The sequence below is a fragment of the Camelus dromedarius genome, chromosome 22 (assembly GCF_036321535.1).
Source record: "Camelus dromedarius isolate mCamDro1 chromosome 22, mCamDro1.pat, whole genome shotgun sequence".
Taxonomy (NCBI): Eukaryota; Metazoa; Chordata; class Mammalia; order Artiodactyla; family Camelidae; genus Camelus; species Camelus dromedarius.
This window is the reverse complement of record NC_087457.1, coordinates 17,614,237-17,732,908: the sequence shown is the minus strand read 5'-3', so window position 1 is coordinate 17,732,908 and position 118,672 is coordinate 17,614,237. Positions and strand designations below refer to the sequence as shown.

Sequence of the window (118,672 nt, the reverse complement as noted above, 5' to 3'; positions counted from 1 at the left end):
ACCAATCAATCACTGTTAAAGAAACCACTGTGATAACCTCAACTCACAAACGTTGACTCACGTTTTTGTGGGTGGTAAGGGAGTAGCCCTTTTTGAACACATGGATAAGCAGAGTGAAATTCAGAACAAAACTGAGGCTTTGCCAACAGAAAGAAGGCAGGTAATTACTAAGTAGACAACCATCATGGTCTGCCCCCATGTATGTAGAACATATCATCAAATATATGTATTCTAAATCTAATTTGGATCTCTTTGTATCCATTTTTATTTGCCTGACTGCTAGTGAAGTTGAATATTTTCTCATAAACATACTGGCCATTCAGTTTTCATTTATGTGAATGGTCTGATCATTTACTTTGCCTACTTTAAATGAACTGTTTCTCATTAATTTATAGGAGATATATATATATACACACATACAGAGATCTCTATATAGACATAGCTCTTTATATATAATATAATTTATATTTTACACTGGATACCAATATATTGGCGCTAACTCTTGGTAGATAGACAGATAGGTAGATAAATGGATAGACAGACCTGTCAAAATTGTCAACTTTATAATGGGAGAAGTTTAACATTTTGGGATAATTTGACTCACTTGTCCCTGGTGTACTTTGATTCCACAAACAAACAATTATCATCTACTATGTTTGAGTATAAGGAGGAATAAACAAATACTAAAGTGAATAAGACATGCTTTCTGCCTTCAAAGAGTTTAACAAAGATCTTGAGGGCAGGTCAGACTGAAAAGAGCTCTAGGAGGTATAATACAAATGCTTTGGAAGGAGGACAGAGGACTTGCTTTGGCTGGGGGAGAGGAGTCAGCGGTAAGGAAAGGAAGTCAGGATAACGCAGGCAGAGACCCGGAAGAGGCGATGAGAGAAGGTGCTGGAAATGGCAAAGACGCTGTCTTTAACTGGACAGAAGGTGTTGGCTGGGGTGGAAGAGTTGTCCTTCCAGTCTGGCTGGAATGTGGAGTCTGAAACGGGAGATAAGGCTAGAACGGCAGACTGGGCTAGTTTTCAAGTTTGGCATAGTATATCTGAGGACCATGGATGTAGCTCAGAGGTTGGCATGGCGGTAATGAGGATAACCACATCCATTATCCCTAATCTTGAAGCCGACAGATCTTTTTACCCACACAAAATGAAAGACAAAGAAGGCATTTTTAAAAGCATTAAAAAATGTTTGGTGTTTGTTGTGAAAGAATCTGTTTCTTCAGTTACCACCTCCTGGGCCAGCAGCCTCAGTTCCCCTCCCCACTTACCCCATCTCCTCAGGAAAAATATGTACAGAATTTTTTAATCTTCAAATAGCTTTGCCCTGCCCTCCCTAACAATCTTCTAGCCCTCAGAGCTGGCCTTTAATAGGCAGATAATGAATTCTTTTGAATGGGTGAATGAATAGTTTGAAGTTGCTGCTTTTTCAACCATAGAAGCTCCTTTCATTTTTTCTTTTTCTCCCTACAAATCTACTAAAACTGGAATCTAAAAACTCACCAATAACCTCCTGGGGAAGAAAAGAACAGCCCGTGATACCTGGAAATGAATCTGGTGTTCACAGCTAAATCACATCATTCTCCTTTTGGACAGTGAAAGCCCACTTCCTGTAATAGGTTCTTTGTTAGAAAGAACTCTTACTGAGATACCCCATTACCCTCTGTTAGCCCTCCCCATCAATAACCCAACCTGTTCAAAGATCGGGGTTCCTGTGGTCCTTGGCTGAAGAACACTGACACTCCTCTTAACTTTCCTATGTCTTTAGGCTCAGTGGTCCAAGACACTTCTCCTTAGAGCTCCTTCCCCGTGACTTTACTCCTGTCTCTTTTCTCTAAGGTCACACACACACACTCACACTCACTCACGGCTTTCACTATGACCTCCAGGTGTGTAATTCACAAATCTGTCTCCCTAGTCCTGACTTTTCTCCTAAACTCCAGCTTTTGTATTTCCAGATCCCTACTGAGACCACAAACTCGGCATGTCTGAAACTTAGCATTTGTCCTCTTTAAACCAGTTTCTCTGCCTGTCTTGGTATTTTACTAATGGTCTATCAATGGTATGTTCTCCCAGTCCCTCATGCTGGAAACATCAGGGCCAGTTTTGACTCTTCCCTTTCCCTCAAGCCCTAAATTCAATCATTTCACAAATTCTGCTGTTTCATTACTCATTTTCTTGTATGCGTTCCTTTCCATTTGCACTGCCACCACCCTGGTCCGGGCCCTTTATCAGCTCACACAAAGGAGTCTCAGACTCATGGCTGATCTCCCATCCTGCTCTCTATTTCCATTTTCATCTTCCAGTCCCACTTTGGTGGCATTTCCTCCTCTTACAACCTTCAATGATTCCTCATTAATCTTCTCATCCGTTTATCAAGGACCTCTCCAAACAGTACAATCTAATTTTCTAGTGTCCTCTTCCACTAATCCCAGTCATTCAACCCAACAGTAGTGGACACCGTAGTAAACAGGAGGAACACACAGTACAAATATGTGTAGGGTGTGCTCTGTCTTTGGAAGGAGCAAAGAACAGACACATGGAAAAACAATGACAAAGCAGTAAGTGCTACAATAGATGGATAAACTTTCCTGTAAGTCAAGATTATTTTAGAAAAATTAAACTGTATTGGTCACAGCTCTTAGAGGATCATTGGAAACTGACATGGGCTAATTTAACTAGAATATATTCTATGTAAGGTAGCTCACAGAATCTTGGGATGGATAGTGATCCAGGTTCAGAGATTAGGCAGCCAGAGCCATAGTGGCCAAAACTATGACTCTGAAATGGGCCAACAAAGTCACCATTGTTGTCATGGTATTCTAGAAACCATAGCTAGTAATCAACATGGCAGGCACTGGGACCACTGTCAGGTTGCCCTGTGATGTTGTTGCCACAGCTGCTGTCACCTGCCACTAGAATGGATTCTCCTATTCCTGTTTCTTGCATCACTGGCTTCTGAGTGGTTAGGAATGGATGCATCTGACTGGCCAAGCCTATGACATGTCTTCTCCCTAGCTGCAAGGGAGCCAGGGAAATCATGCACCTAGCATTCTGGTTCTATGTGTGGCATTGGGCTTTGTCTCCAAGGCTCGTAAGATTGGGATTCCCTAAACTTACGGAGTCTAGAGGTTGAACACACAAAAAGGACAAATGTCTGCTACTACAACTTACAGAGAAGTAACTTAAAAGGGGAAATGTTTTCATACAAATTTTATGTAAAATCTATATTTAACCCCAGCCCTACCATTCAACACTTTTTATCTTTTGACACTACTCCCAACATTTTAAATATCACTTGAAATATACTACACAAAACCCAGAAATGACTGTATATAATCATTCTTACCTTTAAAATGTTGACTCTGATCTTTATTGAAGAATCAACATGCTAAATTATTGTAAAAGTGATAATGGCAATAAAAGAGTATTTCTCAGAGTAGGGCACAGTGGAAATCATCTTCTAAATCCACCTCTCACAGCTCTTCATTTATATACAGGTCAGACTCATGAAAAGGGAAAAGTTTGCTGAAGACCTGAAAATCCTACCTACTAATTTTTCAGAAAAGTTAGGAATCCAAATGTTGGCTTTTTTTAACTATAGATGTTAGTATCAAAAATCACACAGTATCATACTTTTGTCTCTTGTAGCCAAAGTTGCTGCATGATACACTAGGAATATTATGAAACTCAAATAGAGAATATAGAAATGATTGACCCTAAGTGTAAAATGACATACACAAGGTGAACACACAGTGTAGACCTCTCATGTGACAGGTGTTACGGGAACACATAACACATGCATAAGACTATGAAAGAAACGAAGTCTTCACAAAGGTGCTTCTATAAAATGAGTAGATTGCCAGGTATGTGTGATTAAAGATGGCCACAAATTCTTTACCACTCTTCCCATGGAGAGCTGAAGTCCAATTCAATTCCTCTTAAATCCTTTGTGACTTGCTTAACTGATAACATGTAACATTAGTGATATTCTAGAACACCCAAGGTGAGGTCATAAAGCTTGCAGCAGCTGCCTAGGAATCTCTCAACAATCTCTGGGAGCTTCCATGTAAGCCCATTAACTGTGAGACACCATGCTGGAGACACCACACATGGGCACTCTGGTTGTCAGCTTCCAGTTGGTCATCCTGTCACTACTGAAAACCATGCAGAAATTGAACCAGCTTATATAGCTGGTAAAGGCTGATGGAAATAAAATGCTAAAAACCTAGGATTTCTAGACTGTTCTTTCAACTCAACCATTAAATTTGCTAAATGTTCTTTATACTTCTGGTCTTTATTTATAAAAGTGAAATCTCTTTTCTTCCCCATAAGGTCTTAAGCCTACTAAGAGTAGCTCTCCCTATGGGTATCTGATTCTTCAATGTGAAATATTCTTAGAAAATAAACTTACCCATAAACATATAATAAATTTTATAAGAAGTAAAGCCTGTGATTTTATTCAGGTTTTTCAAAATAGTTTCCAAAAAAAACAAAATGACAACACGTACAAAAATGGAAATCATTCATTGAAATATGAACTCTTAGCCAAGGAAGAGATGTTGCAAGTAGTCTCTCTCCTCTGAAAGCAGGAATCACTTCTAAAATGTCCCTCGCTTATGTAACCGGCTCTTGAAATCTCTCCCAAATTTGATGTACTTCATCTCATAAAAGTAACACAAATCATTTTTAATCATTCAAAACAGAAGAAAGAATACAAAACAGGAGGCAGGCCTCTCAAGTTATATGCTTTTTAGAGAAAGGTCACATCCTTGAAGCAGCTTTGCAAACACAGAGCATAGTACTGGCTTCAAAAATAAGATAGGATGACTCTGTGCACTTGCATTACTTAAACGTCAGAGCTGCTGTCACCTTCCTCTGTACAAATTAGCAAGCAATATTCATTCAAGTGCATTCATTTAAGTGTACTTCATATAGTTTTATACTTGGTATGAAGCTAAAACAAAAAACAAAAAAAGTTATCACGGAGCTATTAATTTAAAAACCCAGAAATTTTTGAGAGATGTGATCAAATGAAAATCAGTAATGGATAACAAAACACATTTCTAAAAACATAAATAAGTTCTATATATTTACCGAAAATTTCTACTATTGGAAGATGTTGATTAAATAAAGAAATACATCAAATGGGAACAGAAAGTGAACTTGATTATTTGATTCCTTTCTGAAGGTCTACTGGTCCAGCTGCCAGCCGTGTGGGTCTCTGGGTTCTCAACGAAGGGTGACCAGTTCTTCTGAAGAGGTAGGGTGAATGGCCACGGTGTTATCAAAGTCAGATTTTGTTGCTCCCATTTTAACTGCAACTGCAAAACCCTGCAGCATTTCATCACATCCAATTCCTTGCATATGGATACCAACCACCTGGGAAAGAAAAGAAAAAACCTTCAAGTAAAAAGTTTTACCTCTGTAACTGCATGTGCCAATTCCTTATAATAAATCTCCTTCTATGTACACATACACATAATTTTTTATTAGGTACAGGAAAGTATTTTTTATTAGTCATGAGAGATATCTGATTATTTGTAAATCTCTAAAAAAAAGTACATCTCAAATTCTGATACAGCACAACACAGCCCACAAGGCCCTGTGTAGTCTGGTCCCTCCCCAGCCCATCCTCCACAGCTCTCCTCCCGGTCCCCCTCACTCTGGCCTCACCAGCTTTCCTCCTGTCCTGAGTACTTGCCATGTTCTCTCTTTTGCGCAAGTTTTTCCCTCTGCCTGGACACACCTTCCTCCCCTCTTTTAAGCGTTAAAACCTATTCATTCTTCAGATAGTTACACCCAGCTTCCCGACCAAGTTCAATTATCCACCACCTGATCTCTCAGTCCCAATGTTTCTCCATCATGGTCCTATCACAACTGCAATGTTGTATTTATTTGGGGACTGGACAATTACAGTCCATCTTTCCCAGGAGTCGTTACTCTCTAGATGGAGGGGACACTGCCTGCTTTTGCTCCTCTGTCTGTATAGACAAGCACAAAGATAGCCTTTAGGAGGCCCTCAGTCCATATGTGCTGGCTGACTGCATGAATGACCATAAAGAGGCATTTGTTTCAAATCACATTTTCCAATGAAGCTTCTTAATATATTTAAAAACTACTATTAATGTTCACCTCCAGCAAATACTTTTAGGGTAAACAGCCTGTTGAAAAGCAAAGTTGGAGAATATAAAATTTAGCCACAAAAATATTTTGTTTAAAAACAAACCAAGAATATACTTAACACTATAGAAAAGTACATTTAAAAATGGTTAAGATGCAAATTTTATGTTATATATATATTTTTACCATTGGGAAAAAAGTATATCTCAATTTAAAACAACAACAAAAAACCCTCAAGTCAAGTATTGTATATACAATAAACACAGCCAGATTTTTAGATAGTGCAATCTAAACTGAATTTACGAAGAGCCTCTTGTGATGGCAGGAGCCTTATATTATTTCTCTCCATATCCTGGTCCTTAGTTTTTAGTAGATTGTCAGATAATGCTTATACCAAATGAATGAATGATAAATGATATGAGAGGAAATAACTGATGTGAAGAGGTAAGTAAGGACCCTGCTGATTTAATACCTGGAAATCTCAGGCTACTGAACACTCAGGACCAAGAAACAGCAATCTTTATTTTGCTGCCAAACCATTTACTCTCTTCTCTTTGTGCTGACTGTCTGCTTCTGTCAATTGCCAGAGATGCTGATTTCTATAAGCCAGGGATTACCTCTTGTGGCTTTTGGTGTAAGGGCCACTGAATCAGATACGGACTATGTTCTTTTTAATAAGAAAAACTGGAAACTACATCTGAATCTTCAGCTAAGACATTGTCCCTCACAGAGCTATGTTCACAAGGTATATTGCTAAGTTCCAGTTTAATATTTAATTCAATTTGTAGAAAAGACCAATAGGCTGACCTAATATCAAAACAAATCTTATTTCAAAAATTATTAAAAAAAAAAAACTTGTTCAAATTCAAACCAAAATCACAATGAGATACCACTTTGCATCCACTAGGATGGCTACAACAAAATAGACAGTAACGAGTGCTGGTGAAGATGTGGAGGAACTGAAACCCTCGTGCGTTGCTGAAGGGAACATAAAATGGTGCAGCCACATTGGAAAACAGTTTGGTATTTATTCAAAAAGTTAAATCAAAAACAGATAACTGATTACCTCAGAACATTTTACTAAATAAACATTCTCTTCCTCACTGACTGGTTATGTTAAATCTAAATTTATCTTACATTAAATTCTTACACTTACCATTATTTGTGAGTTGCCTATCTATTCTGGCCTATTGGTCAATGACAGTGAGCTTTTTGTGGTTTTCACCCTCTCCCTTTTATGTTTTAAAAGCAGTGGACCCTTCTTTCTATGTGAAATATGAAGAATCCCAAAACAGAGAGAGAGAGATTAAAGTGGGACTGTACCACTGAATCAGAGAAAGCTTAACTATTTGGTCTCTTCCCTTCCTGCCCTCAACAAAATACCTTTCCATCCCTGCCAACCTTGAAGACACTCTTGAGCTTACTGGATTTTGCCCATACCTTTTCCTCTTTGTTGGCACAAACCATTTTCATCACACATTTTGTTTTCCTTTTGGTAACCGCATGATACATTGGGGTAAAGGTGGTGGAATAAGTCTTCACATTTTCTTTTCCGTATTTATAAATGGCCTCATCTATATGTACAGGGGAAAAATAGCACCGATTAGAAACTTAAATATTTCCACTGAGCTATCGGAGAGATGGTCAGAAATACATAATCTGAATGATATCATGAGGAAATATCAAACAAAACCACCATGAAGGACATTCTACAACATAAACGTTGACGACACAAAAGACAAAAGAGAAGCTGAGGAATTTTGTCTTTCAACTAAAGGAGACCAAGGAGGTATGAAAACTATATATAAGGCATTATCCTGGAATGAATCCTGGACTTACTGGGGAAAATGTTAAAAATGAAATTATTCGAGATAAATGGCAAAATTTGAGTAAGGTGTAAAGTTTAGTTAATATGGTATCAACTTTAATATTCTCATTTGAAAATTGTACTGTGTTTCCGTAAGGATACCTACCACCTTGTTCTTTGGAAACAGATACTGAAGTATGTATGTATATAAAGAGAGAAAATGATAAAGTAAAAATGTTATTGCTGGAGTCCTCTGTACTATTTCTGCAGCTCTTCTTTAAATGTGAAATTAGCTCAAATTTAAAAAGCTAAAAAAAGTCAAAGAGATGGGGTGTGTAAGAAAAAGGAATTATATTCTCAAAGTATTTGTAGTTGGGGAGGAAACTGGAGTTGTGTTAAGAGTCTAACTAAAAAGAAATCTAACTCAGAAGGCTGAAGTAGATTTAGTCAACTGACAGACACCTAGTTTAAAGCTGGCAGAGGAGGGGAAGAAATCACAAATGACTTTCATTTTTAAATACCTACCTTCTGTGAGTCCCACTGTCCCAATAGGGGGGTGGCTGAAGACCACCGTAGGGATGTTGTCATAGTCTAATTTGGAATCTTCTTTGCACTCAAAAAGTCTATGGGCAAGTTTTCGGCCAGCAGCAATCGCGACTACCAAGAGATTTTAAAATAAATGTTTAGCTCACTGTTCTCTTTAACACAGCAGAATTGTTCTACTAACCATTTATCCATCTGGCTTAACATACTATTTCTGACCAAGTTTTCCATCAATGCTCATTATAGTATCTAGTTCAATATAACGAAGACCTATCAATGCCTTAGTTAACAATTCAAAACTATCAGCTTATGTGAATTCTGTACATTCTATTATGATTTTTAAAAAAAGAGAGACATATTTACAAGTTCCTAATCATCTGGCAGTTACTTCTTGATGAGGATATTAGTTTTTTGATACAATATTTATGCAGCAAACTATATTAGTTTTGAACATCTTCAGTTCTACTTTATAGTCATTTCACAGGAAGATTTTTTAAAGTTTATTTTTAAAATTATTTTATTTCTTATTAACTAAAAAAAATTATCCTCCTTAGCCTGTTTTTATTCTTACGTCTTTTAGAAAGTTTGCCTGAGTTTAGTTAAAGCATCAGTTATTAATTTTTTTTTAGTTATTAATTTGTTTGATTTCAAACTGACAAAGTCTTTTTCCCAAAATAAGGTATCAGTAGGACACACAACAAAACTTTCAGCTGTTAGATTATGTTACAAAGTTTTTGAGACTTTGCTTGTTACTTTGCTTTTGTTTAGAGAACTTCCTAAAGGAGCTAAAAAGCTTTGGGTGTGTGACTGGGGAAGTGTCCATTCTGAGTAAGACCCAGGGCCGTTTTGGAAAGGCTGGTGAGGACCCAGAGGGGTACAGAGTGAAAGCAGAGGAGGGGTGTCACCAACAGAAGTGGGACAAAGAGCTTGAAATGATGCCAGTTAACTCAGGAAGTAGCCGACGTATGGGATTCAGAGGATGGGGGTCCATCCTGGTTGTGTCAAGACTAAACTGTCATCTAAGAAAGCAACTCTAAATCACTTCTTCGCAAAACCACTTTCTTCCACAGTCACCAACACACAACTCAGGTTCTAATTTACAGCATTCTTCAGAGGGAGATTATCATCTATATAAAAATTTCAGTCTTCGCTAAGCACTTTTAAAATCTTTTAAAGAAAAATGAATACTATCCAAAGGATTTTTAAAGCAAAAATGAGTATTATTCTGAAAATGTCAGGTACCTAACCAGCATCTGTTTCGAAACACTTTTATCATTTTGATGGCATAAAGATACTCATTCTTTTAACTTAAAGCTTAAGCTGATTTGACTGTGAAGAGATGAGCAGTTTTATATAACACACAGAGCCTCCCTTATCTGAAAAAAGAAGAAATATTACCTGGAGTAAGAAGAGCTTTTCCACACACATCCCCAACGGCATAGACGCCTTTTACGTTAGTATTCTGGAATTCGTCTACTATGATATGACCTTTGTCATCAGTCTGAATCCCCTAAAATTGTGAAGGGACATTATGTAAGTATTTGGCCTATCCATAAAAAATCACAGATCAAATCTCTGCACCTACCTCACTTCAGGCTTCTCTTCAGCCTGAACCTCCAGCAAACCACAAGACTCAACCACAAGGTGAAAATCGTCTTAGCAAGTTGGCAAGTCTCATATCTTTTGCTTAAAAGGTAGATGTTTTATCCAATTTTGAGGAGTTTTGACAAGATTGGACCTTATATTGGACAACTCCACTGGCCAGGCAAGCAGGGAAAGGAGTCACTTCACTATCAGACACGGTACTGGCTATAGCTGTGAAGTCCATCTAAGACAGTGATTTTCAACTTGTTCCATGGGAGCACTCCTCCTGGAGCCTGCTCGCTTATACTTCAGAGGAGCACGGCCTGAAGCAGTCATCAACAGCAGGTTTCTCTGAAGCTTCCTTACCATGTTATCTTTGAAGACCCAAACAAAATTTGTAGTCTACTCTAAAATATACCAATGTTTCCTTTAACTAAAACTTCTCCCTCTATAGTGAGTTGAATTTTTGCTCCGAGAAGACATGTCACACTTATCTAGTGACTTTGTAGATTCCGGGTGTATATATTCCCAGGAGAGAGGTAGAGAGCCAGTGGGGACAGGAAGTGGGTAGTGTGGTGGTTAAGAGTGCAAGCTCTGGAGCTGGTAGACCTGGGTTCAAATCCCAGCTCCGCCACTAACCAGTTATGAGACCTTGTATAATCACCTATTTATCAACAAAAACTTAACTTTTTAGTGTAAATAAGGCATTAACCTAGTCACTGTGAATACAGTGGTAAATAATACAGACATCTCCACACCCTGTGGAGTTTACAGTCTGGTGAATTATCACCTCTGTGCTCCTGGTTTCCTCATCCTCACCCCTCAAAGAGTTGTTGACAAGATTAAATCAGGCTAGTAGCATGTTGATAAGACTTATATATAGTAATCATTCAATTTGCAGTATAAAAATATTATCTTAACGTTAAACAAGACTGAAAATTTTGCCTCGTTTTTAAAAAATTCAGCAAATATAGTTGAAAACTGGAGCTACCAATGCCTGTATCTACACAATGGCAAAATAGCGCTTGAAAGGTGAAAGCTAGGTGACTAGGTTTGTTAATATAAAACTAGATAACTAAATTTTACTAAACGTCACTGAATAATAAAATTAAAATCAAGCAAAATATCTCCCTGGATATTTTACTTTGTAAAATTCTGAAAAAAAAAAAAACCTTATATAGAAATGAAAAAGGAATCCACATTATAACAGATACTATTATTAGAACATAAACCAAGCTGCTCTGCTCTGCTCAAGAGGCCCCACCAAATATGTAAACCTCAAACATATAAAATATTCCATTATTACTTGTAGAGTAGGTGAGCATATCAGAAAAATCCTCCTCCTCATTATCAACAGCGGCTAGTTAACATTTACTGAGTTCATACTGTAAGCCAACACCTAAGCAAATTAACTGGCATGCACTTTCTCATTTATTTTTCTCAATAACCCAATGTGACCGGTACTATTTTTATTCTCATATTTATATAAAGGGTAATAAAGCTGCTCATAAGGCTATGAAACTGACAAGAAGTAGAATTAAGGTTCAAAACTGGGTCAAGCACTGGGACCCAAGCCCCAGGTTACTCTACTAGAATGCCCTTCAAAATTTAAAAGAACAAATAAGAATGCTAGTTATAGCACTGGTAGATCAGCTTCACATCTGTACCCGTCCCCGAATGCCACAACGCCCAAGATGGTCACACACCCATCAATCTGGACTAGAGCCATAGACAATAAGGAAAAACTACAGGGCTTTAAAGAGACAGGTATCATAGTTAAAAAGGAAATCTGTAAGGAGGAGGCTAGTCAGGAAATGGCTAGATAATGACCTGATCTAGGGTGATGACATTAGAAAGGGAAAAACAAAACAAAACAAAACTTTTTTTTCATTTCAAAGGAAGAAGCAATGGGATGTGATAACAAACAGGACACATGGAATAAAGAAAAAAGAATCCAACAGAACCCACCCAAGTTCTGGGGTCAAGGGTGGGGGTCAGGGGGTAACCACAGGATGACTAACCGAAACAGGAACGTTTGAGGCAAGGAAGGTGGTCAAAAGGTACCAACTTCCAGTTACAAGATAAGTAAGTATCAGGGATGTAATGTATAGCATGATGACGACAGATAACACTACTGTTAAAGAGAATAAATCCTGAGAGTTCTCAACAGAGAAAACTTCTTCCCCCTGTTTTTCTTTTCTACTTTCTTTTTATTGTATGAGAAGATGGATGTTAGCTGAACCTACTGTGGTCATCATTTCACAATATATGTCAATCAAACCATCATGCTATTTGGTTTACACCAACTGTATGATGATGTACATATGTCACCCTTGAATGTATCCAGTGATATATGTCAATTATTTCTCAACAAAACTGTGGCGGTAAAAGAATGTCTTAGGCAGACTAGGTCAGCTTACCAGGTTGTCCAAATTTAGGCCCCTGGAGTTTGGGTCCCTCCCAATGGCCCAGAGCAGGCAGTCAACATCTGGAATGGTGGTCACAGTGGGTTCCCTACCAGGAACTGAAGTAACCATGCAGAGTTCCAGGCCTGAAGAAGTTTTTTTAACTTCCTTGACCTATTGGCAAATAAAATTTGTTAATTGAGGGTGTGGTGGATGGGAAGGGAAGTAAATAAAGAGGAAACTAGAATTCTTAACATTTAAAAAAAAATCACCACTGAATCCTACATATGAGCACCACATGCTGACACATTTACTTTTGCTCAAAGGCCATCCACACTAGAATCCCCTGGAGCCAAGACGGTATCCTAGGTGGCCTCAAGTCATCCAGCCAGTGGCCAGAAATGTCAATTCCCATCAAGACCCTGACGCTTCAGCTTAAAAATAAAGTATTTTAAAGTGTATTTAATATAGTGTCTTTAAAGTTGTGATGAAATTTTCAATCATAAATCTAAGCACAGTGATTTGCAACTGGCTGTAACAGCATCATTAATAGAGTTTAAAAAAAAACTGCACAATCACTGTTTCTCCCTGAATGTTCTTAATCAGGATGGAGGAGGGGGTCAGATCAGGTCCAGAGAGTGCAGAGCACACATAGTTTAGTGACAGTCCCCAGGTGACTCTGATGTTGACCTTGACCACCAGTCCAGCACTTTGGCATCCACAAAAAAAGTTCACATTTATTACATTACTTATGACATGGCCTATGCTCAAAGGGCAAAGCTTTGGGGGGAAGAAAGTCATTTTTACAAGAAAATTTTTACAAGATTTTCCTAGAAAAATCTGACATGTAATGGTTCCCTGAGAATAAAAAAAAATACCAAGTAAATTAACTTCATCATTCTTTCCATCTACAAAACCCACAAGGATGTGCATTCAAAATAGATTTTGTAATATTTCCGGAAAAAGAAGGATGTTCAATGAGCGCTTTGAGCACAAAAATTCCAGTTTTAGTTCTAAACTAAATTCAACGACCAGATTTCTAATCTTTTACACTTTGATTTCATTGGAACATTAATGAAATACAAATTTTAGGATAAAGAAAAGCCCTGGCAGTACTCTAGAAAGGAATAAACTGAATGTGATAGACGCAGAGCTTGTGTTGATAAAACCACGGGGGTTATAGTAACAGATAGGCGACCATGGGCAGTAAGCTCGCCCTGGGCTTGGTCATACCTGCGAGTACTTCAGGACCTCTATGCCAGCATTCTCCAGCTCTTCTGTACAGTTGGAGCTGATGATTGAATCAAAAGTTCTAAGCACCTGTGTGCAAACAGAGGCAGCCAAGGGAGGGGTGGTGGGAAAGAATTAAACTCAATTAAAGATAGGCAACAAACCTGGGAGGGGAATTTCAGTATCAGCCCCTCTCTTCCTTCTTCGTTCTTGGCCACACTGTGAATGGAGTTTTAATAAGTCTATTGTCCTGTGTTGCCACCAATGTCTGTATCACACCTGACTTCACCAGCTCCTCTGTAGAGTTAAATCCATAGGCAACCTTCAGGCCTCTACTACCTGTACCACATTCCTCTCCTTCCAAGCTCTTCTCTTTTCCCTAAGTCTAGGGACCAGACACTCTCTTTCCCCTTTTAGGATTCTAGGGCCAGCTTTCCCTCTTATACGATTTAAGGAAAGATCCTCTAATAAAATCTCCTTGTCTAGGCAGAAAAGTCAACAGCATGGCCTTGAAGATTTCTCTTTTTTTTTAATACTAGTCTTAGTATTTGTTTAAGATATAATAAACCTGTAGAACTTCGTGTCATAGGATAGATTAATGGATAATATTAATTTAAATAGAACTGAAGGATTTAAAAAGCATTTGGCACTGACAAGAATAAGCAATGTTATTAGTATCTAATATCCCCAGAGAAAGGTGTCATCATCATCTGTTAATTTTGCTTAAGATGCTGAAATAGCTATTCTAATCCTTGCCCTTATGAAGTTCCATGAATATGAGAATCGTATACAGACGAGTTAATTAGGAGTCAAATGAATTCTATAGTATAACATCGCTGAAATAAGAAATAGAATCAGCATAACAGTATGTTTTTGCTTCCAGGTTTCATTCTTTTCTCAAAATTCCCATTAATATTATTTCCAGTTGGATTTCAATGTTCCTGTGATGTCTTCCATTACTGCCCTGGGGAGACTAGTCTTAAACAGTAGTTGTCACTGTCTGGCAACTTTTCTTTACTTAGAAATCTTTCTTTCTCTAGAGAGTTCTTTGGGATAACACATAGGCAGAGTAAAGGTGGGAGGTCCCACCTCTGGGAGAACTTTCCAGAACAAAGTGACACCAGGACAGAGAGAAGAATGAGCTGGGTGCATTGGGGGTGGGGGAGGGCAGGAAGCCCAGAGAGGTGTGGCTGTCCACAACCAAGCTAGTTTTCCAAATGCAGGAATTATCCCCTCTACTGATAGACTGATGTGGTCTATTTACTTACTATTTTTTAAATTTTAAATTATTTTAAAATATGTACTACATTTATATATTTTAGATTCAAAAAGGTAAAATGATATACAATAAAAACTCTTCTTCTCACCCTGTGCTCCAGCCACTCTGTTCCTCCTCTAATAGACAACTAATATGAGTGGCTTCCTGAGCATAGATGGAAGCATAGATATTCGATACATATTCAAGCACAAACACATCTTTTTCTTTTTTCTCCCCTTTTAGCCACATAGCAGCATCTTTTTTCATATTGCTCTCTCTATACTTTGCTTTTTATTGAATACATCTTGGAGAATATTCCATATTAATACAGTAAGAGCTTCCTCATTCTTTTTTAAAAAATTTTTTGTACTGAAGTACAGTTGATATTTACTTATTTATATATTAAATTCAGGCTACTTATCATTCTGCCCTTGTCCTTCCTTCCCATTTGCTGGACATATATTCCAGCCATGCAAAATAATCTTTCCCTGTGAAAAATGTCCTTCAGGACATACATCTCCTGGGGGTTAAATACAGGACGAGTTTCAAAGTCAAAGAGAAAGCTCTTTGGAGTACACGCTGACCAGGATTACTGGTTTCCCCCATCTCCCTCCATTTGCTCAAATAATCAGGAATTCGACTCATGGCATTTGAGTGGTCAGGATCTGATAAATACTGTCCCAGAGGCATTAAAAGACTTTGCCCAAGTCACGTACTTGTTGGGGACAGCCAGATTCTTGGGCCAACACTCTTGTTACTGCCCCAGTGTCTCTCTGAAAGCTCCAATAGTGCCACAAGCTATGCTGAGTCACGATTCATCAACAAAACATAAAGCAGCACTTCATCAAGTAAAAGGGAACCTGGAGGCTGCATTTTAGCAGAAAGAATATTGGCCTGGACTTTCTCAGACCTTAGCTGACTCTCAGTTTTGACATTAATTGACAGTCACAAAAACCTCGCTTGGGCCTTAATATCTTCATGTACAATATGAGGTCCCAGTAGATAATGTATAAACTTCCTCTTCTATTACTATTTTGTCGTGATGAAAAACATGCAACATGAAGTTCACCAAAGTAACCATGTCTACATGTATAGTTCCATACTGTTCAGTGTATTCACCTTGTGCAACCAGAACTACTTCTTCCTGCAAAACTGAGACTCTGCACCCTTTCAACGAAAACTCCCCCCATTTCCTTTACCACCCAGCTCCTGGCAACCCCATTCTCCCTTCCGTTTCTGTGAGCGTGACTACTCTAGATACCTCATGTAAGTGAAATCACACAGCATTTGTCTTTTTGTAACTGGCTTATGTTATTTAGCAAAACTTCCTCAAGGTCCAGGCTGTAGCGTGTGTCAGAATGCGCCTCCTTTTTAATGCTCGATAACATTCCATTATGTGGATATACACCACATTCTGTTTATCCATTCACCCATCAGCGGCCACTTGGGTGGCTTCCACCTCTTGGCTCTTGTGACTAATGCTGCGATGAAAATAGTTGTGTAAATATCTTTGCCACATTTCCTTTTTAATTTAGTAACAACTTTTTGACTGTTAATAATCCAACACTACTTGATCATTAGGAACGAAACTGATTTTCAGAATAAGAAATTAACCTGATAGCTCAATTTAACTAGTATTTATATTTAAGCCTGTATGCCTTAAGGCATCTGACGTGATCTCCCACTTCATGATGGAAATACCAGCCACTTTGATCAAATCAAAACGATTATCATCAGCGAGAGCTGGTGGCTGAGAAGGACGTTAAGTCCTAATTCAGGTACCTTCAATGCAACTCCACGTGGAACAGATCAACCAGCTCCACATGCTTTGCACCCTGGCATTTAATGACAATGCAAGAGAAAATGCTCACTGTAGATTTTTTCTTAAAATGATTAACATCAAGGAACGGAGAGGGAGAAGGAGAGAATTTACCTTATTGTGCCGTATCATTAGTGATGTCTTAGAACCCAGGGCGGAAAGGATCCCGGCTATCTCCACAGCAATGTAACCTGCACCAACGATGACACTGCGGCTACGGCGAGAGCACAGGGTTACCGCTGTTACAGACGCTAATTTTAAGATACTTTTAGATTCACAGAAAGGTTAAAAAGATAGTACAGATATACCCCTCCACCCAGTTTTTCCTAAAGTTAACATCTTACAAACCACCATACAAGTGTCAACACCAGGAAACTGACATTGGCACCGTACTGTTGACTAAACCCCAGACTTTATTCAGATTTCACCAGCCTTTCCATTCATCTTTTTCTGTCCCAAGATCCAATCTAGGCTAACACAGCAATTTTAAGTAGAAAATATCCTTTTATAGAAGGGAAATCTATTTCTAGGTGTTTTAAAAATCCTTTAGCTTCATTTCTTCAGAGAGGAAATATAAAGCCTTTGAAACTAGAGAGGGTTCCACGTGCAGTGACCTTCCCACCTAGAATTAAAACTGGCATCACATTCTCACCACCGTCACTCTTTTGTGCTGTTTCTCCTTGGTCAGTGTTAAATTCCATCAATCACTGCAGTATGATGAAAGGCCAGTTTAAGCAAGCCTTTTTAACTTGTAGGATAGATCTGCAGTGAAACTAGATGCCCTGAACAAATTCTGGTCTAAGAAAGCATCTTAAACTCTAGATGCGTGTTTGGACAAAGGTCTGAGGCCACCACAGTCTACCACTGTTACAGTGCCTGGGAAAGAAGTAAACAATCAGGGAAGAGGAAAGGAAATCTTTCTTTAGCACCTTCCACATGTAAAGTACCCACAGTATGAGCTTCTGCCTTCAGAGTGCTACTGTCTGGATGGAGGATGAGGTATGAACCCAAATGGCTATAACTTAGAGGTAGGGAAGCTCTTATCTTACAATCCAGAGTGTGAAAAGAATGTCTCATTTGGAAACTATAAAGGGTTCTTCTTCCATCTCCACCTTCCTCTTTTCTATTATACGTTGACCCCTTTTCCTTTCTTTGGGTCTTCGCTCCTTCTTTTCTTCCCTCTCCATCTTCTCCCTCTTCCCAAACATTTCTTATTTAAGTCCTGCTTTTATGAAGCACTGCACTAGATGCCATGGGTAGTGGTCCCCCCACACCTGAGGGGAAACATGCCCGGGGACCCACTAAAGCACAGAGGCCAAGAGTCAGCTCCCACAGGGTAGGAGGGCTCATGGATGGATATCTAGAAGGAAGCTACTCTGAGGGCGAGTCTGGACTGAATCCTATCATTTAAACACGATGAATCACGACCACATCTCTGCATCCATTCTCACACGTCTCGTATTGCCCACCCCGAAAACCAGATAGATGTGAGGGAAGAAAGGCTGTTCTCTAGCACACCGTATGCCCTCCAGGCAGCAAATCTAAAAAGACTGTTGGCTTTCCTCACAGTCGGAAGATCACCTGGTCGGCATATCGTAATGGGACATTTTCACTGCAGCTAGGGGACCGCAAAGACACCTGCTTGTCCCTGAGGAACCATCTGTGGCTCCAGGTGAATTACGCAAAGGTATGAACGGGGCTTATTAGTCATCCTCCAGGAAAGCCTTCACATAAAAGCTGGGGATTAAGACCTCATGCTGAATGGGCAGCACCTACTGCAGGTGGGGCAGGCTTGAGCAACGATGACTTCAGAGTGAGCACTACTCACGAGGAGATAAAAGCCAGTCTCCCAGTTAGCAGGGCCCGCCTCCTGCTCCAGGTGCCATCTGTCGTCGAGTGAAGGGAGGCTCCCTCTAATCTGGGCAGCCTGCAACTGGCAGCTTCTTCAAACTAGAAAAGCAATCTTCCTCATTACCTTGTTTCTCTCTGAGTCTCTAAACCCGTGACAAATGTTTACTAACGTTATTAGGACAAACACATATAAAGGACAATTTCAGAAAACCTATTTTTGTGAGGCTGACAGAGGCTTCGTTTATCCAGATGCCTCTGCACTAGCTGCTCTGAAAACCAGAATTGGTCACTTCAGACCGCTTACCAAGGGATGTCCTATCAACCTGAAGAGAGAAAACAGTTTTCAGTGCTTTACACTGGAATTTGACACAACATTGTAAAAAGGCTATAACTCAATAAAAAAAAAAAGTTAAAAAAAAAAAAGAAAAGAAAAGAAAATAGTTTTTGGACTTCATTGTTCATTCTTCAAAGTCACCCTGCATTTGATTCCGGTTCTAAAAATTTTACAATAGCCTCTGACCAAAAGCATGAAAGATTTGAGTCATTTGGTATGACTGGATGAGATAGCCCAGGTCATAAAAAGAGAAGAGGCAGAACAGAATTCAGGAAACACCTACATTTAATGGGTGGTGACAGGGGGTAGAAGAAAGGTTAGAATGAGAGGCCGGGGAAGATGGAATGCAGGGGTTAGGAAGGAAAGCAGCTTACCGAGGCAATTCTTCCAGCTGAAAAAACCCATCACTGGTGATTCCCAGGCTGGCACCTGTGTAGGAAAATGCAACAGAGGTCACACAGGTGAAGCTTTCTCTTATAAAATAATCACAATGTTTCATGCATGAACCAAATACATTCCCTGCCATCAGGCTCCCTGTTTTGACAAATTTTGTTAAAGTCTCCACTTGGGAAGCTGCCAATGAAATCTTCCTTGAGTCACCACTTTTATTTCCTCTGGAAATAAGAGCAGTGATGATGAAATAACTATTAAATTTCTCTGAGGAACTAAGAGCATCTCAGGGCTCACGAACAGACTCCCTGCTGCCTCTACTTCACACTCCTACCCCTCAAATGCAGGCAGAACCCCCTGGCCCAGTCTGGGTTCTCTTCTCTCCGCTTTTTTTCCTTCAAAGGCTTCAACCAACTCTCCCTTCACTGGGGAAGACTTCTCAATATGTTGTTCCAGTTCTGACCTTCTCCCCAGGGTCCCATTCCATATTTATAACTGTCTTATAACTGTTCCACTATACAATTCTACTTTGCTTCAAACTCAGTGTTTTTAGAATTGAACCTTAAGTTTATCTCTCAAACTATATCTCTTACTCAAGTTCACCACTTGAGTTAAAAGAACTACCTTCCACCAATAATCCAAAGTCTTGAGCCGTCAATCTGTGATTCCTTCTCTCAACAACCCCCATCTCCTCGCTTATTAAAAATATTGCATTTCACCACATTCCACACACCATGATTAAGGACACATCCTGATTTCAGAGGTGAGTATTTTTTTTAAATGTGTCTTGGAATCAGTGAAATACAGTAGCTGATTCTTCATTCTGTGTCTCTTCTGTCTGTCCTCTACCCCTAGTGCCTGGCAAACAGCAGTGACTAAGGAACAGTCTGCAATTCTGAACTGAGTTTTTCCATCACATTTCAGATGCTAACACTGTAGCTCTGAACCTATCACCACATCCTGTACATTCTACTGCCACAACTTTCTAACTGGCCTTCCACCTCTGTAAGTCACTGTCAGATTCATTGTCTAAAATTGCCACTCAGATCTTGTCACTACCCTATTTATAAGCTAATAACAATTCCTTTTCACAAATGACTGAGATTCCTTAATTTGGCTTTCTATGTCTCCACAATTTGGCTCTAACCCCCTTCCAGTTTCAGCTCAATGTATTTGCTTCCAGATTTCACTGCTAGAAAAACTGGCTGAGCTGGGAGAATGTCTTTTAAAGCCCCACTTGTTAGCCACTGACTGTGTCTTCTGGTCTTTCTCTTCTCGAGCACATAACACTCGATGTGTAAGTCCTTTCCCTGGTCAGTCTTCTGGTTCACATACAGCTCACAGTAACCCGTCCCACCTTCAAGTGCCCCGACCCTCCCTGCCTGGTAATCACCTTGGAACATTTACCTTTCATTTTACTTCTTTGCATATGTTTTTATTATGTGTTTTAAATTAATAAACGTATATCTTAAAAAATGCAAAAAAGCACAACAGAGCACCTAGGGAAAGGCAGGTCTCTTCCCCACCCCAGACCTCTGCTCCCTCCTTGGAGTCAGCACTGCACTGAGTGCCACCTCTCCTCCCAGACAGAGTCTAGTCCATCTGTAGAGTCTCTCTGCCTTTTAAAAAAGACATAAATTACAGCATATTATATACATTGTTCCACACCTTGCTTTTTTTCCACTTTAATCTTGAAGATTGTTCCCTATCAGGATGTTTATATCTAACCTTACCAACTGAACTTTAAGTTACTTGAGAATGGTATCTTTGTATCTTTTTAGAGTATTGTTCTTTACCTTTTGGGGAGTCAGGAACCCCTTTTAAAAGCTGGTGGAATTTTATGGATCCTCTCTCCGAGGACAAAAGATATACATGCATACACGCTCAAAATTTTCTATATAAATTCAGGTTGGTTATGGGTCTTAAGAAGCCAATCCATGGAGAATATAAAAGCTGTATAAACTGTGATCACCATCCACAAAGACCTTATCATCTAGCTAGGGAAGAGAGACATGGGCGATGTTTCCTATGTGAGAATAAGGCAGTGTGTTCCGATTCATCTTTGTGTATACAATGCAAAGGCAGACGTGACCATCTCGGAGACTCCTCACTGCTTTAATTTTCTAAATCTTTATATGAGAGAAAAATATGCATATAAAGAAGGCTGAATCAGCTGATGGAGCCACATCTCTGCAAGATTCGTCTCCTTTAAACAGAATGGTAAGTGTCTCGCATGTCTTGTAAATCACGACCCACCTGACAAACTGAGGCTGGAAACAATCTCTACTTGCTGAGAAGCAAAGGATGAGGCTTTCGCTGATTCTTCTCCCTGTGTGGCCTGCAGGATGCCTGAGCCTGGAGCTGAATGAAATACCCTCCTTTGCCCTGTCACTAGGTGCCACTTAAGCCAATTACATTTAGGTTCTGCAGAGATCTTCTCTCACATGTCCAAGACAAAGAACTGGTACAATGCAGATCCCCTGGAGTGGCGGGTAAGGTTGCAAACAACGGTAAACTCTTTCTGACTCTTATGAACAAGCGTGTGCCTCTGGAAGACTCACCTGGGATCTGGCTCTCCTGAGGAAGTGAGGGCACACCGCCCGTGGCGATCAGGATGTGAGGAGCAGTGTATTTTTTCCCACTGACCTCTACTGTGGGCTGGGGATCGCATGTGAATGCTGCATGGCCACGGATGATTTCTATATGGGACTGGAGAAGGAAGCATGGGAACATTAGCCTGTTCTCCAGATTAAGAAACAAAACAAAACTTGCTGCAACTTCTCAGATCTTTTCATTCTACTGAGGATTTCAATTTATTTTTCGTTTGCTGAAGCTAAGACAACTCTAATGTTCGAGTTTCTGCAGAACTGCTGACCGTTAATTGCTACTTAGGTAAGCAGGTTGCCATTTGATGCTGGAAGTATACAGGAAGGAGAAATAAAGGGGCTGTCTTGGGCTACAACCCAGAGACCAAAAAATATAAGCAAGTCACTCCCACAAGGAAGAAGATTATGTCTTTGCCCCCAAGAGTTGAAGGAGAAAGTCTTCCTCACTTGGAAGGAAAACACACTGAAGAATGATGTGTCTGGAGGAAGGAAAGAAGTCCAAGAGAAATAAGAGGAAAGGTGCAGGGAACAGAAGCAAAAAGGAAATACTCTGGAGGAAAATGCAATGCTTCTGTTTTCTTAAACAAAATGGGAAGAAGAGCACAAAGTCACACGACTGTGAGGGTCTACGCTAGAGGTGCTGAGAACTCAGACTGTGCCTTGGTCTTACTGGCAGCCTCTGTGCACGGGCCTCAGTTTGGGGACAGCCAGCAAGCGTCTGCCAGCCAGGGTACACATACTGGCAAGGATGTGGGCAGCTCACAAGAGTCCTGTAAGCATGATCACAGAATGGAATGTTTTAACATTCTGGAATGCGCTTGGTTCTGAATTGAGCTATTTCCTCCTTTCTCACCACCCCTCCAGGCCTGTTCTGCAGGTGCCCTGCTTAATCAAGTTGAATCAGAATCGGTGCCAAAGTGACGAGGCTCTCCAAAAACCTTCCTTTGGGAGGTAATGATTTCCTACAGGGTGCAAGGCAAAAAGGGGAACGGGTCAAGTGGCAATAATACACGTACGTAATCATTCGGGGAAGGAACACATGAAATTCTTACTTTCATTCCCTAGGACATTTAACAGAAAGTTCCCTATTTCACATTTCTTTCCCATAAGTTCACAGTAAATTCTACTACACACCAAGATTTGTGAGTACTAAAAAAATACTGTTTCCTGAGTTATTTTCCTATGTATCTCTTTTGCAAAACAGTTTTAAGTGAGTTTTAACTGTTTTTCCATTAAAAAAACTGCTTTTAACTTAGGTGTTGTAGTATGGCAAATGGTATCTCACATTTGTGTCTAGCAGCCTTGAAATCTCTTGAACTCAGTGCACTGGGGTCCAGAGGCCCCCCAGACATCTTCTCCTCAAACTGGGAGTTAAGGTCAGAAAATATCACCGCCCCAAGAAATGAACCCAATGAATGGTAAGAATCAATATAAAAATATATGAGGTTAGCCACAGAAGTAAATCACCCTAAAACACGGTTTATAAACATGCTGCTAATGAGATTACAGTGGCCCAAATATCACCAAAAATCTGATCTCATAGAGCCTGAGCTACGTTGAAGTCTTAGAAACTGCAGAGTGAGACCACAAAGACAAACGAAGGGTGGTGGAAGTCACGCTGTCAAGCAAAAGGGGAGCTGGATGGAGCCCCATTTGTCAATGTCTCCCCACAGAGTCCAGTGGAAGAGGAATGACATCTAAGCACAAAGGTGGGAAAAGCCTCAGGATAGAAAAGGACAACATATGTTTGCTGAAGGCAAATACAGCTTGGCCCAATTTTCTTGCTCAGTTTTCATTCACAAAAACATCCTTCTGCACCATAACATGGTGTCCTGAGCAGATTTAGCCACCAAGTGTGAGGGTGCTCTGAAATGATGAGCAGTGGCAGGTTTTCTGCCAGATAATGGTCCTAATTTTAATCCATCGACTGGTACATTGTTGCCTAAATGAGGCTCTTATGTTTTGGTTTCTGGAACTAAGGAGGGTCAGACAGGTGCAGACAAGCACCAGCTGAGACCTGATTTACGACTTTGGCACATACCAGCTGCTCTCTGTGGAAATTGAAATGAGATTGGCCCAGTAGGTGAGACTTATGCTCTGACAGGTTCATGTTGAAATCATTAATCGCCAAAGACATAAGAGAAACACAAGAGATAAAGGTAAAGGCTTTGTTTCAGTCTGGCCAGGCTTGGTTCTCCAGCAGAGAACAGCTCCTTCTCCAAGTTCAAAACCCAGCATGCTCACCTTGGTTAGATTATTTTGATAGACGGTGTTCAGGCGGCTGACGTAGGCATCCCGCTTTTCCTTTATAACTCTGCAACGAAACCAGAGTCAGTACCGAGGAACAAGGGAATCTCCTCTTTCAGTTCTAACTAGGGCCTCTGTCCCTGCACACCACTGAGCAGAGAACCGCAGGCCGCCAATGAAAGCCCCAGGAGTGAACGTCTCTGAAGGCAGGCACCCCTTCCGGTGTATCTGTCTGCTTTCCCGTACGTATGGAGAGCACCCTAATTCTACTCCATGGGGAATGTTCAGTTGGCATCCATGGTACATAGATTTCTTCCTGAATAGAAGATGAGCAGAGCTGCTCTGGCACAGTGCCTGGTATGTGGTGGCCACTCATTATTTGCTAAATAAATAAATCAATTTGCTAAAACTTAAAAAAAATTTGATGGCTTCAAAAAGTTTACAGCAGCTCCTTAAGGGGGGCAAGGTATAACTCAGTGGTAGAGCATGTGTTTAGTATGCACGAGGTCCTGGGTTCACGTCGCAGTACCGCCACTAAAACAAACTAATTAATTAAACCTAATTACCTACTTCCCCAAAAAACGCACACAAAAAAGTTTTTTAAAAAAGTTAAATATAGGGAATTCAGAGCTACAAGCTCCTATGTGTAAGTAAATAAGCTACAAGGATACTCTGTATAGCACAGGGAATAGTGGCAACATTTTATAATAAATATACATGGTGTATAACCTTTCAAAACTGTGAATCATTGGGCTGTACATGTGAAACTTATATAACATTGTAAATCAATTACACCTCAATAAAAAATAAATAAAATGTATAAAAGCTTCAAAAAAAGTTAAACATAAATTACTGTATCACTCAGCAATTCCACCTCTAGGTACAGACCAAAAGAATTGAAAACTGGCATTTTAGACCATATTCATATCATTATTCACAAGACAAAAGATGGGAAAAAACTCAGGAGTCCATTTGAAGGATAAATGAATAAACAAAATGTGGTACATAAATATTAGGGAATATCATTCAGCCTTAAAAAGGAATGAAATTCTGACACATGCCACAGCATGGGTAAACTCTGAAAATGTTATGCTAAGTGAAGTAAGCCAGGCATCAAAGGACAGATACTGTACAAGGTCCCTAGAATAGGCAAATTCACAGAGACAGGAAGTAGAACAGAGATACCAGGGGCTGGGGGAGGGAAGACAAGGAGTTATTATTTAATGGGTACACTGTTTCTGTTTGGGGTGGTGGGAAAGTTCTGGAAATGGACAGCGCTGATGACTGCAGGACACTATGAATATACTTAATGCCACTGAATCAACAACTTAAAAGTGGCTAAAATGGATTTTTCATGCTGTGTGTGTGTATGTACATGTATATATATATTTTTAATTGCAGTATAGTTGATTTACAATGTTGTTAGTGTCTGTATACAGCATAGTGATTCAGTCTTACATATATATATTCTGTTCCATATTCTTTTTCATTATAGGTTACTACAAGATATTGAATAAAACAACTTTACTGAAGTATGATTGACGTACCAACAGCTGTACCTATTTAATAACACAACTTGGTAAGTTTAGAGATAAGTATCTACCCAAGAAATCATCACAGCAATCAATTCCATAAACATATCCATCACCTCCAAAAGTATATGTTATATATGTTTTACCATAACAGTACACCCCCAAAAAGTTTATGGGTCACTTAATAGTTAAAGAAAATGATTTACATTTATAAACAGTGTTCTCTCAGCAATAACACTTACCGCCAATCGAATTTACTCTCACAACTTTGAAAGCCATAATCAACATGGTCATGCATGAATTCAGAGTGGACAGCAGTGTTCCACATTACCTGTAAAAAAAAAAAAAAAAAAAAAGGGTACCCAAAAGAGTAGTGCATGAGTTCTAAGGAAAATGAGAAATTTTTTTTCTATAGAAAGGTAACTAGGAAGACGGAGAAGATGGCGGAGTAGAAGGACGCTCGCAGGTCACCCTCTCCCACAAATACACCAAGACCCACATCTACAGACCCACTCAGCCAACCAGAGCACCTGTGGAACTCCGACAGAACATCGCCCTCTTCAAAAGATAAAGACGCCAAAAATCTGGTAGGAGAAAAGGAAAAAAGAAAGAACAAAAGGCAAAGCAGCGCGGGACAGGTCCCGCCGGGAGGGAGCGGCAAAGGAGGACCGGTGCTCGCTCGCTGGGTCTCCCCTCTCCAACTGAGAGGCCAGCAGGACGGAGGGGGAGCCTCCGAGGCTCGGATCTGTACAGAGCAGCCCTTGACTAATAGAACTAAGTTAAACGGGCACAGAGCGTCCCCCCGACACCCAGCCTGAGACGCCGGCTGGCAGCCGCGGGCAGGGCCAGGCTGCACAAGCCGGGCGGAGGACGGAAGTGGCTGCACGGAAGCAGCCCCGGGGGAACGCAAGGGGCTGCGCGCCGTGGCTGTGGGTGCACAGGGCAGAACAACCTGGGCCCTCCATAAAACAGCAAAGTTGATGTGCTCTGGGAGAAGGGTGCACACCCCCATCTCTGAAAACCCGCGGAAAGTTTTCGGGAGAAGAGAGGCGGGGCTCAGGCACAGCCGCCATGTCCTCCGCGCTGAGCACCCAGGCGGGGGCGGGGGCGAAACCTGCATCCACACTGAAGGGCTTAACAGCCTCAAAGGCCAGACTGAGACTGGCCTGCATCCCGGGGCAGATAGGATCCTTCCATCCTGGTCCCTCAGAGAACTTGCTCCACAAAGACAAACAAGGAACTGGGTTTTGGCTCGGAGCAGGGACATAGCTGTCCCTCGGTCTTCCCCGAGCCCACCCGCGGGGCGCCGACCAGGGCGGGGCGCCGACCAGGGCGGGGCGCCGACCAGGGCGGGGCGCCGACCAGGGCGGGGCGCCGACCAGGGCGGGGCGCCGGAGCGCGCAGCCGCACAGAGCAGCGGAGCTAGCACCGCCCCCGCCCCCCCGCCCCCCCCCCCCCGCCTTTCGGGCAGGAACACAGCCCCTGACCGAGGTGCTGGGAGGGGGCACGACCCGCCCTCCTACCCGGCCAGTCTGCAACATCTGACTGCGGCATCCGGAGGGGCAGCGACCCGCCCGCCCACAGCAGAGAGCTGCACCTGACCCAGTGTTAGGAGGAGGCGCGATCGGCTTGCCGACAGGTGCTGGGAGCAGCACAGAAGAGGGCGCCAACGGAGGGCCTCTGAAAACAGCAAGCTGAGCTTCCAAAACAGGACTAAGACAGAAAGACTTCACATTAAAAGCACACAGACAACAGGAGAACACTGACAACCACCCCCCCTTTTTTTTTTTAAATCTGTTTTTACCTGTTCTATTTTCTATTACTCTCTTAATCTTTACTTCGTAATTCATTTCTATTTCTCTTGGGTTTTGATGTCCTGCTATCGATCAGACACAGGTTTCAAATACATCTATTCATCTCCCCCCCCCCTTTTTTTTGTAAAGGTTTCAAAAGGACTTCTCAACCCGATTAATACTCTGCTTCAACTCACTCTTCTATTATTCATTATACACTGTTTTCAAACCCTCTTTCTCCCTTCTTTTAAAATTCTTTCTCTCTCTTATTTTTTTTTTCTTTTTTTCCTAAGTTCTATTCCTAAATAGGCATCAGATAGATAAAATCCTTAAGGACCAAAATAAACAACTGATACTCCATAAACCACAGTGCCAAAGAGGTATGAGCAAGATGAAGAAGCAGAAAAACCTTTCCCAATTAAAAGAACAAGAGAAATCCCCTGAAAGAAAGATCAACAAAATAGACATCGATAGCCTACTAGATCAAGATTTCAAAAAAGGAGTGATCGAATTGCTGAAGGAATTAAAAGAGACAGTGTTTAGAGATATAAAATATGTCAAAAATGAAATTGAAGCTATAAAGAAGAGCCAAGTAGAATGGGTAAACTCATTGACAGAGATGAGGAATGATCTAATAGCTGTGCAAAGCCGACTAGATAATGCAGAGGAACGAATTAGTGATCTAGAAGACAGGGCAATAGAAAGCACCCATTCAGAAGAACTACAAGAGAAGCAAATAAAAAATGATGAAAATAGCATAAGGGACCTATGGGATAATATAAAGCGTCCCAATCTTCACATAATAGGGGTCCCAGAAGGAGAAGAAAGATCAAAGGGGATTGAAAAGGTTTTTGAAGAAATCATGACTGAAAACTTCCCAAACTTAAAGAAGGAATCAGATATCCAAGTACAGGAAGCTCAGAGGGTCCCAAACAGGAAGAACCCAAATAGACCCACACCAAGACATATCATAATCAAGATGGCCAGAGTCAAGGATAAAGAAATGATTCTAAAGGCAGCAAGAGAAAAGCAAAGAGTAAGTTACAAGGGAACCCCCATAAGGCTCTCAGCTGATTTCTCTACACAAACACTACAGGCCAGAAGGGAGTGGCAAGATATATTCAAAGCCCTGAATGAAAAAAAGATGCAGCCTAGGATCCTTTATCCAGCAAGGCTATCCTTTAGGATAGAAGGAGAAATAAAGAGTTTCACAGACAAAAAAAAGCTGCAGGAGTTTAGCAACACTAAACCCATGCTAAAAGAAATATTGAAAGGGCTATTCTAAATAGAAAAGCAGCAGGATGCTACAGAAATGAGAAACACACAACTGGAAAGGTGATAACTCATGAATTACAAATAAAGTAAACATGAAATTATAAAAGAAGACATACAAATCACTGAGAGTGGGAGAGGGAGGCAGGGAAATATAGAATATTTTTTTCTTTCTTTTTTAAATTTTTTTAACAGTAGGATGGGTTTGAGATCATGTTACTATCAGTTTAATAAAAACAGTTATAGTAATGGGTTGATAGATTTACAAAAAAGGGTAACCACAAGCCAAAAATTTACAAAGGAGTCACAAAAATTAAATAAAATCCATGATAATACAAAGGAAAATTACCAAACCACAAAAGGAAGAAGAAAGGAATAACTTTTGGTCAACTCATCTTCGACAAAGGAGGCAAGAATATACATTGGAATAAAGACAGTCTCTTCAGCAAATAGTGTTGGGAAAACCGGACAGCAGCATGTAAAACAATGAAGCTAGAACACTCCCTTACACCATATACAAAAATCAACTCAAAATGGATTAAAGACTTAAACATAAGACAAGATACAATAAACCTCCTAGAGGAAAACATAGGCAAAACATTATCTGACATACATTTAAAAAATTTTCTCCTAGAAGAAATAAAAGCAAGAATAAACAAATGGGACATAATGAAACTTACAAGCTTCTGCACAGCAAAGGAAACCAGAAATAAAACAAGAAGAAAACCTACGGAATGGGAGAAAATTTTTGCAAGTGAAACCGACAAAGGCTTGATCTCCAGAATATATAAGCAGCTCATACGACTCAATAAGAAAAAAATAAACAACCCAATCCAAAAATGGGCAGAAGACCTAAACAAGCAATTCTCCAAGGAAGACATACAAATGATCAAAAAGCACATGAAAAAATGCTCAATATCACTAATTATCAGAGAAATGCAAATCAAAACTACAATGAGGTATCACCTCACACCAGTCAGAATGGCCGTCATTCAAAAATCCACAAATGACAAATGCTGGAGAGGCTGTGGAGAAAGGGGAACCCTCCTACACTGCTGGTGGGAATGCAGTTTGGTGCAGCCACTATGGAAAACAGTGTGGAGATTCCTCAAAAGACTAGGCATAGACTTACCATATGACCCAGGAATCCCACTCCTGGGCTTGTATCCAGAAGGAAATCTACTTCAGGATGACACCTGCACCCCAATGTTCATAGCAGCACTATTTACAATAGCCAAAACATGGAAACAGCCTAAATGTCCATCAACAGGTGACTGGATAAAGAAGAGGTGGTATATTTATACAATGGAATACTACTCAGCCATAAAAACCGACAACATAATGCCATTTGCAGCAACATGGATGCTCCTGGAGAATGTCATTCTAAGTGAAGTAAGCCAGAAAGAGAAAGAAAAATACCACATGAGATTGCTCATATGTGGAATCTAAAAAACAAAAACAAAAACAAACAAACAAACAAAAACAAAGTGTAAATAAAGGACAGAAATAGACTCACAGAGAATACAGACTTGTGGTTACCAGGGGGGTGGAGGGTGGGAAGGGATAGACTGGGATTTCAAAATTGTAGAATAGACTACACTGTATAGCACAAGAAAATATACACAAAATGTTATGATAACTCACAGAGAAAAAAATGTGACAATGAGTGTGTATATGTCCATGAATAACTGAAAATTTGTGCTGAACACTGGAATTTGACACAACATTGTAAAATGATTATAAATCAATAAAAAATGTTAAAAAAAAAGAAAGGTAACTATATAATAGTAGATAAAAATATTAACCTAAACTTTAAATTAAAAACAAAACATTTTAAAAGAGAACGTTCCAAAATACAACCAGGTAGATTTTATAGTGAGGCTTCTGGAACACTAGGGGAAATTATTTCTACTCTTGAATTCCGTAGTTTATAAACTCTATAAAAGTAGGATATTATGTGCCCAACAGTTCTCTTAAAATTTATTATTATTACTTTTTTAATTTTTACTTTATTCAAATTTGATCATTTTCCTTTGCTGTTCCTTCATTTTTCTGTGTGGGTGGAGGTACTGGGGATTGAACCCAGGACCTCATACATGGTGAGCAGGCACTCTACCATTGAGCTATACCTGCCCCTCTTAAAATTTATTATTACTTACATTCATTTCAAGTTTCAAATTTCTTTAAGCCCTGCCTTTTGGGCTTAGTTCTAGGAAATGGAATTGTACATGTAACTTTACAGTAAGTAAAGTGATTTAGAAGAAGCTATTAGAAGAAGCTAAGGACTAGAAACTTTGAGACTGGATTCCCATTATGTATTCAGTAACAACAAACATGTCCTGGTAAGGACGTATGTAATTAGACACCTGGACAAAGGTTGGCTGCATCTCCTGTGAAATGCAGCCTACAATCTGTCAGGGCCTTTTATGCCAACTAGTCATCATGATAACTGAATTGAAATTGGCATCCAGAACTCCAGATGACAGACAAACCACCACTTCTCTTCGTCAGACGTGCCTGAGACTCCATTTTTGATAAGCCTCTGGTTCCTTCTCTGTACCTTTCCCTCTTTATGCCTAAACCTGAATAAATCGATGACTCTGCTGGATTTGTTCATTTTAATTGAGGTGATACTCTTATAACATAGAATTAACCACTTTATCTGCGAGATTCTTTATCTTTAATAATGTACATGAAAGAAGTATCAGTACCACAAATAAATTGTTATTTTAAGAAATGTCACTATACCTCATATACCACATATCATGAGGTACTGTATTTATTTACTTCAGCTCACACTGTGTGTGATATTATAGCATCAAACATTCTCTGGAGAGGGTGTCTCTGTATGCGGTGGTAGCAGGCCCATGCACCTGGTTCCTTCCTCCCCACCTCTGCTCTGCTCTACCTCGTGGAGGGGCAGTTACTCTAGGTTTCAGGTCTGCTCTACAAAACAAAAGGCAATTACCGACTGATCATCAAGAATGCAAAAGTAATAAAAAAGAAAAAAAAACACTGGCAAATATAATTATAATATCAATAAATAGGACACATAGAATGACAAAAACAAAGAGTGCAAAAGTACTTTGAAATCAGTAGAACCCTAAAAAAATGTAAAATAAATGTCTAGCACATGTGATCAAAAAAGAAGAAATAAGTGAAAAATGATAATAGGAACAAAATATTACAAATTCAGGGTACTAAGCAGTATTCGCCCCAGATGGTAGTTTAAAAGAATTAGGTCACACCAATCAATACCATATTTACTCCCATGATTGGTTTAAACTACATGAAACTACCTTATAACTAATTCATATATTTCTTGTATTTCTTGTATCCAAGTAGAACAGATTCCAAAATCCAGAACTAAAAGGAAAGAAAAAAACTGAAGAAAAATGTTCCACAGGAAAAAAGAAATTTTCCTAAGACAAAAACAAAAAACAAAAACAATCAGAAAACAAAAACCTTTTTGGAATTAAACTCAGGTGTATGTCACTGATGATATGATATTAGGATATCTGCTTATGTGAGACCAAAAAGCTGCCAATTTAAAATGTAACCTCAGTATCAAGAGGTTGTAAACTTGGGATTATAACGTGTTTTGAAAGTACATTCAAATGAGGAAAGAAATTTGCAGCTGAAAGAAGCAGCTTCGGAAATAAGAGATACCATTTTTTTCATCTTTGTCCAAAGTAAAAGATGAGTTCATTCAATGTGACCTGCACCACAGATATTAGCACCAAAAATCACAGATAAAGAGAATCCATGAAGCTACAGAGTTGAACAGAAATACTTAAGAAGATTCCATTCAATAATCTGGATTGCCAGCTATTAAGAAAAAACTATCCTTGTGCAGATGACCAGTCCTAATTATTAAGACCCAGATAAAACCTCACTCATTCTAATAAATTAGTGTATTGCTTTATAACACAATTCTTTGTGATGTCAGGTAATCAATTCACTAGTCTTTCTGATCAATCCTGAGTGAACCAATATAAAGTTGAATTCCTGGAACAGCAAAGATGGGGACATGGCAACTCTATCAACAAACTGCTACTACAAAGGTATCCACATACTGTCTGTCCTCAGAATGTCATTCAAGCAACTTGAGAAATTCAATCTTAAGAGCGGACATGAGAGACCCAAAGTCACATGATACACGAGTTTAACATGGATAATTTATAGGGAAATAGATGTCTGTTTCAAAACAACTACCACCATCAAAATAAAACAAAAAAACCGACGACAATCTTGATACATTTTTCCAGGAGAAAAGCTGTTCTAGTCTCCCCGGGAAAAACTGATTCTGAGACACACTGGAGCAGGTAAAAGACCAGATGGCTTGAGCAAACTTCCCACCCTGTGCAAAGGCCCCTGGGATGCCAGGTAGTTAACCAGACCCAAGGAGGAGCATCCAACCGTCCGCCACCATCACCCGCTTAGTCTTGGTCACATCAGCACTTGGGCTGCGAGTTGGGTCTAAACTTTTTTATTTCCTCGACTTCCCTGTTGAGAAAAAGCTACACTGTGCAGATGGATAGTGCTTTTCTTCTATGCCATGACTAAAGATATTTTGTTGGTCTTTGTTCCAGACCATCAGATGTTTGAGACCAGACACTGTATTCCACTCCTGGTTATTCCCCACTGTGCCTCCAAAGGAACTTAGCCACTATGAGAATTTAACCATAAGGCAAATGGCCAGGATGAATTTCTTTTGTACACATGGTGCAATTAATATCCAGTAGCTAATATTTCTGTGGTTCTCTCTCCTGCAGTCCCTCCCTCCCCTTATTCCTAGCTGAAAATACCCCTCACTTGTCCCGTTTCCCCTGCAGGGGTAGCTGATTTCTGGCCAGGAGAACCTAAAGCAATCTGCAAGGACAGTGCTCAGTGAGGACACCCTGCCTGGAGCTCCAGGAGCCATCCTGTGGCCATGAGGGGGCGGGGGTTACTGTTGATCACACATCTAGGACATAGAAAGGAAAGATGGAGAGAAGCCAGATTCTTTCAGATGTCCTGAAGTGTTAAGCCAATCTCAGAAGCCGCCTATCTCCAGGCATCTTTTTTTTTCCCCTCCAGGCTTCTTAATAAATGATATTTAAAAACACAAATAAAAATTATCCCATTGTTTAAGCCATTTTTAGTAGGTTTCTCAGTAATTTTTTGCAGAAACAATTTTAACTGGTACATTTGAAAACATCTTTATTCTGATCATGATTTACCAAATACATCCAAGGACTGTAGAAGGAAGGAGAAATTAAAATTTTACCTTTTTAGGTACACATCCGACATTCACCTAGGAAAAAAAATAAAAAGGACATATTTAAATAATATAAACTCAAAGCATTAAACAAAACTGCTAGAAGTCAATCCCAAGCATCAACCTAGGAGACTTCCTTGAGTTCTAAGTCACAATCTACAGCGATTTCCTTTTTTCCATTATAGAGTTGTTAAAGATATAAACATTTTTCTCATGTGATGAGGCAGAGAATTTTACTCATCATCATTTTCTCAAGAAAAGCATCTGGGTTGGGGTAAGGAGAAAGAGAGAAAACAATTCCATTTCTGGGGGAAGGGGAAATGGACTGCAGGGGTGGGATAGGTCAGGAGGTAGCTAAAATCTGAGCTTGCACAGGGCCCAGAAGGACAAAGCAGAAGAGAAATAGGAGCACACGGGTGAGAAGATCCACCACCTGAACCAGCTGAACAAAGGCAGCTGAACCATCTGAGCAGATGTCCTGGAGGATTTCTGGGAAACCGAATGTGGTGTATGCTGGGTAAAACACCCAGAATGTCCCATTTGAGAAAATCTCTAGTGGAAAACTACATTATTGTTCAAGGTCAGAGTATGATGATCAAGCAGTAAGGTTCATCCATGCTATATATACATTTATATACATAGTATGTCCATGTATATACTTATAAGTATATATACTCATATGTGTGTGTGAATATATATATATATCCATGCTTATATACTTGTTAATAGACCACAAATTTGACTCAGACTTCGAGCAGCCCATACACAAAGGAAAACACAAACAGTTGTAAGATTTCATGTAGAAACTAACCAATTGTTCATCCCCTTAGACTAGAGATTCCTCCCAACAGCCCTTGTGAACAAACTGTGATGTACATGTTCACACATACATTTTTTGCTTACATCTGCTTATTTCCTTCTGATCACACAATCTAAAATTTCTAACTTGAAAACTTGAAGGGCCAAGACAGTAATATTGCACTATAGTTATGTAACATGTTAAACACCACTACATAAGCAATCATACGACAATCATAAATGTAACATGGTGTACACCTTAAACGTGCACAATGTTACATGTCAAACTTATTCAATTTAAAAACATTTTTTTGAAGAGGAAGACATTAAAACTGCCTTCAGGGTGAAGAAATTTGAACTTGACTTAAAGGGTATCGTCTCAGTGTACCCTAGCAGAGGAACTGGTTGCAGAATGAAAACTAGATTGATCTCATTCTTTTGAAAGGCAAATTATAGACTCCTTAGCTCTAGAGACCTGCCATGTAATTAATGTCTACCTCAGACACCCTTTAACCTTATAAATACTGACTGGGAGGTATTAATGACGTGCCTTGGCCACTATAATGAAGTTACGATACTTAAATAAACAAATTCTCGACTATATAGCCCTAAAAAAAAAAATCAGTGCATTCACTCATGCTTATGGGCACAGAGTAAAGACTGAGTATTTAGATACTGGTGAATACTTACAAAAAGCACAAAAGTATAAGACAGATGGTAAGAAACTTATGATGTTGATCAACCATTAGTAAAGAAACTTGAGAAAACCTACATACATTTAGATCTCATAGAAATGACTATGACTTAAGATTACTCCTAGGCATTTAGTCTAAAGTAGTAAGCAAAGATACAGAAAGCTAAATGCACAAAGATATTGTTAAATCCAAATACACCTTTCCCTACTGTTGGCTATCATATAGAAAAATAATTATGCAATAAAACTGAAAAAAAGCAAGATTCAATAGAAATAACATTTTAAAAAATTAAAAGAAATCTAAATAATGAAATATTTTAAATCTATTGGTAAACATATAAAAGATTGACAATCTTTTAAAATATAAATAATAAAATATAAAAGATTGACCAATGTTAGCACATAACATTTGGAATACACCATTAGAATTTAGCAATTCTAAGTTTAGTAACTATTTCTGTGTAATAAAAAGTCACATATTATGCTCAAGAGCACAAAGATACCTGTATAAGGATGTTCCCTGCAGCACTGTCACAGTAAATCACTAGAAACAAGTTAACTATCCATCAGTAGAAAGTATTACTATATGGAAATTATTGTACATTGAGCCTGTGGAATAGTCTGCAGCCATTTAAAAGGATACAGTAGATACTAGATACTGTTACAGAAAGAGTTCTAAGATGGAATATTAAGTGACAAAAAGGAAGCTGAGGAACAATTTGTTCTGCACATCCCAATCTGTATTTATATATTTGCAAATGTACATATGCATTTAAACAGTTTGAGCAAATATTCCATTTTATTAACAGCAGTCATCTCTGGGGAGGGAGAAAACTTTCATAGTTTACTCTATATACTTCTTATAATGTCTTTCATTACTTGTGTAATTCATTTAGACAAAGAAATAAACCCAAATGATATTATCTGGGTAGTAGAATTTAGATGGGTGATTCTTTGATCTTGCTTGTCTATTTTCAATATTTTCTAGAATATAACTATTTTTCTTTTATATGGAAAAAAATGCCTTCTAGGCATAATTTATATCAGATGCTTATAAGCTCTGCTGATCATGACCATAAGGAACTAGGCTGGTTCTCTGGGTGCCCAAAGAACACAGGTCTGGTGCCAAGTACATAACCCACTTTGGCTTATTTTTTAGAAGTGTCTGCCTTTTTGGCTTCTAAAACTTCTAAACTTGTAACCATCATGCACTCAGAAGTCCTGATTAAGCACTCACTCACTTGTACCAGGCATCATGCAAAGCAAAGCACTAAGTGGACACAGTCCCTGCTCTCATGGGGCCTACAGTCTGAACCAGAGACAGGCTCTCAGCCTATCCAAGGTGCTGACTCAAGAGACAGCAGCAAAATCACTACATTCCCTAAAACTGTGGAGTCTTGGGCCAGAAATCAGAAGACGGTGGCAGAAAATGGAGAGTTCTGGGGGCCAGAAAATATGTATTGCAGCACAGGACACTCTCGGCCCTGGGTCTACAGTTGAATGGAAGCCCATAACTTTGAAATCCAACTCCTCCTATTTTGGCAGCTCCTAGGGACAGGCCTGCAGGGGTTTCTGCTGGTTTTAGAAACCTCTAACACTTTGGCACAAAACAACTGATTGTCATGTGCCTCTCTGACTTGGAAGGGAAGAAAAGAACAATTCGGTCCCTACTAAGCTGGGGAAGCCGGGGTGCAGAGCTCCATACAGCTGTGCCCAGCCCTCGTTCCCGCTCTCTAGCTCAGGTTGTGTGAGGTTGTCTGAGAGATGGCACAGGCGTAGTCAGACAGACAGGAGTTTGAATCCCAATCTTCCCACTTCCTGGCTGTTGATGGGTAAGTTTCTAAACCCCTTTGAGCTCAGTTTCCCATTCCATAGAATGGGAATGATAACACTTACATTACAGAGGTTTTGAGAAGATGAGAGATAATGTACGTAAAACACCTATTTTCTAATTCATGGTAAATCTGAGGACGTCACTGACCCCTCAGAATTATTTCTGCAGTCTGCTGGCTCTCCATGTGCACAAAAAGCATATGGAAAAGAGAGGGGATAAAATCCCCCAGTGGCTGGCTCCCTTTCAGAAATGGATCGACTGATGGCAAAGAAAGCTTGCCTCCCAGGCTGGGGCACCATGGTCATGGGTAGTCAGGGCCCTGACCTCCCAGGGGTGCATGCAGCTGATAAGCCTTGCAGCATACCACACTTTCCATCTGGCAAATTCCCTTGCAGAGCCTGCATTCTCTAGGGAGCATTCACCAACTATACGCCGTAACAACACAGACACCCGATGCCAGAGAGATTCCTGTAGTTCTGCCTCCCTTTGCAAACTGCCAGTTCATCTCTGAGAACTCCCTCGTTCAATCTGGTGTTCAGAATCCTTCTGTCTGGTCGGCCTGCCAGCACTGACTCACAGGGAGGACAGGGGCCCCTCCAAACAGGGACAGAACATGTGAGGAGTCTGGTGACACTTGGGGTGAAATTCAGGGGCTTCACCATTTACCGAGGGCTGGCCCTCTTACCTTCGATTGTGCCCAGACAAGTAAAATCTTCACATTGCCAGTGCTGGTGGTAAAAGAGGAGCTGGTTAATTTACAACCTCACCTGTCAAGAATGTTACCTGTGCTTAAGTAATGAACTTCCTTCCCCCTTTCTGCCCCCATCACAGAGTTGCCTATGGTTTCCTCCATCCATCTTCCTTCTTTGCAGCCTAAAATCTAGTTCAGGACTGGTATGAGGAAGGAGCACTTAGAAAATGACCAATCATCATTCACTAAGCAAAACACTATTGGCTCATCAATTCATTCTTACAGCAACTATGGAGGCACAAGACACTGCTCTAGGGACTTGGGACAGACTGGTAACCAGAACAAAGAGCTGCCTCCGTTCATCAGCTTTACACCAACAGTTACTAAGTAAGATGCTGTCTGGACACCACTTGCCCAGGTCCCTTCACAATTCTGACACCAATTCCTTTTTTTTTTCTTTTTTTCTTTTATGAGTTCTCAATTATGTTAATATTATTTTTGAAGTATAGCTGATTCACAATGTTTTGTTAGCTTCTGGTGCACAGCACAGCGATTCAGTCACACACACATAAACACATATTCTTTTTCATGATACGTTATTACAAGATATTGAATAGTTTCCTATGCTATACAGTAGGACCTTGTTATCTCTTTTATATATAGCAGTGTGTAACTGCTAATACCAAACTCCTAATTTATCCCCTGCCCTTCCTCTTAGGTAACTGTAAGTTTTTATAGTCTGTTTTGTAAATAAGTTCATTTGTCTCTTTTTTTTTTAGATTCCACATATAAGTGATGTCATGTGTTAATTTGTCTTCTCTGTCTGACACCAGTTCTGATGTGTGTTTTATTTTTCCACACAATCAAGCAGTTAACTCAGTTCTGACACTATCTACCTGGAGACAGCATCAGATCCCACAGATGGAGGCCTCCATCCTACAAGACTGTCCTATTCCCTACTTCAGTCACCAGTGCAAGTCCAGGTGGTCAGCTGTGTTTCCAACGGACCAGTTACAGATCCAAGGTTCCAACAACCGCCTTCCCTTTTCTCAGGTTTGATTAGTTTGATTAATTTGCTAGAGTGGCTCACAGAACTCAGAGAAACATGTGATGAAACATTTCCTTTACTAGATTCCCAGTTTATTATAAAAAGACATAACGTAACTCAGGAACAGCCAGATGGAAGAGGTGCACAGGGCAAGGTACGTGGGAAGGGGTGCGGAGCTTCTATGCCCTCTCTGGCCGCACCGCTCTCCCCAAACCTCCCCGTGTTCACCAACCCAGAAGCTCTCTGAACCCTGTCCTTTTGGTTTCTATGACAGCTTCGTTACATAAGCATGACTGATTAACTCACTAGCCACTGGTGATATTCAACCTCCAGCCCCTTGTCCTCCCCTTCCCAAGGTTGGGGGTGGGGGTTAGGAATGAAGTTTCAACCCTCTAATCAAAATGTTGGTTCCTTGGCCAATCAGCCCCCATTCTTAAGTGCTTCCCCAAAAGCACCTCATTAACAATAAACTCAGGTGTAGTTGAAAGTTATTTATGAATATCAAGACACTTTTATCACTCATCACTTAGGAAATTCCAAGGGTTTCAGGAGTTCTGTGCGAAGAATGAGGACAAAGACCAGATATATATTTCATATGATAAATCCCACGATCACACCCTGGCACATATAAACAGATAATATTCATGTCTTTACCTCAAATTTCAGATAAAGGCTAATTCTAGGAGGCCTCTAGCTTTATAAAGAAAGAAAAAAAAGTATTTCTGCATAAAACAGAATCTTAGGGAAGAAAATAAACTGATACAAAAGGTATTAACAATGGTTGGAACTAAAATTGTTTTGGCTCAATACACAGCTCAGCAGAACCTTAAATTAGAGTGAAATCTCTCAGTCCCAGGGATGAAACTTAAAAGATTTGTTACTCTGGAGAATTCAGGGGGACCCAGACACAGCCATGTGAGACAAATTCTTCTAGCGTGTCAGTTCTCTCCACCACATGACACCCACTGAGTGATATCTGGCCCCATATCTCTTGCTCCCCCCGCCAAAAGAAAAAGGATCTGGGCTCCTACGTCCTACTTAATATCTCATGTGGCAACACCCAGTGAATAAATGGCTATTAATTATGACTGTTTGAAATCCACTTACAAATGTGGGAGGTCATTAGTATTTTCATAAAATTCTTCAATTCCACTCTATCAGAAAAGTTCTCTGTTGCTACTTGTTCAAGGTACCTCTCACAAAGAGACAGCAACTCTGAGGGATTAAGAGGCAGCCTTTCTTATTTTTGGCCCTGCGGATTTAATGGGCTCTGAGGCAGATGACAGAGCAATATTGTTACTACGACTAATGCAAAAGATTAAACAACAGTAAAGGAAATCAAAAGGCAAATCTCAACAGTAGGATTTGCCTACTTCAGCTAACTCCACCCTTTCCAAGCACTCCTTTCTTTGGCACTTATGAACCTAGGTGTGCCACATTTTATGAAACTCTCAACCCACAAAACAAATTAGGATAATTTTCTGATTTTGAGGGATCCTTGTCAATACTGAAGGAACTAAAGTTGGGTTCCTTAAACTGCTATCTCCTTTTAGTAAATGTCCATGTAAAACTGCATGTTCAATCTTGGAACATCATACTAAAATAAGTGAAATAAGCCAATCACAGAAAGACAAATATTGCACGATTCTACTTAGACGAGGTATCTAAAACAGTCAAATGCATAGAATCAAAGAGCGGAATGAACGGTGGTTGCCAGGGATGGGGGTGGGGAGAATGGATGGGGAGTTACTAATCAACTGGCCCCAAATTTCAGGTAAGAAGGATGAGTAAGCTCTAGAGATCTGCTGTACAACATTGTACCACAGTCAACAACACTGTACTGTACACTGAAAAATTTGTTAAGATGATAGATTTCATGTTAAGTATTCTTACCCAAAAATAAAACCAAAACCAAAACCCCAAAGCATGTTCAGCCTAACAGGGATACAGATATCACAATATCAAAGTACACGCTACCACCTCCAAGTTAGATTGACTTACAAACAGCAATCTACCAAGTGGCCTGTTTCTCAGGTCTCTTTTAAAATCCCCGTTTCTCCTGCTGGCATTTCCAACTGGTGCGTACAGCACAGTTCACAGTGACATTAATGATCAAGAAGGCTTCTGCTAGGTACAAACTAACAGTTATAAAATAAACAAGTCATGGGGATCTAACTTACTGCATTGTTAATAACACGTTATATACCTGAAAGCTGCTAAGAGGGTAGGTCTTGAAAGTTCTCATCACAAGGAAAAAACAGTAACTACATATGGTGACAGATGTCAACTGCATTTATGGTGGTGATCATTTCACAATATATACGAATATCGAATCATTATGTTGTACACCTGAAGGTAATACAATGTTATATGTCAATTATACCTCAGTTGCCAAAAAAAAAAAAGGCTTCTGTCTGGTGATCAACCCTTACTACCCAACTCTCATTGGCAAGAACTGCAAGACCGGGTTACTCTTTATCACAGAATCAGTACACTCAGCAAGAACACTGAACACGTGCTCCCACAGGCTCCAGGGCAAAGGAAAACAGTTAAGTCAGAAAGAACTTTTTCCTCAAGAGGACTCTTCCCACGTCCGCGTGGGCAGAGATCTGAACCACAGAGACAAAGCTCCCAGAAGGCTCTTATTCACCTTGGCTTAGGCCAGTCTGTGCTTCCCTCTCCAGTCTACACTCAAATCATGAGAGAAGCATTACATAGGCAGACCTCAGAGATGCTGCAGGTTTGGTTCCAGACCACTGAAATAAAGCAAATACTGCAATAGAGTCACATAATTGTTTTTGGTTTCCCTGTGCATAAAAAAAGTTACGTTTACACTATACTGTAGTCTACTAAGTGTGTAATAGCATCGTGTCTAAAAAAAAACAATGCACATACCTCAACTAAAATACACTTTATTGCTAAAAAATGCCAACCCATCATTTAAGCCTTCAGCAAGTCACAGAAGTAAAAGATCACTGATCACAGACAACCATAACAAGTGTAATAATGAAAAAGTCTGAAATATTGCAAGAACTATCAAAACGTGACACAGATGCATGAAGTAAGCAAATGCTGCTGGAAAAGGGAGCTTATAGACTTGCTTGATGCAGGGTTGCCGCAAACCTTTGATTCATAAAAAAACACAGCAGCTGCAAAGAGCTATAAATGTGTTATGCCTGTTTTTAGCTTTTTGGAGACTCCAAAAACTGAATTCAAAAATTTTCTCATGAAAAAAAAAATTTCTTCTCATGTATTTTTCTTAACACAGTAGACAAGAAAAGACTACTTATTTTTAATTGAATTCCAGAGGAAAAATTTCTTTCAGTTTCCCATTTTTAATGCCTAACCTAATGCCCTACTACTTACAATTTTTCCGCCAGACCTAGAAAAATAAAGACTAGGAGTGGAATCACGTTATTAGAGCTATACACGCCTCTGGATTAGGTTCAATCGTTAGAAGTTTAGTAGCAGTACTGGCCCACACTACTCCTTTCACTTTGAACTTGAGGGGATCAGAATACGCCACCCCAAAATGGGCTACTTTGGCATAAGGATTATTTTGAGCTGAAGACAATAAAGCAGCAGCAGACACAGGAGGATCTCTTCTCTCCCCCTCTCTGCCTAAACGCTAACCTTAAACTTCCCTTTGTGAAGATGTCTCCCACCCTTTTCCTGCACCAGGAGAACAACCCTTATCATTGAGATGGAAAGGCAGAACAGAGACGAATCTGCACAAAAAGAATCTTATTAAAATAACTCTAAACTTCCATTAGTTTCCTCCCATATACCCACCTTCCCACAATTTACTGCTCCTAGAAACCCAAACTCCCTTTCCTTTGTCTAGCCTCTTTTCCACAATGTAAAACCCTTTGTTAAATTGGTATTAAGCTCCCAGGCCTGACTGCTTCTTGTTTTTGTTTTGTTTTCACTTCTTTTCTGTGACACTCCTGTGTGCACATGAAATAAACCTTTTCCCTGTTAATCTGTCCATTGTTAATTTAATTCGCAGGCTTCAGTCACTAAACATAAAAGGGTACAGGAAAAGTTTTTCCTTCTCTACAGCATATAGGGCAAAGTTCTCTCATACATGAGCTTAACAGTTTAAAGTGATACACTCTATCAGAGAAAAGTGAACTCTCAAGTACACCAACACATGTCACTCATCTTGAAAATACCTGTCTCCTCGGAAGTGGTCTACTCCACTGTGTCACAGAAGTTAAAAAAAAAAAAAAAAGGATCCAGAAAAAGGAAAACTGAGGCAGAGTCAGATAATCAAGGCAAGCAACCACACCATACAGACACCCTTGGAAGGCATTTACTTCAGAAACATGAAATTATGAAATCAGGAAATGAATAACTCTAGGACCAAACTCATCATTATCTGAGTCCCACAACTGTGCAGGGTTCACCAGAGTCATTCTAATGCCTCCGCAGGGTTAACCTTCACACAATTCCTGCTCCTCACAAAGCCCACAGCATTGTGTCCAGTTCATGTACATCAGAATGAGAATGGGGCTCTTTGAAAATATACCTGCTGAGGGGGGAAGGTATAGCTCAGTGGTATAGCACATACTTAGCATGCTCGAAGTTCTGGGTTCAATCCCCAGTACCTCCATTAACAAATATATAAATAGCACAGGGAACTATATTCAATTTCTTGTAATTAAGCTGTAATGAAAAAGAATCTGAAAAAAAAATATATATGTACATATGTGTATAACTGAATCGTTTTACTGTACACTGAAACATTGTAAATCAACTAAATTTCAATAAAAAAATAAGAATTAAAAAAAATTTTAAATAAATAAATATATAAATAAATAAATAAACCTAATTATCTTCCCCCCTCTCACATATATGTACCTGCTGGGGCTTTCTTCCAAATCTACTAAATCAAGAGCTCTGGGTGGAGACACATATGGTAGACCCTAAACCAAGTGTTTCTAGAGTAAATGATGTCTGGTTTCTAAGAGGCAGGAATGAGAAGGTTCCTCCCTTGTAGTTGAGAACAATGCTTAACAAGGCTCAGCAAGTCATAAATAAGTCCACACAATTACAACAAAGGCATGGTTTCAGATGGCTGGGCTAACTCCATAGATTCTTCTATGTTTTGTTTACTTTCAATCACATTTTAGCTGAGACTCAATTTGCTCCTTGGTAAATGATGGTCCTGAGCTAGAACAAGGCTTTCTACATTCCTACCTGCGTAAGTCTCATCCTACTGAACAAAATGAAGGCAACGGGCCCATGCAGTGCTTCAAGGAGCTGAAATCAGTCCATTTAAAGAACTGTCCTTTACTTGAAATTATAAGCTTCCTACTTTTTATCAAAAAATCGTTCTTGATAAAAAAATGACAGTGGTATTAGAATTTTTTTAATGGTCATTACTCTAAAAGAATTAAGTCAGCAAGCTTATGTTAGTGCTTCCCATTAAAAAAAAAAAAAAAAAACAAAAAACTGTAGTTAGACTGGATTAGTAGATCTCCAAAATCACTTCCAACTCTATCACTGTGTCAGTCTATACTTCCCATGGAGGAAGGCTAAAAACAAGATCGTGTCTTTTTTCTTTTTTTATTTGTTAAAAAAACGCTGCACAGAAAATTTAGAAACTAACAGGTAACAACTACAATGTAAGCTCCCTGAGGATAGAGATTTTTATCTGTTTTGTCTGCTCCTGTGACCCCAGCATCTAAAAAAAGTACCTATATACCTGGCATATTAATTAATAAAAAAGCAAGTAATATAAAACAATTAAAACATAATCCCACTCCCTGGAAATATCACTGCCACCAGAAGGCTCTAATTTGAAACTTCTGTGTGAATTCATCTATGGCAACTCAAAAAATTTACTACGCTTTAGAATCAACATATTTAAGAAAAAAAACTGGTTGAAGAGTCAATAGTAAAGACATTTCTACTTGACTTTCCCAAAGGACATCTCTCAATAGTACCTTGACCACAAAACCACTTTTATTGTATCACTCTCCTGCTCAAAACCCTTCCACAGTTCCCTGTGCTTCCAGAAAATACTCTACATTTTTACTACCACCTGTCCATCAGCTTCCATCTCTCATGGGAGACACCCTCTGCTCCGGTCAAATCTGATTACACAACATACCTGCCTCTGTGCCTTTGCCCCTGACACCCCCCCCCCCCCGGTCAAAAAGCAATATCCAGTTCAAGTTCACAAAGATACTATCTCCTTCACGAAACCATCCATTGTGCCCAGGCAGAAGTGATAATTACAACTCTTCTCTCCTCTACTACTGTTATTACCTACGGCAATAAATATAGACCACCTAACTCTGGAGTTGACTGTCTATATTTGTTTCCCCTACCAGATTGTAAATTCCTTGAGGGAAGGGACCTTTGTCTTACAAATGTTGGTATCCACCCTTTTCTCTCAGGCAGCCTCAGTCCATATATTTATTAGCGCTGAGAGAAACGAGGACGAGAACAAATGAAAAGATACACTACAGAACACCTCAATTTTCCCCATTCCGGCTTGGAAATCACTGCAGATGAGAAGTGTGTTACCGCACCTGCGGATAACCCAGATAGCTAGACCCCTGGAACAAACCTAAACTCATTTCTTATCAATTGGTTCTATCTTCTCTGATATTCACTGCACACTACACTCTTCCTTGCAATCCCAAACTGAAAGCCAGTTTGAGGAGAACCCAAAAGGAATGTCATAAACACATGAAATGGGGGCTTTCCTCCAAGAGATCCACGCTTACTAAAAAATAAAAGTTGCTGCAGCAGAATGAGATGAGTAAGGCCAGACACCCTCTAAGGAAGCAGCACATGCAGACTCTGATGAGCTGTCCTTTGAGCGCTCTAGGAAGTAGTTGATCTCTAAATGTTAACGTATTCAGATTTCTAGCAGGAACCTAAGAATGCAGTTGGTCAGCTCCTTACTGATTCATATCAGTGGAACCAGGCAATGATGCCACAAGCTGATTATGACATACATAGGGAAGGAGGGAAACAGAAAAGTAGGAGTGGGGAACACGAGGGGTTATCAAGTGATCTCACCAGTAGTCCTGGGGGCTTCTCAGTGACACCCTTCCCCCTGCTTTCTACAGAGACAAACTTTTCCTAAGAGTCTGTCTGGACTAAGGTGTCAAGGTGCAAGTTGATAATTAACAGGGATTTTTTTTCCCTTTCCTTCCTCCCACTTCCGTTTTGAATTTAAAAAATGATCACTGGACACTGGAGTCAGCCCTTTCACAGCTATTCATTTTTAATTTCATTCACATACAGTTTTTGAGCAAAGGCTTTAAGGTAATAAGAGATTGCAAACAGGTGAACTCATTCCTGCCCTTAAGGAGTTTCTAACTTAGTGTAATTTAAACATCAGTCTCCGAAAGAACTTCAAGAATCCAGCCCCAAGCCCAGGTTACTCTTGGATACAGTATTTTAATATTAACAGCACCTTACCCAAGTCTTGTGAAAGAAAACGCCACACCAATAACTTACGAACAAAACCTATTCTTTTTAAATGAAGTTTCTCAATAGCAGGATTTACAGCCCTCTTTTGGGGGGAGTGGGAGGGCTAGTTTTAAAATCCTTCCCAAACGAGACAAAACAAAGTCTGAGAACTCACTTAACAGTAAATCCTAATCAACGTAGACTTTACTCGGTGCTTCTCAACTTTGGCTGCGATTCAGAATCACCCAGAGCCGAGGCTGCGCCCAGGCAGAATTTTTTCAACTCCTCAGGTGATTCCTAAGTGCAGCCAAGGGTGAGAATCACTGCTGTAAGTCATTCTGCCCTTGAAACTGAAGGGAAAGGACCAGGATCCGAGGTCAAGGAAATAGGTTCAATCCTCCCTTCCCTTCTCCCCAGACACTCAGGTCAGCTGCACTTACTCCAGATGCAGTTTTGCTTCATGGACCTGGTGATGAGAACAAGCTTGGAATACAACACCCTTCCACCTTGAGGAGTGAGGATGCAGGAAAGTTACGTTAGATTGAACCACCTCCGGCCAGCGTTACTGCACCTGCGCTGGAACGCAGGCTTAGCTTTGAGGGTCGCAAAAAAGACCCTTTACACTTCTTTCATCTAAACCCGCTGAGTTCCTGACTCCGCTGCGGGTGGGAAAGCGGCAAGCACAGCGCATAGCTGGAGGCCCATCCTCCTAGGGAGGCGGGGGGTGGTGTGAACGGATCGCACTAGGAAAGGTCACAAGCTGTTCCTGCAGAGGGAGGCGGGGAGAAAGCCACGCTGCGGGACGCGGCGCTGCAGGGACCGAGGCGCTGGGAGAAGCGCCGGGAGGGAGCGGGTACTCACGCAAGTGCCTCCCAGCTTGTGGCTCTCCACCACCGCGGCCCTGGCGCCCAGCTCGGCCGCCCGGCGCGCGCTGGCCAGCCCGCCAGAGCCGCCCCCGATCACCAGGTAGTCGTAGCAGGCCGCGGCGCCGGCGGCGGGCGGCGGGCACGGCGGCTGCGGCTCTTGCCTGCACGCCATGGCGCGGGAGAGGACGCGGGCGGGCCGGGCCGGAGGCAGTGCGAAGCAGCAGAAGGCGCGCGCCGCCCGCAGCCAGCCGGGCCCCACACTAGTGCTCAGGGTCCGAGCCAGCAGGGCCATGCACGCGGAAGTGCGCGCCGAGGGGGTGCGGCCCGGGGGCGGGCCCCGGGGAAGGGGGGGGCTCGCGCGGGCGCTGGGCCAGCGCAGCCTCACGGTGACTAAGCACCCGGCGGGGGCGGGGGCGGGGTGGCGGTGGGACTGCCCGCCCGCTGCTCGGCGGGATGGAGGTGGGTGGGCGCGGAGGAGCGGGGTCACCTCACCCCCTCCCACTGCGCACGAGCCAGCCCGCCTTGCCCCAAGTCCCAGCGGGGATATCTCTGCCTCCGTCTTCACCCCTGCACCTGCGTCCCTGCACCCGCGTGGCATCAGCCGGATGTAAGTTTCTGAAGGCCAGTAGGGCGAGGAAGGATGAACGCCCTCTTTTGTTCCCCTAGCCTTTTGTGAGCTGTCGCCTTGGGAGTTGCCAGTGGTGCCGACTTGTTGAGAAAGGGAGATTTGTCCACCATCATTTTGATGGTTATGTTTCTCAAGCTTTGATCCTCAGACCACCTGATCCCTAACCCAGATCTACTAAATCCGAACCTCTGGGGCAGGACCCAGCAATCCATATCTTGAACACCACCCCCCGCAGCTTTCAGGTGATTCGTAAGCACATTTCGTTTGAGAGATTTTGGAAGAAATGTTTGTGATCCACAGACGAAGCATGAAGACGGCCTAGAGGTGGTAACACAAACATTTTACTCCCAAGCTGTAGAGACTGGGGTGTTTTAGAATATCTGGGCAACAAAGTAGTTAAGTGAATTTGCATGGCCGCGCCCCTCACCCACAAAGTTGAGAGCATTGTGGGCAGAGGAATAAAAGTTTGGGTCACAGAGAAAGTAGGCCCAGTATGCTGAACGGGAGTGGGAACCAACCACACTCCAATTAGAATGGTATCCAGTTTTTTTAAGTTTTTTTTTTTCCTGATGAAAAATAGCAAGAAAGAAGGGAAAGTTCCTCCCTTCACTAGGCTGCCACGTAATGTAGACTAAACAACAGAGTTAGACAAATCACCGTTTACAATTATCCTAGTGATCCCTGCATCCTTAAACATCAGTAAATGTTAAAACCACTGGCTGAAAGTTTGAAATGGAAAAGGTTATTTACACAGTCAGAATATGTCCCCACAGATTGCTTATTGATCAAAACGGGAAAAATGGTGAACTTAACAGTGGGCCACATACCATCTTATATCCAAGTGACCAAAGCTGAATAGTGCCAGTAATGACACAGCTGTCACTGTGCGCCTGGTGATGTGATGCAGTTAAGAAGTACACGGCTTCTTCTATTACTAATGTCATATTCCTACTAAAAATTCACAACCGGAATCTAATCATAAGGTAACACTCAGAAAAGGCCACATTGAGAGAAATGTTACAAATAACTAGCCTGTACTCTTTAAAGGCTATCTATGTCTTGAAAACAAAGCAAGGCTCAGGAACTATTCCAGGCTAAAGAAAATTGAAGGATTATGAGGACAAAGGGCAAGGCTTGATGCTGAATGGGATTCTGGATTGGGGAAATTTTCCTATAAAGGATGACTGGGGAAATTTGAATAGGTCCTGTACAAAATATAATGGTACTATATGGAAGTTAAAGTTACTGAGTTCGGGAATTGTACTGTGGTAAATTAAGTCGGAGAATATCCTTGTTTTTAAGAAATACAAGTATTTAGGAATAGAGTCTGAGTCAGAGAAACTTGGTTTCATATCCCACCACAGGCACTGCCATAATCACTTAATCCCTCTGAGAGTCAGTTTCTTTATGCATCAAGTAGGAAGGCCGACAAAAAGGAAAGAGACAATGCAAAAAAAGAGAATAACTTTGAGTGGAGGGAACGAGATAGCAGTAACTGGAGGTAGTAAGCAGAGCAGTGCTGATTGGCTGGACTGTAGGCAGCATGAAGAGGGTCATGGGAGATGGGTGGGAGTCCTGAAAAGCCTTGCTAGTAACCAGGCTAAGATGTTTAGATATTACTCCACAGGCATAAGGAGTCGCTGGAGATATCTCAGAGATGACTTTCCCTGGAAATGGTGAAACTGGCAGTGCAGGAGACAAAGGTAATAGATGGCAGCATTGAGAACATACAGGAAGGAACAGATTGGACAGACATAAGGAAGTGAAATTGACAGATTGGGGGAGGGTACGAGAGTCAAAGGTGACAAATCTTGAACCAGGAAATATGGGAAAAAATGATGCCATCAAACATAAAGAAGATGGAAAGAGGTAAAGGTCTATCTCTCTGCTAGTTTTAACGGAGTAAAAAACCTTTCATACGTTGATTGAAAGAACTTGCAATATGTTGAAACCAAACATTCACAAGGTATTATTTAAGACTAAAATATTTTATGTTCATGGAAGTATTGTTTGTTTTTTTTCTGACATAGGTGGGAAGGGGAGTGGGTAACTATATCCCCAGCACTTGAAGACTTAGACTGTATCTAAGCTTTCTCTTCAAAGAAATGTCAGTTGAAGTAAAAATTTAGTCATAGTTAATATGAGGTAGCTTCAGGATGATATTAAATGCTGTGAATGAAAATAAACTTAAGTTATCATTCAGCTGTGGACATTATAAACTAGCATAATTTATTAGGATCAGTAGAGTCCCAAGCAATTATTTTACATTTTAATAACTTCATCATTCAATTTTTCTTTTGAACACTAGACAAACTTAGGTGATTTCCACAAAAACACTGAAATATTTGTCAAAATAAGCCAGTTGCTAATATGTATTGAACTAAGCACTGTGCTTAAGAGCTTTATCAGGCACAATGCTAAGAACTTTCCATTATCCCCTCCTCAACCCAAGAAATAAATACTGTTATCTCCATTTTATAAATGAAGAGACTGAGGCTCAAAAAGAATAAATAACTTATGTAAGATTACACAGCTGATGAATGGCAGAGCTGGGATTCAAATCCTCAAGGCCTGACTCTTAACCATTACTGCAAAGAAACCATCATAGATATATTGTCCTATGGTGAAAATACAAAATCCAGGATTTTTTTTAATGATTTTTTTTGTAGGAGAAAATGTTGAATACCACTTTTTATTTCATTAAAAAAAAAAAACAACTGTAGCTTCTCTCTCCTTCTGCATTTGTTCTAAAGTATAATTTGTAGGAAATGTATTCGTGACTCAGAAGTGACTCATTTATATCACAACTCTGTTCATTTGAGGTTACAGGTCAAGAGCCATTATGTTTTAAGGACAGTGGAAATGGTACATCTATAAACCATCTGAGAAGTCCGTACAGGAAATAGTGATACACAAAAAAGCTTGCACATCCTGGTGGCTCAATGAAATGTACTCCTCATGATGCAGATATGAAAATAATTGCAGTCATTTATAAGAAGGATAAAAATAATATGAGGAAAGGCATAAATTACTCAATTACACAATTCTGTTGTTTAATATTGAGGCAATAAATAAACACTGAAGAGACAGAGAGCAATAATAGTGGAATGTGAGATTAATAAAAAGCAAATTTTACAGTAAGAGGAAGGAATCTTTCCAAAGGAAATACTTGGTCAGCTTTGTTGGAAAATGGGACACTACCTCAGAAGACACCTCTAGAGGGAAATCACACACACTGATAAGCTTTTTCACCCCTTTGATCTCTAATTGTCTTACTGATGTATTTTGAAACAAGATGGGTAGGGTGCGGTGGGGGGGAGATCATAAAAAGCTTTAGGAGTAACACCAATATACATATTCTGATTCTAAGTATGTGTTATTATTTCTGTAACTACTTTTTTTTTATGCTGCACATTTCATCCCATGACTCATTTATTTTGTAACTGGAAGTTTATACCTATAAATCTCCCTTACCTATTTTGAGGAAGCTCCATATTCTTTTCCTAGCAGCTTTTTTCTTTTCTTTTTTTAAAATTAGCTTTATTTTTTATTGTATTTAATTATTTTATTTTGGCAGGGGGGAGGTAATTAGGTTTATTTTTAGAGGCAGTACTGGGGATTGAACCCAGGACCTCATGCATGCTAGGCCTGTGCTCTACAACTTGAGCTAAACCTCTCCCATACCTAGCAGCTTTTTTCATAATAGCCAATACTGGAAACAATGCAGATGTCCTTCACATCAAGGAATAGTATCCAGCAATAAAAAGGAATAAGTAGTGATACACATAACAACTTATATGAATCCCAAGGGAATTATACTAAGTAAAAAATGCCAATCTCAAAAGCCAGCATTAAAGGGGAGAGGGTATAGCTCAAGTGGTAGAGCACATGCCTTCCATGCCTGAGGCCCTGGGTTCAATCCCCAGTACCGCCAATGAAAAAGTCAGATAAATAAATAAATCTAATTGCCTCCTCCCTGCAAAAAAAATTTTTTAAAAAACCAGTATTAAAAATTTTAATATGTCTCTGTCTTTTGACAACGCTTATATTGGAACTCAAGGAATGTTACAGCTAAGATGTGTGCATTTCATTGTAATAACTGCTATGTGATTCTACTTACATAATATTCTGGAAATGACAAATTTAAAGAGATGGACAACAGATAAGTGGCTGCCTGGGATTTGGTGGTGGTGAAGGATAGAAAGTGAGGTGACTGTAGCTATAAAAGGGTAGCCACAGAGATTCTTGTGATGGGACTATTCTTTCTGTATCTTGACTCATAGGCACATGAATTAATACAGGTGATAATACTGCATACAAATAAATACACAAATGCATGTATGTAAACCTGGTAAAATCCGAATAAGGTTGGTAGATTGTGTCAATATAAAGTTCCTGTATATGATACTGTACCATGGTTATTCATGAATTTGCCTTGGGGTAAATTGGGTAAATGATGCATGTGATCTCTCTGTATTATTTCTTATAACTATGTTAACGTATAATTATCTCAAAATAAAAAGTTTAAAAAATTATGATGCGTGTACAAAGCCTAATCCAAACAGTATATTTTGTATAATTCCATTTACAGAAGTTCCAGAAGGGGCAAAGCTTATCTGTGGCAGAAAAAAACCAAAACAAACAAACAAAATACAACAATGGTTACTTTCTGGGCAAAATTTTTTATCTTATTAGAGTTGCACTGGTATATACTGCTAAGAAACAAGGCAAAATGCCCAAAGTGGGGTTGCTTATGCTAAGCCCCACATCACCAAATGGAGAATTAACTTAATTAGTTTTGGCTCTTCCAGAAATGGAATCGCCTGATCAGCAAGTTACGTAACCTGCTTGTTGGACCCCTGCCATCCCCTAAAGGAAAATAACCTTGCAATAACCAACCTGTTTTGTTTGCCTGGAATAACTTCCTTGTCCCACTCCCTTCTGGCTAGAAGAGTCTTTCATTTTGTACAGCTCCTCAGAGCTCCTTTCTATCTGCTAAATTGGATGCTGATTGGAATCGATTTTTGCTCAAATAAAATCTTAAAAATTTTTAACACGCCTCAGTTTATCTTTAACAATGCTTATATTGGAACTTAAGGATTGGTAAAGATGTATACATTTCATTGTAACTAATGACATGTATGCCAAAGTATATATAATCTATGAAGTATCTATATGCATATGATATAGTTGATACGCACACTGAAATACTGAAGTGTACTAAAGTCTCCCACTGTGAAATGCATCAAAATAAGATAGATTGATGAATGGATAGACTGACAGATATGTGATAACATGTATAATAAAATGTGGTGGGTATATGGATAGTCACTGTAAAAATTTTTTTAAACTTTTTTGTCTGAAAATTTTCATAAGATATTGAAAAAAATTAACTAGTTGATTTTTTTAAATGCAAAACTTCCAAATGTTAGGTCCCCAAAGCAGTTTGGATACACTTAATATGTACAATTCAGGCTACATTTTAGTGGACATTTGTCCATCTCAACCAAATATGATTATATGCAATTTTAAAATGTGTTGACAATACTACTTTTTAAAATACATAAATAGAACAAGTAGGACCACTTGTTCTAAGTGAAATAAAAAAAATGTGAAACTTGTGTATTAAGAATGTTAATAAAGAATAGGAATACTACTCAGTGATAAGAAAAAGAATAAAATAATGCCATTTGCAGCAACATGGATGGACCTGGAGATCATCTTTGTAAGTGAAGTAAGCCAGAAAGAGAAAGAAAATACCATAAGATATCACTCATATGTGGAATCTAAAAAAGAAAAGAAAAGAAAAAAGGACATTAATGAATTCATCTGCAAAACAGAAAGAGACTCACAGACTCACTCATCTACAAAACAGAAACAATTTTATAGTTACCAGGGGAAAGGGGGTGGGAAGTGATAAAGTTGGGAGTTTGAGAATTGCAAAGGTTAACTACTATATATAAAAATAGAGAAAAAACAAACTTCTTCTGTATAGCACAGGGAACTATATTCAATGTCTTGTAATAACACTTAATGAATAAGAATATGAAAATGAATATATGTATATATATGCATGACTGGGACATTATGCTGTACACCAGAAATTGACATGTTACTGAACTATACTTCAAAAAAAAAAAAGAATGTTAATAGACAATGACTTAACATAAACTATCAAGATTTAAAAATCCCTTCCTCAAATTGGACAGCTGCATGTAAATCAATGAAGTTAGAATACTCCCTCACACCATACACAAAAATAAACTCAAAATGGCTTAAAGACATACATATCATACAAGACACTATAAACCTCTTAGAAGAAAACATAGGCAAAACATTATGTGACATGAATCTCAGCAATGTTCTAGGGCAGTCTACCCAAGCAATAGAAATAAAAGCAAAAATAAATAAATGGGACCCAATTAAATTTATAAGCTTTTGCACAGCAAAGGAAACCATAAGCAAAATAAAAAGACAGAATGGGAGAAAATATTTGCAGAAGATGAGGCTGACAAGGGCATAATCTCCAGACTATATAAAAAGCTCATACAACTTAAGAAGAAAAAAAACAAACCCAATCCAAAAACGGGCAGAAGACCTAAACAAGCAATTCTCCAATGAAGAGAGAGAAATGGCCAATAGTCACATGAAAAAATGCTCAATGTCACTAATTATCAGAGAAATTCAAATCAAAAGTATATCAAGGTTATCATCTCACACCGGTCAGAATGGCTATCATTAAAATTCCACCAACGATAAATGCTGGAGAGGGTGTGGAGAAAAGGGAACCCTCCTACACTGCTTGCTGGTGGGAATGTAGTCTGGTGCAGCTGTTACGGAAATCAGTAGGGGATTCCTCAAAAAACTTAAAATAGACTTATCATATGATCCATTAATCCCACTCCTGGGCATATATCCAGAGGGAACCTTAATTCAAAAAGACACATGCACCCCAATGTTCATAACAGTACTATTTACAACATGGATGAACCTGGAGAATCATTCTAAGTGAAGTAAGCCAGAAAGAGAAAGAAAAATACCATATGATATCACTTATATGTGGAACCTAAAAAAAAAAAAAAAAAAAAAAAGACGAACTTATTTACAAAACAGAAACAGACTCATAGACACAGAAAACAAACTTATGGTTACCAGTAGGGGAAGAGGGTGGGAAGAGATAAATTGGGAGTTTGAGATTTGCAGATACTAACTAATATATATAGAACAGATAAACAACAAGTTTATACTGTAGAGCACAGAGAACCATATTCAATATCTTGCAGTAACTTATGGTGAAAAAGAATATGAAAATGAATATATGTATGTTCCTATATAACTGAAGTATTATGCTGTACACTAGAAATTGACACATTGTTAACTGATTACACTTCAATAAATATATATATATATCCTTCAATAAATATAAAACAATAAATATAAAATCTCTTCTTCTTATACCATACTCAAGGGTGTTCATAAGATTTTATTGTCAGAACCGAGACACCTATAACCCATAGCTTAATTATGATCACTAAGAACTGTGACCTTACATCAATCAACATGACTTTACTATTTGTTCCCGAAAATTCTTGCCCACAAAAACAGGCTGTAAATCAGTACATAACTTCATTGCTAGGTTTGGAAACTTCCTGAAAATCCATTTATCTGAATAGGTTGCTCATCTGGGTAAAAATCTTCCCTCTCAGGCACTGGGAAGTTGAACTGATCACTCAACTGGGCAAACCCCCTTTTTTAATCAAAAAAGAATAACATCTATTAAAACATAAACAATAAGGTCCTACTGTAGAGCCCAGGGAACTATATTCAATGTTTTTTAATAATCTATAATGAAAAAGAATATGAGAAGGAACATATATATGTATAACTGAATCACTATGCTGTAAATTGGAAACTAACACATTGTAAATCAACTACACTTCAATTAAAAAACAAAGAGCCACATCTGCCTTCAAGTCCCTCATCTTGCTGTGTCCACCAGCTCTAAACTATTATACCATGCACTATGTCCAGTCCCAGTAAGATCCTCACACTGAGAAGGCCACCTTAAACTACTCCAACCTAGAGTCTAAAAACCTTAGAAAAATCACTCTTGGCTTTCCCTCTGAGACACTGCAAAGATTATGTCACAAGAGTGTTCTCCCTTAATGCAGTGAAAAACTTGGTTTTACTCCAATAGTTTATTCTAGTGGTCTTCTGCGGAGGTGGGGTGGAGTTAGAAATAAATCATTGCAGGGGAGAGACTTCACATTCAATAAAATTTGGGGAACATGTTAAGACCTCAAGCAGATCTGGAGTACCTGGGAGCCTCCACTTTATTGTCCCAACAGAAATTCATTGGTGCCATCAAGAGACTATATTAGGAATAAAGAAAGAGGAAGAAAAATACCTAAAGGAGGAAATTATACCAAAATGAAGATGGTAACAGCTATAGAACTTCCTTTCTTTCCTGTCTTCATACAATCAAGTAAGAACCTCTGAATGAATCAACAGTTAATTACGATATTTCATGTTATAATTTATATTGCTTCACCTCGATTGATTTTGAGATTGTGTCCTCATATTTTGCACCTTCACGTCCTAGTTAAAGTTCTTAGCCTATATACAAAGCCAAGCCCTCCGTGGTCCGAGCTCCAACCTACCTCTAGGCACCTCCATTCAAACTTGAAACTGCAAAATTTTAACTGCTGGTAATTCCTCTACAGTTTCCTAAACTTGAAATCTTCCTCTTGTCCCCTTCCCCAATTCCTAATCTTTACAACACAATTTAGGCATGATTTCTTCCAGGAAAGCCTTCAAACCTTCGCTGGGGATAGGGTTCCAGAGTCCCCTGTGCGTATCCCTATCGCTGCACTGGGGCACTATATTTATCCATTTACAAGGCTCTCATTCCCATTAAACTGAGTTTCCAGAGGAAAAATTCAGTAACTTACACATATTTGAGTCTCCACGAGTTCTATAGTACCAGGCAAACTGTGGAGCTTAATAAATGTGAGCTGAACTGAAGGGTGAGGTGGGACGATTGGTGGATGAGTCAGAAAACGAAATTTCAGAGCCTGAAATCTTGTGAGTTGCTTGAATCTCTGTAGTTTAACTACGTTGCAGGTTGGCAGAAGCGCCATAGAGGTGAGTCACGGGATGGCAATGAGGTCACAGAACTGTGAGGCCTAGTAAAGTCATTAACAACACCTGCCAATAAAACTAGAGCGGAGTAAGGAGTAGCCAGTCTCCAGGATCAGGTGCCAGGCCCCACTTCTGAGTCATCTTCCTGCAGTAACCACAGACCGCGGAAGGGGTCGGGGGCCGTTAGGAAATAAGGAAGGTGCTTCGGGAGAGTGGTGCTCAATAGTTCCGACCCGAAAGTTCAGTCACCCTCTACGAACACAAGCAAGGCCAAGGGGTCACGCTGCCTTCTCACGGCGCCAACTGCCCGTACCCTTTCTCTTCTCGTGCATTTTACTCTTGAGAGCTCTTTCTCACAGTCTCCAGAGTCCGACGGCCGAAGAGGCAGGGGCTGCCTGCCTTGCTGGAGGCCACGCTGTCCTTTCACAGGACTTGGCTGGGCGGGCGCAGGTAGGCCGCCTTCCCTGGACAGCACGTGACGTGGGGAGGTGACCTGCATTTGTTCCGATATAAGGCTACAGATTATGAGTTCAAAAACCGGGGCTTATTTCAGTCTGACCAACGACCAGCCTTTAGGGTCTAGCTTTCGCCCCAAATTCCTCCCTTAGGAAGGGCTCCACGCCACCTTCCAAGAGAAGGCGCGACCGGAAGGGGTGGGCCTTCCGACCGGAAGCGGGGCTCCCGCCACCATGGCGTCTCGTGGGGTTGTTGGCATTTTCCTCCTCTCTGCTCTCCCCCTCTTGTGTCTGGAGCTACGGCGTGGGATCCCAGATCTAGGTAAGTGTTTGATTTTCACTTTCGGCGCTCGCACTCGGGTAACGTTCCCGTGAACGTTGGGTAGAATTTCCCGCTTCCCGGCCGCTTCGCCTCTGGGCGGCTTTGACTACGACTCCCAGGCTGCACCGCGCCTGCCTCCCTCTTCCGGCGCGAGGTCCCAGGGGGAGGGGGACTTCTGCCGCCTGGAGGAGGCAGGCTCTCCCTCGCGGAAAAAGTGTCCTTCCAGACCTGGTGAAGTTTTGCGTGTAAGGCGGCAGAGGCAGGACGCAGAGGAACAAGCATATATATGACTTTCAAGTCGTGTTGAGTGCTCCAAAGGAAATGAACAAGTTGATGTGATGTAGGCCTTCTGAGGAATTTAAGCAGAGATTTAAATAACAATAATAATAAGGAGCACCCCTTGGAAAAGCCGGGGGAAGACATTCCAGACAAAAGGAATTGTGACATATTGGAGGGAAAGGATGAAGACCATTGTGGTTGGATCTGGAAGACCAGGAGGGAGAGTGGCTCAAGATAGTAACATTCTTTGAGCACTTACTGTAAATTAGAATCTTTAAGTACTGTTTATTCATTATCTCATCTAATCTGCATTATAACCATAGAGGATGGGTTATACCGTTCTAATCCCTATTTTACAGTTGCGGAAACTCAGATATAGAGAGGTTAAGGGACTTCCCTAAGATTTTTAAAAGGTCAGTGGATTCTCTGTTGAGAAATGTTTCTCAAGGAAGCTATAGCAGAAGCAGTGAGACAAGGTAGGCTTCTGAGGTAGGCAAGTAGTGATGACTGTTGGTCTGGACTGGGATGATAACAGAGCAAATGAAATGTGAACAGATTTGGGATTTTTAACCAAGTAGAATTAACAGGATTATTGATGGAGTAATGTTTGGAGTGAGAGAAAGGAAGGATTCAAGGATGACTCCTACCTGTGGGGTTGAACAGCCCTAAGTAGTTGGTGCCGGTGATAAAGGGAAACTGAAAGAAAACTGGTAGAGCGGTGGAGAATCAGTTCATTTTTGGACATATTATTGATCAGTTTACAGTGTCTTTCTCCCTCCTTAAACTCAGTTCTGAAGTTGGAGGCCATGATGAAACTTAGCTTTGTATATTTCCTTTCTCTCTCCATCCTCCATCCCCACCCCTTAGAAGTCAGGTACCCAGATTTGTTGCTTGAAATAAGAAATTGAAATAAAATGCTTTTTAAAAATTTGCACAGAGATCCTCCAGAAGTCTCAAGCTGTATTGGAATCTAACAAGACCTTTATCCAAAGGATATGTAGAAATGTGAAATATACACTTATTCCAGAATTTACCTGCTCCCTTGCCTTAAAGCATTCACCCTTACTTTGCTCATGTAGAATCTTCTATTTTGCACTAATATTTGAGTCATTAGTCAATGAGATGATGGTTTACTCAGTGTTGGAGAAGGAGATCTGTTCACATGATCATCTCTGACCACAGGAGAATATGCTTCTTGAGGGCAGGGAACCACATCTTCTCCTTCTCCTCCTTCTCCTTCTCCTTCTTCTTCTTCTTCTTTCTTCCTCTTCCTCTTCCTCTTCCTCCTCCTCCTCCCCTTCTCCTTCCCCTTCTTCTTCTTCTTCCCCTTCTTCTTCTTCCCCTTCTTCTCCTTCTCCTTCTTTTTTTTTTGTATTCCCATCACTTATCACAACTAAACTAACTAAAAACTCCTGGAGGGTAGAAACCATTTTTAATCCAACTTTATATTTGTGCTCCCTCACCATTTAGCAAATTGTATTATACAAAATAGGTACTGGTTACATTTTTGCTGATTAATTTTCATCTTGATTCTTAAAAGAATATAAAACCAAGTACTGAATTTTTACTTTTTTACTAGGCAAATGTATATATAGTAATTTTATTTACAGATGATGGAATAAATATTGAGAAATAGAGACGTACACAGTTGCATAATTTACTGTGAAAAATAATTTTGGTGTTTCAGTAGGAGTGACTTTTCAAATAGAATTAGAATTTAATAAGATGATACCATCATGATTTAATTCCTAATTATGTGGGTAATTTTATTTCCTTCTCTGAGGAGAAGGGAAACCAGAATTTATGTCGTATATTTATAATATAGCCAATCACTCAAATTATATCTATATTCCTGAGACATAAGATGTTCTAGAATTGTTTTCTGAAAACTTGTTCTGGTAATGACAATCATGATGAGGTTTGGCACCCAAAGGAGACTATATGAAAAATCATAAGACAGTTGCATACCTTAACTTTTACTATACTTTACTAGTACAAATAATCTCCTAATACGTTAACACTTATTATTAGTATCAAGAAAAATGTTTTGAATTTTAATTGTAATTTTCTTTTTAACCTTTATCAGGAATCAAAGATCTAATTTTGTTGTGTGGCCGGATTTTCCTACTGCTTGCTCTTCTTACAGTAATTATTTCTGTGACTACTTCATGGGTTAACTCGTTTAAATCTTCCCAAGTCTATCTGAAAGGTAAGTTTACTGTTAAGCCTACCTTTTTATACTTTTCTACCGAAATTCTTTCTTTATGCTAGAACTTTGCACAGTAAGAGCTACTTTACTATTAATTTGTGCTATGTAATGTCAAAGTAGAGTAATCATTACAACTTTAGTTATGATTTTGAATGGGCTATAAATCCCAATATTTTTATGAGAAACTGGTTTTTTTTTTTCTTGTATATACATTTGAAACTATATCATTTCTAACTTGGTACACTGAAAATTTTTTAGTTTTACATTGTCTGTGTGTTTGTACAGCTTAACTGCTGTTTGATACATACAGCTTATAAACTGTTCAATGAATGGTAAATATATCCAGCATTAAGACTAAGAGTTAAGGATATTTTATTTTTCATTCCATTCTGGCAGTTTTTATTTAAGCACTTACATTTTTTGTGTTAAGTACTCTTAATTTTAGGAAACCATGCTTGTTCTTATTTTTGTTTTGTTTTTGCGATAAGTAAAAGTTTGTGTTAGAAGCCTTTTAAAATTTAAAACAATGTTGTAGTTCGCCTCAGAACAGATGAATTAATGCATACATTCTTATATCCTGTTAGAAAGAGGCCTGCCAGTTATGAATTTGGTGCGTTATGTTGTTTTACTGTTTATTTAAATGTAAATAAATGGAAGGAAAATTAGCAGTGTTTAATTTATAGCCCTTGCAAATTATCTATGAATAAAAACATAATCCTGAAAGGTTACAGTATACAACCCAAACATACAAGACAATGTGGAGGTTTCAAGTTCTCCCAACCATAGATTTTGGAAATTTTTTTCTTTCTTCCTTTGGTATATTATTTGATGGCTTATACTTCAAATTACTCAGTTGGAAAATTAAAATGAGTCATTATAACTTCTCTTAAAAACTTTCTATTTAAATACATTTTGATTTCAGGAGGTTATTTGCTGCATACGTTAAACAATCAGGCGAGTATTATGTGTTTTATAACTAAGGAAAATGTGCACTTGACGTAGTTTCCATGCTTTTAGTTGTACTTTTATATTGTTGGAGTGCAAGTCATTTAAATGTATTCATGGGTTGATAATTTTGAGACTTAATCATTACTGAAGGCTAAAACTGTCAAATAATTAAGACTGTGTACAGTGCCTAATTATTATCAGATTTCTTCAAATGAGTAACAAATCAGCTTGCTCACACATTTTCTGTCTCCCCTACTGTCATCAGATATTGGGGTATAAGACTTCAGATTTATCCAAAGTGTTAATCCTCTTTGTTTTGTAAAGGTTTACAAGATGAGGTCTATCAAAAGTTCAGAAGTAGTCAGTTCTCAGTGGCTTTGAGGATTAAAGCCCCTTAATCCCTACTATTGATTTATTTAAAAATATATTATTTCAGTCATAGATACAGAGAACAAACAGGTGGTTGCCAGAGGGGAGAGGGCTGGGGGAGGGGAGAAATAGGGAGATTAAGAGGTACAAACTTGCAGTTACAAAATAAATGAGCCAGGGGTATGAAATATACAGTGTGGGGTATAATTAGTCAATGATTATGTAATATCTCTGTATGGTGGCAGATGGTAACTAGACATGCTGTGGTGCTCATTTTGTAATGTATAGAAATACTGAATCAATAAATTGTGTACTTGATTTGTACTTCAAAAGCCAGGAAACAATTGTACTTCAAAAACAAAGAAACAAACTCCTGGAAGGATCAGATTCGTGGTTACCAGAGGCCCGTGGTGAGAGGAGGGGGAATTGGATGAAAGTAGTGAAAAGGTGCAAACTTAGTTATCAGATAAATAAGTGCTAGAGGATGTAATGTACAACATGATAAATGTAACTGCTGAACATTATATATGAAGGTTGTTAAGAGAGGAAATCCTAAGAGGTCTCATGATAAGGAAAACAATTTTTTTCCTGCTTCTTTCATGTTGTATCTAATGAAATGATGGGTGTTCACAAAACTTATTGTGGTCATCATTTTATGATGTGCATAAGTCAGATCTTTATGTTACACACCTTAAACGTATACAGTGCTGAATGTCAATTATATTTCAATAAACCTGGAAGAAAAAAAAATACATCTTTGGCTCAGATCACTCAGTCTGACTGATCACATAGCAAGTTGGTAGCCTGACTGGGCTTTCTAATTTTCTATGTGCTTTACTGCCTAATCTTTCCCTAATAAACTTGAGGAAATATTTCCTGCCAAGAGATAAGGTAAAGCTGTTGACAGAAAGGAATGCTCTGTTTAAGGAGCCAGACAACTTAAAGGATGTATTTTCCTAAAAGATGGATAATTCTGCAAGAGAATACAGGTACGTGAAATTAACTTAAATGAAATTTATTATACCCAGAATAAAAAAGGTCCATACAACAGGAGAAACCCCTTCTCTTGACATTGAGTAGATTAGAACCTAACATTGGTTCAGTCACTCTAGGAGTTGACAAGCGCACTCCACCTTTGGGATTTTGGTGTATTGCTTTTAGTGTCATGTCCAAGGTGACCAAATGGCTGCAGGCCAGCGTTCCACACCTCATGTGCGGGAATGGGTTTCCACGCTATTTATGCCTTGAAGCTACTGAAACCCTATCAAAGATCCACAGAAAAACACATACTGTCATTATTCTTGCAGCCTCCTCACTGAAACTAACACACAATATTAATACTTGTCGAGGAATTTTTGTTTCAGAATAGACTTTTTCTTACGGATCTTACTTGCAGATTTCTTTGTTTCAGCTGTCTGCATGTACCTCATTTTCATTATTTGAAAAATATAGTCGTATTATTTGAAGGCTTGTCTTTCCCAAAATGTTAAGATCTGCAGACTATTTTCAGGAAAATAGCATTTGACTTACTGACACTTGGGAATTAAAAAGCACTTTTATGTTTTGATGTCTTAGAAGAAGAAGAGGAGAATGAGAAAAGGCAAAAACTTGTGAGGAAAAAACAACAAGAGACACAGGGTGAAAAGGTAAAGCATACTTTTTGGAGAGAAGATAAAGAGAATGCAAAAATATCTGGGGCATTTCACATTTAGGTTTGTTGCTTTCTGTGTTTGTGCTCAGATTTTTTTAAGTTATTGAAGTCAAATTCCGATGACATAAAGTTAGCTATGTTAAAGTGCGTGATTCAGTGGAATTTAGAATATTCAGTGTTGTGTGACCTCTACCTCTGTCTAGTTAGTTCCAAAACGTTTTCTGCATCCCAGAAGAAAACCCCATACCTGTTAAACAATTTCTTCCCCATCACATCATCTGCCAGCCTCCAATGGTTTCTGTTTATATGGATCTGTCTATTCTGGATATTTCATGTAAATGGAATCCTATAACATGTGACCTTTTGTTTCTGGCTTCTTTCACTTAGCATAATGTCTTCTGGGTTCATCCATACAGCATGTATCCGTGCTTCATTCCTATTTATGGCTGAATAATAGTCCACTGTATGGATGGGTCACAATTTGTTTATCCGTTCACTGATGGACATTTAGGCTGTTTCCATCTTTTGACTATTATGAATAGTGCTGCTATGAATATCTGTGCAGAAGTATTTGAGTATCTGTTTTTAGTCCTTTTGGGTATATACACAGAAATGGAATTGCTGGGTCATATTGCAGTTCTGTGTTTTAACTGAGGAACTGCCAAACTATTTTCCACACTGGCTATACCATTTTATATTCCCATCAGCAATTTCTGAGAGTCCCAATTTCTCTACATCCTACATTTGTTTTTTCCATGCCTCCCCACCCCCCAGGTACTCAATGTAATGCATATGAAGTGGTATCACATTGTGATTTTGGCTTGCATTTCCCTCATGACTAGTTGAACATCTCTTCATGTGCTTGTTGCACATTTGTACATCTTCTCTGGAGAAGTGTCTATTTAAGTTCTTTGCCCATTTTAAAATTGTATTGTCTTTTTTGTTGTTGAGTTAGAAGAGTTCTTTATATATTCTGGATACCAGACTCTTACCAGATATATGATTTGTGACTATTTTCTCTCCCATTCCGTGGGTTGTCTTTTCACTCTCTTGACAGTGCCTTTTGATAAAGGCCAGCTATCTGTTATTTCTTTTGCTGCTCATGCTTTTGGTGTCATATCTAAGAATCCATTGCCAGATCCAAGGTCAAGAATATTTACCCCTATATTTTCTTCCACAAGTTGTGTAGCTTTAGCTTTTATATTTAGCTTATTAATTCACTTTGAGTTAGTTTTTGTGTATGGTGTGAGGTGGGGGGGTCCAACTTCATTCTTTTCATGTGGATACCCAGTTGTCCCAGCAACATTTATTAAAGAGGTTATTCTTTCCCCATCGAATGGTCTTGGCACCCTTGTTGAAAATCAGTTGGCCATAGATATGTGGGTTTATTTCTGGACTCTTACTTCTATTCCATTGGTTTATGTATCTATCCTGGTGCCAGTACCATACTATTTTGATTATTGTAGCATTTTAGTAAGTTTTAAAATCAGGAAGTGGGAGTCCTCCAACTTTGTTCTTTTTTTATATTGTTTTGGTTATTTGGGGCCCCTTCCCATTCCATATGAATTTGAGGATTAGCTTTTCCTATTTCTGCAAAAAAGGGCTTTGGGATTTTTGAGAAGGATTGCATTAAAATCTATAAATTCCTTTGAGTACTGTTGACTCTAATGATATTATGTCTTCTAGTCCATAGACGTGGAGTGTCTTTGCATTTGTTTTTGTCTTTAATTTCTCCCAGCATTGTTTGGTAGTTTTCAGTGTACATAGCTTTCACAATGAAACGGTCCTTGCAAGATCTTTCATAAGAAGCTCTCTTGTAAATATTTGAACTTCTAATGTTTAATGTTATCTCCCATGAAAGTAAGTTAATTTTAAAGCCTTTCATGCTAATTAGTAAACTATAATTCCCTCTACATGCCAGTTGTTTACTAATTGGCATCTATAATTCCTAAAGGTACATAAAGTTGGGATTCTTTTGTTTGGCAAAAGTCTAAAAACTTTAACCCCATGTCTTCTTTTCTTTGAACAAAGGAAAATTAATAAATCAATATCTCGCAGTATGTCTATTGTATGGTGAATTGTCCAGCTTGGGCAGACACATTCCTGGTGATGCGTAACATTTTTGATTCTTTGGATTCTAAAAAGGTGATTTTTTTCTCCTCAGACCCATCATTGATAGCTTGATGTGGTATAGAATCATAGGTTGAAGATCATTAGAATTTTGAAGTACACCATTATCCTCCAAATTCCAGTGTCGTTTTTCAAGTTCCTTTTTTCTGTTTGTTAATCTTAGTCTCCAGTTTTCACATTGGAAGCTTCCCTTAATCATCTGGGAATCCTTGGCTCTGTCCTTTCAGTTTAAGAATGTTACACTAAAAGCTATCTGGTTTTCTATTTCTTGTTCCTGTGGTTGTTTGAGGGTGATTTTTTTAAGGGGAGAGGGAGGCAGCAATAATATCATGCTGTCATCTTCAAGCCAGAATCTCCATTTTGAATCCAAAAATATTTTCTGCTTTACCACATTCAAGCTATGCAATTAATGCTCTTCCAAACAAGCTCATGCCTTAGGCATCATGTATTGAATGAACTGCTCTGACTTTAAGTGCCTAGAAGTCAAGGACCACATCCTCTGCATCTTTGTATCCCCAGCCTCTTATAAGTTTTTGTGGCACTGAAAACACATTAAAGGATACATAGGCAGACTGCCATATGAGCGGAAGTATAGAACGTTTGTTTTTATTTACATTAAGCACAAATGCAAATTTTTAGACAATGATGGAGAAGTGGAGGATGCCGCTTTTTGGGGGGCAAAATTGAATTAGTGTGAAAACACCGTTTCTTACCTGGTTTTTATTTACAACCATATAGACAATATAAAGTCTTAGGAACGTTAATGTGTAGTGACAATGCCTAATTTATTTTTTTGAACAGGCCAGCAGATACATAGAGAATGTTCTAAAACCTCACCAGGAAATGAAATTGAAAAAGCTGGAAGAACGCTTTTATCAGATGACGGGTGAAACCTGGAAGTTAAGCAATGGTCATAAACTTGGGGTTAGAAAATACTCTCATTTTGTATTTTGAATTCTGCTATTACTTATGTTCCCTTTAACGTATGTTGATTTTTTAAAACTGCAAATGACTAGTACAGTCTGTTTTTTAGGAATGTTTATTCAGGTTTTTTTCCTTTCTTCTATCCTACTGGAAAACTTAGGGGTGGGGTCAGTTAAAACGGAGTGGATCCTCTCAGCCTTGTTCCATCAGAGAGAGCCACAGAGCTGGATAAGGGTAGTTTCTACAAGACATTAGTTAAGCGCTAAGGTTTTTGTCTAAGGAGATAGTATTTTAAATTGCTGGGTCTAATAATGACTTAATTATATTTTTTTTACTGAAATACCATCAGGGCCAAAGAAATAACCATTGTAAATGGAATGAAGTTGATAGAGAGCATCTCTTTAGAAATTATCTGTTGTTTTTGACCAGGGTGATGAAGATTTGGTGCTCGAAAGTGAGAGTCAGACATCTTTTGAAACATCAAACAGAGAAGCAGCAAGAAGACGGAACTTGCCTAATTGTTTAACCAAAGTTTCACCACCCGCTGAACAGCCCAGGCAGAAGGAGGTTCGTTACTTAATAACTACTCACTGAATTGTATCCGTGTGCAGTAGGGATGTTGTTCTGTGAGTGAGGAGGTGGAGTGAGTGAAGATTAGGACTGGCTTTCATTCCAGATGGTGTCTTCCCGCTTCTTTACAAAATGATCAACTTTATTAAGGATCACTTTTCCTGTTTAATATTAATATTAATGTTCTGAGCCAAACTTAGGAGGAATCTAGGAAGGCAAATGAGAATAAATTTAGAAAATGCTCAGTTCTTTTTGAGGAAGAAATTAAGTTATGTAGAAACAAAAAATACAGTGTTTACCCAGGGAAACATTCCTATGGGCAGCTAAGACATGATGAAGCCATATTATTGAGTGGCTAATATTACTCACATGAGTGCATCATTTTTCTCAGTGGCCCTTGCAGGGAATGGGTTAGCAACCATTCACTTTGGAATGATGCCCAGGTGTATTATTCCTTCTTTTCTTTCAAATCTTTCTTCGCTGCGTTGACTACGATTTCGAGCTGGTTAAGGTTGAAATAAGTCTGTTCTTTTTTTCTGACTCTTAGGGAAACCTGGTAGGCTGTCTATTCCCTGAAAGTGGTCTGATGTATTACTTCTCAGTCTGGGGTTTCTTGGCCCCTTCATGGAGCCTGAGGTTGGGAAGCAGGTCATTGAACTATTTGTAACATTTCACAAAGATCTAATGAACTATACGGACTAAAACTTCAATTAAAAAATTTTGTTTCAATTTGAGATTCTTTGCTTTTTGTTAATAGCATGAATTATGTCATCCTGATGTTAAATTTTGGATGACCATCACACGTGCTTTTGATACCAAAGAAAAACAAATGGTTTATTTAATAGATACAATTAATGTTCATTAGATAAAACATGAAGTCTGTGGTATTAAAAACTAAAAAAAAATCTCTGGAGATGAAATTGTTGGCAACAAGTGTTTTAATGAGAGAAAATTGTCTGAATATCTGGTTTTTTAATAGATTAACAGAAATAGGGAAACTTGAATAGATCACAAATGCGACCCAAGTGAATGGTTGCTGTCCAGTCCCGTAGAAGTGCCGGTGAGGAAAAATGTGCATTCATGTTAGAATATGTGTATGTATGAACCTAAATAATTTTAGGGTCTTATTGAACTTTATTCTCTGTTTCTTTAAAGCATACATTTTTAATATAACATCTTGGAACACCATAAACACAAAATTCTTTAAATGTGTGTAGATTAGTAGCTGTCATCTCAAATCCTGTCTCCATGATCTCTTGTTAGCATGAACTTGCTTACCCAGAAATGTTTAGTGAGTTCCCATTCTCATTGTAAACTTTTTATAAATGTATCTTAAAACAAAAGATTTCATTATGCTTAGATGTGTCCAAACTCTGTATCGAAAGGAACTCTTCTCATTGAGATTTTTTTTTTCTTCAAACTGTTTACATTCCTGCTACTAAATACTTACTTTTCTTTAGGTTCTTAATTTACCTGAAGAACCTCCTGAAACAGCTGAAGAAGTAAGCTTATTTTTTTTTCCCTTTGGAAATTAACTATATTTTCTATTTTCTTTAACATCAAGGAAGTCTGTCTCACCTAAATTTGGGTTTAGAAAGAAAAGAGAGCATCGTGCTTATGTGATTGCAGCAGGATTAGATCCTGTTTGGAATATGGTGCAGTATCAGACTCCTGAGCTCAAGTCCTGTTTTGGAAGCCTGCTGTCTGCTGACCTTGGGTTTTAAAGCCCTCCCACTTCACCAGGCAGAGATATGGGGTTTTCCAGACACGGGCTTTCCCAAAACTTTGGTTCTGCACATGAGTTACTTATTAAAACCAAATCAAAATAGGCAGAGAACTTCAGATTGTAGTTTTCCCTTTAAAAGAGAAAATGAAAAATGCAGCTACTTTGGAGGTGTTTGAATTGAAGGATGGCTTGCTGTTTGTGAGGGCAGGGTTGGACTGACCCCCTGCTCTGCACTGAGCTGCCTTCTGCCCTATTGCTTTGTCATAATCTAAGCTGTCTCCCTGCGGTTGCCCAGCCCAGTCTCTAAGGTACAGGAACACGTGTTTTCAAAGCCATTAAGTCACTAAGGCAGAGGAGAGCTGGATGGTTTTCCATTTGCTGAGGCTCGGTGACTGTTATGCTCCCTGAAAACCATTTTTGGGACAGCCAGGAAAGCCGTTGGAGGGTCACATTTTTGTCGACACATTTGCAGTTTTTAAGTTTAGTAATTTGTATGCCTGAAGAGCTAACTCATGGTTGCCTAGAATTCACAATAGAATAATCACCGTATGTTACTGTTGTACCTTTATCTTTACTTTTTTGGGGAGGGGGTAATTAGGTTTATTTACTTGTTTATTTTTGGAGGAGGTACTGGGGATTGAACCCAGGACCTTGTGCATGCTAAACATGCGCTCTGTCACTGAGCTGTACCCTCCCCCCATGTCTACTTTTAAATTGAAAAAACTGTAGAATTTAAGATAATTTGAAACCAATTCTGTAAATCATCATAAAGTGTTGCTGCATTACCATAGCAGCTATTTTCATTATTGTGTGCTATCTCATTCATGCTAAGGGGAACCAAATTTTAATGATTGCAGCTACTTTTCATTTAGATTTCATTAAACAACCTGTGTTTGGGACAGTGATTTACTTTCCAATTCACATTGTGTCCCAGGCCTCCTACCCACTAGTATGTCAGTCCTAGTATGTCAGTCCACTAGATTGTCAGAAATATTAGGAGAAACTGCACAACCACCATTCACAGTAGTTGTAATAACAGAACAATAGCTAGTTTCAAACAATAATAGTTCATTTCTCTCAAGTATTTAATCATAATGGAAAACACTAACTCACTGTATTTTAACCCTAGTTTCTCTTAAAGCATTTGGCTTTAATTCTCCTATCAAGTCATTAAGGTTTGAACAAAACCTCCCTGTAAAAGTTAAGTTTTATTGTTTCTAAAAATAAGCAGAATTGGCTTTTAATCTGTGATTGTTACTTTGTGATTTCTTTGTTTTTTTAATAAAACCTTAGTAGAAAGTTTTAACAGAGCTCAACCTTGCACTGATTTAGATGTGAGTCAAACACCTTAGCTGCCTGAATGGAAATATTTTTTAACGTGGCTTTCCTGAAGTGGGTAGGTGCAGCTGTAAAACCATCATTTCTGTAAACTGTGATGCCGACATACCTCCCAGAATAGTCACGATAAAGTTGTCCATAAGAAAGCGTTTCCTGACGGGTAAACAGTGAACATCGGAATGAATTACTAATTTGTCATCTTTTCTTTTTTAGAATGTCCTTTAATATACTAGCATGTGGCAAGCTCTCCTTGGCTGTTTTAACTATTTTACCAGAGGAAAGATTATGGGGAGACTCAGTACATAAAGCAGACAAAGCAGGAGCTGCTCTCAGGAGAGGGGGTCCCTTAGAGCCCCAGCAACCAGCACCATCCAGGCTCGTCTCCTGTTTGCTGGGATGCTGGAGGCGTGGTTCAGATCCTACACTGACAGAGGGGACTGGGTAACTTTTTGTCCTTCCAGTCTAGTGTCTGTCTTGTCTGCAGATGCTGAGGTGGCCTTGGGTCTTCTTGGTTTAGTAGATGTCTTTCGAAGCCCAACTGCATTCTGCATATTAGCTGGGCAGTCAGAAGCCTTCCGTCTCTGGTGTCCTCTCTGGAAGGCTCTGCCACCACTGGTCTCCTCAATCAGTGGGAAAATGTTTTTCAGTTTCAGAAGAATTATTTTTATGGTTAGAGTGAATTTTATCTGGACCTTAACGTTGGCCTACAGCTCTCAGAACTAAATTCCTATGAAACCCCACTGGAGCTCTTATAACTATGTACAGCTTTGGAATTGCAGAGAGCAGTGGGTTGGAAGTCTCATCTGAACATTTTTATTCCTCAGGTAGTGACTGTTGCTCTCCGATGTCCTGGTGGGCGTGTCCTGAAGAGAAGGTTTTTTAAGTCTTGCAGTTCACAGGTGAGGAAGTTCATATTTGGAGAAATATTTTTGCTGAGTTTGGCAGTAGTTTTATTCCCATGCAAGGAGAAGATGTTATCTGCTGCCTGGTACTCCCATCAGCTCAGGGTGAATGGGCTTTATATGTACTTGGGGTTGCAGAAATTTGGAGAATCAGGGCTGCTTAGCTTTTTTAAACTGTGGTTTCTGCATTCAATTTTTTTTCAGTTCTTCCTTTTCCTATTTCTTTTTTGTTCTAATTACATTTTCACAGCTTGGTAGGTAAGATGCTTTCAAATCCTTGGGAAACAGCTGGTATAAACTTTGTTCTTATCCCTGATGGATTGTTAACCTAAGCCCCCTTGCTTATGTGTAATTTTCAGATCATTCTTTAGAGCTTGTTTTCTTTTGTTCTAATAGACTTCTTTTCTTTTAAAAACAATGCTGTGTTCATTGGCAATAATTTGCAAAATATAGAGAAGAAAAAAGAAAAATAAATTTGATCTGCAGTCTGATACCAAAGCCAGTTAGTAATTTTTTGGTGTATCTACTTTTAAATGCATTTGTACATTCAATTATGTGTGCATTAAAAAATATATCTAAGTAATTTTCTATCTGATTGTTGCATTTAACCTTCTGTGTCAAGAGTGCTATAAACCATAATAGAAAATACTGATGGATTTGACTATGTAAAAATGCTAAATTCTATAAAGAAAAAGTTCATCAAGTTAAGGAAAAATTTGAAAAAAAATTTTTTTTACCTCTATGTATGGGAGCCATTTTTTAATATAAGGAGCTTATACAAGTCAAGGAAAAGAAGTACCTCAGTGGAATGGCAGATATAAAACATGGAAGATTTCCTAAAGAAGAAACGCCGAGTGGCAGATAAACATGATAAAAATGTTTGGCCCCACTTAGAATCAAAGAAGTGCAGGTTAAAATAGATACTATTTTCTACCTATTAGATTGTCCAAGATTAAAAAGAATAGTACCCAATTCTGGGCAGTGTCAGGGGAAACAGGAATTCTTATTCATTTTTCATGTGAATGTTATTTGAACCAGTGTTCCTATGGGGTAATTTACCAGCGTATAGTTAAAAATATATTTTATGGCTGAGTAATTTCATTTATGAGAATTTATTCTTTGGAAATAAGACAAATGATCAAAGGCATAAGTGTTTGTGTAGGGATTGGTTAAGTTAAGGCATAGTCATACATTGGAAAATTAAGGAGCTCTGTGCCATAAGATACATTTATTACAAGGACTATCAGTAGGTTCATGGATGGTGGTAGAAGTCAGGGATTACCTGTCATTGATACCCCAGCTTCCCCTGAGAACATTCTGTCGTTCAGCTTTCCTCTTAAAGCAACAAACCATCCTTTAGCAGGCATTGTTTTTAGGCAATAAAAATAAATTTGGACAATTACTATGGGAATCTTTGTGACAGGAAATACTGTGCATTTGTAGGATGGCCCACTGCATATTGGGTTATCAAAAGGCAGTCTCTGGGACCTGGACTTGTCTGTTGTGGGTGATGCTGATGTGGACTGCTGGCTTAGATTTTAATCTAAGTAACTTTTCCCCCAAATGTTGATTGTTTGTTCTCAACCTTTTTATTGACTACTCTTCCAATTCCCTGTGGTTGGGGCTTTCCTACTTGTTTAATGCTCCTGCTGTCTGTAGGTGCCAGTAGTCCCTAAGCCTTCTCTGAAACAAAAGGTATTAAAGGTCAGTTCACATCACACAACTCCTTGCAAGCGATTTTCCTTTAAACTGTAGAAAATTCCTTCGAAAGGATTCCAAGTTCTGTTTCATGACTCCTGGGGCATGATTTAACAATGAAAGAATTGTAAAATATCATGGCGATTTAGAGGGACACCACTGAGTACAGGATTTGATAACTAAGCTTTTTATCTTACAGGTCTTGTTTGGCTGGATGATGAAAATTGGGTACCACCCATCCCTATACAGCCTCTCCAGTTCCTTTCCCAGAAGGCCTCTGGAAGTGGAGGGAGGCTGGTCACTGCAGGACATAGGAATAACCATGGGTACTGTCCTCAATGTGGAAAAGAAAGAGCAGAGCAGCTAGTTAAGAAATGAGACCTGCCTGTTCTACACGAGTCAATTGTGCCATGACCTTACATGACAATAAAGGATTCCCATTAAAATCGTGTCTGTTACCTTGACTGAGCTCAAGGCAGTAAACACTCTCCATGGGAACATATGGACATAAAGGAGTAGAAAAGGATTGCTTTCTGCATATAGTAATTTTTGGAGTGTGCCATCTGACAGTGTCCCAGATGAGAACTAGATAGAAATGAGCACAGTAAGGTACTCACTCATTTATATTTTCCCTAGCTGATGTCATTTAGCAGTTTGTTGAAAAACAAAGTCGTGTGACTTCGTTCTCTGTCTTCCCACACTGAGCATTTCACAGTTCAGCCAGCCTCTTTTAAAGTCTTATACGTAGGAATGTTTATTCCACTGTATTTCTAGAAATTAAACTTTGAAGACGTTTCAAAGCTCTTTTAAGGCCTTAAAGTTCTTTTTGTTAGTAAATGTTGTACTAATGTTTACTTAATTAATGCTTGAGATTATTTCCTTTCACCTTGCATTAAATTGTAACATTTACAGCATTCCAGGCAGATCAGTATTTTTAAAAATAAAACAATGAAAACATGGAAGTATAGGTGAGTTTTTTAAATACATGTGGTCATTTCATTTTCCTGCTTGTTCTCCTGTAATGCTGTATTCATGCTCTGTAACACCGAGTTCAAACTCCAAGTATGGTATACAAGGCTCTTTGTTTTAGCCACTCCCTTTCTCTTTCCCATACGATCTTAAGGAGTCAGTTTAACTTGATTCCTCTGTATTGCCCTTTATTTAATGTTCCTTCATTCCTCTCCTGTAGAATTTATTACACTGTGTTATAGCTATGTGTTTGTTTTCCCAAATACATAATTCCTTAAAAGCAAGGATTGTATTATCCTTTTTTCCCCTCCAGAAGTACCTAGTGTCTTCATACATACTTGAAAATAAATAATTGTATCAACCTTTAACTTCTTTTTTAATCTCTGGAATATTCCACACTGGAAAAAAATGGAAAAAAGTTCTGATTCTAAAAATTAACTATAAAAGGTTTTAAACAAATTGATAAAAACAATTTTTTTTTTGACTAGGGTCTGAACCCAGGACCTCGTGCATGCTTAGTATGCACTCTACCACTGAGCTATATCCTCCACCCCCCCAAAAAAACAAAATTAAAATCACCCACAATCTCAGTACGCAGAAATAAACATAACTAACATCATGGTTCTCTATGTTCTGCCAGACTTTCCTATGTTTATGTTCCATAAATTATAAAATGAAATCATCCCACATTTTTAGGTCCTTTGGCAAAATTGATTATGTGAAAGCTAGCAAATAATTGCGCTACTAGGAAATGTGGTAGCGGTTCCAAGGTTATCCCCAGTGACCCCTACCCACCCTGCCAGTCACAGCTGTGTGGTCTTCTGCATGGTACCAGAATTGGTCTGTTGTAGCCAATAAAACTCAGCAGAAGAGGTCTGTGGCACTCTGAGATTAGATTATAAAAAACTATGGCTTCTGTCTTGGTGTCTCTCAGTCACTCACAGGGAGGAAGACGTCATGTTGTGGGCAGCTGTTCAGAGAGGCCCATGTGGCGAGGAACAGAAGTTTGCCAACAGCACCAGGAGGAAGCTTGGAGCCGGACCTCCAGCCCTACTCAGGTCTTAGAGCCTGCAGCTCTGGCCAACAGCTTGATTGCAACTTCACGAGAGCCCTGAGCCAGAACCGCCTCCCAGACTTTGATCCTCACGATTTGTGAGATAACAAATACTTTAAGCATCTAAGTTTTGAGATAATGTGTTATGGAGCAATATAGAACACATAGGTTTTGGAACCCAGAAGTGAGGTGCTGTCACAATGGAAACCTAAAATGTGGGAGTGGCTTTGGAACCAGGCAGTGGGCTTTGAGGAGAGTGTTGGTGAAAGCCGCAAGTGCCTTGAAATTGGTAAAAGCCCCGTAGTCATTGAGAAAGCTGCAGGCGAGAACTTGGACGAAAGGGAGGCCGACGGTGCTGAAAACTGGAGGAAGGGAAATCCTTGTTACATTGTGGCAGAAAGTTTAGCAACGCGATCACCTGCAGTTATACGGGAAGTGGAAAACGGAGCTAATGAACTAAGGGATCCAGCTAAATATATTTCCAGCCAGAGTACTGAAAATACCAGCTGGTTTCTTCTTGCTGTTTGTAATAAAATGTTGAGAGGAAAGAGAGAAGCTAAAGAAAGGACTTAAAAAGGAACCAGAGCTCACTGGTTTGGAAGATTCCAAATAATGCAAAATTAAATGGCTTCCGAGCAAAGATTAAATCAAAGGCACTCTCAGAAAAAGGTGGTGTGAAGATTAAGCCAAGAGTGTAAATGTAAAATCCTGTGTTAAGATCTGAGAAAGATCAAAGGTGATGCGTTAGAATAAGACAGAAGAGTCAAGATTTTAAAAATAATTAGATCAGCAGTAACCCGGTCAGCTTGGACTGAAAGAGAAGTGAAAATTAAAAGAGGCCTCTGGACTCCCCCAAATTCTGCTGGTGAGAAGCAAGCTGATAGGGGGCCTTGCTGTAAACCAGTGCTACCTTTCATGTAAAAGCATGACTCAGAAGGTGAGGCCAAGTCAAGGGCCACTGGAAAGTAATTTCCTGGTAGGAGGCAGACTGAGTTATAGGGAATTTCTAACAGTTGCCCAGTTGAATTTCAGAACTGCTCAAGCCCAGGAAATTTCTGTGTTGTTCATTTTCAGTCTTTCTGGCCAGGAATCATCCTGTCTGATCATCAGTGTATACTCGTTTTGGGGGAAACAACATTTCTGGTCACAGGCCTACAGCTACGAGGAACTGTGCTTGAGAGCCGTTCTTAACGACACACATCCTCGTAGTCTCATCTGTACCTCGACCTGATTTCGATAAGATTCTGGACTTTGAGCTGATGCTGTAAGACTTTCATGTTCCTTGGGAGGGGGTGAATCATTGCGGGTTAGAGGGCGGGCTGCGGGAGCCAGCCTCCCACGTGGCCCCCAGTGACCCCTTTGTCCTGGTCTTCACATAGTGTACCAGGGTTGATCAGTAGGACCAATGGAATTAACCAGATATAATGTTATGTCCCTTCTTAGATTAGGTTATAAAGGACTGCTGCGCCTATCTTGGTTCTCTCTCCCTCCCCGTCTCTGTCCCATCAGTTACTCTGATGGGAACCATGCTGTTCAGAGCTGGGTGGAGAAGACCACGTCAAGGAACTTGAGCCTCCTGCCAGCAGCTATGTAAGTGAGATTGGAGTGAAGCCTCCAGCCCCAGTCGTGTCCTGAGACTGCAGTCCTGGCCAATAACCTTGACTGCAGCCTAATGAGAGACCTTGAGCCAGAACCACCCAGCTAAACCGCTCTTGAATTCCTGACCCATGGAAACGGTGGGAGATAGTAAGTGCTGTTTTAGACTGTAACGTTTTGGGGAAATGTGTTATGTGGCATTAAATAACTAGTACCAGAAATATTCAGGGCATTTTCCCCAACAATATGAATTCATCCTTAGGAATAACTTACTTTAATGGATAGATTCTTTGGTTTCTCTAGCTGTTGATGGTTTTTAATCAGGGTTCCTTTCGAAGACTCAGTAAGCTTCCGTTACTCTTTGAAATAGATGTAAATGCAAATGAAAAAATCCAAACATTTCCGTATTTACCAGTTTTGATCACAGATTTTCCCAGGCTCTATTTTCAGTTGCCCATCCACATCATTTCCAAGGATAATGACTACAGAAAATAATTGTTACCATTTTAAAAAGATCTTTGTTATCTTTAAAAAGCCATAATTTCAGTCGTTAAGAAATAGGTCCTAATATCTGTGAAATAAAGGTTCCTTTGGCCCCTCCACCCCCCAGTTTCTAACACAAAAACATTAGGGCCATTTCTTTGCCTGGCAATACATTTTTCTTTAACACAAAAAAAGATAGTATCAGTTGCTTGTACAACTAAAGGGCTAAAAATAGATGTTTAATTGTTTCCTTGGGTACAAAAGGTAATTCTTCCTCTGAATTTAGGGGAACTACAGATGGCTTAAATCTTTAGATTCTTTGGTTATTAAAACTATTATACTGTAGTCCTCTTGCAATGAGTTGGAAAAATCAGAAACATGATTAAGGAATTATTTTTTTCTAGGTGTGATGATGGTATGGTTACGTGAGAGAAAGAATCCGCATCTCTAAGGATACATACTACAATATGATCGGAATTGCGGTCAAAATTTGCTTCAAAATAGTTGGGGAGGGGGACAGTCAATGGGGATAATAGATGAATAAATACTAAGGCTAAGTAAGAGGTACATTGTGGCAGCTTGTTCTCTTCTTCCTACTTTTGTGTAATTTTCCATGATAAATGTTAAAGATATCAACTGGCTTGTGATTTAAAAAAAAGGAGGGGGATAGACTTGTAAATTTGTCAAGTGATAGAGGAGAATGGTGTGACTTAAAATAGCTTTCGATTAACAAAATAGCCCCAGGGAAGACGAACTTGAATCTTATTCCAATTAGCCTGTTTATTGTTATTTTCTTATAACATACTTCAGTGAAGGAGTAAAATTGAAAAATGTTAAAGACTAACATCTTAAATATACTAAAGGATATTCTGAGTATTTAAAAATAGTATGCAGTCAACATGATCAGGAGTGCAAGATATAACCTATTTATCTCTAGCACAGAGGCCACATATCCTTATTTAATTTCCCTAATTTTATTACTTTTCATGTCTGTTCATGCCTCGCTTTGTAAACTTCTGCCTCCCTATGGACTGGTGTGGGAGATCTCATTTGGATTTAATAATAGCTACCTGTTACCAAAACTACCTATAAATGTCGTTTTAGGTTGTTCTACTATTATGACAGTGACTCTAAAGGGTATTTTGTTGTGGGAAGAAAAAATAAAGAACGTAAAGCCATCTTTTTCTGAAGGAAATTTTATAAGAAATGTGACATTCCCCTTTAAGGGGGCGGTCGGGGAGAGACTAGCCTGAATCGGTTAGTTCTGCTAGCTGAGACTGAAATCCTAAACATACCAAGTTCTAAACTGTACAGCGGTTTTGGACTTTCACTTAGGATGTAGAAAGCCGCAAAAAATGTTTCTCCCACCCTAACGAGAAACAGCTGGATGATACACAAAATCATAACAATTTTGAGCCCCCACATGGAGGCTGCAAGGCGGTCACGGAAACTGGATTCCCAAGGGCACTAATCCACTGAGAGGACAGGGCACACAGACTGTCTTCCCTTTCCCATCAGTGGGGAAAAGGTGGCCCCTCGGTAAGCAGGTAAGAAAAATTCAGCTAAGATTTTAACATTTGTAAAGGCCAAGCGTGGGTTACTGCACCACTTTGGAACGCGACCGGCTACTTAATTTGGGGTCTTCGTGCAAAATGAAAATGAGGAAACCTTTGCTCAAAAATGAAAAATTCAAGATGGTGACAACAGAGGATGACACCAGGCACAAGGACCTTCTAAGTGTGCGCTGTACGTGACTGCACAGGCCATGTGCCTTGAAGCCGAGTCCTCGGACACCGGGCGCTGCGGCTCACCTGAAAGCTCTTCTCCATCCGCCTGCGCCAGGTGTGCGCGGGAAGGAGAGCGGCGCCGACCTCCGTGCAGACGAGGAGGTGATTGGTGGAGGCACGAGCTCAAAGGCCCACTCGCTTCCTGAGCTCCTTCGACCCAAAGCCTGAGTCTTAATCCCTGTGGGCGGTACACCGGGCACTGTGGCTACAGGACGCCAGCAAAGATTTGCTGTTTCTGGAGAAGCTGTAGCAGCAAAATCCATCTGCCCCTCCCAGGACACGGGCAAAGATTTACTGCTGCTTGGGGAAAGGGAGACGCAAAAAGTCTCTCCTGGGAGAGGGGCAGATACAGGTACCAGATGCTTGCTGCCGCTGGGGGCGGTGCAGACCATCCCAGATCTGCTCCAGTTATAAGGCAGAGTTTGGGGGCCACAGGTTGGAGGAACAGGAATGCCAAGGAAACCTCACCTCTGAAGCCGAAGCAAACTTGCCTGAGATTGAGGCTGAAATGGGACAACAGGCATCTCACCTTCTCCTACCACGAGTTGAGCACCGAGTCACAAGCAGCAGCTGCGGAAGACGTAAGAGCATGGAGAAAGAGGCCCTGTCTCGGATACAGGTATGAAGGGACCGTGGAAAGCTAAGGCGGGAGCGGGAACACAGGGAAACCTCACACCCAACCCCTATTCCAAGCACAAGGTCACAGCAGGCTAGTTCACCATTAGTGGAATCTAAGGCCTGTGGGCCCTGAGATTATGAGTAATGATAGCATTCTCTACGTAGTGAAAATATCCTTCAAAAAATGAATGATAAAATACTTTTTAAGATATACAAAAGTTGAAGGAAATTCATCAACACCAGACTTGCACTACACAAAATATTCAAGTAAGTCTTTAAGGCAGAAGGAAAACTATACAAGAGAGAAATACGAATCTACACAAAGGCATGCGAGCACTGGAAATAGTATTTATTTACATGAGTACATACATAAAATTTTTAAAAGTTATTTTAATTTATAAAGAAAAATTATTTAAATAATAACAATTATTATCATCTACTGTTTAAACAAAAGTAGTAATGTTTTATGAGACTTAATATGTAAGACAATAGCATAGTTGGGTGAAGATAAACGGAAGTATATTATAAGCTACTTATACTATATGTGGTGTAATATTACTTGAAGATAGACTGGGTTAAGTTAAAGGCATACCACAAATCCTAAAGCGCCACTTAGAGTAACAAAACAATAAGCTAGTAAGACACCAAAAAGATAAATGGAATAAAAAATATTCAGTTAATCAAGAATTAAGAAAAAAAAGAATGGGACAAAAGAAAACAAATAGCAAGATGATAGACTTAAACCTAATTAATACTGATAATCACATTAAATGTACATAGTCTAAATACTCCCTGTTAAAGACAGTGTTAAATTGGATTTTTAAAATAGTGCCCTAAAGATACAAATGAACGTATTTACAAAACAGAAACAGAATCACAGACATAGAGAATAAACTTATGGTTACCAGGGGGGAAAGAGTGTGGGAAGGGATAAATTGGCAGTTTGAGATTTGCAGATACTAATACTATATATAAAACAGATAAACAACAAATTAATACTGTATAGCACAGGAAACTATATTCAATATCTTGTAGTAACCTATAAAATGAAAAGGAATCCATGTATGTATGTGTATGACTGAAACATGCTGTACACCGGGAATTGACATGACACTGCAAATTGACTACACTTCAGTAAACTGAATGCATGATCAAAAATAAATAAAATAAAAAATAGTGCCCAATTGTATGCTGCCTAAAAGAAACAGTGGTAAGGGATAAACACCTCCAAGCAAACTATGTCTAAAAATGAAATACTAGTTGTCGTAGCTAATGCAACATAAAACATGTAAGAAAAGTCATAAAGATTAGGAAGGAAGAAAAAAGCTTTGTATTCACAGACAGCGTGATTTTGTAATAAAACAAATCCAAAATAATTTCTGGTAAATGTAAGAATTAAGTGTCTTTAGTATGACTACTGGATTCAACACAATCATCAGTAAACAATTAGAAATTAAAATAGAAAGATATGTTTTACAACAGCATTTTAAAATCAAATATGGTTAGATGGCAAGATTTATTCACCAAATATTAAAATACAACATTGAGAGAAATTAAGATTTAAAGGAGGTATATGCCATCTTTTTGGACTGAAAGACTCAATTGAAAAACGTCTCCCTAACTTTAGAGAGACTATAGAGACTATAGAGACTCACTAATCCTGGTCAAAGTCTCAGCAGGTTTTTTTTTCCCCTGTATTACTATAACAAGCTGATTCTAAAATTTTTTTTATTGTGGTAAATATACATAACACAATTTACCATTTTAACCATTTTAAAGTATACCATTCAGTAGTATTAAGTAAATTCACAGTGGTGTACAACCATCACTACAATCTATTTCCAGAAGTTTTTCATCACCCCAAACAACACTCCCCATCAAACAGTAACTCCCCATTCCCTCCTTCCCGAGTCCTGGTAATCTACTTTCTGCATCTATAAATTTGCTCATCTAGGTACCTCATAAAAGTGGAATTAAACAATATTTATTTTTTGTGTCTCATTTGTTGCACTTGGCATGTTTTTAAGGGTCATCCATGTTGTAGCATGTTTCAGAATTTGTCCTTTTTATGGTTGAATAATATTCTATTGTATGTATATACCATATTTTGTTTATCCATTTGTTGGTTGATGGACATTTGGGTTGTTTCCACCTCTTGACTATTGTGAATGATGCTAGTATGAACATTCGTACCTAGTGTATTCTTTATAAGATTTAAATGAATAATTCAACTTCTTTAATAGTAACTAGTATTTAGACTCCATATTCTTGAATCAGTTTGATAAGGTCAAAATAGTAATTTGCTCATTACTTCTGTTTTCAAATTTACTAGCAAATATTATTCATAGTCTCCCCTGAACTTTCTGATTACTTCTCTTTTATTTTGCAAATTCATGCTTTTGTTTGTGCCTCCTGAATGTTTTCCTTCATTTTATTAACCTTTTCAAGTACTGACTTTAGTTCTGTTGATCTTTTCTTTTGAATCTTTTATTTCTTTTGGTATTTGATATTATAACTTTTATGGAATAGTAAACACTTAGCTCATTAATTTTCAGCTTTTCCTCTGTTACAATACAAGCATTTAGTTATAAATTTCCTTATAAAGCCTGGGTTGGTTGCATTGCAGAAGTTTTGTTCTGTAAACAGCTTCACTGAGGTATATTTTACATAAGAAATTTTCCCATTTCAAGGGTACAATTCAAAGATCTTTGGTGAATTTACCAAAAGGATCAATTAGGACCATAAACCAGTTTTAGAACATTTTTATCATTCTAACAAGAATGCTCACACCCCTTTACAGTTAATTCCCATTCCCACTGGCCAGTCCCAGGCAACCACTATTCTACTTCTGACTCAGTAAGTTTGCCTTTTCTGGACATTTCATATAAATGGAATCATATGTGTAGTTCCTCATGTCTGGCTTCTTTCACTAGCATGTTTTGAAGTCCATCCATGTTTTTATATGTTTCAGTTAACTTTTTCTTAGTGATGGTTTACCACGGTTAACATTTTTGTCTATCCACTCAATAGTTGATGGGCATTTAGGATGTTTCCAGCTTTTGGCTATTTTAATTAATGTTGCTATGAACATTTGCATGCATGTCTTTGTGTGAACATTTATCGTCATTTCCCTTGGGTAGATATGCAAGACTGGAATTGCTGGGTCATGTTATTGTACATTTCAGAAGTTGCCAGTAGTTTCCCATGGCAACTGCACCATTTTACATTTATCAGTAGCAGTATTTGAGGGCTCCACATTCTCACCAACATTCATTATTTGTTCTTAATAAGAAGGGCTTATTATACCCTTTCTAATGGGTGTGAAGTCTCAATTGTGCTTTTAGGTTACATTTCCTTAGCAACTAATGATGTCGGTATTTTCATGTACTTATTAGCTATTTACACGTCTTCTTTGGTGAAATGTCTATTCACATCTGCCCGTGTTGATGATGCTGTCTTACTGAGTGGTAAGAGCTCTTTTAAAATGTGGATACAAGTCCTTTATCAGATATGTGATGGAAATATTTTCTTTGACTGTCTTTTAACTCTATCCTATTTGTACTGATGCTATGTTCTTAAATTTTTTAACACGTTTACTATGGTACAATTCCTGTACAGTAAACCACACATACTTCAGATGTGCAATTTGATGAATTCTGATAGACTTATATACCGATGAAACCACCACCACCACAACCAAGACGGCTAATATTTCCATCACTCACCAAGAGGTGCAAATTTCGAACTCTCGATTTATCCCTTCCCAGCCCTTTCACCCCCTGGTAACCGTTAAGTGTGTTCTCTGTTTGTTTTGTAGATAAATTCATTTGTGTCCTTAAAGATTCCACATGTGAGCGATATCATATGGTATTTTTCTTCCTCTTTCTGGCTTACTTCTGTCACTTAGAATGGCACTTTCCAGGTCCATCCATGTTGCTGCAAATGGCATTATTTTATTCTTATTTATGGCTGAGGAGTATTCCATTGTTTATTTACATCACATCTTCTTTATCTAGTCATCTGTCGATGGACATTTAGGCTGTTTCCGTGTCTTGGCTATTGTAAATAGTGCTGCTGTGAACGTTGGGGTGCAGGTGTCCCTATGTTCTTAAATTTTATCTCAAAGTCTATTTTAATACTTATATGGCTACTCCAGATCTCCTTTATTTCCATGGTCTATTGATACTATCTTTTTATTTTCAACCTATCCAAGGCACTTTGCTTATGTGTTTCTTGTAATCAGTTATATAGCTGGATTTCTAAAAAAAATCAAATTTGACCCTTTGTCTTTTAACTAGAGAATCCAGTTCATTTACACTGATTATAATTTTGAGATGTTTATACCTATTTTTACCATATCACTTTCTTATACAAAGGCTTAAGAAAGTTTAGTATTTTTTCTGTCTTCCACTCCCACCCTGCTCAATGACTACATATTTTCCTTTCTATTTTGAATTTATATTATGTATTTGAATAGTACTATTACTATTACTACTCAGCTTTCTTAAGACTAATTTATTCTCATTTCTAGATCAAAAGATAAAGATAAAATAATATATGTTGTTTTTAAAAGACTCTACCCAGCTATAGGATATTTTATAGTTTTAGCATGTAATCCATAGTTTATAATATGAATATGTTAATACAAATAACCTAATGAAATGATGTTTAGAAACAAAAATGTCTTTTATGGCCTAAAATTTATCAGGTACTATTAAAATTTTTCTTCTGAAAGTTAAGTCCTATACAGAGAACACCACATATAAAGTACCCAAATGCAACTGTTCATTATAGGCCAAGAGATTTAGTTTCAAAAGAGTAAAACTTTCATTTAAAAGTTTACCACAGTAAATCAGTATGTTTTTGTTTAAAATGGAAAGTTTATTTGCTCAGTACACCAAATAGAATGCAAGCACTGTCATGACAAATATACAGAGATATGCAGATCAACATAAAACAGTAATTTAGTTTAAATGAAGGGAAATCTCTTTAAATGTTATGACAATGTACTCCCAAGAAGAATTTTTTTCAGTTAATTATACATTTCAATAAAATAAAGGGTAATGAATTAAGTGGAAGTTAGCTTGTGAATTTTTCTTAAAAATAAAAATCCAACTCTATTAATCCATGCCAGTTAAACACTCTAACTAAATTTCCAATAAGTGCACAAGGAGATGAGTTAGTTACCTTTTTTGCTTGAACAGTCCCGAGGAAAATGGTTACTACAAATACAGCAGGCAAACTGTTAAGACCGACCGATCTAGAACATAGTGTTGTACTACATTTCAGTCTCAAATTGTGCTAAATGCTCATCATTAGATTAGTATGGCACATTTTGGTCCATGATACGGTTTAATGCCAAGACAGATCCCAATTGGTTACAGTGACACACAGATTACTGCTGCTTTGTTTTAAAATGTATATATTGTAAAAAGCCAGGTATACTTCCACATCCAAAGGCAGCTTTTCCCAGGAGGAGTTTACAGGAAGTAGTCTGGGGTGCGCCGGGTAACATGAGGCTCTCCACGACGAGGTGCTGGGTCAAACTGAAGGCTATCAATGGCAAAAATGAAAGCAAACAGTTAAAAGTTTTGACTTTGCAGCCAAACAAATCAATAGAGAACAAGACACTGAGGCACAAAGCACAGTCCTCAGTTCCCACCTCTTTCTGAGTTAAGACTGGAAGGGCCCTGGGTAAGTCAATGCAGGTGTTCTCATCCATAAAACTCTCTCACAGAGCTATGGTGAAGGTTTAAGCAGACAAGATGTCTGGTTCAGAGTCTGGCATAAAAGGTTTGCAGTATTATCATCAGTTGAATGGAAATAATGAGAGCAAATGTGTTTGTTCTAGATTTTAGGGGAAAAGCATTCAATCTTTCACTGTTAAGAATGATATGTGATTAGCTGTGGGGTTTTTGTAGATGACCTTTATCAGGATGAGAAAATTCCCTTCTTTGACTAGTTGAGTACAGCTGACCCTTGAACAACGTCGGGGTTTGAGGCCCTGACCCTGTGCAGTCAAAAGTCCAGTGTGACTTAGAGCGAGCCCTCTGCATACACGGATCCTCCCTACTTACCTGTGGTTCCAAGGATCCTGTAATACTGTAGTGTTTACAGTACTAAAAAAAAAAAACCCACATATAAGTGGCCCTGCACAGTTCAGTCTGTGTTGTTTCAAAGGTCAACTGTACTTTCATTATGAAAAATACTTTTTCTGGCTTTACTGAGATGATCATGTGGTTTTTGTCCTTTATTCATATAGTTTATTACAATAACTGATTTTTATATATTTTGAACCAACTTCACATTCCTAGGATAGATCCCACTTGGTCACAGTGTATAATCTTTTTTATATGTTGCTGGATTTGGTTTGTTAATATTTTGTTTCTGATTTCTGCATCTATATTCATAGAGTGTTGGTCTATGATTTTCTTAAAATGTCTTTGATTTTGGTATTAGGGTAATAAAGTCTTCAAAGAATGGGCTAGGAAGTAATCCCCTTCCTTCCGGTTTTTGTAGGGGTTTGTGGAGGACTGCTGTTAATTCCTTTTTAAATGGTCAATTTACCATGAAACCAATTGGACCTAGGCTTTTCTTTGGAGGAAGTTTTAAAATTATTAATTCAATCTCTGTATTTGTATACAGGTTTATTCAGATTTTCTATTTCTAACTGAGTCAGTTATGGTAGGTTTTGTCTTTCCAGGAATTTGTTCATTTTATCCAGGTTACCTAATTTGTTACCATGCAGTTATTCATTGTGTTCCCTTAAAATTCTTTTTATTTCAGTAAGCCCTGGAGGGATTTTGGTAATATGAGTCTTTACTCTTTTTTTTTTTTTCTTGGCCAATCTAGTTAAGGCTTTTGAATTTTATTGAAAAGAAACAACTTTTGATTTTGCTAGTTTTGTCTAGTTTTTCTACTATTTTGTTTTATTTCCGCTGTTAACTTTATTTCCTTCCATAAGTTTGCACTGGGTTTAGTTTGCTCTTCTTTTTCTTCGTCCTTTATGGTGTAAAGTTAGGTTATGGATTTGAGATATTTGTTGATTTTCTTTCTTTTTTTCTTTTCTTTTCTTTTTTCTTTTCTTTCTTTCCTTCCTTCCTTCCTCTCTCTTCCTTTCTTTCTTTCTCTCTCTCTCCTCCCTTTCTCTTTCTCTCTCTTTCTTTCTTTCTTACAGAAATTTATTTCTCACAGTTCTGGTGGCTGGAAGTGCCAGCACAGTTGAGTTCTGGTGACAGCCCTCTTCTCGATTCAGAGTGTCAACTTCTAATTCTATCTCGATTTTTAATACAGGTATTTACAGCTGTAAACTTCTCTTCAAACACTGCTTTTCCTGTATCCCATAAGCTTGGTACATTGTTTTGTTTTGTTACACTGTATTTTCATTTTCATCCATCCCAAAGTATTTTCTCATTTCTCCTGTGATTTCTTCCTTGATCCACAAGTTATTTAGGAATGTGTTAACTTCTACATATTTATATATTTTCCAGTTTCTAATTTCATCCCATTGTGTTTAGAGAACATACTTTGTATGATTCCAATCTTGTTAACCTTACTGTGGCTTGGTTTATAGCCTAGCACGTGGTCAGTGCTGGAGAATGTTCCATGTGAGTTTCAGAAGATCCCGTGCTCTGCTGTTGCCGGGTGCGGGATGGGGTGTTCCGTGGATGTCAGGCAGTTATAGTGTCTCTCGAGTCTTCTGTTTCCTTGCTGATCTTCTGCTTAGATCTGCTGCAAGTGGCACAGTGAAGTCTCCAACTATTATTTTGAATTGTTTCTTTCTCCTTTCAGTTCTGCATGTTTTTGTTCCATATATTCTCCACTGTTCGGTGCATACTGTCTATGATATACTTACCTAATAGTCTGACTCTTTATCATTGTGAAATGACCTTCTTTATGTCCAGTAACAATTTTTGTTTGAAATCTATTTGGTCTGCTATGTATACCAGTCCAGCCCTTTTGTGGTTACTGTTTGCATGGCGTGTCTTTTTTTCACCATTTTACTTTTAACCTATTTCTGATTTTGAATCAAAATTATGTTCCCTGTAGACATTACAAAGCTAGATTACAAAAACAAAAATAACAACCTGATTATCTCTGCCTTGTGACTGCACTGCTTAGATGACTCATGTGCAGTGTTACATATTGATATGACTGGATTGACACCTGCCCCCTCCTTTTTAATATGCCTTTCTTTGTTTCTTGGTTCCTGCTTTAACTGCTTTCTTTTTTAAGTAAAATGTTATTTTTAAAACTATTTAAATTCCTTTAATAATTTAACAGTTATTTTTCTTGTTTTATTAGTGGCTGCTCTAGAACTTATAATACACAACTTATGAAATTCTGCTTCAGATTTATAAATGCTAGTGAATTAAGACATATTTACTCCTAGATAGTATATAGGTCCTTTTCATTTCCCTTTTTTTGGCTATAGATGTTATACATAGTATACATGTTACAAACCCCAAGATACATTATTATAATTACTATTTTTATATATTCTTATGACCTTAAAGAAGCTGAGAGGAGTGTCTATTTATAGATTCTGCTGCATTAACTTTCTCACTTTTATTTGCTTCATAAGTTTACTTGGATTCCAATTACCATCTGGTGTCACCTCCTCACTCTAGTACAGCTTTATTCCCACCACCTCCTCTGTGCTGTTACTGTCAAATCTTTCCATATATTACATTGCTTATAAGTTCAAGTACACTACAAATATATCCACATTGAGTCATGAGACTTTTTAAAAAAATATTTTATTCTTTTATTCTCACACCTAAAAGAAATGAGACCCAAAGCTTTTTTCCTCCAGGATGTGGTACTTGAATGCAACTGACTTTTAAATCTGTTAAGCAGGTGCAACTCTTCCACCTTTTACAATTACTATCTGGTGTGTGCAGCTGATTTACTTTCTGGTGTCATTTACTTTCAGCCTGAAGCACTCCCTCTAGTACTTCCTGAATGTCAGGTTGGCCAGCACTGAGTTCTCTCCATTTTTGTTTACCTGGGTCTGTCTGTCTTTCTTTCCATTCATTCTGAAGTTGTCCTGGATGGAACTTGGTTGAGTTTTTATTTTCAGCACTTTGAGTATGTTTTAGTGCCTTTCTGAGGAGATGTCAGCTGATTTTCCTATTGAGGTTCCCTACTGTAAGTCATTTTTCTCTTTTGCCTTCAAGAATTTTCCTTTTAGACTCCCCAGTATTTGGACCATGATGTGTCTGGGTATGAATTTCTTTCAAGTTATCCAAGTTAGAGTTTGTTGAGTTTCCTGAAGGTGCAGATTAATGTTTATCATCAAATAAGAAGAGTTTTCAGTCTTTATTTCTTCAAATATTCTTTCTGCCCCTTTGCTTCTGGAGCTCCTGTTGCACTTATACCACTGTACTTACAGGGGTCCCGCACTTCTTTGAGGCACTGTTCACTTTTCTTTGCTTAGTCTTAGTCTTTTCATTATCTTCAAATTCGCTGATTTCTTCTACTACCTCAAATCTTGTGCTAAGCCCATCCTAATGAACGTTTCAGTTCAGTTGTACCTTTCAACTCTAGAATTTCCAATTGGTTCTCTTAATAGTTTCTATCTCTTTTTTTGATATCCTCTAATGATTTCAGCACACCTCACTTCAGCTCTTTTTACACATGGTTTCCTTTGGTTCTTTGAACATATTCGTAATGATTATTTTGAAATCTTTGTCTGCTAAGTTTAACATCCAGGCCCCTTGAGAAGCAGTTTCTATTGCCGGCTCTTTTCTTGTGTATGGGTCACACTTTCCTGTTCCTTTATGTGTCTTCTCATTTGTTACTGAAAAACTGGGTATTATATGTAACACACTGTAGGAACCACGGATACTGATCTCCCTGTGGACTGATGCTGTTTGTCTGTTGGTCACTATTTGTTTAGTGACTTGGCTAAACTGTGAGGTCTATTTCCCTCATACTGTGCAGCCTCTGGGGCCCTGCTGAGATTTTAATCTTTTAGCCTGGTTACTCAGAGGCTGCCTCTGGATTGGCCCAAGCCACTTATTGATCAAAGGTCATGCTGAAAACCCTCCTTGGTCAGTTAGATCTTAGGGCCAACCCTAATCTAGAATGACCATTGGAAGTGTACATGTCTTGGAGGTTGTTATTCAAAGTTTAAGGAATTTAAGTTTTGGCTCACAATTTAGCCAGGGACTAGTCTCCCATCTCCAGTTAGTTCTGAGATGTGGCAACCTTGGGCATGCACATAGTCTAGACTGTCAGAGATGTATGTGTTAATACAACTTTGAGGAGTTGCTCCAGATCAGAGAAACTTGTTTTTCAGCTGGTGTTTGGTTAGAAATTGTGTTTAAGCCCCTGGTACCAGTGAAGGTTCCACCCTTTGTTGATTAACCTATGTATGAGTTTCCTAGGGCTGCCATAACAAACTGACTTAAAACTAGCACAAATCAGCCAAACTTATTCTTTCACATGTCTGGAGGCTAGAAGTCTAAAATCAGGTGCTACAGGGCGATGCTCCCTCTAAATGCTCTAGAGAAGAATCCTTTTTGCCTTTCCCTGGCTTCTGGTAGCTCCTGCAATCCTTGGCTTGTAGATGCATCACTCCAGTTTGTCTCTGTCCTCACATAGCACTCTCCCTCTGAGTTAAGACCTCATTTTAACTAATAACATCTGCAAAGACCCTATTTCCAAATAATCTCACATTATGAGGTTCTGAGTGGACATGGGTAAACTATCCAGTCCAGTACAATCTATGTGTGGCTTGGAAATGTTTTCAAGAATGCCCCACATGCTATTCTGATTGCTCCTGTGTGGGTACAGCGTAGCATACGCGCACAGCCTTGCCTGCCTTTTTGCTGACTGTGATGCCCACAGGAAACCTCTTCTTGGCACTCTCCTCCCCGGGTTTTACCTGTGAAACTTCTCCTTGCCCTGCCTCTTTTGCGTGTTGCTACTAGTATCAAGGGAGCCATGAGAGCCTTCTTCATTAGCCTCCACCATAACACCTATTATTTTCAACAAAACACTTACTAGGCTGGTAATTCTCGATGCTCTGTTCTAAGTAAGGACAGTCTCTGCAGGCAGCTGAGGAGCTTTTTGTTCTGTGTCTCCTTCTGAACAGAACTTCTATGTCCCTGTTCGGAGGTGCAGGCAGGTATGGTGGCCTACTTCTTAGTGACGTCCTCTATTCTACAGCAGGTGCTGGGGCAAGAACCAGGGCCGCAGCATCCTCTGCCTGCCATGCATGCCTGGTACAGACCCTCCAACCCGGGGGCAGGGGAAGGAGAAAGGAGTCTCAGGCCTACTAATCGCACCCACCAGGAACAGAGCTTCTGTAACCCAGGACCGGGGTAGTTGAGATATGCTGGTACCTGCCTCCCTGGGGAGAAACCACAGCCCTAGACTGGGAACTGGGGAAGGGGAGAAGTCCCATCCCCTTGACCACACCCACCCAGGGCAGAGTGACTGCAGGCTAGTTTCTGTACAAGGGGTCTGGAAACAGGGAGGGAACACACTGGGGCTAAATTCCACAGACTCTGGTGTTATACTGAGAGTTAGCAGATATTCTACAGTAAGTGTTCCTATATTTGCTGTATGCATTTAGGACAAATTCCAAACACTTGAAATAACTGTTTAAAGAAACATTCTCCAGTCCAATGGTTGTTTCTGTTGAGTAGACGGTTTGACGTGTTCCTCCTTCCTCTCCTCCAGAAGCAGAAATCCTTACCTCTAATTTTAATAATCTACATTAAAATTTTCCTCCTAAAAGTGATTACATACAATTGAAATTTAAAGTTACTTACAAGGAATATTTCAAAGTGTCATCCAATTCCATGATAGCAGCCTGGTTCCCACAACGATAACAGTAATTGGGTGCACTGAAAATGGTGACCACGTTCCGATCATGACACCAGTTGTATCCCTGCAGCATTTAAAAAAAAAAAATCAGTATTTCAACATAAAATTATGTTGACACAGGTAAGTTTAGAAAACTAAACTCAAAAATTACAAGTATTCTCTGTGGAAATGCAGTCTGCTGTATTCTTACAGGTGTCCATCTTTAACACTGTGCATCTGCACCATATACGCAACTCTGGACACAGGGTTCTGTTACAGGGAACTCAGTAATTGTATTTTTCTGCTTACTCTATGTTTGACATCTTGGCTAGGATGCATTCTCAAATTTTCCTCATAAATTGTGTCAATTTTTGCTTTCTCTATTTTGACTCTTTTACCAGGTAAATATAAATTTAGCTTGATTTCTTCCTAGAGAACTGGGCCTGTTTTCATCATCTCGATACACTTTTGTCTTAGAGCCGTTTCTGATTCATATTATTAGCTGTATTTTGGATAATTATCTAATTAATATACTGATCTACCACTTTCCATGCCCCTGTGGTATCATCATGTTTTAGATAAATCCCAAATAACAGGTGAATTTTAATTATTTATCTAATTTGATAGTCTACTTCAGGAAAGTAAAATTTTTCATTCACATTTCTTATGACTACTGATACAATCAGATTTATCTTTACTGTATGAATTTGTGTTCTTTATTTACCATGCTGTTACACTCCTGCCTCTACTGGTTTAGTGAAGTTTTCTCTAACATCTTGAAGTCACCCCCTACTGTTTTAGAAGGATTATATTCTATTTATATTCCTTTAGTGTTTAAAAAATAGTAACTCCCTAGTAGAGAAATCTGCCAAGCACCACCTCAACTAAGTGATCCAAGTTACCACCACCAGTAGAGGGACAGATCTCAGGACCTGATCTGAGGCACTGAGAAGGATGCAATATCACACCGTGACGCGCCTGCCAAAACATGTACATCTGGAACCGGAAGGAACATCAGCCAGACCACAGATGAAAGGTACTGCTACAAAATACAACTGCTTATAGTGTTCAAAAGTGTCAAGTTTATGCAAAACGAAGAAAATTTAAGGAATTATTTCCACATCACAGGGGACTGAATACACATGATCATGAGTTAGATTATACAAGCACACACACAAATTTTGCTATAAAGGACATTAGTGAGGTGATAAAAATTTAAATAAAGTGTTTAGATTAGATAATAGTACTACGTCAATGAAGACTTCCTGACTGTGAGAACTATTCTGTGATTATATAGTAGAAAACGTTTTTATTTTTACAAAATGTACATGGAAATTTGGAGCACTGTACTTGTGCTGTGTTGGGGTGGGGAGGGGAACAGGAATGGAGAGACAGAATAATAAAGCAAATATTTATGTTTGAGAAATGCGTGTAGGATACAAGTTTTTTGTGTGTGTGTGCAACCTTTCTCTAAGTCCAAATTAATTTCAAAACTGAGTTATAAATCTGTTCTAGCCAACTAGTACTTTCCCTACTTGCTAAAACCAGCCAAGTTTTTTCTCCTTTCATTTAGTCAAGGGGGAAGAATGTTTCTGACATTCTGAGTTATGAAGCCTTATTACAGATACACTTAACTGAAACAGAGATTATCCTACAGGAAAAGGACATACCTCCATTACAAGTTGGTGAGCGCGAGAGACCAGCGTGAGACCGTTGGCATGGTTAAATGTTTCAGAAATATCCTGTCCAAAGGTGTAGCCAGCACCGCGTGGTGAAATACCCCACCCGCCACGATCATCTGGGTCTGACCACAACAGGTCACACATTGGGCCCTGGCCACGAAAATGAAAGACGAGTTATAAACTATTAGCAGGCATAGTCAGCTGATCTCGCTGTTCCACAATGTGGTTATATTCCTTTCTTTTTCACTAAAACTAAGTTTACCTCATGTGGAACTTCTTGTAAACGGTCCAGGGCTCTTATATGATCCAGTGTATCTATGGATGGAGACAGGCCACCGTGGAGGCAGAATATCTGTTTATGAATTAAAAAAAAGGAAATAGATTTGTTTTATTAAAGCTAAAAAAGTTAATAGAGACTAAATAATGGTTACAAATGTCAATTCTAGTAGCTTTTCTTTTCAAAATGTTTAATAGTCACTATGGAAAATTTATAAAATACAACAGAAAAGACAGAAAATACATTTATTTTCTGTGAACATTTAAGTATCTTTATTCTGTTTTTTTCCTTTATAATCCCAGATGTTTTATATAGTATACTTCCCCTTTCTCTGGAATACCATTTCTGTTGGTTACTGCTGACATATAAAAATTTAACATTTCTCTTAGAGCAAAGACCCTACTGATTCCTGTTACTGGTTCTAGTAGTTTTTCAGTTTTCTAAGAGTTTTCTGAGTACATAAAAATATTTTTGCAAACAACATGATTGTTATTTTCTTCCCTATGTTTTTTACCTTGACTAGAACATCCAAAACCAAAATTGAATAAAAAATACAAGTTTTAGAGGGCATTTTCCTCCTGATTTTGATGAGGTTTCTGACGTTTTGCTGATAAGTATAGTCAGTGTAAGTTTCTTTATCCAATTAATGTTATTTTATTTTATTCCTTAATTAAGTTTGAAACAGTAAGATATAGGACATTTTTCAGGTAGTTTTGGTCTGATTTCATTATTTTGTGCCTGTCATGTCTGGTTTGGTATTGGGGTTATACTAGCCTCACAGAGTGAATTTTGAAGCTCTCCATCTTCTCCTAAGCTCCAAAACACAAAAATGTTATGTTCTTTAAAGGTCTGTTAGAATCTGCCTATAAAACTACCTAGACCTAGTTACTCTTCAATTTCTTCTGAGTTTGGCGGTCTGTTTACATTGGTGTAATTTCTTCAAAACAATTTAATAATTAATATTCTGCTATAGTAAGTTTCACCTGTCTTTCACGCTTACTGGAATAAGGCTGCACCTGTCACTGCGATTCCTAAGTGCCTCCACACTTAAAACAGTGATGCCTTGCTTCTCATGCCACATGCTTTACGTGACCTTTCTCTCTTTTTCTAGATCAGTTTGACTATTATGTATTTCTTTTTTATTAGACTTTCCAAAAACTGCTTTTGGCCATATGATCAGCTCTATATTTGCTAGTATCCATTTCTGCTTTTATCTTTAATCCTTTATTTTACTGCTTCATTCTTTGAGTTAAATGTTTATTGCACATTATTTCTTTTCTATTTTTCTATAAAATAAATGTCATTTATAAATATATGCATTTCCTTGCATTTTATCCCTAATTCACATGTGATAGTTTTGGTTTACACCATACTTCCACTTGGTCATTTAGCAATGATTTTTATTTTATGAGTGTCAGAAGACTGTGATAGTTCCCAAGGAGGCAGATTTTTCATTTATCCATTTCTATTTAATTTCTAGTCTAAATTTTGTCCTCTTACTTAGAACCAAGACTGTCACTTAACATATGATATATAAATAGATGGATCAATAGGTGGAAAGAAGAAAATAAGGAACAGGAGGCAGGAAGGTAGGGAAGGAGGAAAGGAAGAACAACAAGGAAATTTGCTGGTCTCAACGCACAGCAAACCTACCCAATTCCCTCTTCTGAAACTTAAGAATAAGGGAAAGAGGCAGCAAAGGCCAAGAGGATGCAGAAAGAATGTCATGTAAATCTAGACCCTAAATTACTATAGTAAATCTTTTCCTACTCTTATCCACCCCCACATACACACCTGTCCATCAACTAAAGCTGTGAGTGGAAGATAATCAAATAGATCTGTAAAATATTTCCAGACATTGGCATTTCCATACTTTCGTAGACATTCATCATAAAAGCCATATACTTGGGTAATCTGTCGGCTTTCGTGGTTTCCTCTCAATATTGTAATGCGTTCTGGGTAACGCACCTGGAAAAAAGCAAAAAGCACGGTATATACGACCTTATTTTTCACTAGTGTTATATTAAGCACATTAAATGGTTCCACTTCCTTAAATGGTTCTTTGTTCTGCTGGTACATTAAATGTTCATTCTTTTTCAGAATAAAAGTTTTTTTCATTCATCAGCAGGTCCTCTTGATGAACCTTTGAAATATTTTTTTATGGTCATCCTTCTTCATTACTATTTATTCACACTACCGTTACTGGAATCCTTAATAACTGATACCTATATTACTATAAGAAAACTGTATCTCCATTATCTTTGTTTCTAATATCTTTTTCATCCTAGTCTTCTCAGTCTTTCCAGAACACTACGATTATTTTAAAGCTGAATGGACACAGAAGATCAGAGACCTGGACCTGAGACAAACTTTCTACAGACTAACCTCTCCCTCCCTTTTAACCTTTATTTCCCACAGGAAAAATGTATTTGCCAACAAAACACAAAAATAGGCCCTGTCAAATCTAGGCTAGATTTCAAATGTATTTATAGTCTCCTTCTCATAACAAAACATACAGACATGGCATATTCTTTAGTTAGGAAAGTGGTAAGTATGAAAAAGCATCAAATTCTATAAACCAAAAAGCTGCAAATGCATACTTCACACATCCATTACACATCCACACATTACTAAGCCTCCAAAGTATGTCCAACATTAAGCTCAGTGTTCAGAGCTAGGTGCCAGGCCCACACGAACATAATACATGAATTCTGCTGGCTAGGGATTAATTTCACCAAGGAGCTATGAGAAATAATACAAGGGAACAAACCATTATGTGACATAAATAAGGGATGGGAGATTAATTTAGTTTCATGGTAATTTAGAGTAGAAGGAATAAAACTAAAATGGTTGAAAGCTTCATGGAAGCAGCAGGACTCAAGCGGAGTCTTGGCAGAAGGGGTAAGAAATCAGACAGAGTCTGGGAACAGCGAAGTAACAAGATCAAAGTGTTAAATGACAGATTTAACCTGGCAGCATATGCAAGGTAGATTTGTAGAGGTTAGATCTTGGAGACAGAAATACTAGTTACCACATCACTGCACTAATTAAAGTGTGAAGTGATGAAGGTATGGATGGTATGATAGTAAAAATAGAAAAGACACAGGAATAATGGACTTTTCAAGGTGATGTAAGATCAAGTCTTATTTTAAGGGGCTATAAAGTGAATGGATCATAAACTACAACAGATGATATGAAATGCTGCCACTCTTGCCTTTTGCTGGTTTAAAGCTTGGGAAAAAAAAGAAAACGGCATTTCATTAATCATACCTTTAATGCCACAAGAAGAGTCACAGTCTCCACGGAATAATAACCTCGGTCTACATAGTCACCCATGAACAGATAGTTTGTATCTGGTGATTTCCCGCCGATTCTAAAGAGTTCCATAAGATCATGGAATTGACCGTGCACGTCTCCACAGACGGTAACTGGACAACGAACCTCTTGCACATTTGACTCTTTTGTTAAAATTTCCTTAGCCTGTTTAAAAAATGAAATCAACAATTTAAAAAGATTCTATCACAAATTTGAAGGTATCATTTCTTGTCTATTAAAAGAAAATCAGGAGGAAAAAAAATTACCTGAAATGTACATTATAAAGTTAAAACTAAACCCAAAACCAGATACCACTTTATACCTACTAGGATGGCTTAAAAAAAAAAAAAAAAAACAATTACAAGTATTTTTGAAGATGTGGAGAAACTAGAACTTTCACACACTGTTGGTGGGGATGTAAAATGGTACAACTGCTGTGGAAAACAGTCTGGCAGCTCCTCAAAATTTAAACATAGAATTCCCATATGATCCAGCAATTCCATCCCTAGATATGTACTTAGGAGAAAGGAAAGCTTAACGTTTATACATGTTCATGGCAGCATTACTTACAAAACCCAAAAAGTGGAAACTACCTACATGTCCATTAACTAATGAATGGATAAATAAAATACGGTATTATTCACCCAATGGAATATTATTCAGCAATAAAAAGTATTGATACATGGCTATAACCTTTAAAACATTAAATATAAAATAAACAAAGACCTACTGTATAGCACAGGGAACTATATTCAATTTCTTGTAATGAGGTATAATGGAAAAGAATCTGAAGAAAGTGTGTATGTGTATGTATAACTCAATCACTTTGCTGTATGCTTGAAACTAACATTGTAAATTGACTATACTTCAATAAAAAATATTTTTAAAAAAACATATTAAGTGAAAGAAGACAGTCACAAATGGCCATATATTGTATGACTCCATTTATGTGAAGTGTCCACAACAGGCAAATCTAGAGACAGAAAGAAGATGCAACCCAGGGTTTTTTTTCAGGGGTAATGAAAATATTCTAATATTGTGGTGATGGATGCACATGTCTGTGAATGTACTAAAAGTCAGTGAACTATATGCTCAAAATGAGTGGTATGGTATAGGAATTCCATCTCAATAAAGCTGTCTTATTAAAAATAATCATCTTATGTACAAGTTAAAAATATTAATAAAAGTCACAATTATTCAAATTCTTCTATAAACAAACACCTTCTTACACCAATTCATAGCAAGACTTTCAACTTCTTTATTCCAACTACTTTACATTTAATGAGTCAAGTTACTATTCAGAGGCCCCGAAGTATAGAATTTAATATAAACAATGGTAAATTAAATATGCTAACTAAATTCAAGTTCATTACACTTCATCTATCTAACAACTTTGTCAAATGAGAAAAAGAGCCCACAATCAGAAAAAAAAATTTAAAAGGCCTCTGATAAAAGTATATGTACCTCTACACCAACCCACCAAGAGAGTCTCTCAGGCCTTATTCTGGGCCTATTTACATGTTATGTACAAAATCCTAATAATGCCATGTGGTAAGATGTGGTACCTGGCTTTCTGAGCCGCGTGGCACAACCTGGAAATGGGGTGGGTGGGTCTCCTCCCCACGGAATGAACCTTCACCAGGGGGAAGAGGGAAAAAGGAGGGAGCCAGGGAACTATACTGCCCACTTGTCTTTCCTTCCATGGACTTCTCTGAGGTGTGACTTCTTGGGATTTCCATTTTCCTTGGTGTTGGCCACCACAAACCTGGAGTATATGGTGAATAAAGAGGGGCAATGACTAGAAAAATCTGCTTCTCTTCCATCGATGAGACTGGCAAAAATGAAAACTATCCACTGTCAGCAAGGCTATTCTAATGCCCTACAGGCAGGAATGCACATCACTGGAAAGCACTTGATAGTAGCCAACAAAATGTAAACTCATCTGAGGTCAAGACTGCCTAACCTCAATATCCACTATTCTCTTCCTTCTCAATAATTTAAATAAATGTACTCAAGAGAGCCATGCTCCCAGCTAAAAGACTACATTTCCCAGTTGTCTTAGTCAAGTTCAGGCTGCTGTAACAGATACCAGACTAGGTGGCTTAAACAACAGAAATTTATTCCTCAAGTTCTGAAGGTTGGGAAGTCCAAGGTCAGGGTACTGGCTGCTTGGATTCCTGGTGAGGGCCCTCCTCCTGGTCTGCAGAGGGACAACTTCCTGCTGTCTCCTCATATGGTATCAAGAGAGAAAGGCCATCTCTCGAGCATCTCCTCTGATAAAGGGCACTGCTCCCATCCGTGAGGGTTTTACCCTCATGACCTATTACCTACCAAAGGTCCTCCTCCAGGTACTCTCACACTGGGAATGAGGCATCACCATGCACTGTGGGAGTACACGGCACCAGCTTCGCATGCAGCTATGAATGGCTGTGAGACTAGGTTCTTGTCAGCAAGACAGACTCCCTTCCCGATCACCAGAACCTGTATTTATTACCTCACGTGAGAAAGATGTGATTAAGGATCCTGATGTGAGGAGCTTATCCTAGATGATCCCAACAGGCCCTAAATGTAACTGCATATATCCCTGTAAGAGAGGCACAGGGAGTTATGAGACAGACACACAGAGAAGCCAAGTGAAGACAGAGGCAGACTGAAGTGAAGCAGCCAAGGAACGCCAGCAGCCAGCAGAAGCTGGCAGAGGCAAGGCATGGATTCTTAGAGCCTCCAAGGGTGTGTGGCCCTGCTGACACCTGGATTTGGGACTTCTGGCCCCTAGAGCTGTGAGAGAATAATTTCTCTTGTTTTAAGCCAACCAGTTTGTAGTAACTTGCTATAGCAGCCACACAAAAAACTAATACAGCAAGATGTCTGGTTTCCTGGTAACTCTGTAGAGCTGCCATATTGCCCCTGGGCTGTGTATCTCTGGGTTTTCCCGTACACAGCAGAAATACAAACTGTGACCTGGTCAAGCCTTTATTATTTTGAATCTTCTGTTATGCAAACCAAACCTAAGGCTAACTGATACACGGTTACACTACTGGACCAAGCAACTCCACTGCTAGACATCCACACTATGAATAAAATCAGATACATATGTATGTTTATAAGTAAAGGAATGTTTGCTTTTTGGAAACTATAAATGTGTACTAGATAAGAAAAGAAATACGATACATCTATAGAATGGAATACTAAGTAGACATTAAGAATGTTACAGAAGTGTATCCGACATACTGGGTATGTGATATGTAAGTAAAAAAGGCAAGCCACAAAATTGTAAGACCATCTGTCCAGTAAGGAAAACTGTCTAGGATTTCCACACCAAGGAGCTGCTCTAAACAATTTTTAGATATAATCGTGTTAGGTTCTTCAAACAGCTGGTTCAGATCACAGGGCCAAAGCATTTACAGCAGAGTCAGTCAAATCAAGCCAAAGCATTAATGCACTGGGAGCAAATACAAAGTCCTTAATAGAAGAACCAATTTACAGAAAGTAAATCCCAAAGTGAAAAGGATCCTAGTATAATAGCTGAAGATGGAGAAAACAATTAGCAGAGGTCTTTCAAGAGCAACACAACCTCCTGCAATGGAACTAACAACTGGAAAAAGTCATGGCAACAAGCTTAAAAATGAATAGCATCATTATGTCATCTGCTCAGCAAGCTTCAAGTAATGTGTTTTTCAAGTCAAATGAGAACAAATAACCAATATTTTGCAGAAATATTTAAAATAGAATCCTCAAGTCATGTAACATGAAGAACTTAACAAGCTAATTCTATTTTAAAAATCCACTAAAGGAAACATTACCAAAAACAGGAAAGATTTAATATGTAGTACCCATACAGGACAAGAGGCAGCAGGTTGATAAAACTGTTCGCTCTGATGTGCGCCATACATAGCAATCGCCTGACATATCAAAATATTCCTGAAAAATAAGGTTCATGTATTCACGTAACACACATTGGTCAAGCGTCTGCTACAGGTCAGCCACCAGAGATGAAAAGAACAGGTAACCTCTCCTCCTCAAAAGTGCTGGCTTTGACGGGCTCAACCCAACAAAATAGAAACTCCTGTGTACACAAAGATAAAAAGCCTGGGAAAACACTTACAGTACACGAGATAACAGAATAATTTCGACATCTGTAGTATAAAGATATTTGTAGAATAAATTATACTATGCCTCAAAGATAACTGATTCGGTCAATCCTAACTAAGAGTTCACATTTTTGAGAAGCCCAAGAAACTGTTAAGACTGAGAATATAAAGCTCTGAATTATTCTTTGTTTAAACTGTTAAATGGAAGGCTTTTAACTATTTTTACGCCAGGTGACTTAAAATGTAATTTAGTTATATTTTCTGTATTTTAACACCAGAAAGTTAATTTTTAAGTCTAGGTAAGGAAATTTTCTACATCAATGGCTTTATTACTTCTCAAACTTGTCATAGTGAGGCCATGAAGTTTTGTTGAGAAACTGCTTTTATTCACTTACTATACTGATAAACGAATTAAAGAAACAGTTCTCAAAGTGTGACCCAAGGGCATGTTCAAATGTAATGGATTTGCTATTGCTGTTTTTGAAGAAGTAATAAATATTTTTAAAATTTCAGTTTTAATTGCTAGTAAATATTGATAATACACTTCACATAAACACAAGCTCTTAGCAGTCCTTAAGTTTTAAGAGTATAAAGGGGTCATGAGACTATCCTGATGCGTCTGTTCTGGTGACCTTCATGTAACATGACAGGGCAAGCTGGTTCACGTCACTACAAAGACATGGATTCTTATTCACTTCAGCCTGTTTTCAGTAGGACTCTTTCGTCCTATTACACCAGTCCAAAATGCTGATGGTAGATTGTGTAAACCAGTCACAACCAAAGCCTGTATGCACACTGTCCGAATCACAGAGAAAGTCAGCCTCTCTCCAGATTATCTATGCCAATTGGATGCACCTAAGCCAGACTTACTGTGAAGTGTCTCTACGCAGTAGGGACAATGGCAAGTCCTGCCCCCCCACAGGTGTTCTCTCCAGTGATCTAACATGTTTCTAAGGTATGATTTTGACTGTGGCTCCAATTTCTAATTTCTGTAAAATTTCCAAGCCTAGTTCTCCAGCTTTCCTTTTGATTCTAGGCTACTAAATATTCTTCTAACAAATGACATTTCTGCTTAAATCAGCCTAGCAGATTTCCTAAGTTATGAAGAATGTAGTCTGCATGTGTCTTCTCTTGGCCTGTATCTAGTTACAATGAGATTATATGTACAGAAGTCCTCCAGAAAAATGAGTTCTCCCAATTCAAATCTAATCGTGTAAACCTAACACCTGTATACCTTCAGTGTCTTCATTTAGACCAGGCATCTATGAGTCCGCACCCCTCTAAGAAATGGAGTCTTATATTCCACATGTATAATCTGGAAATAGCTATTCTTTTCCAAATTCAGTTTCTTTAATGGTTGATTCTTAGCTGTGTGGTGAAACACATTATCTTCTTATCATTATAGTACTGCAATATCTTTTTTTCAGGGAGGAAGAGAAGGCTTAGACTGTGGGCTTATTCTTCTCACTTAAAGAGAAGCCCGCACGCAGGCACCCTGCATTGGTGCAGCGCCTCCAGGGCCACCAGGACAGCGGGCTCTCCCTTTCCCTTCTTGCCATCCTCAGTGAACAGAACTGCCGCCTCGTGGTCACAAAATGGGGGTGCATCCCTGGGCACTGCACAAGGGGCAGAAGGGGCACAAGGCCGCAGGGCACACCAGTCTGGTCTCCCATTCACAGAGCTTTCCCAGGAGGCTCACTGGCGGGCAGAGACACCTCCTCCCTGCTGCCCCAGGCAGTCACTGGGAAGGGGCTAGAATCGGGAGAACTGCTACGAGGTGTAATTCCAATCAGAACTGAAGGGAATTTGAGGGGTTATCAAGCATCTCCTACAGGTCTGACAAGCAGCTCTGAAATGCCCAAGATCACAAATGGAACAACATTTTTACCAAGTTTATTCCATGAGATAGCTTCCCAGTTTTCTTCAGAAAAAAAAACCAAACTGATGACCACGAATCATTAGAGTTCAACTGGACCTGATGTCTTCTATTTATTATGAAAAAAAAACAAAAAAACAAAAAAAACAACCCCGACACTCAGCTGATGGTTCTAACTCTAGAAAGGAGATCTATTCACATACAACCACTATCATTACTATCATAAATATAGAAGTAAAAAGCACCAAAATGTAAATATTATCCAATTCAACTGTTCTTTTAAGGACATATGGTTATCTTAACCCAGCACAGGTTTTATAAAACTATGAGGACGGGTTAAGATATGTGATATACAGTGTGAGTGTGTCTGCTTTACAATAATACTTCCTGAGCTTTTATCTACATAGTAGTGAAGAAAGTACTTTGTCAGGCCAGACCCGTGCCCTCCTCCAATATTTTCATCTTTACTCTACAGACCCCTGATGTTTTAAAATACTTGATTTATAACTTGAACCCTGTATTATAAAGTGATCTCACTGTGAGAGCACTCTGGCTTGCCTTCAAGGAAAGAACGTGCTGGCTCGGCAGATGTAAGCATACAGCTCACCTGGTATTTGGAATTCTCAGTGTAAAAGCCTTTGTGTGTCATGAGTCCTCAGGACTATCCCCAGGTCTGGTGGTGACTCACAGAACATCTACAGAACTCAGCGTATAGTCCTACTCATGGCTATGATTTATTACAGCAAAAGGACACAAAGCAAAATTAGAAGGAAAAGGCACACAGGGCACAGTCCTGAGTAAATCAAGTGCAAGCTTCAGGAGTCCTCTCCCAGTGGAGTCGCACAGGATGCACCTAATGCCTGCAGCAAGGAGTTGTAACAACACATGTGACATCTGTTAGTTACGGGGAGGCTCATTAGAGACTCAGGGCCCAGGATTTGTAACTGCGAGCCAGTCACATAGGGACCCTCTGCCTAGCATGTACCCAAATTCCAAACATCAGAAGGAGAGCACGTGCTCAGCATAAATCATATTGTTTGCATAAACAGTTTAGGCAAAGTGAGCCATCCTTAACAGAGAATGGTGGGAAGCCTCCTCAAACCCAACCTTCCAGTCACCAAAGGCAACCCTGAAACAAGGCCTTGCTGCACTGGGCTAAGTGCCGCTATGCGAAGTCTTTTCTGTACACCGTGTACTTCTATGTGTAATTCTCGTGAGTGTTTTTAATGTGACTAAGCACCCAAAGTTTAATTATCTCTAGAAGTGTAAGAGCAAGTTTAAACCTGTAAAGTGAAGGATTGTGGTGATGCTAAATGCCACTTGGCACAGATGCATCCAGGCAGAAAGCTGCTTTTACTGCACACGTTGGCTGTGTACCTAGCTATTCAAACTTGTTTCCTTTCCTACCCATTTAAAACATATTCTTTCCTGCTGCTATAAAATCAAATCTACCTTAGGAGGAGAATTGAGAAAATGAAACTATGGGAGTGACATTCACATAAATACTTAACTTTCTCCCACCCATGTTTTAAGAATACAGACTACGTAAATGTCAAGTCTCCCCTGCCTCTCAACAGGTGACATTCAATTTCTATTTTTGTGCTGGTGCCTACTGCCAGAGTCATAATACCAAAAAGTTACCGTATTTGGTTTGGCAGAGCCATTATACAAATTCTTTTCTTTCCCCTCTACTTACACGTAAATAATCTGCTATAAAACATTAGAGATTACCTCTTACTCCTAGGAAAATTCATCTAGAGAAAGCCATAGAACAGACCTCTGAAACAGATGAGATTAAAATGAAGTTCTAAATCCTACAGGCTAGGTTAAGTAAGTGGGGTGGCCTGTCCGCCTATAGTTACAAGGTTCTTCCATAAATGAGAATTGATCCTTTTTTTCTTTTTCAAATACAAGGAAACAAACCTTTCCTTTCAACTAGACAACAGTTAAATGTCTGTATGCCAAGCAATGTCCTGACACTGGAAACACAAATAAGCATAAATTATATACTCTGCTGAATTTAAGAATGAATGAGGTGGTGTATATATGGACACAGGCCAAGATACCTTGTTTGGTTAAAACAAAGTTTTAGGATATTGTAACTGTGACCCCATTTTAATAAAAATAATACACCACAAACATCCTCCCTACCCTGCAAAACAGTGTTTTGCACACGGAGAACCTCTGAGGTGGGGGGACAGTGGGTGGGGACGGGGGGTGTGACAGCGGAGCATATGCTTTCCCCTACATTTCTGAGATGCTCAAATTTTTAAAAAACATGTATTACTTTTTCAATCTGAAAAAATTACTTTTAAAACCTCAAAACAAATTCCAGATGGCAATAACTTAATTACAAAAACCACAGTGCTATATTCATATACTGGAATTTTATTCTGTCACAAGAAGGAATGAAGTACTGACACAAGCGACAACATGGAAGAGTCTTCAAAAGATCATGCTGAGTGAGAGAAGTCAGACACGAAAGATTACATGTGATCCCATTTATATAAAGTGTCCAGAACAGGGTAATCCATGGAGACAGAAAGTAAACCAATGCTTACCAGAGGGTGTGGGGAAGGGAAAATGGGGAGTGACTGCTAATGGGCACTGTATTTCTTTTCTGGGGTGGTGAAAATGTTCTGGAATTGTATGGTGGTGATGGTTGCAAAACCTTATGAATGTACTAAAGTCACTGAATTGTACACTCTACAGGATTACTTTTATAGTATGTGAATTATATCTCAATTTTAAAAATTGTATGAGGGAAAACAAACCCAAAAGTAAATATGAAATAATGTTGCTGCTCAGTGGAGTTAGAACAAAATTTTCTAGTGGATCTGAGTTCTACCCAGTCATCTCTCTTTAACACAGGCAGTTTTCATCTGCACAGTTCCTATATGCATGAATTTCACTTACCACTGCGAAACACCAGGCCCCCAATGTGGTTCAAATGTGAGTAACTACAGTATACTTACTGTGAGTCATTACATAAAGTAAAATTTGGCTGCCAGTATACAGATCATTACATAATAAAAGGTGTGTCTCATGATCGAAGACCAATCACATCACTTCTTTCAAAGTCTGTTAGTGATTGGTCAGAGCACACCTGTTACTAGGTTCACACCCAGACTGCCAGCGATACTTCTTCCAATAATAAATTCATGTGATGTTTTACAAAAATAGACACTCAAAAGAGGGATTTGGCCAGTAAATGGTAAAATTATAGCAATGAAATGAAGAGCGATAATGCTGAAAATGAAATTCAGATGAAAAGTGCAGAGAAGAGGCTGGCTCAGTGTGGGAATATTCACTGCTGTGGCTGCAGGGATGGTAGATGTAAAGAAGAGAAATAAACACCAAGAGTCTTAGCATACACTACAAAGCAGCCTTTTCCAAAATGTAATCTGGAAATTTCTACCTCAAAATACCTGTGAAGCTCTTTTAAAATGATTTTTGGACCTGCCCAAGACAATCACTCTGTCGCTGGGATGGAGTCAAGGAGCCTGAATTTTGCTTTTTTCCAAGTGATTCTTATGTACACTTAAAGTTTAAGGAAAAGCTGGACAGTTTTGACTACACAAAAATGCTAAATCTTGTAGAGTCTTTTTTTTAAAAGGGAAAGAATGTTTAAACATTTAAAGATGGCCACCTTTCTCCATTTTCAGAGTTTACAGAATCAAGAGAAATGTTATGAAATTAAAACAAAAAAGCCAACTCAATTCACAGGGAAAACCTCATATCCTGCCAATTTCTTGGTTCTGATACATCTACATACGTTCTCTTCAGGTATTTTGGTATTATTTTTACACATTTATATATTGTCCATTAAAGTTCTTGTCACCTAAAGTATGTTACAGAGTAAAAACCTGTTAGTGAAGAATTAACCTTACTCAAAAAGAGGTCTGATCTTTGCCCACGGCCACAGGGAGGTGATAGCTAGGTCCCAAGTGTCCTGCTTGAGGAGTCTTTGCCTGGGGGCTCTGGGTGACCCAGCATCAGCTCTGCCTCGTGGAGGAACCTCTTGGTTCTTAGATTAAACACATCAGCCCCTCCTGAACTCCACCACATGTGTCCCTTGGCTTGGCTGATCTTAATCTGTATTCTTTCCCTGTAATAAACTGTAACTGTGAGTTTAATAGCTTTCAGTGAGTTCTGAGAGACTTCCTATGAGTTATTGAAATAAAGCGGTTTTAGGAACCCACTGAGCTTGCAATTGTTGCCAAAAGTGAGGGCTGTCTTGGGAACTGTGTCCTCTAACTCCTGCCATATCCTTTTTGATCACAAAAGTAAGTCACATTATGAAGAATTTGAAAGGTTTCCTCCGAGCACTCTATTAAAAGAGCCTCTGGAACCCAAGCCCATCACTCTCCCCATCTGTTTTTGCTTCCTAGCAAGAATCACTGCCTGACATTATATGAAAGCTGTTAACCATCCGTCTCCGCTTCTGTTCACAGCTTAATCTCCAGCCCCTGCACTGGACATAGCTAGTCTGTGCTGAGTTTCTGATGGAAACCATTCACTCAGCCACTGCTCTCTTCTCGCCCTCACTTCCCACAGAACAAGTCCTCCTCTGCTACTGGAGGAGCAAGGGAAGACTGCCCGGAATCCACTCTGAGTACCCATCAGCCAGGGCACAAATATCACAAGGAGAGCAAAGGGAGAGAAACTTTATAATGATTTCACTCTCTATAAAATGGGAAGAGCAAAATTAAACTACAGCCTATACACTGTACCTTGCACATTAAAAAAAATCCAATTCTTTGCTAAAAAGTTAGTTCAAATAAAGTTTCATCTAAGACTGAACAGGCGGGGACACAATTTCCCCCATTCCATTCTCAAAAAATGACTTTCTTTATAAAAATACTATTTAATAGATTTTTAATGGAATTGTGCATATTTTTATTATACAAAGTGCTACTGGAGTACAAGTCAGTAACCTCAGGTCACCTCTGAAGACTGTCATTTAATTCTTTTGATCACAAAAGTATTTCAAAGGACAGCTTGCAGGGGACAATAAACTGTCCCAGATTCCAAGAGACAGCAAAGCAAGTGTAAGCTTGAGCTCCCCCATCCCCTAGGAAGTATCCAGAATGCACAGACCTCGTTCCCCGGGGTAACCTGATTATTAAAGACATTTAGACCTAAAGAGCAATGTGCAGGAAGTTATCAGACACCTTTTTGGTCATTAATAAAGGGAGATTACGAAAGAAAAAGACTTCTTTTTGCAAGATGTTTTAAAGATTAGGTTCACATTTCACTACATTTACATGAAGGAAAATTACAAGGAAATCAGTTCAAAACAATTCAGAATTCTTATACAAGTAGACTCAAATTTCTCAAACACACTAGATGATGCTGGTGATTTTAATGCCATTCTTCACAGAAAAACTAAGTTCAGAAAATAGATAAAGCTTATATAGTGTAAAATACAGTGACCAATTTGGCATTAATTTTATCTTCAATTTCTGGCATTTTGGTTTCCTTTTACCAAAGAGGACTTCATCCTCCAAGTCCTTCATAGCATTTATCCTGAGAAAGATTGAAGGAAAAATTTCTGCAAGATCTTCAAAGCAGGATAAAAGGCATATGTTGCAAATGAAACTACTCCAGTAAAAACAGTTTATAATCTAAGCATCTTCATTTTATCTATCTACGGACATGATTTTACACATCATATGTACAATCAATGAAACGATTTTTAAAACTCTGCTTTCTAGTCATTAGCAGTAGTTTGTGCTAGTCCAGTTTGTGTAGTTTATTTACCTGTCTGCTATGAAAGGCTGGCTTAGGTAACAGTGGAAAATGACAATTTGTTCAGTCAGTAAAACTGGGTTTTGAGCTCATGTTCCACTGTAATCATGTCATTCTTTGCTACAGTAAGAAGGAAAGGAGCTACTTTCTATCTTTATCACTGCACTTTATGCTGTATCAACCGGCCACCTGAGTTGACACCAATTCTTGCTCAAGGGAACTTAAAATGAAAGTAATAGGCTTTTTGGCTATTAAGACCACCATTTTTTAACTACCAGATATTAAAGAAAAGTAACTGAGAGATTTTTCTCGACTCACAAAAATCATTCCTTTCTACCAGGATCTAATCTTCTCTTAAGACGGTTTTAGGCACTCAGGAATTTAAGCAGGCTTTTTTACATTAATGAAATAAGTAATATCCTAAAGATATTTCTGCTTATTTCAAGGCTGAGGCCAGGATTCAAAAATATATCCATTAGTCTAATATAAAATTTACACATTTATCTACACAAACCTAAAAATTACAAACATCAGAATAGACCTGCTAGCACACAAACAGGCTAAATTTCCCTTCCTAATTCGAATTATCAACACCAAAGTTCTTCAGTACAAAAAAAAGTTTATCAGGTCAAAGTGCCTAAAAAATTTCTCTTCCTGAGACTCTACCAAGAGTTAAATATAGTGCTAATCACAGTCCTGAACCGTGCCCAACTGGCCCTCCAGGCTCGCTGCTGCCGCGGCTGCGGAACGTACAATCAGCTTCAAAACTCAATTGCTAACTTAAGTTCCCGGTAAGAGCCAGCCTTCTTAGAAGACATGCCTCAATATTCTATGCAAACCACTTTTATCTAGACAGAAATTAACCTGGAAGGCCAGAAACACCATACATACCCATATTTTTTGTACTTATTCTTCAGTTGACATTAGGACAGTTTTGGCCACTACCTCAAAATAGAGCTTTCTCCAGTACCACTTAATTTCAGCTGACTCCTCTGGATTTTAGGCAATCTGCATTAGAACAGGAATTTAATTTTGAGGGAGAAACCACTACCATATGATGTAACTTTCTATAGAATAATTTTTCCAGTAAATTCCAAAAACCCATATATTATTAAAAATAAGAAACTAAAATCTAGTCACAAAGAATTAAACAGAAAGATGATATTTACAATTAGGTTTGACTTTTTATTTTTCTCTTATATTCTTTCTACATGCCTGCCATTCTTGATATGGAAGGGTAGAGTGAGTATCAAGTAGAACGAGTATTAAGTAGACCACATGAGGAGTAAAGTGACTTCACAAAATTACTACTGATCCCAGTACTCTGTGTTTCAAATAACGGTGACCACAAGAAATAATGAAACTGTACTTTTCAGAGTTCTGTGGTCACTATAGCAAACAGAAAACCTCTTTTAAAAGTACATTGTCCACAGAGAAGTCCTATCAGCACATGTATTTATTTTAAAAGAAAACGGGATGACATTTAAAATGAGATAAAATAGCTATTTTTATTTTTAGCTTTTCTTCATTTAATACTCAGAGTGCTAACTTCTTGTTGGGACTTAACACCAGTAGCATCTTAAATCTTAACACAACCACCTGAGGAGATCAGCAAAAACTATCATGCCTGTTTCACAGATAAGGAATCAGAGGTGCAAAGAGACTGGCAGTCATCAAGCTGTGGAGCCTGGGCTGGAACTCCAGCTGGCTACCATTATAAATAACACCGCACCTGGCAGGACAAGGGAGGGTAGAGGTAGGAATATAAAATGGGACTCCAGACTAAGGTCACAAGACAGAGTCCACACACCACAGCTGGAAGGGGGCTGCCACACTAAGCACTTCTCAGAAGGTAGACAGGAGCACTGTCTCACTTCTCCAGCCCACGGGCGACCCCATCAGAGGGGTGGAGGACAAAGATAAACGCACAAATGTTCAAAGAGAAAAGTGGGTTAAGATACAAGATTAAATACACTTCACAGGTCGTAGGGATTGGCAGTCCAATTTATCTAGGAGCTGAAACCAACAAAATCTCTCGACATACGAAAGCTTCCTCAAGTGATTAAGACTCAAGTGTGACTGAGCAGGGGTACAAGATTCTTCTCTAGGAAGACATTTAAAAATTATTAGAGTCAAAGGGAAAAACTGATTCAACTACCAACTCTGTCCATAATTCAAGTCTGTATCTTCTGTTCATAGTGGGGTTACCTGACTCAGCTAATTTCAGAACTGGATATTTCACTTGACACTAGAGCCTGAGAGAGTGAGCAATTTAAATAAAAATGATATATTTTAAGACATGAAATTACAGGTTATCACCCAAGAAAACTGATGTCGAACTTGTGATCAGTAAACAGTTTCAGAAAGACAGATACCATTTGCTCGGCAGTTCTACTTACAGAAATAAACTCTCCTGTGCTAATAAATAGTTATTTAATATATAAAGCCCTAAACAACATTACACTTAGTTGAATTTCCTATTTTAACTTAATATTAGCTATTACTTCTCCGTTCCTAAGATGCTTAATTTTAAGAGTATAAACAATACAGACAAAACCTTTTTCTTCTCCAGTGTTCTTCTGAGGCATCCTAACTTTCAAACACAAGGATCAAGAAAGTCTTATGGATTATGGTTTAAAAATACAAGCCAACCCAAGAGCATTAAAGAATAAATAACTTCGTTACTCCTTCATATAGGACCTTTTTACATAAAAATGTATAGAAATTATTTAGTCCAGACTGCAAGAGATAAATGAGAAAAAAAAGATGAAAACGAAATAATGCCAGTGGTTAAGAAAACAATGGATACAGAATTCAGAAAGCCGTCTAAGATCATACAATCAAGAGCGACTGTAAACAGTTAACCACCTACATATTTTATTACGTTTGGGATGGGGGGGCTTTACATATAATAGAAGTGGAAATAACTTTCTGAAAAGTGCTACCCCGCACGAAACACGCATATCCCATTTATCATTTCAGGCAATCACTGTTGCCAAACTTAAGACTTGCCGTCTTGTTTCTGAAAATCAACATTTTTGCTTCCAAAGAGCTTCTCAACGTGAAGACCAGTCACCATCTGTTTCAACCAAAGTCAACTTCTATTTTAAAAATCAGTCTGCCATCACACCCACCTCTCTACAAACAAACGCCTGACACATTCCAACTGAATGATTTTTGAAGGGCCGAGTCACCTGAGAAAAAGCCTACGTTGATTAACAAGTGCGTAGATGTTAACAACATCCTGGTTCATTTTCGGTGCAGTTTCAATTACGAGGCCGCATTAGATTAATCTGTCGGCCAGCTAAAGCGCCGGGATTGCTAGTCTGCACGGGAAATGCTTGGGTGTCAGCAATCCTCCAAAGAGCGTCGGCGACCCCAACCACACTTAGGGCGTGGGTTCCTAGTGCCGCGCTTCCTCCGCCCACCGACCCCAGACCCCCGAGGCCTGGACGGGGAGCGACCGGTCGGGGTCGGGGCTGGGTCCGGAAGGGGTCGTGGAAGGGCCCGGCCCCGCCCCGGGGAGGCTGCGGGAGCAAGAGACGCAGCCCCGCGAGTCCCTCAACCGGCGCGCTGGGCACAAGGCGGGCAGCCCGGGAAGGGAGGAGAGGGGAGGGGCTGGGAAGGGGGGGGAAGGAGGGGTCCCCGCCCCCAGCCAGCCCGGCGCTCCCCTCCCGCTTCTCTCCCCTTTTCTCTCCTACCTTTTCGCACAGCGTCCGCACTTGGTTCTCGTTAAGCTGTTTACACTCGTTCAGCTGCTCGACCCACTGGTCCAGCTCCTTGGTGAACGCCTTGTCGTCCATGGCGGCCCGAGTCCCTCCGCCTCCGGCCCCCCTCCCCACCCCCGCCCGTCCCCGGCCCGGGCGCCGCTCCCCTCGCCCGCCGCCGCCGCCGCCAGCTCCCAGCGGAAAAGAAAGGAGCCGGGGAGCGCGGCCCGAGCCCCGCGCCCCGCCCGAGCCCCGCGGGCGGCTCCGGGCGCACGGCCTCCGGGGGGCGCACGGCCTCCGGGAGACCCCCGCCCGGCCTGGGCCGCCGGGCCGCGCGCCGCGGAAGTCGGTGAAGGGCGCGGGGAGGTGAGGGGCTTCCGCGCAGCTCCCGCCGGACAACGGCCACCCGCTGCCGCCGCCGCTGCCTCCCGCCCGCTGGCCGCTCCCGGATCTCTCGCCCCTTCTCTCTCGCTCTTTCTCTCCCCTCCCTCCAGGTTTCCGTCATCGCCCGGGCATTTCCGCCGGGAAAAGATGAGCAGGCGGCGCCGCCGGGGCCGGGCTGCGAGGAAGAATGCAGCGCACCCGTGTGGCTCGGCGGAGAAACAGCCCGAGAGGGGCGGAGGGTTGCGACTTCTCGCTCTTCCCTTTTCTATTTTCCTTCTCCACTGCGGTCTGGACCAAGCTCTCCTAGTTCTTCCTTCATATCCTTTTTTCTGGGACCTTTATCCCCACCTTAATCTCCTATAGTGCTTTTTTTTTAGCTCTCTGGAGAGGAAATTGGGAAGCTTGTTCCTGTCCTCAACAACATTGTCTCTCTGGACTCCTACCAGTCTCCTATAGCAGGTATTTAATATTTACTAAGCAATAAGTAAATAAATAATTTCTGCCTAATCTCTGTCATTTACTAGCTGTGGGGCACTGACATCGCGAATCCCCCTTTCAGTGTCAGAAAGATGAGACGATTTCTCTCTGTGAAATCAGTCAGTGTCCCTTCCAGCTCCAGCACCCTTCACCGCGTTTACTGCAGTAATTACTGTGTTCTAATAATTTGTTAACGCAACAAATATTCCTCGAGGAACTGCTAACTGCCACATCCCATGGAGAGCAGGTGCTAACGAACCGTATTTCCTCTATTAGAGGGACAAGTTACTGCCGCTGAACCCAAGTAGGAGGCAACATTCTCTATCAGAAGGCAAGGGCTCCCTCTTGGCACTGCCAGCCTCCTAGCCGGTTCCTTGGATAATCACTGAATCCCCCCACCCCCAGCCTGATTCCTCATCTGTTATAAGGGTGCAAAAAGACCTACCTTTTCAGGTTGTGAGGATTAAATTCTACAAGTGCTTATCCCTTGTTCCTTGCCGCTTTCCTCCTAGGCAACAGCTACAGAAAGCTTTAGAAAGGTGGCATAAGACTTAAACATAAAGACACTAAACCTCCTGGAAGAAAACATAGGCAAAACATTCTCTGACATGGATCTTATATTCTCCTAGGGCAGTCTACACAGGCAATAGAAATAAAAGCAAAAATAAACAAATGGGACCTAGTTAAACTTCTAAGCTTTTGCCCAGCAAAGAAAACCGTAACAAAAAACCAACCTAATGGAATAAGAGAAAATATTTGTAAATGATGAGACTGACAAGGACTTTATTTCCAGAATATACAAACAGCTCATACAACTTAATAACAGAAAAACAACCCAATCCAAAAATGGGCAGAAGACCTAAACAGGCAATTCTCCAATAGGCACATGAAAAAATGCTCAATATTGCCAATTATCAGAGAAATGCAAATCAAAACTGCAATGAGGTATCACCTCACACCAGTCAGAAGGGCCATCATTAAAAACTCCACAAATGATAAATGCTGGAGAGGGTATGGAGAAAAGGGAACCCTCCCACACTGTTGGTGGTAATATAGTTTGATGCAACCATTATGGAAAACAGTATAGAGATTCCTCAAAAGACTAAAAATAGGCTTACCATATGATCCAGCAATCCTGCTACTGGACATATATCCAGATGGAACCTTAATTCAAAGACACATCCACCCCAATGTTCATAGCAGCACTATTTACAATAGCCAAGACATGGAAACAACCTAAATGTCCACTGACAGATGACTGGCTAAAGAAGTTGTGGTGTATTTATACAATGGAATACTACTCAGCCATAAAAAGGAATAAAATAATGCTATTTGCAGCAACATGGATGGACCTGGAAATGGTCATTCTAAGTGAAGTAAGCCAGAAAGAGAAAGAAAAATATCATATGGTATCACTTATATGTGGAATCTAAAAAAAAAAAAAGACAAATGAACTTATTTACAAAACAGAAACACTCACAGACATAGAAAACAAATTATGGTTAACAGAGGGAATGGGGTGGGAAGGGGTAAATGGGAGTTTGAGATTTGCAGATACTAACTAATATATATAAAATAGATAAACAATAAGTTCATACTGTATAGCACAGGGAACTATATTCAACATTTTATAGTAACTTATGGTGAAAAAGATGATGAGAATGAATATATGTGTGTTCATGTATGACTGAAGCGTTATGCTGTACACTAGAAATTGACACATTATAAACTGACTATACTTCAGTAAAAATATATACATACAAACAATAAAAAGATCAAGTCAATTTGGAAATGCTTTCTTTTCAAGAACTGGCTGGGTTATTGTTATTCATTTAAAAATAATAAAATTATTATTTGAAAATTAGGCTTGAGATAAACTCTGAAAGTCAAGAACTGAAAGCTGAGAGTTATTATAAATTGGAAGCCAGATGTATCTTAAGAGTAATCAACTGGAAGCACTGGATACAAATAACCAAAAAGTGGTAACCAAAAGGGGATTCTGTGAGCATGGTAAAGCAAGAATCTGTGGATAAGAATTAAGTACAGGAAATAAATATATTAAATATTGACAGAGGCAAAAGACTTCACTTGCTTCATCACTTGAGATTCTGACTGCTGCTTCTGGGGAGATATGTAAAACAAAAACATGGAGAATATTTGAGAGGCATATTCAGCAACAATCTGTGAGTCAACAGATACTGAGATTGAATCACCTGAAACCGTCCCATGTTTCTGCACACAAATCCATCGATCATAACACTGATGCTGAACAACAAAAGTTCTGGGCTTAACTATCTTTATATATTGTCAACTTTTTCTATGTCTTTATTTAAATCTAAATGTGCTACAGGCCAATAAAATGAAAAATCTCCCATAATAAACCCATTTGTCCATTTCTGGGTTTCTGCAAAAATTTTTTTCCAGTTTTTAAACTATACTCTAATATTACATGTAATATATTAACATATTATATATTTGTAATAATTAATATTAGCTTTTTAACTTATTCCTTTCAACTTTTACCTTAATGTAAGTTTGCTTATTAGTATTATCACCAGTTTTCTTTTCTACAGAGGAATTGGTAAATCTTTGTCCAATATTGCATTGTAAGATTTATCTTTCCACTTATAATGTCTTTTGTAAGCAACTGTGGTATAATAAAGAATATATCTGGTCTTCGTCCCCAGTTCCTGGCACAGAGCTTTCAAAACCCCTAGAATTTCCTGAGTGATAGAAGTGTCTTTGTTATACTAATGAGGTGACTCAGGATGGGCCCCTAGACAGCTTCAGGTCGGGGACTGTTCACTAGAAAGACCAACAGTGTGACAGGTTAGCCAACTTTGGGTCAGCCTGACCTCAGGGGAGGGGACAAGGCTGGAGAATGAACTCATCCACGTGACCAAGGATTTAATTACACATGCTTCTGTAATGAAACTCCAATAAAAACTCTGGCCACCGAAGCTCTGTGGGATTCCAAGTTGGTGAACACAATGATGTGCTGGGAGGGTGACGTGGCTGGATCCCACAGGACAGAGGGCAGAGAGCCTCTGTAGATTCCTCCACCCCTAAAGAATATGTCTTAGCCTGGTTGCTCCTGACCTGTATACTTCATGATAAAACTTTAATTCTAAGTATAGTGTTTCAGTGAATTCTGTGAGTCGTTCAAGTGAATTATCGAACCTGAAAGGGCTGTGGGAATCCCCAAATTTGTAGCCTGGTTGGGGTAAACCCGAGGCTTTTGGCTGGAGCCTGAAGTGGGGACAGTCTTGTGAAGGCCGCTGCATTTCACCGTGGGGCCTGTGCTAACTCCATGTAGTGTCAGAACTGAAATGAATCACAAGACACCCAGTTAGCACAGAGCAGAACAACACGTTATTTAAGCTTTTAAATAACACCTTTTGTTATTTAAATAACTTTTTAAAAGGTGTGTGTGGGTGTGTGTGTGGGTGTGTATATACATCACTATGCTGTACACCAGTAACTAACACAACATTGTAAATTAACTACACTCCAATTAAAAAAAATCTGTTAAAAAGTTTTTAATGTATCTTTTTTAGATGCTACTGATTCAATTTATTCACATATTTTTAAAACTTCATACTCTTCATACTTCAGAGTGAATATCTGTTAATACATTTTTTTGACACTTGAACTTATGGTATTTACAGTCTTGGTTATGACTAAATTTAGCTTATTGTCATCTTAAATAACATTTTTAAAGATAAATTTTAAGTTGCCATAGTTCCATAATAATTTCTAAATGCATGGATATGATTTATATCCTTTCCTTGTTTGCTATGGAAATTAACTCTCCACTTTCTTTTGGGTCTTAGATGCACAGGTCTGATTAACTCTTTTATTTTATGGCACATTGTGGAAAATGTCTGTGCAAAAATCCTGTTTTCCCCTCTCATCTTCAATACACAACCTCATTTCTCTTCCTTAAAAAGCATCCTCTAATGTTTTTGGTATATATCCTTAAATTATCTATGTAAAACATATAGCATTATGTACTTAATACACATATGAATATGCTAGTATTTTGCTGTACATTTTGTTGTTTCTAACTTCTTTCACTAAATGGTGATAATTGCTGTATTCAGTATTTGCTTTTTTTTTTTTAACGGAGGGACTTGGGATTGAATCCAGGAGCTCCTGCACGCTAAGTACGTGCTCTACCACCGAGCTATTCCTCCCCTCTAGTATTTGATTCAAACTAAACTTCTAAGTATTCAGCATCTAACTTCTACTGTACAGTGTTCCAATATAGGAATCCACTATAGTTTATCCATTTCCTAATGATTTCATCCACGTATCTGATTTTTATTTTTATGCTATTCTGATGACTGTAAAGTGGTATCTCACTTTAAATTGCATTTCCCCTCTGCGAGTTTGAGTATCGTTCTACACTCGTTGGCCATTTGGGCTTTCTTTTCTGCCATATGCCTACTCCAGTCACGGGAGGCTCAAATTCATTTGTTGATTTCCACGAGTATGTTCTATATGTGAATCCACAGTCAGTCTTATATGTGGCAAATAACTTCTGTCAGTCTGTCATCTCTCTGTGGAGTTATCTGAATAGAAATTTTGTTGCTGTCAAATCCATTTTCCTTTTTTCTGCTTTTTGGGTCTTAAATCATATCCTCCTCCTAAGTCTACATTTTAATCAGCTCTTAGTAAACATCTGTTTACTGTGAAAAGTAGGGGTCTGGCCAAAGATGTAATCATGAGGAAACATCACACAAACCATTCATACAAACAGACAGTTTTTGAATTAACTTAAAATTTTCAGAAGTGTCAAAGGGTAAAAGACTGAGGAAACATTCCAGACTAAAGGGACCTGGAAATGAAACACAACGTGCGATTCTAACCAGGACACTTCTGCTATAAGGCTCACTGTTCAAAGGTGACAGTTACATGGGGTCTGAGGATTAGACGGTAGCAACATGTTGGTATTAATTTCCTGCTTTTTATGACTATTGTTATGTAGGAGCATTTCCTTCTCGGTAGGAAACACACACTACAGTATTCAAGAGTGCCGAGGCATCAAGTCAGCAACTTACTTTTAAACGGTTGAAGAGTAAAAGGTTTTCCAACCTTTCAGTAAGTTTGTGACTGTTTCAAAATACATAGTTTTGAGTTCTTCAGATCCAAATAGTGGTAAAATCAGTAACCTTTTCCTGAAAACTAGTCATTCTGCATGAACAGGAGCTCCCTTCCCAATTTTTTAATGGGAAAAATAATAATGCACATGTCAACTCCAAATTTCCAACCAATTTCCTAAAATGTGACAAAAACATGATAAATTAACCATGTACACATAACAAGCTACCATGTTTCTATCTAAAATGCTTAAAACATAGTTTTCTGGTCACCGAACAATATGGTTTCAATAAACATTAGCTTTGTGTATAGTAACATCTTCTTGTCAATCATAATCACTCTCTTACTTGCTTTGTTTGTTTCTCCACGATTTTCTTCAGTGTGTTCTGATCTGGCAGGGGAGTCATAACATTCCATGCAAACCAAGGGCTACACATGAAAGATTAAATGTGGTGAAAAAGCCTTTAGGGCAAACATATAATAGTTGAGAAAGGTTCACGTTGAGTATTAGGTGTGATATCAAGACACCTAACCTGTTTTTGACACTGGGAGCACTTGTAAAAATGTCAGTGATTCTAATATTCTGTGTATTTGGATCAAGACTTTTCCTATAGCTCATGCTGTTAAAATGTGACATCAAGTTTGAGGTACATAAATATTTTTCCCAATATTAAACTGGCTGAAAAATGATAATATCAAGAGACCCTATATTACATGAACTTTGGCTATTAAAAGTCAAGAAGAATCATCAGAGAAATGAAAATCAAAACCATAATGATGTATCATCTCCTATCCATTAGGATATCAATATGAAAAAAAGCAGCAGTCACAAGTGTTGGTGAGGCTGTGAAACTGGAAGCCCTGTGCACTGTTGGTGTGGAGCTGCTAATGGAAACAGTGTGGTAGTTCCTTGAGAAATTAAAAATAGAATTATCATATGATTCAGCAACATCACTTCTGGGTATATATCCAAA

At 39.1% G+C, this 118,672-nt stretch overlaps 3 protein-coding genes and 2 non-coding genes across 9 annotated transcripts; 2 read left to right on the top strand and 3 right to left on the bottom strand.

Annotated features, from left to right (window-relative positions):
• Positions 1 to 4,430: 4,430 nt before the first annotated feature.
• On the bottom strand, positions 4,431 to 57,204 carry GSR (glutathione-disulfide reductase). Of its 4 annotated transcripts, none has more exons than XM_010987984.3 (13): positions 57,001 to 57,204; positions 34,066 to 34,092; positions 25,974 to 26,062; positions 24,197 to 24,266; positions 21,908 to 22,055; positions 19,331 to 19,385; positions 16,886 to 16,985; positions 13,698 to 13,784; positions 12,480 to 12,638; positions 9,874 to 9,985; positions 8,458 to 8,589; positions 7,566 to 7,699; positions 4,431 to 5,384 (listed from the first exon to the last, which is right to left on the bottom strand). In XM_010987984.3, exons 1-13 carry the CDS (start codon positions 57,187 to 57,189, stop codon positions 5,235 to 5,237), a joined length of 1,452 nt encoding a protein of 483 aa, XP_010986286.3. In that variant the 5' UTR covers positions 57,190 to 57,204; the 3' UTR covers positions 4,431 to 5,234. The 4 variants fall into 4 exon arrangements, with proteins under 4 accessions (XP_010986286.3, XP_031296030.2, XP_031296029.2 ...); XM_031440170.2 differs by lacking the exon at positions 57,001 to 57,204 and adding an exon at positions 47,417 to 47,726; XM_031440169.2 differs by lacking the exon at positions 57,001 to 57,204 and adding an exon at positions 46,160 to 46,178.
• Positions 30,858 to 30,930, bottom strand: TRNAG-ACC (transfer RNA glycine (anticodon ACC)). Its single transcript has one exon. It is a non-coding gene; the product is annotated as a tRNA-Gly (tRNA).
• TRNAG-UCC (transfer RNA glycine (anticodon UCC)) lies at positions 51,913 to 51,983 on the top strand. Its single transcript has one exon. It is a non-coding gene; the product is annotated as a tRNA-Gly (tRNA).
• A 638-nt stretch (positions 57,205 to 57,842) lies between the features above and the next one.
• On the top strand, positions 57,843 to 73,511 carry UBXN8 (UBX domain protein 8). Of its 2 annotated transcripts, none has more exons than XM_010987986.3 (8): positions 57,843 to 57,967; positions 60,333 to 60,455; positions 63,348 to 63,418; positions 66,355 to 66,477; positions 66,907 to 67,044; positions 68,508 to 68,549; positions 70,936 to 71,010; positions 72,911 to 73,511. In XM_010987986.3, the coding sequence occupies exons 1-8, from the start codon at positions 57,880 to 57,882 to the stop codon at positions 73,076 to 73,078; spliced, it is 828 nt and encodes a 275-aa protein (XP_010986288.3). In that variant the 5' UTR covers positions 57,843 to 57,879; the 3' UTR covers positions 73,079 to 73,511. The 2 variants fall into 2 exon arrangements, with proteins under 2 accessions (XP_010986288.3, XP_031296031.2); XM_031440171.2 differs by lacking the exon at positions 57,843 to 57,967 and adding an exon at positions 58,563 to 58,722.
• Positions 73,512 to 84,078: 10,567 nt separating this feature from the next.
• On the bottom strand, positions 84,079 to 111,883 carry PPP2CB (protein phosphatase 2 catalytic subunit beta). Its single transcript, XM_031440168.2, has 7 exons — positions 111,729 to 111,883; positions 96,265 to 96,474; positions 94,789 to 94,962; positions 92,980 to 93,069; positions 92,706 to 92,867; positions 91,002 to 91,120; positions 84,079 to 84,771 (listed from the first exon to the last, which is right to left on the bottom strand). The coding sequence occupies exons 1-7, from the start codon at positions 111,828 to 111,830 to the stop codon at positions 84,699 to 84,701; spliced, it is 930 nt and encodes a 309-aa protein (XP_031296028.1). The 5' UTR covers positions 111,831 to 111,883; the 3' UTR covers positions 84,079 to 84,698.
• Positions 111,884 to 118,672: the final 6,789 nt, after the last annotated feature.

Bases quoted from the DNA above. Each gene is read 5' to 3' on its own strand.
- GSR (XM_031440170.2), bottom strand. From the start codon at position 47,713: ATGGCCCTGCTGGCTCGGACCCTGAGCACTAGTGTGGGGCCCGGCTGG. The intron at 19,386-21,907 runs GTGAGTCTTCCA...TTTCCTACACAG, and splicing joins TCAGGAGAGCCAGATCCCAG to GTGCCAGCCTGGGAATCACC. The intron at 8,590-9,873 runs GTAATATTTCTT...ATCTCTTGGTAG, and splicing joins AAAAGCTCTTCTTACTCCAG to TCGCGATTGCTGCTGGCCGA.
- UBXN8 (XM_010987986.3), top strand. From the start codon at position 57,880: ATGGCGTCTCGTGGGGTTGTTGGCATTTTCCTCCTCTCTGCTCTCCCC. The intron at 57,968-60,332 runs GTAAGTGTTTGA...AACCTTTATCAG, and splicing joins GCGTGGGATCCCAGATCTAG to GAATCAAAGATCTAATTTTG. The intron at 63,419-66,354 runs GTAAAGCATACT...TTTTTTGAACAG, and splicing joins AAGAGACACAGGGTGAAAAG to GCCAGCAGATACATAGAGAA.
- PPP2CB (XM_031440168.2), bottom strand. From the start codon at position 111,830: ATGGACGACAAGGCGTTCACCAAGGAGCTGGACCAGTGGGTCGAGCAG. The intron at 93,070-94,788 runs GTGTGTATGTGG...ATTCATAAACAG, and splicing joins CAGCTTTAGTTGATGGACAG to ATATTCTGCCTCCACGGTGG. The intron at 91,121-92,705 runs GTATGTCCTTTT...TAAATGCTGCAG, and splicing joins CTCACCAACTTGTAATGGAG to GGATACAACTGGTGTCATGA.